The sequence below is a fragment of the Coregonus lavaretus genome, assembly GCF_964263955.1.
Source record: "Coregonus lavaretus genome assembly, contig: HAP1_SCAFFOLD_447, whole genome shotgun sequence".
In the NCBI taxonomy this organism is placed as follows: Eukaryota; Metazoa; Chordata; class Actinopteri; order Salmoniformes; family Salmonidae; genus Coregonus; species Coregonus lavaretus.
Window position 1 is genome coordinate 3,430 of NW_028160250.1, and position 144,179 is coordinate 147,608.

At 42.9% G+C, this 144,179-nt stretch overlaps 2 protein-coding genes across 3 annotated transcripts; one reads left to right on the forward strand and one right to left on the reverse strand.

The window, feature by feature from the left end:
* Window positions 1-33,652: 33,652 nt before the first annotated feature.
* On the reverse strand, window positions 33,653-84,803 carry LOC311121990 (platelet-activating factor receptor-like). Of its 2 annotated transcripts, XR_014612367.1 has the most exons (3): window positions 84,625-84,803; window positions 78,641-78,706; window positions 77,160-78,431 (listed from the first exon to the last, which is right to left on the reverse strand). XR_014612367.1 is itself a non-coding variant. In XM_084196417.1 (2 exons), the coding sequence occupies exon 2, from the start codon at window positions 36,260-36,262 to the stop codon at window positions 35,129-35,131; it is 1,134 nt and encodes a 377-aa protein (XP_084052543.1). In that variant the 5' UTR covers window positions 36,263-36,304; window positions 84,625-84,793; the 3' UTR covers window positions 33,653-35,128. The 2 variants fall into 2 exon arrangements, 1 of the variants encoding a protein (XP_084052543.1); XM_084196417.1 differs by lacking the exons at window positions 77,160-78,431; window positions 78,641-78,706 and adding an exon at window positions 33,653-36,304 and having other exon boundaries at window positions 84,625-84,793.
* On the forward strand, window positions 50,094-55,159 carry LOC311121986 (Fc receptor-like protein 5). The gene is made up of 5 exons (XM_084196413.1): window positions 50,094-50,357; window positions 51,338-51,634; window positions 53,402-53,545; window positions 53,830-53,857; window positions 53,969-55,159. The coding sequence occupies exons 1-5, from the start codon at window positions 50,147-50,149 to the stop codon at window positions 54,102-54,104; spliced, it is 816 nt and encodes a 271-aa protein (XP_084052539.1). The 5' UTR covers window positions 50,094-50,146; the 3' UTR covers window positions 54,105-55,159.
* Window positions 84,804-144,179: the final 59,376 nt, after the last annotated feature.

Sequence of the window (144,179 nt, forward strand, 5' to 3'; positions counted from 1 at the left end):
AACATGTTTCAAGCAGACCACCATAGTCCCCGTGCCCAAGGACACTAAGATAACCTGCCTAAATGACTACCGACCCGTAGAACTGACGTCTGTAGCCATGAAGTGCTTTGAAAGGCTGGTCATGGCTCACATCAACACCATTATCCCAGAAACCTTAGACCAACTCCCTTTCCTACCTGGACAAGAGGAACACCTATGTGAGAATGCTATTCATTGACTACAGCTCAGCGTTCAACACCATAGTGCCCTCAAAGCTCATCACTAAGCTATGGATCCTGGACTTCCTGACGGGCTGCCCCCAGGTGGTAAGGGTAGGTAACAACACATCTGCCACGCTGATCCTCAACACGGGGGCCCCTCAGGGGTGTGTGCTCAGTCCCGTCCTGTACTCCCTGTTCTCTCATGACTGCATGGCCAGGCATGACTCCAACATCATCATTAAGTTTGCAGATGACACAACTGTGGTGGGCCTGATCACCGACAACGACGAGACAGACTATAAGGAGGAGGTCAGAGACCTGGCCGTGTGGTGCGAGGAAAACAACCACTCCCTCAACGTGATCAAGACAAAGGAGATGATTGTGGACTACAGGAAAAAGAAGAGGACCGAGCACGCCCCCATTCTCATCGACAAGGCTGTGTGGAGCAGGTTGAGAGCTTCAAGTTCCTTTGTGTCCACATCACCAACAAACTAACATGGTCCAAGCACACCAAGACAGTTGTGAAGAGGGCACAACAAAACCTATTCCCCCTCAGGAGACTGAAAAGATTTGGCATGGGTCCTCAGATCCTCAAAAGGTTCTACAGCTGCACCATCAAGAGCATCCTGACTGGTTGCATCACTGCCTGGTATGGCAACTGCTCGGCCTCCGACCGCAAGGCACTACAGAAGGTAGTGCGTATGGCCCAGTACATCACTGGGGCCAAGCTTCCTGCCATCTAGGACCTCTATACCAGGCGGTGTCAGAGGAAGGCCCTAAAAATGGTCAAAGACTCCAGCCACCCTAGTCATAGACTGTTCTCTCTGCTACCGCACGGCAAGCGGTACCGGAGCGCCAAGTCTAGGTCCAAGAGGCTTCTAAACAGCTTCTACCCCCAAGCCATAAGACTCCTGAACATCTAATCAAATGGCATTGATTTGATTTGATTTTGATTTGATTTATACTCCCTCTTTGTCGGTCATTGTAAATGTTACTTGTTTTCCTGAGAGGAATCACTCCTACTATTTCCTGAGTACTTTATATTTTGCACTTTGAGCACAACAGCATTTGGGTTTCGTCCCGCTTTTATCTACGGTGCTCAAATACATTCAGTAGTTCTTAACCTGTGACTGCCTCCTGCCTACTCCTCTCTACACCAGTGACAAGGGTGATCACATTAAGATCCTACACCTCTGCACACACAGAAATGTTATACATGCACAGACACAGACAATAGGACAGACAAGGACGTGTGTGAGTGCGTGTATGGGTGCATCTGTCCGTCCGTCGGTCCATCTCCAAGCAACTGTGAATGCAAATGTGCATGCATCTGTGTGTGTATGTGTGTGGTAGTCTTAGCGGGAATCAACTGGATTCCACTCAAAGCAACACCCCAACTGGGAACCTAAAGCCTCCAAGCATTAGACTGTCTGACTAGCCAGCATTTCCAACTGGGGAGGAGAAATTAGGAAAACTGGGATTGTCTCAATCCATTCACAGCGTCCCTCGTGGCTGCATGCAGAGAGAGAGAGGGAGAAGAAGAGAGAGAGAGATAGAGGGGTTGGGGGGGTGGGGGGGGGGGTGGACAGAGAGAGATAGAAAGTACAAAACACACCTAAACGAATGTATCCACTACTTCCAAAAGGGATGGAGTTAAGAATGGCACTGGTGGGAATAGCAGCCGTTTTATGGGCTCCTGATCAATTGTGGTATTTTGTGTATTTTTTGTTGTTGATTGTAACTTTTTTTGTACATAGTGTTTAGGCCATCGTTTCCTAGACCGAAAAGAGCTTCTGGACATCAGAACAGCTACAATGCCTTCAGAAAGTATCATACCCCTTGACTTATTCCACATTTTGATGTTTTACAGCCTGAATTAAAACTTGATTCAATAGCCCCAAAATGACAAAATGAAAATATGTTTTTAGAAATGTTGGCAAATTTATTGAAAATGAAATAGAGAAATAATTAACTTACATAAGTTAAGTATACACATCGCTGAGTCAAAACATGTTAGAATCACCTTTGGCAGCGATTTAAGCTTTGAGTCTTTCTGGGTAAGTCTCTAAGAGCTTTGCACACCTAGATTGTACAATATTTGCACATTATTATTTTCAAAATTCTTCAAGCTCTGTCAAATCGGTTGTTGATCATTACTAGACAACCATTTTCAAGTCTTGCCATAGATTTTCAAGGAGATTTAAGTCAAAACTGTAACTCGGCCACTCAGGAACATTCAATATCTTCTTGGTAAAGCAACTCCAGTGCAGAATTTGCCTTGTGTTTTAGGTTATTGTCTTGCTGAAAGGTGAATTCATCTCACAGTGTCTGGTGTAAAGCAGACTGAACCAGGTTTTACTCTAGAATTTTGCCTGTGCTTAGCTTCATTCCGTTTATATTTTATCCTGAAAAACTTCAGAGTCCTTATTGATTACAAGCATACCAATAACATGATGCAGCCACCACTATGCTTAGTAATGTGTTGTATTGGATTTGCCCAAAACATAACACTTTGTATTCAGGACAAAAAGTAAATTTCTTACCACATGTTTTGCAGTATTACTTTAGTGCCTTGTTGCAAACAGGATGCATGTTTTGGAATATTGTTATTCTGTACAGGCTTCCTTCTTTTCACTCTGTCATTTAGGTTAGTATTGTGGAGTAACTACAATGTTGTTGTTCCATCCTCAGTTTTCTCTTATCACAGCCATTAAACTCTGTAACTGTGTTAAAGTCACCATGGGCCTCATGGTGAAATCCCTGAGTGGTTTCCTTCCTCTCCGGCAACTGAGTTAGGAAGGACTCCGTATCTTTGTAGTGACTGGGTGTATTGATACACCATCCAAAGTGTAAGTAATAACTTCACCATGCTCAAAAGGATATTCAATGTCTGCCTTTTTGTTTTTTTACCCATCTACTAATAGGTGACCTTCTTTGCGAGGCATTGGAAAACCTCCCTGGTCTGTGTGGTTAAATTTGCGTTTGGAATTCACTGCTCAGCCTTACAGATAATTGTATGTGTGGGGTACAGAGATGAGCTAGTCATTCAAAAATCATGTTAAACACTATTATTGCACACAGAGTGAGTCAATGCAACTTATGTAACATGTTAAGCACATTTTTACTCCTGAACTTATTTAGGCTGGCCATAACAAAGGGGTTCAATATTTGTTGACACAAGACATTTCAGCTTTTAATGAATTTGTAAACATTTCTAAAAACATAATTTCACTTTCAGTTTGCTTCCGTTTAAGACACATTTTTCAACAGAATCGTCGGAATGAATACACCCCTGATCACCCGCACACACAGTTCACTTTCATAGCAGCCACATACAAAGAGCATCATCACTTTACTCATTGTAATATTCCTTCTCGCATCTACACGCTCTCCTCCTCTCACCTTTTCCCCTTCACTTGCAGAACTCAGTGCACAAAACAACAGCTGTCTGTGACCAGGCGAAAAAACATTTACAAGCCAAACCTTCATACCATAACCATTAACCGCTACACACAGCCTACATCGTTGTCAATGTCACCATATTAGCTAATGTCATAGTCAGCATAGTTACTAGAACTAACGTGTTAGCAAACCCGCTACAGTCACGCAGTACAATGTACAGTAAGCAGTTTAGCAGTTACACCGGCAGGCCCCAGTGGGAATACATTTATAAAACCGAAAGCTTACCTTGACTTGGACGAGTTCCAGTGTTGGATAGCTTTAGCCAGCTAGCTAACATAAATAGCATTCCTCTCTGTTTGAGCTGGGTGTCTGAGTAGGCTAGCTAAGTAAGTGAAAGTGAAAGTGAACAAAATACAACGAAATATAGCTATCTCTCTCTCTCTCTCTGCTGCTTCTCCTTAATTTTGAATTCATTAATTTGTTCAAAACTGTTCAACAATTGACTTTCTCTCTCATTGAGTCATCTACTCACCACATGTTATGCACTGCAGTGCTAGCTAGCTGTAGCTTATGCTTTCAGTACTAGATTAATTATCTGATCCTTTGATTAGGTGGACAACATGTCAGTTAATTCTGCAAGAGCTCTGATAGGTTGGAGGATGTCCTCCAGAAGTCGTTAAAATTACTGTGTAAGTCGATGGGAGGGGGTGAGAACCAAGAGCCTCCTAGGTTTTGCATTGAAGTCAATGTACCCAAAGGAGTGGGTAGAAGGGGGGGTAGAAGGATTACTTCATCCTATCCCAGGTATTCCTTAAATACCGGAAGGTGCTGAGTGACTCCGCTGTCCTGGCGTCGTGAGGGAGCTTGTTCCACCATTGGGGTGCCAGAGCAGCGAACAGTTTTGACTGGGCTGAGCAGGAACTGTGCTTAGTGAAATAACTATTAAACCCGTGGGTGTAATGTTCGTAACTTTGAAAAGTTTTGGACGCGCTGCACACAAAAAGTTCATTAGAGTTACCAGCCTCAGAAATTGCAGCCCAAATAAGTGCATCTCAGAGTTTAAGTAACAGACACATCTCAACATCAGCTGTTCAGAGGAGACTGCGTGAATCAGGACTTCGAGGTCGAATTGCTGCAAAGAAACCACTACTAAAGGACACCAAATAATATGAAGAGACTTGCTTGGGCCAAGAAACACAAGCAATTGACATTAGACCGGTGGAAATCTGTCTTTTGGTCTGGAGTCCAAATTGGAGATTTTTGGTTCCAAGAGTTGAGTCGTTGTGAGACGTAGTGTAGATGAACCAATGATCTTCGCATGTGTAGTTCCCACAGTGCAGCATGGAGGAGGAGGTGTGATGGTGTGGGGGTGCTTTGCTAGTGACACTGTCTATGATTTATTTAGAATTCAAGGCACACTTAACCAGCATGGCTACCAGAGCATTCTGCAGCGATGTGCCGTCACCTCTGATTTGGACTTAGAGCGACAATAATTTGTTTTTCAAAAGGACAATGACCCAACACACCTCCAGGCTGTGTACCAGAGATACACAATACAACACCAGAGATACACAATACGACTCCAGAGATACACAATACGACACCAGAGATACACAATACGACACCAGAGATACACAATATGACACCAGAGATACACAATACGACACCAGAGATACCCAATGCGACACCAGAGATAGACAATACGACACCAGAGATACACAATAGGACACCAGAGATACACAATACGACACCAGAGATACACAATACGACACCAGAGGTACACAATACGACACCAGAGATACACATTACGACACCAGAGATACACAATACGACACCAGAGATACACAATACGACACCAGAGATAGCCAATACGACACCAGAGATACACAATACGACACCAGAGATTCACAATACGGTACCAGAGATAAACAATATGACACCAGAGTTACACAATACGACACCAGAGATACACAATACGACACCAGAGTTACACAATACGACACCAGAGATACACAATACGACACCAGAGGTAAACAATACGACCCCAAAGATACACAATACGACACAAGAGATACACAATACGACACCAGAGATACACAATACGACACCAGAGATACACAATACGACACCAGAGATTCACAATACGGCACCAGAGATAAACAATATGACACCAGAGATACACAATACGACACCAGAGTTACACAATACGACACCAGACATACACAATACGACATCAGAGGTAAACAATACGACACCAAAGATACACAATTCGACACCAGAGATACACAATACGACACCAGAGTTACACAATACGACACCAGACATACACAATACGGCACCAGAGGTAAACAATACGACACCAAAGATACACAATACGACACAAGAGATACACAATACGACACCAAAGATACACAATACGACACAAGAGATACACAATACGACACCAGAGATACACAATACGATACCAGAGATACACAATACGACACCAGAGATACCCAATACGACACCAGAGATACATAATACGACACAAGAGATACACAATACGACACCAGAGATACACAATAAGACACAAGATATACAAAATACGACACCAGAGATACACATTACGACACCAGAGATACACAATACGACACCATAGATACACAATACGACACCAGAGATACCCAATACGACATCAGAGATACACAACACGACACCAGAGATACACAATACGACACCAGAGATTCACAATATGGCACCAGAGATAAACAATATGACACCAGAGATACACAATACGACACCAGAGTTACACAATACGACACCAGACATACACAATACGACACCAGAGGTAAACAATACGACACCAAATATACACAATACGACACAAGAGATACACAATATGACACCAGAGATACAAAATATGACACCAGATATACACAATACGACACCAGAGATACCCAATACGACACCAGAGATACACAATACGACACAAGAGATACACAATACGACACCAGAGATACACAATACGACACAAAAGATACAAAATACAACACCAGAGATACACATTACGACACCAGAGATACACAATACGACACCAGAGATACACAATACGACACCAGAGATACCCAATACGACACCAGAGATACACAACACGACACCAGAGATACACAATACGACACAAGAGATTCACAATACGGCACCAGAGATTAACAATATGACACGAGAGATACACAATACGACACCACAGTTACACAATACGACACCAGACATACACAATACGACACCAGAGGTAAACAATACGACACCAAAGATACACTATACGACACAAGAGATACACAATACGACACCAGAGATACAAAATATGACACCAGATATAAACAATATGACACCAGAGATACCCAACACGACACCAGAGATACTCAATATTACACCAGAGATACACAATACGACACCAGAGATACCCAATACGGTACCAGAGATACACAATACGACTCCAGAGATACACAATACGACTCCAGAGATACACAATACGACACAAGAGATACACAATACGACAGAAGAGATACACAATACGACACCAGAGACAACACAATTCGACACCAGAGATACACAATACGACACAAGAGATACACAATACGACACCAGAGATACACAATTCGACACCAGAGATACACAATACCACACCAGAGATACACAATACGGTACCAGAGATACACAATACGACTCCAGAGATACACAATACGACACAAGAGATACACAATACGACACAAGAGATACACAATACAACATTAGAAATACACAATACGACACCAGAGATACACAAGAGATACACAATACGACACCAGAGATACACAATACAACACCATGGATACACAATACTTCACAAGAGATACACAAAACGACACCAGAGATACACAATAAGACACCAGATATACACAATATGACACCAGAGATACACAATAAGACACCAGAGATACACAATACGGTACCAGAGATATACAATACGACACCAGAGATACACAATACGACACCAGAGATACACAATACGACACCAGAGATACACAATACGACACCAGAGATACACAATACGACACCAGAGATACACAATACGACAAAAGAGATACACAATACGACACCAGATATACACAATACGGTACCAGAGATACACAACAAGACACCAGAGATACACAATACGACACCAGAGATTCACAATACGGCACCAGAGATAAACAATATGACACCAGAGATACACAATACGACACCAGAGTTACACAATACGACACCAGACATACACAATACGACACCAGAGGTAAACAATACGACACCAAATATACACAATACGACACAAGAGATACACAATACGACAACAGAGATACAAAATATGACACCAGATATACACAATACGACACCAGAGATACCCAATACGACACCAGAGATACACAATACGACACCAGAGATACACAATACGACACCAGAGATACACAATACGACACAAGAGATACAAAATACAACACCAGAGATACACATTACGACACCAGAGATACACAATACGACACCAGAGATACACAATACGACACCAGAGATATCCAATACAACACCAGAGATACACAACACGACACCAGAGATACACAATACGACACCAGAGATACCCAATACGACACCAGAGATACACAATACGACACCAGAGATACACAATACGACACCAGAGATACACAATACGACACAAGAGATACAAAATACAACACCAGAGATACACATTACGACACCAGAGATACACAATACGACACCAGAGATACACAATACGACACCAGAGATACCCAATACGACACCAGAGATACACAACACGACACCAGAAATACACAATACGACACCAGAGATTCACAATACGGCACCAGAGATTAACAATATGACACCAGAGATACACAATACGACACCAGAGTTACACAATACGACACCAGACATACACAATACGACACCAGAGGTAAACAATACGACACCAAAGATACACAATACGACACAAGAGATACACAATACGACACCAGAGATACAAAATATGACACCAGATATACACAATATGACACCAGAAATACCCAAAACGACACCAGAGATACTCAATATTACACCAGAGATACACAATACGACACCAGAGATACACATTACGACACAAGAGATACAAAATACGACACCAGAGATACACAATTCGACACCAGAAATACACAATACGACACCAGAGATACACAATATGGTACCAGAGATACACAATACGACACCAGAGATACCCAATACGACACCAGAGATACACAATACGACACAAGAGATACACAATACGACACCAGAGATACACAATACGACACAAAAGATACAAAATACAACACCAGAGATACACATTACGACACCAGAGATACACAATACGACACCAGAGATACACAATACGACACCAGAGATACCCAATACGACACCAGAGATACACAACACGACACCAGAGATACACAATACGACACCAGAGATTCACAATACGGCACCAGAGATTAACAATATGACACGAGAGATACACAATACGACACCACAGTTACACAATACGACACCAGACATACACAATACGACACCAGAGGTAAACAATACGACACCAAAGATACACAATACGACACAAGATATACACAATACGACACCAGAGATACAAAATATGACACCAGATATACACAATACGACACCAGAGATACCCAATACGACACCAGAGATACACAATACGACACAAGAGATACACAATACGACACCAGAGATACACAATACGACACAAAAGATACAAAATACAACACCAGAGATACACATTACAACACCAGAGATACACAATACGACACCAGAGATACACAATACGACACCAGAGATACCCAATACGACACCAGAGATACACAACACGACACCAGAGATACACAATACGACACAAGAGATTCACAATACGGCACCAGAGATTAACATATGACACGAGAGATACACAATACGACACCACAGTTACACAATACGACACCAGACATACACAATACGACACCAGAGGTAAACAATACGACACCAAAGATACACTATACGACACAAGAGATACACAATACGACACCAGAGATACAAAATATGACACCAGATATAAACAATATGACACCAGAGATACCCAACACGACACCAGAGATACTCAATATTACACCAGAGATACACAATACGACACCAGAGATACACATTACGACACAAGAGATACAAAATATGACACCAGAGATACACAATTCGACACCAGAGATACACAATACGACACCAGAGATACACAATACGGTACCAGAGATACACAATACGACTCCAGAGATACACAATACGACACAAGAGATACACAATACGACAGAAGAGATACACAATACGACACCAGAGACAACACAATTCGACACCAGAGATACACAATACGACACAAGAGATACACAATACGACACCAGAGATACACAATTCGACACCAGAGATACACAATACCACACCAGAGATACACAATACAGTACCAGAGATACACAATACGACTCCAGAGATACACAATACGACACAAGAGATACACAATACGACACAAGAGATACACAATACAACATTAGAAATACACAATACGACACCAGAGATACACAAGAGATACACAATACGACACCAGAGATACACAATACAACACCATGGATACACAATACTTCACAAGAGATACACAACACGACACCAGAGATACACAATAAGACACCAGATATACACAATATGACACCAGAGATACACAATAAGACACCAGAGATACACAATACGGTACCAGAGATACACAATACGACACCAGAGATACACAATACGACACCAGAGATACACAATACGACACCAGAGATACACAATACGACACCAGAGATACACAATACGACACCAGAGATACACAATACGACAAAAGAGATACACAATACGACACCAGATATACACAATACGGTACCAGAGATACACAACAAGACACCAGAGATACACAATACGACACCAGAGATTCACAATACGGCACCAGAGATAAACAATATGACACCAGAGATACACAATACGACACCAGAGTTACACAATACGACACCAGACATACACAATACGACACCAGAGGTAAACAATACGACACCAAATATACACAATACGACACAAGAGATACACAATACGACAACAGAGATACAAAATATGACACCAGATATACACAATACGACACCAGAGATACCCAATACGACACCAGAGATACACAATACGACACCAGAGATACACAATACGACACCAGAGATACACAATACGACACAAGAGATACAAAATACAACCCCAGAGATACACATTACGACACCAGAGATACACAATACGACACCAGAGATACACAATACGACACCAGAGATATCCAATACAACACCAGAGATACACAACACGACACCAGAGATACACAATACGACACCAGAGATACCCAATACGACACCAGAGATACACAATACGACACCAGAGATACACAATACGACACCAGAGTTACACAATACGACACCAGACATACACAATACGACACCAGAGGTAAACAATACGACACCAAAGATACACAATAGGACACAAGAGATACACAATACGACACCAGAGATACAAAATATGACACCAGATATACACAATATGACACCAGAAATACCCAAAACGACACCAGAGATACTCAATATTACACCAGAGATACACAATACGACACCAGAGATACACATTACGACACAAGAGATACAAAATACGACACCAGAGATACACAATTCGACACCAGAAATACACAATACGACACCAGAGATACACAATATGGTACCAGAGATACACAATACGACACCAGAGATACCCAATACGACACCAGAGATACACAATACGACACAAGAGATACACAATACGACACCAGAGATACACAATACGACACAAAAGATACAAAATACAACACCAGAGATACACATTACGACACCAGAGATACACAATACGACCCCAGAGATACACAATACGACACCAGAGATACCCAATACGACACCAGAGATACACAACACGACACCAGAGATACACAATACGACACCAGAGATTCACAATACGACACAAGAGATACACAATACGACAGAAGAGATACACAATACGACACCAGAGATACACAATTCGACACCAGAGATATACAATACGACACAAGAGATACACAATACGACACCAGAGATACACAATTCGACACCAGAGATACACAATACGACACCAGAGATACACAATACGGTACCAGAGATACACAATACGACTCCAGAGATACACAATACGACACAAGAGATACACAATACGACACAAGAGATACACAATACAACATTAGAAATACACAATACGACACCAGAGATACACAATACGACACCAGAGATACACAATACGACACAAGAGATACAAAATACAACACCAGAGATACACATTACGACACCAGAGATACACAATACGACACCAGAGATACACAATACGACACCAGAGATACCCAATATGACACCAGAGATACACAACACGACACCAGAAATACACAATACGACACCAGAGATTCACAATACGGCACCAGAGATTAACAATATGACACCAGAGATACACAATACGACACCAGAGTTACACAATACGACACCAGACATACACAATACGACACCAGAGGTAAACAATACGACACCAAAGATACACAATACGACACAAGAGATACACAATACGACACCAGAGATACAAAATATGACACCAGATATACACAATATGACACCAGAGATACCCAAAACGACACCAGAGATACTCAATATTACACCAGAGATACACAATACGACACCAGAGATACACATTACGACACAAGAGATACAAAATACGACACCAGAGATACACAATTCGACACCAGAAATACACAATACGACACCAGAGATACACAATACGGTACCAGAGATACACAATACGACTCCAGAGATACACAATACGACACAAGAGATACACAATACGACACAAGAGATACACAATTCGACACCAGAGATACACAATACGACACCAGAGATACACAATATGGTACCAGAGATACACAATACGACTCCAGAGATACACAATACGACACAAGAGATACACAATACGACACAAGAGATACACAATACAACATTAGAAATACACAATACGACACCAGAGATACACAAGAGATACACCAACACCAGAGATACACAATACAACACCATGGATACACAATACTTCACAAGAGATACACAACACGACACCAGAGATACACAATAAGACACCAGATATACACAATATGACACCAGAGATACACAATAAGACACCAGAGATACACAATACGGTACCAGAGATACACAATACGACACCAGAGATACACAATACGACACCAGAGATACACAATACGACACCAGAGATACACAATACGACACCAGAGATACACAATACGACACCAGAGATACACAATACGACACAAGAGATACACAATACGACACCAGAGATACACAATACGGTACCAGAGATACAAAATATGACACCAGAGATACACAATACGGTACCAGAGATACACAAGACAACACCAGAGATACACAATACGACACCAGAATACACAACTTGACACCAGAGATACACAATACGACACCAGAGATACACAATACGGTACCAGAGATACACAATACGACACCAGAGATTCACAATACGGCACCAGAGATTAACAATATGACACGAGAGATACACAATACGACACCACAGTTACACAATACGACACCAATCATACACAATAAGACACCAGAGGTAAACAATACGACACCAAAGATACACAATACGACACAAGAGATACACAATACGACACCAGAGATACAAAATATGACACCAGATATAAACAATATGACACCAGAGATACCCAAAACGACACCAGAGATACTCAATAGTACACCAGAGATACACAATACGACACCAGAGATACACATTACGACACAAGAGATACAAAATACGACACCAGAGATACACAATTCGACACCAGAGATACACAATACGACACCAGAGATACACAATACGGTACCAGAGATACACAATATGACTCCAGAGATACACAATACGACACAAGAGATACACAATACGACAGAAGAGATACACAATACGACACCAGAGATACACAATTCGACACCAGAGATATACAATACAACACAAGAGATACACAATACGACACCAGAGATACACAATTCGACACCAGAGATACACAATACGACACCAGAGATACACAATACGGTACCAGAGATACACAATACGACTCCAGAGATATACAATACGACACAAGAGATACACAATACGACACAAGAGATACACAATACAACATTAGAAATACACAATACGACACCAGAGATACACAATACGACACCAGAGATACACAATACGACACAAGAGATACAAAATACAACACCAGAGATATACATTACGACACCAGAGATACACAATACGACACCAGAGATACACAATACGACACCAGAGATACCCAATATGACACCAGAGATACACAACACGACACCAGAAATACACAATACGACACCAGAGATTCACAATACGGCACCAGAGATTAACAATATGACACCAGAGATACACAATACGACACCAGAGTTACACAATACGACACCAGACATACACAATACGACACCAGAGGTAAACAATACGACACCAAAGATACACAATACGACACAAGAGATACACAATACGACACCAGAGATACAAAATATGACACCAGATATACACAATATGACACCGAGATACCCAAAACGACACCAGAGATACTCAATATTACACCAGAGATACACAATACGACACCAGAGATACACATTACGACACAAGAGATACAAAATACGACACCAGAGATACACAATTCGACACCAGAAATACACAATACAACACCAGAGATACACAATACGGTACAAGAGATACACAATACGACACAAGAGATACACAATACGACACCAGAAATACACAATTCGACACCAGAGATACACAATACGACACAAGAGATACACAATACGACACCAGAGATACACAATTCGACACCAGAGATACACAATACGACACCAGAGATACACAATATGGTACCAGAGATACACAATACGACTCCAGAGATACACAATACGACACAAGAGATACACAATACGACACAAGAGATACACAATACAACATTAGAAATACACAATACGACACCAGAGATACACAAGAGATACACAATACAACACCAGAGATACACAATACAACACCATGGATACACAATACTTCACAAGAGATACACAACACGACACCAGAGATACACAATAAGACACCAGATATACACAATATGACACCAGAGATACACAATAAGACACCAGAGATACACAATACGGTACCAGAGATACACAATACGACACCAGAGATACACAATACGACACCAGAGATACACAATACGACACCAGAGATACACAATACGACACCAGAGATACACAATACGACACCAGAGATACACAATACGACACAAGAGATACACAATACGACACCAGAGATACACAATACGGTACCAGAGATACAAAATATGACACCAGAGATACACAATACGGTACCAGAGATACACAAGACAACACCAGTGATACACAATACGACACCAGAATACACAACTTGACACCAGAGATACACAATACGACACCAGAGATACACAATACGGTACCAGAAATACACAATACTACTCCAGAGATACACAATACGACACAAGAGATACACAGTACGACACAAGAGATACACAATACGACACCAGAGATACACAATACGACACCAGAGATACACAATACGACACCAGAGATACACAATACGGCACCAGAGATACACAATACGACACCAGAGATACACAATACGACACCAGAGATACACAATACGGTACCAGAGATATACAATATGACACCAGAGATACACAATACGGTACCAGAGATACACAAGACGACACCAGAGATACACAATACGACAACAGAGATACATCATACGACACCAGAGATACACAATACGGTACCAGAGATACACATTGCAACTCAAGAGGTACACAATACGACACAATAGATAAACAATACGACACCAGAGATACACAATACGACTCCAGAGATACACAATACTACACCAGAGATACACAATACGACACCAGAGATACACAATACGACACCAGAGATACACATTATGACACAAGAGATACACTATATGACACAAGAGATACACAATACGACACCAGAGATACACAATACGACACCAGAGATACACAATACGACACCAGAGATACACAATACGATACGAGAGATACACAATACGACACCAGAGATACACAATACGACACCAGAGATACACAATACGACACCAGAGATACACAATACGACACCAGAGATACACTATATGGTACCAGATATACACAATACGTTACGAGAGATACACAATACGACACCAGAGAGACACAATACGACACCAGAGATACAAAAGACAACACCAGAGATACACAATACGACACAAGAGATACACAGTACGACACAAGAGATACACAATACGACACCAGAGATACACAATACGACACCAGAGATACACAATACGACACCAGAGATACACAATACGGCACCAGAGATACACAATACGACACCAGAGATACACAATACGACACCAGAGATACACAATACGGTACCAGAGACATACAATATGACACCAGAGATACACAATACGGTACCAGAGATACACAAGACGACACCAGAGATACACAATACGACAACAGAGATACACCATACGACACCAGAGATACACAATACGGTACCAGAGATACACATTGCAACTCAAGAGGTACACAATACGACACAATAGATAAACAATACGACACCAGAGATACACAATACGACTCCAGAGATACACAATACTACACCAGAGATACACAATACGACACCAGAGATACACAATACGACACCAGAGATACACATTATGACACAAGAGATACACTATATGACACAAGAGATACACAATACGACACCAGAGATACACAATACGACACCAGAGATACACAATACGATACGAGAGATACACAATACGACACCAGAGATACACAATACGACACCAGAGATACACAATACGACACCAGAGATACACAATACGACACCAGAGATACACTATATGGTACCAGATATACACAATACGGTACGAGAGATACACAATACGACACCAGAGAGACACAATACGACACCAGAGATACAAAAGACAACACCAGAGATACACAATACGGTACCAGAGGTACACAATACGACTCCAGAGATACACAATACGACACCAGAGATACACAATACGACACCAGAGATACACTATATGGTACCAGATATACACAATACGGTACGAGAGATACACAATACGACACCAGAGAGACACAATACGACACCAGAGATACACAAGACAACACCAGAGATACACAATACGGTACCAGAGATACACAATACGACTCCAGAGATACACAATACTACACCAGAGATACACAATACGACACCAGAGATACACAATACAACACCATGGATACACAATACTTCACAAGAGATACACAACACGACACCAGAGATACACAATAAGACACCAGATATACACAAGACAACACCAGAGATACACAATACGACACCAGAATACACAACTTGACACCAGAGATACACAATACGACACCAGAGATACACAATACGGTACCAGAGATACACAATACGACTCCAGAGATACACAATACGACACAAGAGATACACAGTACGACACAAGAGATACACAATACGACACCAGAGATACACAATACGACACAAGAGATACACAATACGACACCAGAGATACACAATACGGCACCAGAGATACACAATACGACACCAGAGATACACAATACGACACCAGAGATACACAATACGGTACCAGAGACATACAATATGACACCAGAGATACACAATACGGTACCAGAGATACACAAGACGACACCAGAGATACACAATACGACAACAGAGATACACAATACGACACCAGAGATACACAATACGGTACCAGAGATACACATTGCAACTCAAGAGGTACACAATACGACACAATAGATAAACAATACGACACCAGACATACACAATACGACTCCAGAGATACACAATACTACACCAGAGATACACAATACGACACCAGATATACACAATACGACAGCAGAGATACACATTATGACACAAGAGATACACTATATGACACAAGAGATACACAATACGACACCAGAGATACACAATACGACACCAGAGATACACAATACGACACCAGAGATACACAATACGGTACGAGAGATACACAATACGACACCAGAGATACACAATACGACACCAGAGATACACAATACGACACCAGAGATACACAATACGACACCAGAGATACACAATACGACACCAGAGATACACAATACGGTACCAGAGATACACAAGACGACACCAGAGATACACAATACGGTACCAGAGATACACAATACGACACCAGAGATACAAAATATGACACCAGAGATACACAATACGGTACCAGAGATACACAAGACAACACCAGAGATACACAATACGACACCAGAATACACAACTTGACACCAGAGATACACAATACGACACCAGAGATACACAATACGGTACCAGAGATACACAATACGACTCCAGAGATACACAATACGACACAAGAGATACACAGTACGACACAAGAGATACACAATACGACACCAGAGATACACAATACGACACCAGAGATACACAATACGACACCAGAGATACACAATACGGCACCAGAGATACACAATACGACACCAGAGATACACAATACGACACCAGAGATACACAATACGGTACCAGAGACATACAATATGACACCAGAGATACACAATACGGTACCAGAGATACACAAGACGACACCAGAGATACACAATACGGTACCAGAGATACACATTGCAACTCAAGAGGTACACAATACGACACAAGAGATACACAGTACGACACAAGAGATACACAATACGACACCAGAGATACACAATACGACACCAGAGATACACAATACGACACCAGAGATACACAATACGGCACCAGAGATACACAATACGACACCAGAGATACACAATACGACACCAGAGATACACAATACGGTACCAGAGACATACAATATGACACCAGAGATACACAATACGGTACCAGAGATACACAATACGACACCAGAGATACACAATACGACAGCAGAGATACACATTATGACACAAGAGATACACTATATGACACAAGAGATACACAATACGACACCAGAGATACACAATACGACACCAGAGATACACAATACGACACCAGAGATACACAATACGGTACGAGAGATACACAATACGACACCAGAGATACACAATACGACACCAGAGATACACAATACGACACCAGAGATACACAATACGACACCAGAGATACACTATATGGTACCAGATATACACAATACGGTACGAGAGATACACAATACGACACCAGAGAGACACAATACGACACCAGAGATACACAAGACAACACCAGAGATACACAATACGGTACCAGAGATACACAATACGACTCCAGCGATACACAATACTACACCAGAGATACACAATACGACACCAGAGATACACAATACGACACCAGAGATACACAATACGGTACCAGAGATACACTATATGGTCCCAGATATACACAATACGACACCAGAGAGACACATAACAGACTGAGCCTTTGTTAACCTTTGCAGTCTTTCCCTGGTGAACGTGATAAACTCAGAAGCCCATTCAGTATCCATATTTGACCGTTAGGATTCTCAGCCTATAGGAGATGTGTGTGCTCCTTCTCCCACCACTGATATCTGATAGGGAAACTGTCTAAATGCATGAGGATAGGCCGCCACCCAGTGGCCAAATCCATATAAATCCATACCTTGTGGGGAAAAATCGAAAGTTAGAGTGTGCAAATGTGTTGTCTTAAATTGTCCTTTGTATAACACATCACTATGGAGACATAGACATGGCTCTCTCAGAATGACTTGGTGAGCTTGGAAAGACCTGACAGTCATTGGTTTATATCAATATTTATCAAACATATTTCTAAATTGTCTAGACATGTCAAGAGGTTCCACTGAATGATGTGATCTGACCTACTGATGTCATGGGAAGGGACAGAGCTAGTGGAAACACGCAGAACACATCACATTTCCATTTGCACAGCTCACACAGTGGATGCATTTCCATGTAAGTTGTTTATATATTCTGAGCTGCAGTATTAACAGCAGTGGCACTTAGGCCTATTTCTAATGAGCTAGTTGAGTTTCCATACGTTTATGAGAACCTATTCATTTTCACTGTTCCATGCTGCAATAGGAACTACATATTAACAGGGAACCATCCCCATGACATCAGAACTAGTTACAGCCGGCCACTGGGACCATGTCAGAGACCTCTGGGTGAAATGTGGTGGTGGCTGACAGTGTGGTCCCCATAGCGACAGCCAGGATTGTGGTATCTGGATGGTAGGTAGGAGGCAGGCAGCGTAACTACAGTGGCACAGACAAAACAATTAAAGTCTTGGAGGGAAGACAGTCTCACACACACACACCCACACACATTCACACACACGCACACATTCACACACACGCACACACACGCACACACACACACAAAGACACACATTTATAAGTAATATTCTTAAAGAATATTTAAAAGTAATATTCTTAAAGAATCAATGGCTATAAATAATTAATTTAAGTCAAAATATTGATGTACCAATTCCGGATTGCCCATTTAACAGGAAGTGTGACAATGCAGGAACAGGGGGGGTGAGAATTACCATCTCTCAACTCTCTCACAGTGAAAACATCTGCTTTGGCTTTCATAGAATCTGCACGGAGACAAGATAGCTTAGCATGAAGGCTCTTCTCAGCAGGTTGAGACTCGAGGCCTGAAAGTAGTCCAGCAGGAGTCCTGTGTGTGTGATAACAAACCTTGCTTATAACTTTTCTTAACGTTAATATACCTCACCATGAAACATTATGGCTAAATGTGTCATTGTCACAGAGTGCTTGAAACGGACTTGTGGTGCAGGTGGTGCAGTTGTTTCAGAAGTAGCTACTGATGTAACAAACAGCCAGAAGTCGTCTAAAGGGGAAAAAACAGCAAGGCCAACCAGTAAGGAATTACAATGTCAGGGAAGTGTCATCACCCTTTAGAAGACTGCAGACACTTTCAAAAGAATCATATAACACAAGAGACATGTCCTAGGTTGTCTGTGATTTAATAAAACCATGACAAAGGCCAATCTCATTGGCTCCCACAAATAGAGGCAACCTTCTAGTATGCGTCCCAAATGGTACCAATATTCTCTACATAGTGCACTAGTTTTGACCAGAGCCCAGGACCCTGGTCAAAAGGAGTGCACTGTATAGGGAACAAGGTGCCATGTGGGACACATCCTACAGAGGACAGCCTGCTCTCATACTGTGAAGTTTACCAGAAAGATGAAATAAACTTTTCCTTATAACACAATGTCAGGAACTCTCTAAAGCCAAGACCAAACCAGAAAATAAAACAAGTTATTTTCCATATGTCACAATTCCTGCAGAGTATTGACAGTGAATCCAACGTCAAGGGAGAGAAGATGTGTCAAACATCCCCCAGAGCCCCGGTCACCTGTCATAGCCTTGGTCTGTGTTCCAAATGGCACCCTTTCCCCTATGAAGTGCATGACTTTTAACCAGATTCCTATGGGCCGTGAAAATATTCACCCCCTTGGCTTTTTCCACATTTTGTTGTGTTAAAGCCTGATTTTAAAATGGATTAAATTGATTTTTTTGTTACTGGCCTACAAACAATACCCCATAATGTCAAAGTGGAATTATTTTTTAAAAACATTCTTCACAAATTAATAAAAAATGAAAAACTGAAATGTCTTGAGTCAATAAGTATTCAATCCCTTTGTTATGGCAAGCATTAATAAGTTCAGGAGTAGACATTTGCTAAACAAGTCCCCTAAGTAGTGTTTAACATGATTTTTCAATGACTACCTCATCTCTGTACCCCACACACACAATTATCTGCAAAGTCCCTCAGTCAAGCAGCGAATTTCAAACACTGATTCAACCATGTGGTTGAGGTTAAGGTTACGGGGTCATTTTGATTCAAATAAGTGGGTGCTATCTAGAACCTTAAAGGGTTCTTTGGCTGTCCCCATATAATAACCCTTTGAAGAACACTTTATGGGTCCAGGTAGAACCCATTTGGTTCCAGGAATAACTTTTTGGGGTTCCATGTAGAACCTTTTAAACAGAGGGTTCTACATGGAACCCAAAAGGGTTCTATCAGGAAACAAAATGCGTTATCCTATGGGGACAGCCAAATAACCCTCTTGGAACCCTTTTTCTAAGAGTTAAGTCTGGAGCCCCATCAGCATCAAGGTGACCTGGTGGGCGTCGTTAAGCCACTGCCTGGTCCGCTGGTCCCAGTCCATGCTGCCCCAGCCCTCCTTGATCTCCAGTACAGCCAGAGTCCAGGGACCCTGGACCACGTGGTGGGGGAGGAAGCACACCACAAACACCCCCCCACCACGGCACACAGCATCTGCAGGGCCTGGCCCTTCACCCCCCGGGGCATGTATGAACTAGAGCCCCGAGTCTGGATAGGGGACTGGGCGAGCAGGGCCCGGGAGATGAGCAGGTTACAGACTACTACTACGAAGAAGACCAAGACGAAGCACCCCACGATGATGAGGTGGGTGGCGGCCACCGTCCGCCACTACAATCTACAACCCCGCCCCCCTTTTTGGCTTTGACAAATTATTTGATGAGTGTGTTGATGGGTATGGTTTGGATACACAAAGACAGTGTGTTCATGGTGTGTCACGTGTAGTGCAGTCAGGTTAGAGGTGAATGGGTAATGTAGTTGAGGCTAAGTTTATGGGGTCAAACTATGGTTCATGGGGTCAAACCTTTCCACAGAGGGTTCTACGTGGAACCCAAAAGGGGTCCTCTCAGCTCAAGATGGAAAACAGCTCAGTTTGAGGAAATGATGAACGATAATGAGATTTGTTCCATTAGTAGAGAATTGCAGCTGATGAGGAAGATGTGTGGTAATGGTGGTGTGAGAGTGACAATGTACCAAAATAAAAGATAATGTACTGGGATGGTGCCTCTCACATTATCATGTCATTTTTCTGGCTTTATAACATTGGATTGCATTTATCAATAGTTGTATGTTGCCGAATGTATCAATATTTGATGCACAGAAGTACTTTATAGCATAGGTTTGTAAAGTATTTTATTTTAGTGTAAGCCTGTGGCACATCAATGTCAATACAGTTCAATTGAGTGTTCTTCTTCTTCCCTTAGGCAGTGTGTATGCAGGAGTGACAGGGTTGGTATTGGTTCTCCTTGCCGGGGTCTTACTGCTCTTGGTGCTGCTGTGGTTCTGGAGGTAGCGGGCCAAAGAGAGGGCCGGTCAAGAGACCCTGGCCACCAAAGGTGAGTGACACTGTCAAGTGTACTGCACTGTATCAACAGTTCTGCCAAGTCTTGAGCTATAATGGTAATATGTAGGCTACTGTAGTTACAGGAAGTAATGTGTTGTTATTTAGCCAATTCAAGTATGCCATTTCATTTAGCAGACGCTTTTATCCAAAGCGACTTACAGTCATGTGCGCATACATTTTTACGTATGGGTGGTCCCGGGGATCGAACCCACTACCCTGGCGAGAGAGGGTGATGGGACTTACCCAAGGACAGGAACAACATATGCACATGTGACATGAATGTAACGCTACAATAACCTGCTTGATAAACCACATGCTGTAGATAACAGAAGAGATACAGTGGGGAAGAAAGGTATTTAGTCAGCCACCAATTGTGCAAGTTCTCCCACTTAAAAAGATGAGAGAGGCCTGTAATTTTCATCATAGGTACACGTCAGCTATGACAGACAAAATGAGAAAAAAAAATCCAGAAAATCACATTGAAGGATTTTTAATGAATTTATTTGCAAATTATGGTGGAAAATAAGTATTTGGTCAATAACAAAAGTTTCTCAATACTTTGTTATATACCCTTTGTTGGCAATGACACAGGTCAAACGTTTTCTGTAAGTCTTCACAAGGTTTTCACACACTGTTGCTGGTATTTTGGCCCATTCCTCCATGCAGATCTCCTCTAGAGCAGTGATGTTTTGGGGCTGTCGCTGGGCAACACAGACTTTCAACTCCCTCCAAAGATTTTCTATGGGGTTGAGATCTGGAGACTGGCTAGGCCACTCCAGGACCTTGAAATGCTTCTTACGAAGCCACTCCTTCGTTGCCCGGGCGGTGTGTTTGGGATCATTGTCATGCTGAAAGACCCAGCCACGTTTCATCTTCAATGCCCTTGCTGATGGAAGGAGGGTTTCACTCAAAATCTCACGATACATGGCCCCATTCATTCTTTCCTTTACACGGATCAGTCGTCCTGGTCCCTTTGCAGAAAAACAGCCCCAAAGCATGATGTTTCCAACCCTATGCTTCACAGTAGGTATGGTGTTATTTGGATGCAACTCAGCATTCTTTGTCCTCCAAACATGACGAGTTGAGTTTTTACCAAAAAGTTATATTTTGGTTTCATCTGACCATATGACATTCTCCCAATCCTCTTCTGGATCATCCAAATGCACTTCAGACGGGCCTGGACATGTACTGGCTTAAGCAGGGGGACACGTCTCGCACTGCAGGATTTGAGTCCCTGGCGGCGTAGTGTGTTACTGATGGTTGGCTTTGTTACTTTGGTCCCAGCTCTCTGCAGGTCATTCACTAGGTCCCCCCGTGTGGTTCTGGGATTTTTGCTCACCGTTCTTGTGATCATTTTGACCCCACGGGGTGAGATCTTGCGTGGAGCCCCAGATCGAGGGAGATTATCAGTGGTCTTGTATGTCTTCCATTTCCTAATAATTGCTCCCACAATTGATTTCTTCAAACCAAGCTGCTTACCTATTGCAGATTCAGTCTTCCCAGCCTGGTGCAGGTCTACAATTTTGTTTTTGGTGTCCTTTGACAGCTCTTTGGTCTTGGCCATTGTGAAGTTTGGAGTGTGACTGTTTGAGGTTGTGGACAGGTGTCTTTTATACTGATAACAAGTTCAAACAGGTGCCATTAATACAGGTAACGAGTGGAGGACAGAGGAGCCTCTTAAAGAAGAAGTTACAGGTCTGTGAGAGCCAGAAATCTTGCTTGTTTGTAGGTGACCAAATACTTATTTTCCACCATAATTTGCAAATAAATTCATTAAAAACCCTACAATGGGATTTTCTGGATTTTTTTTTCTCAATTTGTCTGTCATAGTTGACGTTTACCTATGATGAAAATTACAGGCCTCTCTCATCTTTTTAAGTGGGAGAACTTGCACAATTGGTGGCTGACTAAATACTTTTTTTCCCCACTGTACATCCTCCTTTGCTCTCTCTAAAACACTGTGGGGCAGTTTCCCAGACACAGATTAAACCTAGTCCTGGACTTAAAAACTATTTCAAGAGATACGCCATTGACCATGCTTTTTCGTCCAGGACTATGTTAAATTGGTGTCAGAGAAACTGGCCTTAAGAGAGTTCGAGTTTGTTTAATATTTGAAGAGAATCTAGATTTGACTTGTAAAAAAGTAAAGAGGTTTGAAAAGTGTTATTTTTCTTGTTTGTCTTCACTCATTTGCAAGATGCTGATAGTGATCTTTCTCAGAATCTTTTAACGGAAGCCTTGAATAAAACAATTATTGTGAAACAGAAAAACAGGTATTTCAATAACAATATATCTGTTAGATCATATTTACATTTGAGAATGCAGTACAGCGTGCTACACAACACATTTTAATTGCATCACAAACATAGAGTTACAGTTACTGCAACATTTATACCAGAGGTCCATTAACTTTATAACCCACTCATCTCTGTTAATACTTCAGTAGCTGGCAGTTGAGAAGTCATCAAGTTCATCACATGGTTACCAGCCTTGTAAAAGGACTGTGAAGCTTGTTATTCCCTCATTCTTTACAATAACTAGCTTTAACAATAATTGCAATGCATCACATATTTTTTAAAGTCTGGTAACACTTTATTTGGATAGTCTGTAAACCATCTACAGATGGACTCTCTACAGACTATCACTAACATTTCAACTATCTTCTAACCCCTAACCCTTATCCCAACCCTAACCTTAACCCAACCCTTATTCTAACCCTAACCCTAACCTTAGCAAGCAGTTGCTTGTCAACAAATAGTGTGTTGATAGTATGACCTCTCTGTAGAGCATCTACAAATGGACTATCTGGACTATCCAAATAAAGTGTGACCGAAAGTACTTCTGGGCTCCCAGTATTTATTTTGCAATCCTACAAATTTGCATTAACAAATACAATTTCACAACGCACCACACGTGAGAGTAGGCTAAAAGACTCTGTCCTCTAAAATCATAGTAATTCTACATAGCTTGTTTGGCAATTACAATTTCAGTTCATTACAAAGATTTGCTTATCTCAACATGCATGAACTTTATAGACAGCCAACATCCTGAAAAGCTCATTGTTATTAATATGTGTCCATATTAGACGATCAAGACAGAGGAAATTGTAATTCCTTGCTCATGACTAGCCGTTGTTCAGCACAGAATTTAGAAGGCTCCAACAGTGATAGGACTATCCGAGTAAATGCACCATATCCTCTGTAGCTCAGCTGGTAGAGCACGGCGCTTGTAACGCCAAGGTAGTTGGTTCGATCCCCGGGACCACCCATTCACAAATAAATGTATGCACGCATGACTGTAAGTCGCTTTGGATAAAAGTGTCTGCTAAATGGCATATTATTATATCTATTTTATCTAACGATCTAGTCTAGTGGCTTGGGACTGAGTTCATAGAGCTATTGTGCTATCATTTATAGAAGCTCCAGTTCCCTATGAAACTTCAGATTTTCTCCTCTGATTACACTAGAAGAACAGGAAGAAACAGAGGTGATGAAATTGAAGTCGCAAGTCTGTCACAAGAACAAAGTGTAAGATACGTTGTGAGATCCAATGTACAGTACAACTGAAAAGTGAAAACAAAGAATCAAATGGTCCAAAGACTCCTGAAAGCATATACAGTGGGGGAAAAAAGTATTTAGTCAGCCACCAATTGTGCAAGTTCTCCCACTTAAAAAGATGAGAGAGGCCTGTAATTTTCATCATAGGTACACATCAACTATAACAGACAAATAGAGGAAAAAAAATCCAGAAAATCACATTGTATGATTTTTAATGAATTTATTTGCAAAGTATTACAACCTCAAGCAGTCACACTCCAAACTCCACTATGGGCAAGACCAAAGAGCTGTCAAAGGACACCAGAAACAAAATTGTAGACCTGTACCAGGCTGGGAAGACTGAATCTGCAATAGGTAAGCAGCTTGGTTTGAAGAAATCAACTGTGGGAGCAATTATTAGGAAATGGAAGACATACAAGACCACTGATAATCTCCCTCGATCTGGGGCTCCACGCAAGATCTCACCACGTGGGGTAAAAATGATCACAAGAACGGTGAGCAAAAATCCCAGAACCACACGGGGGGACCTAGTGAATGACCTGCAGAGAGCTGGGACCAAAGTAACAAAGCCTACCATCAGTAACACACTACGCCGCCAGGTTACTCAAATCCTGCAGTGCCAGACGTGTCCCCCTGCTTAAGCCAGTACATGGCCAGGCCCGTCTGAAGTTTGCTAGAGTGCATTTGGATGACCCAGAAGAGGATTGGGAGAATGTCATATGGTCAGATGAAACCAAAATATAACTTTTTGATAAAAACTCAACTCGTTGTGTTTGGAGGACAAAGAATGCTGAGTTGCATCCAAAGAACACCATACCTACTGTGAAGCATGGGGGTGGAAACATCATGCTTTCTGCAAAGGGACCAGGACGACTGATCCTTGTAGAGGAAAGAATGAATGGGGCCATGTATCGTGAGATTTTGAGTGAAAACCTCCTTCCATCAGCAAGGGCATTGAAGATGAAACGTGGCTGGGTCTTTCAGCATGACAATGATCCCAAACACACCGCCCGGGCAACGAAGGAGTGGCTTCTTAAGAAGCATTTCAAGGTCCTGGTGTGGCCTAGCCAGTCTCCAGATCTCAACGCCATAGAAAATCTTTGGAGGGAGTTGAAAGTCCGTGTTGCCCAGCGACAGCCCCAAAACATCACTGCTCTAGAGGAGATCTGCATGGAGCAATGGGCCAAAATACCAGCAACAGTGTGTGAAAACCTTGTGAAGACTTACAGAAAACGTTTGACCTGTGTCATTGCCAACAAAGGGTATATAACAAAGTATTGAGAAACTTTTGTTATTGACCAAATACTTATTTTCCACCATAATTTGCAAAAAAATTCATAAAAAATTCTACAATGTGATTTTCTGGATTTTTTTTCTCAATTTGTCTGTCATAGTTGACGTGTACCTATGATGAAAATAACAGGCCTCTCTCATCTTTTTAAGTGGGAGAACTTGCAAAATTGGTGGCAGACTAAATACTTTTTTCCCCCACTGTATTATAGCTGGCACAGTGGCCAGGAAAAAATCCCTACAGGGTAGAAATCTAGAGAGGAACCATACTCTGGGTGGGGCTGTGTGGTGTTACATCTGTTCATGTGAATGTGTCTGTATGAACATGAGGCAACGTGACAGAGTGCATGTTCTGCACTATGTGTTTATTGTTAGATGTGGGTGTGATGAGATGAAGCATCCTGAGGATGTGGTCACTATCAACAGTCAGCATTAGCATTAGCCACAATATGTACAATACAATGTTAGCTAGAGATTTAAATCTCAAGCTGCTGCTGCTCGCTATGGAGCCGCTGGCTCACATTTACATTTACATTTTCGTCATTTAGCAGACGCTCTTATCCAGAGCGACTTACAAATTGGTGCATTCACCTTATGATAGCCAGTGGGACAACCACTTTACAATATATCCCAAAAAAAATTGGGGGGGTAGGGGGAGGGTAGAAGGATTACTTTTATCCTATCCCAGGTATTCCTTAAAGAGGTGGGGTTTCAAGAGTCTCCGGAAGGTGGTGAGTGACTCCGCTGTCCTGGCGTCGTGAGGGAGCTTGTTCCACCATTGGGGTGCCAGAGCAGCAAACAGTTTTGACTGGGCTGAGCGGGAACTGTGCTTCCGCAGAGGTAGGGGGGCCAGCAGGCCAGAGGTGGATGAACGCAATGCCCTCGTTTGGGTGTAGGGACTGATCAGAGCCTGAAGGTACGGAGGTGCCGTTCCCCTCACAGCTCCGTAGGCAAGCACCATGGTCTTGTAGCAGATGCGGGCTTCAACTGGAAGCCAGTGGAGTGTGCGGAGGAGCGGGGTGACGTGAGAGAACTTGGGAAGGTTGAACACCAGACGGGCTGCAGCGTTCTGGATGAGTTGTAGGGGTTTAATGGCACAGGCAGGGAGCCCAGCCAACAGCGAGTTGCAGTAATCCAGACAGGAGATGACAAGCAAGTGCCTGGATTAGGACCTGTGCCGCTTCCTGTGTAAGGTAGGGTCGTACTCTGTGAATGTTGTAGAGCATGAACCTACAGGATCGGGTCACCGCTTTGATGTTAGCGGAGAACGACAGGGTGTTGTCCAGGGTCATGCCAAGGTTCTTTGCACTCTGGGAGGAGGACACAACAGAGTTGTCAACAATGATGGCGAGATCATGGAGCGGGCAGTCCTTCCCCGGGAGGAAAAGCAGCTCCGTCTTGCCAAGGTTCAGCTTGAGGTGGTGATCCGTCATCCACACTGATATGTCTGCCAGACATGCAGAGATGTGATTCGCCACCTGGTTATCAGAAGGGGGAAAGGAGAAGATTAATTGTGTGTCGTCTGCGTAGCAATGATAGGAGAGACCATGTGAGGATATGACAGAGCCAAGTGACTTGGTGTATAGAGAGAATAGGAGAGGGACTAGAACTGAGCCCTGGGGGACACCAGTGGTGAGAGCACGTGGTGCGGAGACAGATTCGCGCCATGCCACCTGGTAGGAGCAACCTGTAAGGTAGGACGCAATCCAAGAGTGAGCCACGCCGGAGATGCCCAACTCGGAGAGGGTGGAGAGGAGGATCTGATGGTTCACAGTATCAAAGGCAGCAGATAGGTCTAGAAGGATGAGAGCAGAGGAGAGAGAGTTAGCTTTAGAAGTGCGGAGAGCCTCCGTGACACAGAGAAGAGCAGTCTCAGTTGAATGACCAGTCTTGAAACCTGACTGGTTTGGATCAAGAAGGTCATTCTGAGAGAGATAACAAGAGAGTTGGCTAAAGACGGCACGCTCAAGAGTTTTGGAGAGAAAAGAAAGAAGGGATACTGGTCTGTAGTTGTTGACATCGGAGGGATCGAGTGTAGGTTTTTGAGAAGGTGTGCAACTCTCGCTCTCTTGAAGACGGAAGGGACATAGCCAGTGGTCAAGGATGAGTTGATGAGCGAGGTGAGGTAAGGGAGAAGGTCTCCGGAAATGGTCTGGAGAAGAGAGGAGGGGATAGGGTCAAGCGGGCAGGTTGTCGCAAGATTTCATCTGGAGAGAGGGGAGAAAGAAGTCAAAGCACATAGGGTAGGGCAGTGTGAGCAGGACCAGCGGTGTCATTTGACTTAATAAATGAGGATTGGATGTCATCAACCTTCTTTACCAAAATGGTTGACGAAGTAATCCAAAAAGAGGGAGGAGGGAGGGGGAGGAGGAGGAGGATTCAGCAGGGAGGAGAAGGTGGCAAAGAGCTTCCTAGGGTTAGAGGCAGAGGCTTGAAATTTAGAGTGGTAGAAAGTGGCTTTAGCAGCAGAAACAGAGGAAGAAAATGTAGAGAGGAGGGAGTGAAAAGATGACAGGTCGGCAGGGAGTCTAGTTTTCCTCCATTTCCGCTCGGCTGCCCGGAGCCCTGTTCTGTGAGCTCGCAATGAGTCGTCAAGCCATGGAGCAGGAGTGGAGGACCGAGCCGGCCGGGAGGATAGGGGACATAGAGAGTCAAAATATGCAGAAAGGGAGGAGAGGAGGATTGAGGAGGCAGAATCAGGAGATTGGAGGGAGAAGGATTGAGCAGAGGGAAGAGATGATAGGATGGAAGAGGAGAGAGTAGCGGGAGAGAGAGAGCAAAGGTCGCGACGGCGCATTACCATCTGAGTAGGGGCAGAGTGAGTAGTGTTGGAGGAGAGCGAGAGAGAAAAGGATACAAAGTAGTGGTCGGAGACTTGGAGGGGAGTTGCAGTGAGATTAGTAGAAGAACAGCATCTAGAAAAGATGAGGTCATGCGTATTGCATGCCTTGTGAGTAGGGGGAGACGGTGAGAGGGTGAGGTCAAAAGAGGAGAGGAGTGGAAAGAAGGAGGCAGAGAGAAATGAGTCAAAGGTAGACGTAGGGAGGTTAAAGTCACCCAGAACTGTGAGGGGTGAGCCATCCTCAGGAAAGGAACTTATCAAGGCGTCAAGCTCATTGATGAACTCTGCAAGGGAACCTGGAGGGCGATAATTGATAAGGATGTTAAGCTTGAATGGGCTAGTGACTGTGACAGCATGGAATTCAAATGAGGAGATAGACAGATGGGTCAGGGGAAAAAGAGAGAATGTCCACTTGGGAGAGATGAGGATTCCTGTGCCACCACCCCGCTGACCAGATGCTCTCGGGGTATGCGAGAACACATGGTCAGACGAGGAGAGAGCAGTAGGAGTAGCAGTGTTTTCTGTGGTAATCCATGTTTCCATCAGCGACAAGATGTCGAGGGACTGGAGGGTAGCATAGGCTGAGATGAACTCTGCCTTGTTGGCCGCAGAACGGCAGTTCCAGAGGCTGCCAGAGACCTGGAACTCCACGTGGGTCGTGCGTGCAGGGACCACCAGGTTAGAGAGGCAGCAGCCATGCGGTGTGAGGCGTTTGTATGGCCTGTGCAGAGATGAGAGAACAGGGATAGACAGACAAATAGTTGACAGGCTACAGAAAAGGCTACACTAATGCAAAGGAGATCGGAATGAAATTAACTAAACATCTGGGGAAATGAGGCCTCCCTCACTAACCTTTCACTGAAACACACATTATTGCACTCCACCATAGAAATTTGTGTGATGGTTGTTTCCGGTCATCCTTTGCCCCTCCCCAACTTTTTCAGATGGTCCTTGATGTACAGGAAGAACTTCCTGGTGGCGAAGCAGTAGACCACAGGGTCCAGGAGGCAGTTGAGCCCCATCAGCATCAAGGTGACCTGGTGGGCGTCGTTAAGCCACTTTCTGGTCCGCTGGTCCCAGTCCATACTGCCCCAGCCCTCCTTGATCTCCAGTACAGCCAGAGTCCAGGGGCCCTGCACCACGTGGTGGGGGAGGAAGCACACCACAAACACCCCCACCACGGCACACAGCATCTGCAGGGCCTGGCCCTTCACCCCCCGGGGCATGTATGAACTAGAGCCCCGAGTCTGGATAGGGGACTGGGCGAGCAGGGCCCGGGAGATGAGCAGGTTACAGACTACTACTACGAAGAAGACCAATACGAAGCACACCACGATGATGAGGTGGGTGGCGGCCACCGCCGCCACTACAATCTACAACCTTGCCCCCCTTCTTGGCTTGACAAATTATTTGATGAGTGTGTTGATGGGTATGGTTTGGATACACAAAGACAGTGTGTTCATGGTGTGTCACATGTAGTGCAGTCAGGTTAGAGCAGGGTTCTTCAATTCCGGTCCTGGAGGGCCGAAACACCTCTGTTTTTCATCCTCTCCTTCTAATCAGGGGCTAATTCAGACCTGGGACACCAGGTGAGTGCAATTAACTACCAGGTAGAAATAAAAAACAGAAGTGTTTCGGCCCTCCAGGACCGGAATTGAAGAACCCTGGGTTAGAGGTTTATGGGGTCAAACCTTTCAACAGAGGGTTCTACGTGGAACCCAAAAGGGTTCTACCAGGAACCAAAAAGGGTTGTCCTATTTGAACCCTTTTCTAAGAGTTAAGTCTGGATCTGTAATCTGTGTGTATTTCAGTACCACAAAGTAGTTCTCCATGTCCCCTCCTATCTCCCTAGAGAGACTCTCCAATGTGAGGGTGTGGTCCACACCCAAGGACCTGGTAACCAGGGAGGGGCAGAGTGTCACCCTGTACTGTCAAGCCACCTACCACCCTCCCTCTGTCGTCTTTGTAAATAATCAAAATATAGGACTATAGTAGGTTTCTGAAAAGCCTACAATGTTCATTCAGGCAATGTGAGTGTTGGTTGAATTTACTGTGATGTATTTTCCATGTACTTCCAGGATTTACTGGACCTGAAAAACCACCAAAGTAAGAGTATGATGAAGAATCATATCTGTGTGTTTTACTCGTGTCTTCCTGTGTATGCGATTATAATTAGCTGATCACTATGTTGATCATGTGTCTGTTGTCATCCACTAGGGGGAGGAGTCAGCCCCAGGCCCAGGCTGGGTATAAGGGAGAAGTCTACATGAACTGTGATGAAACCAACCAAGCCTACACCGACCTGTATCCCGCCTAAACAAAAGGGGATGATACCTACGCCACCTTGGGATGATACCTACCCCACCTTGGGATGATACCTACACCACCTTGGGATGATACCTACACCTTGGAATGAGAGAGGGTGATGGGACTTACCCAATGACAGGAACAACATATGCATATGTGACATGAATGTAACACTAAAATAGCCTGCTTGATAAACCACATACTGTAGATAACAGAAGAGATACATCCTCCTTTGCTCACTCTAAAACACTGTGGGGCAGTTTCCCAGACACAGATTAAACCTAGTCCTGGATTTAAAAACTATTTCAAGAGATACTCCATTGACCATGCTTTTTCGTCCAGGACTATGTTAAATTGGTGTCAGAGAAACTGGCCTTAAGAGAGTTAGAGTTTGTTTAATATTTGAAGGGAATCTAGATTTGACTTGTAAAAAAGTAAAGAGGTTTGAAAAGTGTTATTTTTCTTGTTTGTCTTCACTCATTTGCAAGATGCTGATAGTGATCTTTCTCAGAATCTTTTAACGGAAGCCTTGAATAAAACATTTATTGTGAAACAAAAAACAGGTATTTCAATAACAATATATCTGTTATATCAGATTTACATTTGAGAATGCAGTACAGCGTGCTACACAACACATTTTAATTGCATCCCAAACATAGAGTTACAGTTACTGCAACATTTATACCAGAGGTCCATTAACTTTATAACACACTCATCTCTGTTAATACTTCAGTAGCTGGCAGTTGAGAAGTCATCAAGTTCATCACATGGTTACCAGCCTTGTAAAAGGACTGTGAAGCTTGTTATTCCCTCATTCTTTACAATAACTAGCTTTAACAATAATTGCAATGCATCACATATTTTTTAAAGTCTGGTAACACTTTATTTGGATAGTCTGTAAACCATCTACAGATGGACTCTCTACAGACTATCACTAACATTTCAACTATCTACTAACCCCTAACCCTAATCTTAACCCTAACCCTTATCCCAACCCTAACCTTAACCCAACCCTTATTCTAACCCTAACCCTAACCTTAGCAAGCAGTTACTTGTCAACAAATAGTGTGTTGATAGTATGACCTCTCTGTAGAGCATCTACAAATGGACTATCTGGACTATCCAAATAAAGTGTGACCGAAAGTACTTCTGGGCTCCCAGTATTTCTTTTGCAATCCTCCAAAATTGCAAAACAAATACAATTTCACATTGTACCACAGGTGAGAGTATGCTAAAATACTCTGTAGGCTAAAATCCATGCAATTCTACATAGCTCGTTTGGCAATTACAATTTCAGTTCATTACAAAGATTTGCTTATCTCAACATGCATGAACTTAAATATGTGTCCATGTTAGGTGCTCAAGACCGAGGAATTTTCAATTCCTTGCTCATGACTAGCTGTTGTTCAGCACCGAATTTAGAAGGCTCCAACAGTGATAGGACTATCCGAGTAAATGCACCATCTATTTTATCTAACGATCTAGTCTAGTGGCTTGGGACTGCGTTTATAGAGCTATTGTGCTATCATTTATAGAAGCTCCAGTTCCCTATGAAACTTCAGATTTTCTCCTCTGATTACAGTAGAAGAACAGGAAGAAACAGAGGTGATGAAATTGAAGTCGCAAGTCTGTCACAAGAACAAAGTGTAAGATACGTTGTGAGATCCAATGTACAGTACAACTGAAAAGTGAAAACAAAGAATCAATGGTCCAAAGACTCCTGAAAGCACTGATTATAGCTGGCACAGTGGCCAGGAAAAAATCCCTACAGGGAAGAAATCTACAGAGGAACCATACTCTGGGTGGGGCTGTGTGGTGTTGCATCTGTTCATGTGAATGTGTCTGAATGAACATGAGGCTACGTAACAGAGTGCACGTTCTGCACTATGTGTGCATTGTTAGATGTGGGTGTGATGGAATGAAGCATCCTGAGGATGTGGTCACTATCAACAGTCAGCATAAGCATTAGCCACAATGTTTACAATACAATGTTAGCTAGAGATTTAAAATCTGGAGCTGCTGCTGCTCGTTATGGAGCCGCTGGCTCATAATCTTGCACTCCACCATAGAAATCTGTGTGATGGCTGTTTCCGAGCATCCTTTGCCCCTCTCCAACTTTTTCAGATGGTCCTTGATGTACAGGCGGAACTTCTTGGTGGCGAAGCAGTAGACCACAGGGTCCAGGAGGCAGTTGAGCCCCATCAGCATTAAGGTGACCTGGTGGGCGTTGTTAAGCCACTGCCTGGTCCGCTGGTCCCAGTCCATGCTGCCCCAGCCCTCCTTGATCTCCAGTACAGCCAGAGTCCAGGGGCCCTGCACCACGTGGTGGGGGAGGAAGCACACCACAAACACCCCCACCACGGCACACAGCATCTGCAGGGCCTGGCCCTTCACCCCCCGGGGCATGTATGAACTAGAGCCCCGAGTCTGGATAGGGGACTGGGCGAGCAGGGCCCGGGATATGAGCAGGTTACAGACTACTACTACGAAGAAGACCAAGACGAAGCACCCCACGATGATGAGGTGGATGGTGGCCACTGTACGCTTTTCGTCGTCAGTGTTGTGGTGGAAGCCCTCGAAGCAGCGCGACACGTTGCGCTCATCCACCTGGATGCCCGTCTTCAAGAGGTGCGGCACGGACATGGACAGAGTGAGCGTCCAGATAACCATGGTGACAGCCACTCCGCGGCGCCAACGGTCGGACGAGGCGGCATCAAGCGGGCGCGTGATGGCCCAGTAACGGTTGACGCTGATGGCGGCGAGGAAGAGGATGGAGCAGTAGGTGTTGATGAAGAAGAACACGCCGGTGACACGGCACAGGAAGTCGCCGTAGCGCCAGTCGCCGCTGCAGTGGTAGTAGCCAATCCAGAAGGGGAGGGCGCACACGAAGAGGAGGTCGGCCACAGTCAGGTTGGCCATGTAGATGCGGATCTCGTTCATGGCCTTGGCATTGCGCATGCGCCGCAGCACGAACAGCACGTAACTGTTGGCTATCAGCCCAAGGACAAACACAACACCGTAGAACACTGGGAAGAGTGTGTAGCGGAACTCCGAGTCCAGAAAGGTTGTTTTACCGACTGTCGTTAAGTTCACTTTCCTGGACACTGCTAAGTCCTCTGGCATCCCCATGGTGGCCTCCACTGTTGGTTATGCTAAAGAAAGCAACTCCCTCTGTGAGAAAAAGACTTCATATTAGACTCATATTTCAAGAATCACTCTTTAATGTTCACTTTAGTACTACTCTTACTGTAGTCAGTAGGAGAACGTTGGACATGTCTAGTGTCTCTCTCAGGTGAAATGAATAGCTATAGGCCTATCCAGTCTGAGCAGTTGTTGATTCACTGAATCAACTCCTGACAAACACACAAAGTGTGTCACACACCACCATATTTGAGAGTTTCTCAACTTACTGTAAATGTAAATCAAATGCAGTTGTATCTATAGAAACCAAAAAACACACCTATCATAACAGTCAGCTATGACACATACAGGAATTGTCTTACAACACTTGTGTCACCAGCCTTTTCTGGTCTGCTTTCAAGAAGCAACACTTGCCGCGTTCACATGCTAGTCAGAAGTAGGAAACTCTGAAATGTCCAACTTGCTGATTCGTTGAACGTGGCACATGTAAAACTAGAACTGGAAATGTCAGAGTTTCCTAGTTCCGACTAGCACGTGAACATCAAATCAAATTGTATTTGCCACATGCGCCGAATAGAACAGGTGTAAACCTTAAAGTGAAATGCTTACAGTGAGGGAACAGCCCCGGTACCACTTGCCGCACTGTAGCCAAGAGAACAGTCTATGACTAGGGTGGCTGAAGACGTTGACCATTTTTAGGGCCTTCCTCTGACACCGCCTGGTATACATTCACATTTTTTAAATGTTTAGTCATTTAGCAGACGCTTTTACCCAGAGCGACTTACAGTTAGTGAGTGCATACATTTTCATACTGGCCCCCCGTGGGAATCGAACCCACAACCCTGGCGTTGCAAGCGCCATGCTCTACCAACTGAGCTACACGGGGGGCTATAGAGGTCCTGGATGGCAGGAAGCTTGGCCCCAGTGATGTACTGGGCCTTACGCACTACCCTCTGTAGTGCCATGCGGTCGGAGGCCGAGCAGTTGCCATAACAGGCAGTGATGCAACCAGTCAGGATGCTCTCGATGGTGCAGCTGTATAACTTTTTGAGGATCTTTTCAGTCTCCTGGCGGGGAATAGGCTTTGTCGTGCCCTCTTCACGACTGTCTTGGTGTGTTTGGACCATGATAGTTTGTTGATGATGTGGACACCAAGGAACTTGAAGTTCTCAACCTGTTCCACTACAGCCCCATTGATGAGATCCTACCATCGTTAAAGCTGGAATCCTTAATTGGTTTAAACTGCCACATCAATTTGGGGTATTACAACAACAAATAACTTACTGCAAATAACGAACAGTTTTTCCCCTCAAACATCATTGCCCATGTAATAGGACAGCAGAATATGCACTGCAATGTTTTTTTTTTTACCATGATGCCGAATGCTCTTCTCCTCTGTTTCCTCTGCCTGCCCTCCAGGACACACCCGATGTCACAGGAAAGCCAAAAAGATAATCAAGGACCAATAACATTTGACTTGATTTGATTTAGAGACAGACCAAAGCGTGGCGGATGCTGTGGTGGCCGTTGCTGTGGTGAGAGAGAGATGCGCGCCTGAATCTCTCACCATTACTAGAGCGAAATTCACTAAAATGAAATAATTCAGAATACAACACCAGGAGTAGGCCTATAATTTAGCCACAGAGGATCAATAGCTTTAAAAAAATATGTATAGCCTAGCTGTGATTTGTATGTAGGCTAGACCAATCACAAGACATACCCTACAGTAGGGAACAGCATGCAGCTCAGGGTCTACCTCCTTGCCCGTCCAAATACAATATTGAAATAATAATAATTGATTTCCCAGTGTGGAGCGCCGACAGAAAGACGCATCAATCTCAGTTAAAGCATCCGAGCGAGCAAAACAGCGCCCCTCAATCTCAGTATGTGTAGAGTGCAGACCATGTATCTGATGCTGTCTGGACCAAAATTCGTACCATATCATACTTTTTGCAAATTCGTAGCATATTGTACGTTTTCTGCAAATTTGTAACATATAAAATGAATTCCAATTCGTAACATATCATATGAAATGGGTGATGGTCATACATAAATGAATACATATGATACGAAATGCAACATATCACACTAAATTATTGTAGTGGATTCGCACAAGAGCAGATGACTGCTGTTTTACAGGCTCCTAACCAATTGTGTGTTTTTTCGCGTTATTTGTAACATATTTTGTACATAATGTTTCTGCCACTCTCTCTTATGACCAAAAATAACTTCTGGATATCAGAACAGCAATTACTCACCTCGTACAGGACGAAGATTTTTTTTTTAACGAGTCGGACGCGAAGGATTTACTTCAGACACAGGACAAGACCCAAATCCCCATCATTCGCATGAAGAAGCGATGTAGATATAGGGGACCTAGCACGGGGTACCTTGTAAGAATCCGACGGTGAGTGGGTAACCCACCTCTACCTTCCGTACGATTAGCCAACATGCAATCATTGGATAATAAACTGGATGAGCTCCAATCAAGACTATCCTACAGACGGGAAATTAAAAACTGTAATATCTTATGATTCACCGAGTCGTGGCTGAACGACAACATGGATAACAGACAGCTGGCTGGGTTTTCCGTGCATCAGAAAGATAGAACAGCTGCCTCTGGAAAGACAAGGGTGGCGATCTGTGTCCATTTGTCAATAACAGCTGGTGCACGAAATCTAATAATAAGGAAGTCTCAAGGTTTTGCTTGCCTGAGGTAGAGTATCTCATGATAAGCTGTAGACCACTCTATTTACCAAGAGAGTTTTCATCTATATTTTTTGTAGCCATCTATTTACGACCACAAACCGATGCTGGCACTAAGACCGCACTCAACGAGCTGTATAAGGCCATAAGCAAACAAGAAAATGCTCATCCAGAGGCGGCGCTCCTAGTGGTCGGGGATTTTAATGCAGGGAAACTTAATTCCGTTTTACCTAATTTCTACCAGCATGTTACATGTGCAACCAGAGGAAAAAAAACTCGAGACCACCTTTACTCCACACACAGAGACACGTACAAAGCTCTCCCTCGCCCTCCATTTGGCAAATCTGACTATAACTCTATCCTCTTGATTCCTGCTTACAAGCAAAAACTAAAGCAGGAAGTACCAGTGACTCGCTCAATATGGAAGTGGTCAGTTGACGCAGATGCTAAACTACAGGACTGTTTTGCTAGCACAGAGTGGAATATGTTCCGGGATTCTTCCGATAGCATTGAGGAGTACACCACACCATTCACTGGCTTCATCAATAAGTGCATCGATGACGTCGTACCCACAGTGACCATACGTCCATACCCCAACCAGAAGCCATGGATTACAGGCAACATCCTCACTGAGCTGAAGGGTAGAGCTGCTGCTTTCATGGAGCGGGACTCTAACCCAGATGCTTATAAGAAATCCTGTAATGCCCTCCGACAAACCATCAAACAGGCAAATTCGTCAATACAGGACTGAGATTTCATCCTACTACACCGACTCAGATGCTCGTCGGATGTGGCAGGGCTTGCAAAGTATTGCAGACTACAAAGGGAAGCACAGCCACAAGCTGCCCAGTGACACGAGCCTAACAGACTAGCTAAATGAATTATATACGCACTTCGAGGCAAGCAACACTGAAGCATGCATGAGAGCACCAGCTTTTCCGGACGACTGTGTGATCACGCTCTCCATAGCCGATGTGAGTAAGACCTTTAAACAGGTCAACATTCAAAAGGCTGCAGGGCCAGACGGATTACCAGGACATGTACTCATAGCATGCGCTGACCAACTGGCCAACATTTTCCACCACTCCCTGACCGAGCCTGTAATACCAACATGTTTCAAGCATACCACCATAGTCCATGTGCCCAATAACACTAAGGTAACCTGCCTACATGACTACCGACCCGTAGCACTCACGTCTGTAACCATGAAGTGCTTTGAAAGGCTGGTCATGGCGCACATCAACACCATTATCCCAGAAACCCTAGACCCACTCCAATTTGCATACCGCCCCAACAGATCCACAGATGATGCCATCTCTATTGCACTCCACACTTCCCTTTCCCACATGGACAAGAGGAACACCTACGTGAGAATGCTACAGTGAGGGAAAATTATTTGATCCCCTGCTGATTTTGTACGTTTGCCCACTGACAAAGACATGGTCAGTCTATAATTTTAATGGTAGGTTTATTTGAACAGTGATAGACAGTATAACAACAACAAAATCCAGAAAAACGCATGTCAAAAATGTTATAAATTGATTTGCATTTTAATTAGGGAAATAAGGCTTCTCAACAGCTTCTACCCCCAAGCCATAAGACTCCTGAACAGCTAATCACGGCTACTCGGACTACTTGCACTGCCCCCCCACCCCCACCCCATCTTTTAACGCTGCTGCTACTCTGTTAATTATTTATGCATAGTCACTTTAACTCTACCCACATGTACATATTACCTCAACTACCTCAACTAGCCGGTGCCCCCACACATTGACTCTGCACCCGTACCCCCCTGTATATAGCCTCCCTACTGTTATTTTATTTTACTTCTGCTCTTTTTTTCTCAACACTTTTTTGTTGTTGTTGTTTTATTTAACTTTTTTATTAAAAAATAAATGCATTGTTGGTTAAGGGCTGTAAGTAAGCATTTCACGGTAATGTCTACACCTGTTGTATTCGGCACATGTGGCAAATAACATTTGATTTGATTTGATTTTTTGATCTTGCCAACCCCCATTGTCACACCTCTGAGAAGCAGAGGTTCTGTTGTGATTAGATCATGTAGATCTGATATCTGATTGGAGATTAACTTTACAGTAATACTATTGTTCAACAACTCAGATGCTTATAAAAGGGTCTTAGATTCACTGATCTTTCTTCTTTGTTCCTGACCTGCGCTGTGAGACACCTACATTCTTCTTTCTCTTCTTCTCCCAATGAGGCACAAGCCATGGTTCTTTATGGAGTCAGATAAACATTTTAATAGGCTACTTCCTTAGTCTTATTATGAGTCACGTGATGTATATACAGTCTAATATATACTACTACACTACGTGTGTGTAATGGTAGTGATAGCTGAGTGCATTCATCAGCCAGTAGTCCTCTCCTTCCCTCCCATCTCTTTATCTCCCCTCATCCCTCGCTGCCTACTACTTTCTCCCTCCCCTTACTCTCCCTCCTTCCTTCATTTCTCTCTATCTCCTGTTTGTATGTGTGTGTATGTGTGTGTATGTGAGAGAGAGAGAGAGAGAGAGAGAGAGAGAGAGAGAGAGAGAGAGAGAGAGAGAGAGTGTGTGTGTGTAAGGGGAGGTAACACCTCCAATCAGATATAGCTACCTAGCCAGCAGACCTGCTAAAACAGCTTGTCACTTATGTGGTCTAAAATAAAAAATAAAAAATCTTGTTACTAAGAACCTGAGGTTCTGTAAACTAACGTTAGCTAGCTGAACAGCTTGGTAACCACCTACTCGAGGTAAATCTAAGATCACTTCAACAATTCAGCATGAAATCTTGATAGCAGCATAGCAAAATGTTCCCAAGAACCTTATCTTTGAAGTGATTTTTTTGTGTGCGTTTCGTCAAAAATATATGGTCATACAGTGTAGATGAAAGCTTGCTTACCTTCTCACTCCACAAAACTCCTTCCAGACTTCAATCAACTTAAGTTGTATACATCGAGTTGATACTGAAATCGTTTATGATTGGACTAGAAAACACCTCCCGAAATGGACAAATGTGAAAGCAGTATTTTCAGAAGAGCGCAAAAAGTGCATGTCAGAAGCGTCAAACCGCTCTGGCCCAACTGATTCAGGAAGCTCCACCGATATCAGAGAGACATGCTCACGAACGGTTAATCAGACAACACTGACATTTACACACATTCACAACATATTAATTCACAGTTTATCAAAATATTATGATTTATAAAGTGAGCACCAGCGTCAAACAGTAGAATTCTCGCTCAGCGTCCAGATTTTAACACCCTACCAGAGGACATTTTTGTTCTTTGCGATCAGAGGTAAGTTGCATTTTAATTACCTGCTACCTTTGTAATATTATATATATTTCTGGAGTAAGATAAATATTTCTAAGATATAATTCAGCTGTTGAAATTGTGTTTTGATGGCGAGTGCAAACCAAATTGCAAATCAAATGGCGAGTGCAAATCAAATTGTAAGAACGGCCCATGTTCTGAATTCTGTCGCTGTACATTTCAAAAGTGCTGAACAAATAGCTCGCTCATTAATTACATTTTTACATTTTAGTCATTTAGCACAGTTAGTGATGTTAATGTCTTAATCGAAATCACGGATTGCCTCTTATCAACTTGTCATCCCCGTATGCAATAGTTTGTCATCTCAATTGTCAGTAGAAACCAATTTGTTTAAGCAAGTCAGGCATATCTACCAAACCCGGACGACGCTGGGCCAATTGTGCGCAACCCTATAGGACTCCCGATCATGGCCGGTTGTGATACAGCCTGGAATCGAACCAGGGGTCTGTAGTGACGCCTCAAGCACTGAGATGCAGTGCCTTAGACCACTGCGCCACTCTTAGTCAGATATCTGTATATAATGATGAGATGCTCATGTCTAACAATGGGAGTCATCCCAAAGGCAGGCAACAAGCTTATGTCTGCACATTAAGCCCATAGAAACGCATTGGGCTTATTCTGGATTTATTTTGGCGAGAGTGAGCCCTCTCGCTTCGCCTCTTCCTCTCTGCCTAACTCCTGCTTGCCAGCAAAATCTTTCAAGATATGTTCGCCCTCAGATTGGTATTATCATCGGAACAACATAGTCGTTTTTGAACAGACTAAGGACGATTTATCTATCTGACACGCATTCTGTACAATTGAAATAAAGTATTTCCTAGTTTACCATGGCAGATCTACTGTGGCAATTTACCCGACACTGTATGAATGGAAACTAATGTTGGTGTAGCCTACCCTACTGAAGTATTATTTCATTTGTTTACTATTTATGTTATCCAAAAGTGTCTGGTATGGTCATATCTCATCAAGATCGAAGGTAAAATAATCCTGGACTGTCCATATTTGAAATGTGTAACTACATCATGCCAATCGGGGTATTGAGTTATTCGTGCCAGAAGGGCGTGGGTCGGAATCGAAGCAAGTGCGCGCTGAAGGCAGCGGCCTTAACCGCTAGACCACCCCTGGCCATGATTGAACAGAATTTTGATAGTTCATTCATAACCTTAGGATACAATAGACAATTGTATGCCGTAGACAAATATCTATCTTGTGTTATTAAGCTACATACAACTAGTTGTTGATGAGCATGGCTGCATTTCAGATACTTTTTTGGACATTTGAATGTTGAAGTATATATATATATATATATATATATATATATATATATAGTACTAGTCAAAAGTTTGGACACACCTACTCATTCCAGGGTTGTTCTATATTTTTACTATTTTCTACATTGTAGAATAATAGCGAAGACATCAAAACTATGAAATAACACATATGGAGTCATGTAGTAACCAAAAAAGTGTTAAACAAATCAAAATATATTTTATATTAGAGGCTCTTCAAATAGCCACCCTTTGCCTTGATGACAGCTTTGCACACTCTTGGCATTCTCTCAACCAGCTTCATGAGGTAGTCACCTGGAATGCATTTCAATTAACAGGTGTGCCTTCTTAAAAGTTAATTTGTGGAATTTCTTTCCTTCTTAATGCATTTGAGCCAATCAGTTGTGTTGTGATAAGGTAGGGGGGGGGTATAAGGAAGATAGCCCTATTTGGTAAAAGATCAAGTCCATATTATGGCAAGAACAGCTCAAATAAGCAAAGAGAAACGACAGCCCATCATTACTTTCAGACATGAAGGTCAGTCAATACGTACATTTTCAAGAACTTTGAATGTTTCTTCAAGTGCAGTTGCAAAAACCATCAAGCGCTATGATGAAACTGGCTCTCATGAGGACCGCCACAGGAAAGGAAGACCCAGAGTTACCTCTGCTGCAGAGGATACGTTCATTAGAGTTACCAGCCTCAGAAATTGCAGCCCAAAGCTTCACAGAGTTCAAGAAACAGACACATCTAAAAAATAAACTGTTCAGCGGGGACTGTGTGAATCAGGCATTCATGGTCGAATTGCTGCAAAGAAACCACTACTAAAGACACCAATAATAAGAAGAGACCTGCGGGAACTCCTTCAAGACTGTTGGAAAAGCATTCCAGGTGAAGCTGGTTGAGAGAATGCCAAGAGTGTGTAAAGCTGTCATCAAGGCAAAGGGTGGCAAAAAAAAAAACCTGGAATGAGTAGGTGTGTCCAAACTTTTGACTGTTATTATACACACACACACACACACACACAAACACACAAACACACACACACACACACACACACACACACACACACACACACATATATTATACATACACACACACACACACACATTGATGGAATCTACAATCTATCTGCAATATTAAAGCTGATCTACCCCCTAAAAATAAAATACAATATATACATTATTTTCGGTGTTTATCGAAAAACCCTACAGAAACTCCATTAATTTTTCCATAGGCTTTGTCCAACAAACAATGGCGGAGTTAGTGCCTGCAAAAAGACACCATTACTATTGCTTTCTATTGGACCGGTAGGAATCTCAGCCTATAGGAGATGTGTGTGCTCCTTCTCCCACCACTGATATCTGATAGGGAAACTGTCTAAATGCATGAGGATAGGGCGCCACCCAGTGGCCAAATCCATACATTGTGGGGAAGAATCTAGAGGAGGGTTCCCCAACTGTCGGCCCGCAAGCCAAATTTTTGTTTGGCCCCCCCAAGTTTGCTGAGCAAAAAATCATTTCTAAGTTATTTTAATTTGTGAAATCTGTTCCCAAGTATTTCCACTCATAATAGAGAGACACGTGATCATATACAAATGTAAGCAAGGTTTGAAATTATGTTTTAGTAAAATATTATATCTGTTTGGGCTTCTTGCGGTCAATTTGCAGTCTCCAAATTATTTGTAATTATGTTCAGGCCCCCCGACCATCGGCTCATGAAAAAATTGGCCCGCGGCTGAATCTAGTTGATGATCCTTGATCTAGAGTAAGGGTGGGCAACTGTGTTGTCTTAAGTAGAACACATCACTATGGAGACATAGACATGGCTCTCTCAGAATGACTTGGTGAGCTTGGAAAGACCGTCATTGGTGTAACTGAAAGGACATTCAAAAAAAATATTGGCTAGTAAGAAATCTAAAACAGAAGCAGAAAGATGAAGCCATTGAGAAGTTATCATTGCATGCAAGTCTTCTACTTTTAGTTAAATTTAGTAAGTAAACCTTGTCTGAGCCAGAATGGTCCATAGGGCAAGAGCATATTTCCTGTTTCTGTAGCATGAGGCAGCTTGATGTACACGCCCTGAAAAGGACGCTAGTCTATCACAGGGCCTTAGGCCCAATCCATCCCCAATCCAGTACCAAGCAGAGAGGTATGATGACTGGTAGTTGGACCACCATCTTTCCAAACGCTGGGCAGTCACGCTCACCACAAGGCCACTGATTTGGTTTCTTATTTTAGTTCCTACCCCTAAAGAGACCCACAGACTTATTTTGATGCATTCTTTCATAAATATTTATTCTTGAACACATTACTATGTTGACTAGACAGGTCAAGAGGTTCCACTGAATGATGTGATCTGACCTACTCATGTCATGGGAGGGGACAGAGCTAGTGGAGACACGCAGAACACATCACGTTTCCATTTGCACAGCTCACACAGTGGATGCATTTCCATGTACAGATGAAGTCAGAAGTTTACATACAACTTAGCTAAATACATTTAAACTCAGTTTTTCATAATTACTGATATTTAATCCTAGTAAAAATTCCCTGTCTTAGGTCAGTTAGGATCACCACTTTATTTTCAGAATGTGAAATGTCAGAATAATAGTAGAGAGAATGATTTATTGCAGCTTGTATTTCTTTCATCACATTCCCAGTGGGTCAGAAGTTTACATACACTCAATTAGTATTCGGTAGCATTGCCTTTAAATTGTTTAACTTGGGTCAAACGTTTCGGGTAGCTTCCACAAGCTGCCCACAATAAGTTGTGTGAATTTGGCCCATTCCTCCTGACAGAGCTGGTATAACTGAGTGAGGTTTGTAGGCCTCCTTGCTCGCACACGCTTTTTCAGTTCTGCCCACACATTTTCTATAGGATTGAGGTCAGGGCTTTGTGATGGCCACTCCAATACCTTGACTTTGTTGTCCTTAAGCCATTTTGCCACAACTTTGGAAGTATGCTTGGGGTCATTGTCCAAGCTTTAACTTCCTGACTGATGTCTTGAGATGTTGCTTCAATATATCCACATAATTTTCCTTCCTCATGATGCCATCTATTTTGTGAAGTGCACCAGTCCTTCCTGCAGCAAAGCATCCCCACAGCATGATGCTGCCACCCCCGTGCTTCACAGTTGGGATGGTGTTCTTCGGCTTGCAAGCATTCTCCTTTTTCCTCCAAACATAACGATGGTCATTATGGCCAAACAGTTCTATTTTTGTTTCATCAGACCAGAGGACAATTCTCCAAAAAGTCAGATCTTTGTCCTCATGTGCAGTTGCAAACCGTAGTCTGGCTTTTTTATGGTGGTTTTGGAGCAGTGGCTTCTTCCTTGCTGAGCGGCCTTTCAGGTTATGTCGATATAGGACTTGTTTTACTGTGGATATAGATACTTTTGTACCTGTTTCCTCCAGCATCTTCACAATGTCCTTTGCTGTTGTTCTGAGATTGATTTGCACTTTTCGCACCAAAGTACGTTCATCTCTAGGAGACAGAACACATCTCCTTCCTGAGCGGTATGACGGCTGCGTGGTCCCATGGTGTTTATACTTGCGTACTATTGTTTGTATAGATGAACTTGGTACCTTCAGGCGTTTGGAAATTGCTCCCAAGGATGAACCAGACTTGTGGAGGTCTACAATTTCTTTTCTGAGGTCTTGGCTGATTTCTTTTGGTTTTCCCATGATGTCAAATGAAGAGGTACTGAGTTTGAAGGTAGGCCTTGAAATACACAGCTCAAAAAAATAAAGGGAACACTTAAACAACACAATGTAACTCCAAGTCAATCACGCTTCTGTGAAATCAAACTGTCCACTTAGGAAGCAACACTGATTGACAATACATTTCACATGCTGTTGTGCAAATGGAATAGACAACAGGTGGAAATTATAGGCAATTAGCAAGACACCCCCAATAAAGGACTGATTTTGCAAGTGGTGACCACAGACCACTTCTCAGTTCCTATGCTTCCTGGCTGATGTTTTGGTCACTTTTGAGTGCTGGCGGTGCTTTCACTCTAGTGGTAGCATGAGACGGAGTCTACAACCCACACAAGTGGCTCAGGTAGTGCAGCTCATCCAGGATGGCACATCAATGCGAGCTGTGGCAAGAAGGTTTGCTGTGTCTGTCAGCGTAGTGTCCAGAGCATGGAGGCGCTACCAGAAGACAGGCCAGTACATCAGGAGACGTGGAGGAGGCCGTAGGAGGGCAACAAGGAGCAGGAGGAGCACTGCCAGAGCCCTTCAAAATGACCTCCAGCAGGCCACAAATGTGCATGTGTCTGCTCAAACGGTCAGAAACAGACTCCATGAGGGTGGTATGAGGGCCCGACGTCCACAGGTGGGGGTTGTGCTTACAGCCCAACACCGTGCAGGACGTTTGGCATTTGTCAGAGCACACCAAGATTGGCAAATTCGCCACTGGCGCCCTGTGCTCTTCACAGATGAAAGCAGGTTCACACTGAGCACGTGACAGACGTGACAGAGTCTGGAGACGCCGTGGAGAACGTTCTGCTGCCTGCAACATCTTCCAGCATGACCGGTTTGGCGGTGGGTCAGTCATGGTGTGGGGTGGCATTTCTTTGGGGGGCGGCACAGCCCTCCATGTGCTCGCCAGAGGTAGCCTGACTGCCATTAGGTACCGAGATGAGATCCTCAGACCCCTTGTGAGACCATATGCTGGTGCGGTTGGCCCTGGGTTCCTCCTAATGCAACACAATGCTAGACCTCATGTGGCTGGAGTGTGTCAGCAGTTCCTGCAAGAGGAAGGCATTGATGCTATGGACTGGCCCACGCATTCCCCAGACCGGAATCCAATTGAGCACATCTGGGACATCATGTCTCGCTCCATCCACCAACGCCACGTTGCACCACAGACTGTCCAAGAGTTGGCAGATGCTTTAGTCCAGGTCTAGGAGGAGATCCCTCAGGAGACCACCCGCCACCTCATCAGGAGCATGCCCAGTCGTTGTAGGGAGGTCATACAGGCACGTGGAGGCCACACACACTACTGAGCCTCATTTTGACTTGTTTTAAGGACATTACATCAAAGTTGGATCAGCCTGTAGTGTGGTTTCCACTTTAATTTTGAGGGTGACTCCAAATCCAGACCTCCATGGGTTGATACATTTGATTTCCATTGATAATTTTTGTGTGATTTTGTAGTCAGCACATTCAACTATGTAAAGAAAAAAGTATTTAATAAGATTATTTCATTCATTCAGATCTAGGATGTGTTATTTTAGTGTTCCCTTTATTTTTTTGAGCAGTGTACATCCAGAGGTACACCTCCAATTGACTCAAATTATGTCAATTAGCCTATCAGAAGCTTCTAAAGCCATGACATCATTTTCTGGAATTTTCCAAGCTGTTTAAAGGCACAGTCAACTTTGTGTATGTAAACTTCTGACCCACTGGAATTGTGATACAGTGAATTATAAGTGAAATAATCTGTCTGTAAACAATTGTTGGAGAAATTACTTGTGTCATGCACAAAGTAGATCTCCTAACCGACTTGCCAAAACTATAGTTCGTTAACAAGACATTTGTGGAGTGGTTGAAAAACAAGTTTTAATGGCTCCAACCTAAGTGTATGTAAACTTCCGACTTCAACTGTAGGTAGTAGAGATGGGGAGAAACAATGATGATTGGACAGATATAAACAGGAAGTTTATCTAAAGCATAGACATGCAATAATCGTGTTCTAATTCAACCCCAGGGTGAAAATCTGTGGACAGATTAACAGTCAGGGGGAAGCTTGAAGTTCCTGTCCCTTTTGTTTCACATTTTAAACTTCCCCCATCAGGACTTTTAGACAGAGTAAAGAACAACTCCTTTAACATACCGGTCCAGAGTGCCATCATATCAGGTGGCAACGTATATCAGGTATAGCGAAAAACAACAGCTACTAAACATGCAACTTGTGTTTCTTCTGGTCTGTTTGTTTGTTAAACCAGGTAAGACCTCTCATATGTTCTACTGTATATTGGTTAATATTAAGTATGTATTGTATTAGGGCAGAATCCTAACTGGAGATCTGCACCGTAACTAAATGTTTTTTGCATGTATCCCTATTTACATAATTTACGCAAAAGTTGAAGTTAAGTGCATGGGATCTCAAATTAGGATTTGGGCCTTTTAATGATTACAGTCATCACAACAAATGTATTTGCTGTGTCACAGCAAAGAGAAAGACAACATTTACATTTACATTTTAGTCATTTAGCAGACGCTCTTATCCAGAGCGACTTACAGGAGCAATTAGGGTTAAGTGCCTTGCTCAAGGGCACATCAACAGATTTTTCACCTAGTCGGCTCGGGGATTAGAACCAGCGACCTTTCGGTTACTGGCACAACGCTCTTAACCACTAAGCTACCCATTAAAATATAAGTTGTGACACCAGTTGGTGAGTACAGTGTAGTTAAGGCTAAAAGAGTCAATTTCGTACAGTAAGTGTTCCATTTACAATCGCCCACTCTAACCATTGTCTCATTGTCTCTTTTAGCAGCTTTTCTTCAGTCGAAGCGAAGGGTCGAATTGAACTTCCTGATTGGAGCTCCAGTCATGCTTGTTGGTCAGAAAGTCCAAATGCATTGTATGGGATCATTGGATGAGAAGAAATACAGCTGGTACCATCTGAACCAAACCACATCTATGAACATTGACAGTAACCTGACTCTACTTGTCACCACTAAGGACTCTGGAGAATACAAGTGTTCAGGTTATTACAATGGAACAGTGTACTACAGTAATGCTGTACACCTGACAGTAGTAGGTACATGACTGGAAGTTATTCTAAATCATAAAAGTCCCATTAACTTCATAGTTATCAAGAAACAAATAGTTAATTTTCATGGGATGTTTGTGGATGCTAGAATATGGGATTGTGTTTATCAACCTTTTCCACCCACTAATTATTTTCCCGTCCCAGCGGAACATACACAGCCAACACCAAGGCAACCCCAAATAGCTTCCCTGACTTTTGAGAGAAAACCCTACTTATTTAGAGACACAAAGGGATGGCAGGGACTGCAGTTAAAGCCACATCTCCTGTTGGAAAACCACTAAGACGAGAGAAGCATAGCAGGCAGGGAGTGAGTTGAACAGTTCAGCCAGGCTTCATTCTTTTGACTGGTTTTCACCGGAGCAGAACATAGCACAGTTATGTGAGTGTTTATAGTAACAGCCCCGTCCCCTGGCTAGGATAATGACCAAGCACTTCCACCCTTCTGCACCCCCCCCCCCCCCCCCCCTCTATTCTTCTACAATTTTCATATCCCCCTCTCCCTCTCCCACCCCCTCTATCCATCTACAATATACACCCCCCCCCCCAAACCACAGTGTGTTCATGGTGTGTCACATGTAGTGCAGTCAGGCTAGAGGGGTATGGATAATGTGGTTGAGGCTAAGTTTATGGGGTCAAACTATGGTTACGTTAATTTTGATTCAAATAAGTGGGTGCTATCTGGAACCTTAATGGGTTCTTCGGCTGTCCCCATAGAATAACCCTTTTTGGTTTCAGGTACAACCCGTTTGGTTCCAGGAATAAGTTTTTTGTGTTCCATGTAGAACTCTTTCCAAAGAGGGTTCTACCTGGAACCCACAAGGGTTCTACCTGGAACCAAAATGGGTTCTCCTATAGGGACAGCCAAAGAACCCTTTGGAACCCTTTTCTAAGAGTTTAGTCTGGATCTGTAATCTGTGTGTATTTCAGTACCACAAAGTAGTTATCCATGTCCCTTCCTATCTCCCTAGAGAGACTCTCCAATGTGTCTGTGTCATCCACACCCAAGGACCTGGTAACCATGGAGGGGCAGAGTGTCACCCTGTACTGTCAAGCCACCTCCCACCCTCCCTCTGTCGTCTGGAGCTGGAGCAGGTTGGATGAGCAGGGTGGGTGGCAGGAAGTGGGCATCGGGCGAGAGCTGACCCTGAGACTGGCAAGGGAGAGTGGGCAGTACTTTTGCCAGGCTCACAGCAAGATCTTGGTCCTGACGCAGCAGCAACAAAGCCCCTTCCACACAGTCTGTATCCTCTACTTCCCCATGACTGGTAATCTACTCATCCATCATAACATCCACCTTGTTTCTCATATGTTTCCAATACATTTAGCTTCCTCTCAGCTCAAGATGGAAAACAGCTCAGTTTGAGGAAATGATGAACGATAATGAGATTTGTTCCATTAGTAGAGAATTGCAGCTGATGAGGAAGATGTGTGGTAATGGTGGTGTGAGAGTGACAATGTACCAAAATAAAATATAATGTACTGGGATGGTGCCTCTCACATTATCATGTCATTATTCTGGCTTTATAACATTGGATTGCATTTATCAATAGTTGTATGTTGTCGAACCCTACTATTCAATGTACACTACCAGTGGACACACCTACATTGTATGAAGACATCAAAACTATGAAATAACACAATTTGGAATCATGTAGTAACCAAAAAAGTGTTGAACAAATCAAAATATATTTTATATTTGAGATTCTTCTAAATAGCCACCCTTTGCCTTGATGACAGCTTTGCACACTTGACATTCTCTCAACCAGCTTCATGAGGTACTCACCTGGAATGCATTTCAATTAACAGGTGTGCCTTCTTAAAAGTTAATTTGTGGAATTTCTTTCCTTCTTAATGCGTTTGAGCCAATCAGTTGTGTAAGTGACAAGGAAGATGGACCTATTTGGTAAAATACCAAGTGCATATTATGGCAAGAACAGCTCAAATAAGCAAAGAGAAAAGACAGTCCATCATTACTTCAAGACATGAAGGTCAGTCAATACGGAACATTTCAAGAAGCAAATAAATGTTTCACAGAGTTCAAGTAACAGACATATCAGAACATCAACTGTTCAGAGGAGACCGTGTGAATCAGGCCTTCCTGGTCGAATTGCTGCAAATAAACCACTACTAAAGGACACCAATAAGAAGAAGAGACTTGCTTGGGCCAAGAAACACGAGCAATGGACATTAGACCGGTGGAAATGTGTCCTTTGGTCTGGAGTCCAAATTTGAGATTTTCGGTTCCAACCGCCCTGTCTTTGTGAGACGCGGTGTGGGTGAACGGATGATCTCCGCATGTGTATTTCCTACCGTAAAGCATGGAGGAGGAGGCATTATGGTGTGGGGGTGCTTTGCTGGTGACACTGTCTGTGATTTATTTAGAATTCAAGGCACACTTAACCAGCATGGCTACCACAGCATTCTGCATCAATACACCGTCAAATCTGGTTTGGGCTTAGTGGGACTATCATTGGTTTCTCAACAGGACAATGACCCAACACACCTCCAAGCTGTGTAAGGGCTATTTTACCAAGAAGGAGAGTGATGGAGTGCTGCATCAGATGACCTGGCCTCCACAAGATGGTATGGGATGAGTCGGACCGCAGAGTGAAGGAAAAGCAGCCAACAAGTGCTCAGCATATGTGGGAACTTCAAGACTGTTTGAAAAGCATTCCAGGTGAAGCTGGTTGAAAGAATGCCAAGAGTGTGCAAAGCTGTCATCAAGGCAGTATCAAGGATACTAAAATATATTTTGATTGGTTTAACACTTTTTTGGTTACTACATGATTCCAAATGTGTTATTTCATCGTTTTGATGTCTTCACTATTATTCAACAATGTAGAAAATAGTAAAAATAAAGAAAAACCCTGGAATGAGTAGGTGTCCAAACTTTTGACTGGTACTGTATGTATCAATTTTTGATGCACAGTAGTACTTTATAGCATAGGTTTGTAACGTTTTTGATGTTAGTGTAAGCCTGTGGCACATCAATGTCAATACAATTCAATTGAGTGCTCCTCTTCTTCCCTTAGGCAGTGTGTATGCAGGAGTGGCAGGGTTGGTACTGGTTCTCCTTGCCTGGGTCTTACTGCTCTTGGTGCTGCTGTGGTTCTGGAGGCAGGCCAAAGAGAGGGCCGGTCAAGAGACCCTGGCCATCAATAGTGCACCGGCCAAAGGTGAGTGACACTGTCAAGTATACTGCACCATATCAACAGTTCTGCCAAGTCTTCAGCTATACTACAGAATTATAATTGTAATATGAAGGCTACTGTAGTTACAGGAAGTAATGGGTTGTTATTTAGCCAACCCAAGTAGAGGCACCTGTGATTCAATCTATGATTCAATTTGTAAATGACCAAAATATAGGACTATAGTAGGTTTCTGAAAAGCCTACAATGTTCATTCGTGCATTGTGAGTGTTGGTTTAACATACTGTGATGTATTTTCCATGTACTTCCAGGATTTACTGGACCTGCAAAACCACCAAAGTAAGAGTATGATGAAGAATCATATCTGTGTGTTTTACATGTGTCTTCCTGTGTATGAGATTATAATTAGCTGATCACTATGTTGATCATGTGTCTGCTGTCATCCACTAGGGGGAGGAGTCAGCCCCAGGCCCAGGCTGGGGATGAGGGAGAAATCTACATGAACTGTGGTGAAACCAACCAAGCCTACAGCGACCTGTGCCCCGCCTACATGACAGGGGATGATACCTACGCTACCTTGGGCTGATACCTACACCACCTTGGGATGATATCTACACCACCTTGGGATGATACCTACACCACCTTGGGATGATACCTACACCACCTTGGGATGATACCCACACCTTGTCGTGAGAGAGGGTGATGGGACTTACCCAAGGACAGGAACAACATATGCATATCTGACATGAATGTAACACTAAAATAGCCTGCTTGATAAACCACATACTGTAGATAACAGAAGAGATACATCCTCCTTTGCTCACTCTAAAACAATGTGGGGCAGTTTCCCAGACACAGATTAAACCTAGTCCTGGACTTAAGAGAGTTCGAGTTTGTTTAATATTTGAAGAGAATCTAGATTTGACTTGTAAAAAAGTAAAGAGGTTTGAAAAGTGTTATTTTTCTTGTTTGTCTTCACTCATTTGCAAGACGCTGATAGTGATCTTTCTCAGAATCGTTTAACGGAAGCCTTGAATAAAACATTTATTGTGAAACAAAAAACAGGTATTTCAATAACAATGTATCTGTTATATCAGATTTACATTTGAGAATGCAGTACAGCGTGCTACACAACACATTTTAATTGCATCACAAACATAGAGTTACAGTTACTGCAACATTTATACCAGAGGTCCATTAACTTTATAACCCACTCATCTCTGTTAATACTTCAGTAGCTGGCAGTTGAGAAGTCATCATGTTCATCACATGGTTACCAGCCTTGTAAAAGGACTGTGAAGCTTGTTATTCCCTCATTCTTTACAATCACTAGCTTTAACAATAATTGCAATGCATCACATATTTTTTAAAGTCTGGTAACACTTTATTTGGATAGTCTGTAAACCATCTACAGATGGACTCTCTACAGACTATCACTAACATTTCAACTATCTACTAACCCCTAACCCTAATCTTAACCCTAATCCTTATCCCAACCCTAACCTTAACCCAACCCTTATTCTAACCCTAACCCTAACCTTAGCAAGCAGTTGCTTGTCAACAAATAGTGTGTTGATAGTATGACCTCTCTGTAGAGCATCTACAAATGGACTATCTGGACTATCCAAATAAAGTGTGACCAAAAGTACTTCTGGGCTCCCAGTATTTATTTTGCAATCTTACAAATTTGCATTAACAAATACAATTTCACAACGCACCACACGTGAGAGTAGGCTAAAAGACTCTGTAGGCTAAAATCATAGTAATTCTACATAGCTTGTTTGGCAATTACAGTTTCAGTTCATTACAAAGATTTGCTTATCTCAACATTCATGAACTTTACGGACAGCCAACATCCTGAAAAGCTCATTGTTATTAATATGTGTCCATATTAGACGATCAAGACAGAGGAAATTGTCATTCCTTGCTCATGACTAGCTGTTGTTCAGCACCGAATTTCGAAGGCTCCAACAGCGATAGGACTATCCGAGTAAATGCACCATATCTATTTTATCTAAAGATCTAGTCTAGTGGCTTGGGACTGAGTTTATAGAACTATTGTGCTATCATTTATAGAAGCTCCAGTTCCCTATAAAACTTCGGATTTTCTCCTCTGATTACACTAGAAGAACAGGAAGAAACAGAGGTGATGAAATTGAAGTCGCAAGTCTGTAACAAGAACAAAGTGTAAGATACGTTGTGAGATCCAATGTACAGTACAACTGAAAAATGAAAACAAAGAATCAATTGTCCAAAGATTCTTTAAAACACTGATTATGCCGACACAGTGGCCAGGAAAAACATTCCTACAGGGAAGAAATCTAGAGAGGAACCATACTCTGGGTGGGGCTGTGTGGTGTTGCATCTGTTCATGTGAATGTGTCTGAATGAACATGAGGCTACATAACAGAGTGCATGTTCTGCACTATGTGTGCATTGCTATGTGTGGGTGTGATGAGATGAAGCATCCTGAGGATGTGGTCACTATCAATAGTCAGCATTAGCTGCTGATTTTGTACGTTTGCCCACTAACAAAGACATGATCAGTCTATATTTTTAATGGTAGGTTTATTTGAACAGTGAGACAGAATAACAGCAAAAAAATCCAGAAAAACACGTCAAAAATATTATAAATTGATTTGCATTTTAAATTAGGGAAATAAGTATTTGACCCCTCTGCAAAACATGATTTAGTACTTGGTGGCAAAACCCTTGTTGGCAATCACAGAGGTCAGACGTTTCTTGTAGTTGGCCACCAGGTTTGCACACATCTCAGGAGGGATTTTGTTCCACTCCTCTTTGCAGATCTTCTCCAAGTCATTAAGGTTTCGAGGCTGACGTTTGGCAACTCGAACCTTCAGCTCCCTCCACAGATTTTCTATGGGATTAAGGTCTGGAGACTGGCTAGGCCACTCCAGGACCCTAATGTGCTTCTTCTTGAGCCACTTCTTTGTTGCCTTGGCCGTGTGTTTTGGGTCATTGTCATGCTGGAATACCCACCCACGACCCATTTTCAATGCCCTGGCTGAAGGAAGGAGGTTCTCATCCAAGATTTGACGGTACATGGCGCCGTCCATCGTCCCTTTGATGCGGTGAAGTTGTCCTGTCCCCTTAGCAGAAAAACACCCCCAAAGCATAATGTTTCCACCTCCATGTTTGACGGTGGGGATGGTGTTCTTGGGGTCATAGGCAGCATTCCTCCTCCTCCAAACACGGCGAGTTGAGTTGATGCCAAAGAGGTCGATTTTGGTCTCATCTGACCACAACACTTTCACCCAGTTCTCCTCTGAATCATTCAGATGTTCATTGGCAAACTTCAGACAGCCCTGTATATGTGCTTTCTTGAGCAGGGGGACCTCGCGGGCGCTGCAGGATTCCAGTCCTTCACGTCATAGAGTGTTACCAATTGTTTTCTTGGTGACTATGGTCCCAGCTGCCTTGTGATCATTGACAAGATCCTCCCATGTAGTTCTGGGCTGATTCCTCACCGTTCTCATGATCATTGCAACTCCACGAGGTGAGATCTTGCATGGAGCCCCAGGCCGAGGGAGATTGACAGTTATTTTGTGTTTCTTCCATTTGCTATTTAATCGCACCAACTGTTGTCACCTTCTCACCAAGCTGCTTGGCGATGGTCTTGTAGCCCATTCCAGCCTTATGTAGGTCTACAATCTTGTCCCTGATATCCTTGGAGAGCTCTTTGGTCTTAGCCATAGTGGAGAGTTTGTAATCTGATTGATTGATTGCTTCTGTGGACAGGTGTCTTTTATACAGGTAACAAGCTGAGATTAGGAGCACTCCCTTTAAAAATGTGCTCCTAATATCAGCTCGTTACCTGTATAAAAGACACCTGGAAGCCAGAAATCTTTCTGATTGAGAGGGGGTAAAATACTTACAGTGGGGGAAAAAGTATTTAGTCAGCCACCAATTGTGCAAGTTCTCCCAATTAAAAAGATGAGAGAGGCCTGTAATTTTCATCATAGGTACACGTCAACTATGACAGACAAAATGAGAAAGAAATATCCAGAAAATCACATTGTAGGATTTTTAATGAATTTATTTGCAAATGATGGTGGAAATTAAGTATTTGGTCACCTACAAACAAGCAAGATTTCTGGCTCTCACAGACCTGTAACTTCTTCTTTAAGAGGCTCCTCTGTCCTCCACTCGTTACCTGTATTAATGGCACCTGTTTGAACTTGTTATCAGTATAAAAGACACCTGTCCACAACCTCAAACAGTCACACTCCAAACTCCACTATGGCCAAGACCATAGAAATCAACTGTGGGAGCAATTATTAGGAAATGGAAGACATACAAGACCACTGATAATCTCCCTCGATCTGGGGCTCCACGCAAGTTCTCACCACGTTGGGTCAAAATGATCACAAGAATGGTGAGCAAAAATCCCAGAACCACACGGGGGGACCTAGTGAATGACCTGCAGAGAGCTGGGACCAAAGTAACAAAGCCCATCATCAGTAACACACTACGCCGCCAGGGACTCAAATCCTGCAGTGCCAGACGTGTCCCCCTGCTTAAGCCAGTACATGTCCAGGCCCATCTGAAGTTTGCTAGAGTGCATTTGGATGATCCAGAAGAGGATTGGGAGAATGTCATATGGTCAGATGAAACCAAAATAGAACCTTTTGGTAAAAACTCAACTCGTCGTGTTTGGAGGACAAAGAATGCTGTGTTGCATCCAAAGAACACCATACCTACTGTGAAGCATGGGGGTGGAAACATCATGCTTTGGGGCTGTTTTTCTGCAAAGGGACCAGGACGACTGATCCGTGTAAAGGAAAGAATGAATGGGGCCATGTATCGTGAGATTGAGTGAAAACCTCCTTCCATCAGCAAGGGCATTGAAGATGAAACGTGGCTGGGTCTTTCAGCATGACAATGATCCCAAACACACCCGGGCAACGAAGGAGTGGCTTCGTAAGAAGCATTTCAAGGTCCTGGAGTGGCCTAGCCAGTCTCCAGATCTCAACCCCATAGAAAATCTTTGGAGGGAGTTGAAAGTCCGTGTTGCCCAGCGACAGCCCCAAAACATCACTGCTCTAGAGGAGATCTGCATGGAGGAATGGGCCAAAATACCAGTAACAGTGTGTGAAAACCTTGTGAAGACTTACAGAAAACGTTTGACCTGTGTCATTGCCAACAAAGGGTATATAACAAAGTATTGAGAAACTTTTGTTATTGACCAAATACTTATTTTCCACCATAATTTGCAAATAAATTCATAAAAAATCCTCCAATGTGATTTTCTGGATTTTTTTTCTCATTTTGTCTGTCATAGTTGACGTGTACCTATGATGAAAATTACAGGCCTCTCTCATCTTTTTAAGTGGGAGAACTTGCACAATTGGTGGCTGACTAAATACTTTTTTCCCCCACTGTATTTCCCTCATTAAAATGCAAATCAATTGATAACATTTTTTACATTTTTTTGTTGTTATTCAGTCTCTCACTGTTCAAATAAACCTACCATTAAAATTATAGACTGATCATTTATTTGTCAGTGGGCAAACGTACAAAATCAGCAGGGGATCAAATACTTTTTTCCCTCACTGTAGACTCAAAGGCTTAGACTCACACAATGTTTTCTAATACTATATAAAAATACTCATATTTCAAGACTCACTAATATTCACTTTAGTACTTATCTTAATGTAGTCAGGAGGACTTTGGACATGTCTAGTGTCACTCAGGTTCAATATTAAGATTAAATAAAAATTTAGAAGAAAAAATTAAAATTGCTGATGCTCAAGATACTCAATTAGTCTCAAGAAGTCCAGTTTTATTGCTTCTTTGAATTAGCACAACATTATTCAGCTGTGCTAACATAATTGCAAAAGGGTTTTCTAATGATCAATTAGCCTTTTAAAATGATAAACTTGGATTAGCAAACACAACGTGCCATTGGAACACAGGACTGATGGTTGCTGATAATGGGCCTCTGTACGCCTATGTAGATATTCCATAAAAAAAATCAGCAGTTTCCAGCTACAATAGCCATTTACAACATTAACAATGTCTACACTTTATTTCTGATTAATTTGATGTTATTTTAATGGACAAAAAAATTGCTTTTCTTTCGAAAACAAGGACATTTCTAAGTGACCCCAAACTTTTGAACGGTAGTGTACATATACAGGTTTTAGGAGAGGTGCCACACTGGGCACCCGGGGAGCTGTTGATGTGGGGTGTTAAGTGCCTTGCTCAAGGGCACAATGGCAGGCAATGGCATGTAGGATTTGATACCAGCAACCCTGTAGTTGTCAGCTCACTTCCCGTCGCCTCGCTAACTGCTTGTAAGGTTCTGTATTTATTTTCTTAGTCAACCTTGTGTTCTTGAACGTAGCCCTGTTTCTTTGTGTTCTTGAACGTAGCCCTGTCTTTCATTTTTGTTCATTGATTTCACCTGTGTTTGTTACTCACCTGGGCCCGTATCTCTAAAGAATTTTTGTGCAAAAAGTGGCTCCTAGCGGCCAAATTCTAAGAAAATTCTCAGAGGCATGACGTTTTCTTAGAATTTCCCCTAAAAGTGACACGAAAATCCCAGTTAATATAAAAGCTATTCCTCAAGAGTCCTAGCGCTTAAAAGGGCTCCTAAGGCGAGATCTGCTAAGAGCAGGGAAGAGGACTTTTAGTGGCTTAGGAGTTACCCTAAGCAGCTGCACAAAATGGCCAACAGAGGAGGCAGGAGAGATGTCCTGCAAACACTGGATGACAGGGAATTATTGAGACGCTACAGATTGGATCGTGCAGGAATCATGTTTGTGGTGGATCTCCTTAGAGATGCAATTACTTCACCAACTGGGCCAGCAACAAACCTTGCTCCTCAGTCCAGTTCGGCTTGCGATTCCTTTTTTTCTCAATTTTCTGTGTTTGTAGGATATTTGTTAACAAGCCTTCATAAATAGACCAGCCAGCAATCACAGACATTGTTAAAAGCTGAGCTGTGTTACCCTCGTTAAGTTCACACTGAGTTGTAACGTTGCAATTTCTACTTCATTAAGGACAGCCCCTTGAGATAGGCCATCTTGTTTTCAATGGGGTCCATATGGAAGTGAAAGTACAAAATATGCCAGCTAGGATATTAATATGAGCAAATGAGACACAAATCATTATTTGAACAGGGTGTAATGAGCTTAAGTTTTCACATATTTTAGATTCTAATGTTAGGCTATAACCCCTACAGCTTACTATTCATTTTCCAGATATTTTCTTGAATGTGAAATATTATTTACAATTATAGTCTGCATAAGATTAGAGTGTATAATTATGTTTATTGATTTGAGGGTACATCCTTTGCTCATTATCACCAAAAGTTCATTTTCATCAAACTTGTAGGATCAACCAATCACGGCTTTTGAAATGATGACTCATACCTAGCAACGGGGTCAACCACACCTCCTCACTAAGATAGGATTTTTCATCCATTCCTGGCTCAGAGTTCACTGAAAATGTTCTGGAATCACTTCTAAGCTAAAACTCCTGGCAAGGAATTTTTAGGTTAAGTTAGGAGCTCTCTGAGAGGATTCTCAGAATCTTTAAGGATACGGGCCCTGGTCTCATCAGCTCCTTATTTAGTTCAGTTCATTCTGTTTGTGCCTTGTGAGGTATTGTTCGTTTTGACTCTACTAAGCCTTTTCCTAGCTCGTTTGTGAGAACCAGTTATAGCCTTCAGTGCTAGTTTTTGATTCTCCTGCCTGTTTGCCTACCTGTGTATGACCATTGCCTGCCTGTGACCACAATTCCTGCCTTTTGCGAAGGCGAAATAAACACCTGCCACGCTCTGTGTGTGAATCTACACCCTTTTCTCCCTGAGTATTCATTACACCGCTAGGCTACTTGCCGCCCAGAATAGCTATAGGCCTATCCAGTCTGTGCAGTTGTTGATTCACTTAATCACTTCCTGATAAACACAGGAAGTGCGTCCGACACCATCATATTTGAGAGTTTCACAACTTGCTGTAAATGTAAATCAAATATATAAACCATAAAACACACCTATCGTAACAGTCAGCTATGACACATACAGGAAGTGTCTTACAACACTTGTGTCACCAGCCTTTTCTGGTCTGCTATTAAACAGCAATACTGCTCTCTGTTTTCAAACAGGTAAATTATTTTTTAAGCACCAACTGTATTTTGGAAAGTTTCCAATCTGGTTTTCATCCCCACCACAGGACAGACAGCCTTAGTTAAAGTGGTAAATGATCTTAGAGCCAACACAGATGCCAACCAGCTCTCTGTCCTTGTACTCTTGGATTTAAGTGCTGCATTCGACACTGTTGACCATGATGTCCTTCTGGACAGACTGGAGAGGTGGGTTGGCCTCTCTGAACCAGTTCTACATTGGTTTAGGACCTATTTAACCGGTCGATAGTTTGTTGTCACCCTTGTTGAACATAACTCAGAGAAAATACATATCACGTTGTGTTCCACAAGGTTAGATTTTGGGTCCGGTACTGTTCCGTTTATATATGTTAACCCTTGGCAGCGTTATCAGAAAGCACAGTATTGATTTTCACTGCTATGCAGACGATACACAACTTAACACATCTGTGTCACCAGAGGATTTTAGCTCCACGGATAAATTATTAGACTGTATTAGTGATTTAAATACTTGGATGGCTCACAACTTCCTCCAGCTTAATCAAGACAAGACCGAAGTACTTATTGTTGTGTTAGGGTTAATCACAGATTAGGAATGTGACCAAAACAGCTTTTTACCACCTGAGGAACATTGCCAAGGTGCGTCCGTTTCTCTCTCAGGCTGATACAGAGTGACTCATCCATGCTTTTATTACAAGCAGGCTTGACTACTGTAATGCTCTCCTGTCTGGTCTACCCAAGAAAGCCATTGATCAACTGCAAAACATACAGAATGCTGCAGCACAGGCACAGAGCAAGACCAGACGGAGAGCACACATTACGCCGGTTTTAAGGTTTCTGCACTGGCTGCCTGTGAGTTTTAGAATTCATTTTAAGATTATTCTATTGGTTTTTAAATCAATCCACGATTGTGCACCCCAATACATGTCAGTGGTATGTCAGTGGTCCTCTGTAGCTCAATTGGTAGAGCATGGCACTTGTAACGCCAGGGTAGTGGGTTCGATCCCCGGGACCACCCATACGTAAAAATGTATGCACACATGACTGTAAGTCGCTTTGGATAAAAGCGTCTGCTAAATGGCATATTATTATTATTATTATTATTATTATTATTATTATTATGTCAGTCATTAAGTTATGTTACCCAGTAGGTCCCTCAGGTCCTCTGGCACTGGCCTTTTAATTATCCCAAAGCCTAGGACCAAGCGGTATGGAGAGGCAGCCTTTAGTTATTATGCCCCCAGCCTCTGGAATAGCCTGCCAGATAGCCTGCCAGGGGACCGAAACTGTGGACATATTTAAAAGAGATCTTAAAACACACCTTTTTAGCTTTGCTTTTCCTTCAGGGTGCTTTATAGTCGTTCAGTTTTTATTGTCATTCTTTTTTTTTTTTATCCTCTTATGTTTGTTGTGTAATAAATATTTCAGTTTTTATTTGCACTGTTTTATATTCTTTTTTTCCTGTGAAGTACATTTCATTGCATTCCATGTCTGAAATGTTCTGCATAAATAAAGCTTGATTTGATTTGATTTGATGATTGCTGGTTGACAATTGCTGGTCACAGCTAGACGAATGTCTTCCTGCTCTGTCAGCAGTATAGCAGACAATAACAAAAGGAGTGCCACTTTATTTGAACAACAAATTAGGCTAGAAAGGCTTTATAGAGAATTCATGAGGTCTTCATAAACTCTACTTAGTGGCTTTACATGGCATTTATTAGCAAAGTCATATAAATGCTACATAAAAGGTGATATGATATGACATTCCCAGGGCCACCAATACAGCAAATGTATGGACACATGACTGTAAGTTGCTTTGGATAGAAATGTCTGCTAAATGGTATATATTATATTATATGACATTATATGATATCTGGACTGGTGCTTTGCCAAATGTGGTATAACTATATTGTAGGGGTGTAACGATCCATCTACTACATCGATGTATCGATTTATATTCATATGATCCAACTACATCGATCTGTGCTCGGCGAGTTGGCCTTTTGGACAACATATATCGATCTAACATCGTTTTAAAATGTAATAAATTGATTGTATCGATACTAGGAAATAACCCATTGGATTTAAGCACGTCAGACTTTATATGCAGGGGTGCACATAACTGGTACGCAGATACGCAAGCGCGACAAAAATCAGGAATGCGTAATGCCACTTGTGTTACTACGCGCCTTTGCGTACTTGACCGATCTTCTCATCTAACCTTACACATGACATGTTGCTTGTCAACTACTGTCAGGGATGTCCAAAAAGCAACAGACATTAAGCAGCTTCTTTGGCGTTTCGCCACCTACAAAGAAACGCCAACTGGAGCCAGAGCCGAAGAAAATACTTTTTTCGGAAAAGTGGCTTGAAGCTAACGATGAGCGCACTGAAATGTGGTGCAAGATTTGCCGCTCAAATCCACATCTAGCAGACAAAACAGGTGCATTTTATAAAGGCTCAAAGAATTTCAACCATCCTTTATTTGACAAACATGAAAAGAGCAAGGAGCACACGAATGTGGCGCAAGCCATTGCTAAAAGCTAGCCGAGAATAAATGTCCAGTCGCCCACTTGCCAGATGGCGAGACAAGCTGAATGAAGAACAGCGGCAAGCTCTGTTTAATATTTTTCTCTTTCCATAAAGCTAAACACGCACGTCCCATGTCTTCCTATTCTGAGGATGTTCCTTTACTGAATGCTTTTTGATGGATCTGAGGACATCACAAAAACTGAGCAGGAAATAGTTGACATTGTGTCTGTGTCCAGCAACGGAGAGTTTACTTCGGACTTTATTGGACTGATTGAATTGGGTGCTGACCGAACCGCACAGGCCATAACAGACGGACTTGTGAGACTTTTGGTAAGTTTCATAATACCAGATGGTCTGCATGGAGTCATGAAACACTGTTAAAAATATCAAGACTATTGCCAGCCATTAAAATGCAACTGGTTACCAGGTATTTATTTCAGTCACACTGGTTGAATTTTTGGCTAAAAGGTTACTGAATCGATTTCAAGTCACTGAATCGTTTCGGATCGTATCGTTCTAAATGAACCAATATCGTCCTTGAATCGTATCGACAACCACGAATCGTGATACAAATCGAATCGTTGTTAAAACGAATCGTTACACCCCTACTATATTGTCACCCTAGTGACATTCACTTAGGAATGGGAAGTGAGACCAAGAGGAAAGGGAGGTTGAACTGGAGGTTCAACTGAACTTACCCTGGCCAGTGCCTTTTTTAATATATTTTTTAAATATAACATTTTATTGTATTTTTTATTGTATTTTTTTCCCCCGCACCAAATACAAACATGAACAACAACTTCCATACGCACACAAATAACGACTACATTTGATCTGCCCAGACCTGCATGTTCACACCCCCATAACTACTGTCTGCATTATTGTTTGCCACTTGGCCTTACATAATCCCAATTAGTTTTTCTAGGTCGCCCATGCTATTTCAATTTTTTAATAATAAATCATTTGTTTTCTTCATTGTGTTAATGATGGAGGATTGATTGATTTCCAAGTTTTTAGTATATGTTTTTTCAAGACGAGAAGAGAATAGCCCATTGGGTATCTCACTACACCCCCATACAGTATGCCATGTCTTGAAATATGCAGACAGACGGATTAAAAGGTACGTTTACATTGTAATACTTTTGATAGCCAACTTTCTAGTTCCACCCAAGCTGCTTGGCGATGGTCTTGTAGCCCATTCCAGCCTTGTGTAGGTCTACAATCTTGTCCCTGACATCCTTGGAGAGCTCTTTGGTCTTGGTCATGGTGGAGAGTTTGGAATCTGATTGATTGATTGCTTCTGTGGACAGGGGTCTTTTATACAGGTAACAAACTGAGATTAGGAGTACTCCCTTTAAGAGTGTGTTCCTAATCTCAGCTCGTTACCTGTATAAAAGACACCTGGGAGCCAGACATCTTTCTGATTGAGATGGGGTCAAATACTTATTTCCCTCATTAAAATGCAAATCAATTTATAACATTTGTTATATGCATTTTTCTGGATTTTTGTTGTTGTTATTCTGTCTCTCACTGTTCAAATAAACCTACCATTAAAATTATAGACTGATCATGTCTTTGTCAGTGGGCAAACGTACAAAATCAGCAGGGGATCAAATACTTTTTTCCCTCACTGTACTGTACTGACATTGGAAGGTGAGAAGACAGGGAGGCTGATTTTTTATTATCTACAGAAGAATGGATTCACTTTTTCAATGCTAGTTAAGGATATCATAGGTCTAGTTATCAAGTTTCATTATGGATTTATTAACTACTAAAAGGTAAGATGTGTTTTTAATTCTGGTGCCGCTCTGCACACACAAGCTTGTTTAGCTTGCTAGCTCAAGCTTGTTAGCTAGTTAGCTCAATCTTGTTAGCTAGCTAGCTCAGAGGACATTAAAAGTTATTTCATAGAAGCTGCTCCTCCTAGGTATAATTCTGTGGACCTAATTCAGATAATGCATGTTATAATAAGAGGCCTAGCGCTTCAAGTCTGCTCCTCAACCCTCTCGCTCTCTCCACACCCCTAACATTTCTGTCAAATCTTGCGCATAGGCTACACTTGTCTGTCCATCTTGCATGTAAACAACTAGTTTGCCTGCTCTATCCGCACTGATTGGTGATTGGGTGATCTCTGTTTTTAGCGATTCTTTTTTGTCTGCTAATAATTGCTTCAGGGTTGATGAGTCTAAGAAGGCTATAGGATCCATCCAACTGTTGTTTCATTCTTTATATACATTTTCATAGAAGTGTTTAAAATTGTCATTAATCGTGTTGTTGTTTCTAATTACCGCATTTGTATCTTTATCTTTTAAAATTATAACTGGTTTAGCGAGTATTCATTTTGTGGGAGCAACAAGATATTTACCAGATTTATTTGACATTAAGTAGTATGCCTTCTTTGAGTTTAACCTGTGGTTGTTGGCTCTCTTCAAAAGTAAAAGATCATATTACTGTTTAAGGTCATCTTTTTTATTAATTTTTATTTTAGATTTTTTATGGGCTTTTTCTTTAATTAAATTTTTTAAATCAGATTTAACATTTGCTGAGTATGAGATTATCATTCCCCTAATGTACGCCTAAAGGCATCCCAAATTATATAGTTGGCCGGCTTTTCCCTGTCCTCTATGTCTACATTTGTAATGTTAAAGGTTTAAATTTTTTCGTTTACATATGTAATACTTTTGGATGTTCATTCTCCAAATTCTGTTGCTAAGTGTATTTTCTATTGGTGTAATTAAGCATGATACTCAAGAATAATCCAATATCACTATATCATGAATTTTTTTATCCAGTAAATTGTTGAGTGCATTTTTGGAAATAAAAATATAGTACATTCTTGAATAGCTTTTCTTACTTTTAGAAAAAAAGGAATAGTCTTTTGAAGTTTGAAATAGTAATGTCCAGGTGTCCTGTAAATTATTTGTAGAGATTATATTTTTCAGCCTCTTCGGAGGCTCCCTAAATTTGCCTTTTTTATTACTACATCTGTCAATCTTATCGAATGTATGATTTAGGTCACCTGCTAAAATAATAGTTCCTATCTGGATTTGATCTAATATAGCTTGAATTCTTTCTAAAAACACCAGATTCCCTGGTGGGATATACAATGAAATCAATGTGTATTTTTCACCATGTAAGGTACAACTCAACATTTGAAAACAGCCTTCCATGTGTTGGGATATAAGGGAAAAGGGTGTATTCTTCTTTATCAGGATACCTACACCTCTGCTGTTATTACAGTAGGTGGCAGCATAGGCCTCTCCAAGCTCCTCTTTAAATACAAAATGTCTCCTTTTTAAAATGTAACTCTTGCAAGAAAACCACATCTGCTGACAATTTCTTTAAGTGTTTGAAGAACCAAATACATTTTTTTAGCAGACACGACATATGAGGGTGGTGGGCATTCCATAGAATGGAAAGTTCATAGTATGAATACATAGTTATTGTTTACATTACATACAGTATATAGAGCATGTGGGCATGTGGGCTGAGCAGACATTTAACACAAAGCAAAGTACGTCTTTGTACTTGAGGCACTATGTCTTTTAAAGCTCCAACTCCTCTCCTGATGTACACTACATAACCAAAAGGTATGTGGTTGAATATCTCATTCCAAAATCATGGGCATTAATATGGATTTGGTCCCACCTTTGCTGCTATAACAGCCTCCACTCTTCTGGGAAGGCTTTCCACTAGATATTGGAACATTGCTGCGGGGAATTGCTTCCATTCAGCCACAAGAGCATTACTGAGGTCGGGCACTGATGCTGGGCGATTAGGCCTGGCTCACAGTCGGCGTTCCAATTCATCCCAAAGGTGTTCGATGGGGTTGAGGTCAGGGCTCTGTGCAGGCCAGTCAAGTTCTTCCACACTGATCTCGACAAACCAATTCTGTATGGACCTCGCTTTGTGCACAGGGGCATTGACATGCTGATATAGGAAAGGGCCTTCCCAAACTTTTGCACAAAGTTGGAAGCACAGAATCTTCTAGAATGTCATGTATCCTTAGCGCTAAGATTTCCCTTCACTGGAACTAAGGGGCCTAGCCCAAACCATGAAAAACAGCCCCAGACCATTAGTCCTCCTCCACCAAACTTTACAGTTAGCACTATGCATTCGGGCAGGTAGCGTTCTCCTGGCATCCGCCAAACACAGATTCGTCCGTCGGACTGCCAGATGGTGAAGCATGATTCATGACTCCAGAGAACGTGTTTCCACTGCTCCAGGTGATCTTAGGCTTGTGTGCGGCTGATCGGCCAAGGAAACCCATTTCATGAAGCTCCCGACGAACAGTTCTTGTGCTGACGTTGCTTCCAGATGCAGTTTGGAACTCGGTAGTGAGAGTTGCAACCGAGGACAGATGCTTTTTACGCGCTACGCACTTCAGCACTCCGTGGTCCCATTCTGTGAGCTTGTGTGGCCTACCACTTCGCAGCTGAGCCTTTGTTGCTCCTAGACGTTTCCACTTCACAATAACAGCACTTACAGTTGACCGGGGCAGCTCTAGCAGGGCAGAAATTTGATGAACTGACTTGTTGGAAAGGTGGCATCCTATGACGGTGCCGCGTTGAATGTCACTGAGCTCTTCAGTAAGGCCATTCTACTGCCAATGTTTGTCTATGGAGATTGCATGGTTGTGTGCTCGATGAAATACACCTGTCAGCCTGAAGGGGTGTCCACATACTTTTGTAAATATAGTGTATATAGTAAACTTACAACAGCAACATTAACACATGACAGATACAAATGCTATACAAGATAGAAGATAAGCATAGTATGAGATTCCGGTTTTACTTAGTTTTGTCATTTTCCTTTTTCAGAGCGGGGTTACAGGTACAACAACAATCAAATAAAGGCATATAAAGATACCCCGACCCCTTCCCCCCTCAGTCCCAATCCAACCGCCTGCATCCTCCACCCCCACCCGGAAACCATGTATATTTAAATTCATAAGTTCGAAATGAATTTTGTAACTTTGCCCCAGAAGCATTTAACTGCAGAGCACTCCCACATCATATGAAGGAATGTGCCTACCAGATTTAGGGTACACAGTGAACAGTTAGGAGTTGGGGCCAATTTAATCGTAAAATGTTTCTTTGGTGTTAAATACACTCTGTGAACAAACTTAAAATGTATAAATGTATGGTTCAGGTTACAGGAGGCCAAGGTCATATTTTTCCATATTCTGTTCCAGTTAAAGCGTGGTTCAGATTCAATTAGATCTGTGGACCATACTCTTTTAATGGCTAGCTCAGAATATGAGCTTTCCAAAAGTTGTTTATATATAATAGACATCAGTCCTTTCGGGAGCCCAGATAATTTATTTATAAATCCCATCATTGGCTGTTTCAGTAGTTGGGTTTCCCAAGGGACTCCATAGGCCAGTATAGCTGACCTAAGTTGTACATATAGAAAAAAGGAGTGGCCTGGTAATGTGCATGTATCTTTCAAATGTTGGAATGTTCTCAAACCATTACTGTCCATGATATCGGTAAGGGTATGGATTCCACATTTGGATCATTGGAGGGATGCAAAAGGACGCCATCCAGATCGCAAGGCATTATTGTGAAATATTGACGTATGGGCATGCCATTTTGATTCCCAGCTACATTGTTTTATTAATTTTGCACCAAATATAAATTGTGTGAGCAATAATAGGACCAAAGCGTAATTTACATTGTTTAAGGGATATATAAATGAACACCACCTCTTCCAGGGCAATAGGGGACACCATATTTCTCTCTATACTCAGCCAGGCGGTAATATAATCACATCTAAACTAATATAGGATGGGGCGAAATGCTAGAGCGTGGATATTTAAAGTCCTATGTCATTCCCTTTGTACATTCATTAAAATCGATTACCTTGCCATATACATTTTGAAACCGCACATTTTGAAACCGCACATGAATTGTATCCCAATAGCCAGAAGGGGGAGCCATGGGAAGCATTGAACTACAGAAAGTCAGCCATGGCAACATATTTATTTTGACAATAGATATTCTGCCGGTTAAAGCAACTGGGATATTATTCCATCTACTGGGGTCGGATTGAATTGATTTGAGCGTTCTGTTAAAGTTTTTGCCGATGTTTTTATCTAAAGAAGGAAATATATCTATTCCATAAGTAGCGATAGAGTCCTCCATCGGGGTCTTGAGAGGCAGTAGGGGTGATTTGGTTAGATTAATTTTATAACCTGAGATGAAGCTGAATTTATCTATGATTTTTGAGATACATTGTCTAGATATAGTAAAATATAATCTGCATATAATGAGTGTTATTTCCTTCAATTGACAAATTGCCTGGGCCAGAGGTTCCATGGATAATAAGAATAGCAGAGGCGAAGTTGGTCCCCTTGTCTGATGCTTCTAGTGAATCTGAACGGAGCAGAGCAGATATTGCCTGTTATAACTATGGCTGAGGGATTGGCATATGGTATTTTAATCATATTAATGAAATTGGAGCCAATTCCCATATGTTCCAAGACAGACAAGAGACATGACCATTCTAGTCTATCAAAAGCTTTTTCTGCATTGAGTGATAATACAGCCCAAGGAGATGTTGTTTTTGATTAAGCCTCTAAGATACAGTGCTGTGAAAATGTATTTGCCCCCTTTCTGATTTTCTCTATTTTGGCATACTTTTGATACTGAATGTTATCAGATCTTCAAGCAAACCTAATATTAGATGAAGGAAACCTGAGTTTACAAATAAAATTAATAAATTATATTTATTTAATCAACAAAGTTATGCAACACCCAATTCCCCTGTGTGAAAAAGTAATTGCCCCCTTACACTCAATAACTGGTTGTGCCACCTTTAGCTGCAATGAGAACTTGTTCTCAACTGGCTTACCTGGTTAAATAAAGGTGAAAAAAAAAAAAATGACTGCAACCAAATGCTTCCTGTAGTTTTGGCCCACTATTGCATGCAGAACTGTTTTAACTCAGCAACATTTTTGGGTTTTCAAGCATGAACTGCTCGTTTCAAGTCCTGCCACAACATCTCAATTGGGATTAGGTCTGGACTTTGACTAGGCCATTCCAAAACTTCAAATGTGTTACTTTTTAACCATTTACATATAGACTTGATTGAGTGTTTTGGATCATTATCTTGCTGCATGACCCAGCTGCGCTTCAGCTTCAGCTCACAGACGGATGGCCTGACATTCACCTGTAGAATTCTCTGATACAGAGCCCAGGACCTGAGGCAGCAAAGCATCCCCAAAACATCACACTACCACCACCATGCTTGGTTCTTACTGTGGAATGCACTGTTTGGTTTTCGCCAGGCATAAATGGCACCCATGTTGTACAAAAAGTTATACTTTTGACTCATCTGTCCATTGAACATTCTTCCAAGAGTCTTGATGATTATCCAGGTGCTTTTTGGCAAACTTGAGTCAACTTTTTGGACGAGTATCTTAAATTATTGAAGAAGAAGAAGTCTTGAGCCTCCTTGGCAGTGGAAAACGTGTGTTGTATTCTGGAAGGTCAAGATTAGTTTTGCCAGGTGGATAGCTTGCGTAGCTGGGATCTCACCTCATTGTAGGTCGCCCTCTGTTTCAGCAGTTCGGCACTCAGATCTGGGTAGATACTGATCCTCTTCTCCGCATAGGTCAGAGCCCCCGATTCAGCTGTAAGGCGAACAATTTGCCGTTTGACTTCAAAACTGTGGAGTCATCTAATCATACACTGAGATCCGTTCTGGAGTGGACCCGCACAGTGTTCAGTTTATCAGCAGCATGGGACCCAGCTTCTCCCGACCTGTCACGATCGTCGGATATAGAGGACCAAGGCGCAGCGTGGAAGGTGAACATACTTATTTATTAAATGATACACGAACAAAACAACAAATCGATACATGACGTCCACAGGTGCAAAACACAAACCAACACGGAACAAGATCCCACAAACACTGTGGGAAAACCACCTGACTAAATATGGTTCCCAATCAGAGACAACCAGCAACAGCTGATACTCGTTGCCTCTGATTGAGAACCACTCTGGCCAACATAGATATACAAAACTAGACTAGACACAACGAGCACAAAACATAAACTCTACACACCCTGGCTCAACTTAAAAGAGTCCCTAGAGCCAGGGCGTGACACGACCAAACATTTCATAGAAAAGATTGCTCATGAAGGAAGTTGGGTTGCCCGCACAAGTCCTGACTGTCCTGTGACTCGCACATAGAATTTACAGGAATGATTTGAGTGATTCTGTTTTCTTTTTTAGGAAATTGATTTCCCCTTCTAGCTTAGTTTGCGCTGTTTCCAGGTCATGGAGTCACCCCTCTGTCACACTGACCACTGTCTACAAACTTTCCACTTTAGTTGAATAGGTTAGAAATGAGCAGGGCAAGAGATTAATTTATCGGTTTTAATTGCAAGTCGAGGGCAGACGTAATTTCCTCACGAACAATCTCTCGGATAGTAGTGGCCAACTCTTTCTGTTCTCGGGTGTTGAGAGCCACAACGTTCCCACGGGTGAATTGTTCCTTGTAATACAGTGAAAGTCCCACTCCTTAATGTGATGTTATATGTTGACAATTATTTGAAAATAAGTCTGTTAATTCATAGTTATTTTCAGGGACGCAACTTTGGTTTTAGAAGTGGGGGGGGGGGGACATAATTTAAAAAAAGCTTAAATATTGCAGATAGATTGTGGCTTCCATCAATTTAATTGTCTGCATCATTTCCAATCCCCATATATTTTGTTGTAAATATAGATACAGTGCTATGAAAAAGTATTTGCCCCCTTTCTAATTTTCTCTACCTTTGCATATTTGTGATACTGAATGTTATCAGATCTTCAACCAAAACCTAATATTAGATAAAGGGAACATAAGTGAACAAATAACACAACAATTACATAATTATTTCATTTATTTCATAAACAAAGTTATGTAACACCCAATTCCCCTGTGTGAAAAAGTAATTGCCCCCTTACACTCAATAACTGGTTGTGCCACCTTTAGCTGCAATGACTCCAACCAACTGCTTCTTGTAGTTGTTGATCAGTCTCTCACGTCGCTGTGGAGGAATTTTGGCCCACTCTTCCATGCAGAACTGCTTTAACTCAGTGACGTGTGGGTTTTCAAGCATGAACTGCTCGTTTCAAGTCCTGCCATAGCATCTCAATTGGGATTAGGTCTGGACTTTGACTAGGCCATTCCAAAACTTCCAATTTGTTGCTTTTTAGCAATTTTCATGTAGACTTGGTTGTGTGTTTTGGATCATTGTCTTGCTGCATGACCCAGCTGCGCTTCAGCTTCAGCTCACAGACGGATGGTCTGACATTCTCCTGTAGAATTCTCTGATACAGAGCAGAATTCATGGTTCCTTCTATTAAGGCATGTCGTCCAGGTCCTGAGGCTGCAAAGCGTCCCCAAACCATCACACCACCACCACCACGCTTGACCTTTGGTATGATGTTCTTACTGTGGAATGCAGTGTTTGGTTTTCGCCAGGCATTACTGGAACCATGTCGTCCAAGAAGTTATACTTTTGAATCATCTGTCCATAGAACATTCTTCCAAGAGTCTTGATGATCATCCAGGTGCTTTTTGGCAAACTTGAGTCAACTTTTTGGACAAGATGGGTCCCATTATGCCTGGTGAAAACCAAACACTGCATTCCACAGTAAGAACATCATACCAATGGTCAAGCATGGTGGTGGTGGTGTGATGGTTTGGGGATGCTTTGCTGCCTCAGGACCTGGACGACTTGCCTTAATAGAAGGAACCATGAATTCTGCTCTGTATCAGAGAATTCTACAGGAGAATGTCAGACCATCCGTCTGTGAGCTGAAGCTGAAGCGCAGCTGGGTCATGCAGCAAGACAATGATCCAAAACACACAACCAAGTCTACATGAAAATTGCTAAAAAGCAACAAATTGGAAGTTTTGGAATGGCCTAGTCAAAGTCCAGACCTAATCCCAATTGAGATGTTGTGGCAGGACTTGAAACGAGCAGTTCATGCTTGAAAACCCACACGTCACTGAGTTAAAGCAGTTCTGCATGGAAGAGTGGGCCAAAAGTCCTCCACAGCAACGTGAGAGACTGATCAACAACTACAGGAAGCAGTTGTTTGGAGTCATTGCAGCTAAAGGTGGCACAACCAGTTATTGAGTGTAAGGGGGCAATTACTTTTTCACACAGGGGAATTGGGTGTTGCATAACTTTGTTTATGAAATAAATGACATAAATATGTAATTGTTGTATTATTTGTTCACTTATGTTCCCTTTATCTAATATTAGGTTTTGGTTGAAGATCTGATAACATTCAGTATCACAAATATGCAAAAGTAGAGAAAATTAGAAAAGGGGCTGTCACGCCCTGACGCAGGGGACTCTTATATGTTGAGTCAGGGTGTGAATATTCGATGCTGTGTATATCTATGTGAATGATCTAGTATGTGTAGATCTATGTTGGCCGGTGTGGTTCCCAATCAGAGGCAGCTGTCGCTCGTTGTCTCTGATTGGGGATCATACTTAGGCAGCCTATTTGCACTCGTTAGTTGTGGGATCTTGTTCCGTGTTTAGGCTAGTTTTGTGTTCAGCCTTAGGACTTCACGTTTTGTTTGTTTTGTCGTGTGTTTATCGGTAAATAAACATGTACGCATTTCACGCTGCGCCTTAGTCTGACCCGTCCTTAAACGTCCGTGACAGGGGCAAATACTTTTTCATAGCACTGTATTTTAAAATATATTTTCCTTTATTATTTTCCCCTAAACCTACCATCCCTCCCCTAATTGGAGTAAACTAATGTACAACAACACTTAGGCTTCTACTTCCAGCTTATACATACTACAGTGGGGAAAAAAATTATTTAGTCAGCCACCAATTGTGCAAGTTCTCCCACTTAAAAAGATGAGAGAGGCCTGTAATTTTCATCATAGGTACACGTCAACTATGACAGACAAAATGAGGAAAACAAATCCAGAAAATCACATTGTAGGATTTTTAATGAATTTATTTGCAAATTATGGTGGAAAATAAGTATTTGGTCAATAACAAAAGTTTCTCAATACTTTGTTATATACCCTTTGTTGGCAATGACACAGGTCAAACGTTTTCTGTAAGTCTTCACAAGGTTTTCACACACTGTTGCTGGTATTTTGGCCCATTCCTCCATGCAGATCTCCTCTAGAGCAGTGATGTTTTGGGTCTGTCGCTGGGCAACACGGACTTTCAACTCCCTCCAAAGATTTTCTATGGGGTTGAGATCTGGAGACTGGCTAGGCCACTCCAGGACCTTGAAATGCTTCTTACGAAGCCACTCCTTCGTTGCCCGAGAGGTGTGTTTGGGATCATTGTCATGCTGAAAGACCCAGCCACGTTTCATCTTCAATGCCCTTGCTGATGGAAGGAGGTTTTCACTCAAAATCTCACGATACATGGCCCCATTCATTCTTTCCTTTACACGGATCAGTCGTCCTGGTCCCTTTGCAGAAAAACAGCCCCAAAGCATGCTGTTTCCACCCCCATGCTTAACAGTAGGTATGGTGTTCTTTGGATGCAACTCAGCATTCTTTGTCCTCCAAACACGACGAGTTGAGTTTTTACCAAAAAGTTCTATTTTGGTTTCATCTGACCATATGACATTCTCCCAATCCTCTTCTAGATCATCCAAATGCACTCTAGCAAACTTCAGACGGGCCTGGACATGTACTGGCTTAAGCAGGGGGACACGTCTGGCAATGCAGGATTTGAGTCCCTGGCGGCGTAGTGTGTTACTGATGGTAGGCTTTGTTACTTTGGTCCCAGCTCTCTGCAGGTCATTCACTAGGTCCCCCCGTGTGGTTCTGGGATTTTTGCTCACCGTTCTTGTGATCATTTTGACCCCACGGGGTGAGATCTTGCGTGGAGCCCCAGATCGAGGGAGATTATCAGTGGTCTTGTATGTCTTCCATTTCCTAATAATTGCTCCCACAGTTGATTTCTTCAAACCAAGCTGCTTACCTATTGCAGATTCAGTCTGCCAAGCCTGTTGCAGGTCTACAATTTTGTTTCTGGTGTCCTTTGACAGCTCTTTGGTCTTGGCCATAGTGGAGTTTGGAGTGTGACTGTTTGAGGTTGTGGACAGGTGTCTTTTATACTGATAACAAGTTCAAACAGGTGCCATTAATACAGGTAATGAGTGGAGGACAGAGGAGCCTCTTAAATAAGAAGTTACAGGTCTGTGAGAGCCAGAAACCTTGCTTGTTTGTAGGTGACCAAATACTTATTTTCCACCATAATTTGCAAATAAATTCATTAAAAATCCTACAATGTGATTTTCTGGATTTCTTTTTCTCAATTTGTCCGTCATAGTTGACGTGTACCTATGATGAAAATTACAGGCCTCTCTCATCTTTTTAAGTGGGAGAACTTGCACAATTGGTGGCTGACTAACTACTTTTTTTCCCCACTTTATGTACATTTTACGGACACAGCATATTTGACAATAGTTATCTTTTGTTTGTTTTTAGTCCCAACCTTCAGCTCCATTCAACCCCTCCCATCTATCTCTGAACACCATCCAGTTCTGATTTATATTTGCTATACATTTTTTCAACTGTGCTGTGATGTTTAACAAAAGTTCTGAACCTTTCTATTCTCAATGATTCTACTTATTGTAAATTAAAAATAAACATTTTATTATTATATTATTGATAGATTTACTATTATTTTTTAAATCACCCAGCAGCGCTATTTGCAGATGGGGACATACATTGGCAGGGGGTCCGGGGGTCCTCCCATTTTTTGGGGCATCTAAAGCACATTTCCTGCATTTCTACACAATCTAATATGACCCATGACCCTTCTAGCCATCTCTATTTAGAACAACATAAAGTATGCAAGAATGCCCACAGTCATCAAGATGGGTAAGAGATTAGTAAATATGTTTAAGTGATTGATAAGACTAAACTAGATCCATGATAATTCAATAATCAATTTTGTGTTGCACCTTTAACCAATAGCCTAACAAATGAACAAAGTACAAGGACAACTTTTAATTGTCTTTAAAGACATCCTCTATATTACATTTCAGCCAGACCAACCAGCCAACCCGAGCCGTCTACACGCCCGACCCAGTCTAGTCAATAACTCAACTCTCCCCAACACAATTTCCTTCCCATAAATTTTTTTTGTTTCAAGAAAAAGGTTTGGAAAACTAAAGTTTAATGAAAACACACCTACACATTAACACACAGAAACAGTACACCCTCCATATCATTAATATCATAGGCCTAATAGTACTGTAGAGCTCTTTTTACTTGCACACAATATAGCTGGGTCACCCCGTCCTGCCTCTAGGGATCCACGGCCCTGTAGCGCCCCAACCCAAAACACCCCACTCAGCTTTAGGATCTTTCAGGTGTGTTAGGCCAAGGCCAGAGTGACAACAGTACAGCAGACCCCCAGGGCCAGGACTGAGTAGCCCAGCAGCTAGGGATTTCCTAAATCTCCCCTGACGTGGGCATGTTTTCAATACAGACTCCTTTTTTTCGTACAGTATTCCATATTAGACATTGAGACCTTATGAAAGTTGCAAAGTATACCCTTAATCTTAAAACAAATGTAGTGATACTGTACATAACTAGACATTTCTTCCATACATTGTGGGAGGATAACCAACCTTCCAATTAATGGCAATGCATTTATTAGCCACTATAAATGCTTGGTTACACAGTTTCTTTTGATAACAGTCTCCAGTATCAACATTTCCAAGCAAACAAAAACAGAGAGAAGAGAGAATCTGTAGACATGCTGAGATAAAAGAACATACTCTTTGCCAGAATTCAGCCAGCTTTCACAAGACCGCAACATTTGTAAATATGTCCCCTTTTGTGCTTTACACCTCCAGCAGAATAATACAATTTCTGAGTGCATGATATTCAGTTTCACTGGCATATAGTTCATTCTATGGATGGTCTTAAACTGAAGTAATTTATGTCTGAGATGATATCAACATTACTGAGCATTCAAACATATCTGTATCCATTCATCGTCATCAATAGCTTCTACCAGGTCTTCCTCACATTTTTGTTTTGTGTCATCGGGTAAAGCCTCTATCAACCCTTGATACAGTTTGGAAATCAACTTTGGAGGTTTGTCAGACTGCCTTAAAAGAGCATCTGACTTGTCCAGTGTTTGCTGCATAGAGAGAATGAAGTGTTGTATCTGCAAAAATTCACCTCTGTCACAGACTGGTTTTCCCTGGCTGCCTGACTCTGTGGAGACCCCTGTCACCATCTGATCATCCTAAAATGAGGCATGACAAAGAATTACCTTGGTGTACATTTATACATTATATTATTCTAGAATAGAATCGATGGTTCAATAATTGAAATGACCATTATTCCCAGATCCCAGACTGTAGCTTTAAACTGCTGTCCTGTGGCTACTGTAGGTCTACCCATCAATTGAAGATGGAACTGTTTATTATTCACTGAATATACTGCAGAATTCACCTGAGCTCCGTAGACTGGTCTTCCCTGGCTGTCTGACCCTGCTGGGACCGCTGTCACCATCTGATCCTGCTAAGACATGATGAACATAGTCACGGATTCAGCCGAGGCTGCCCCTCCTCCTTGCTCGGGCAGGCTTCGGCGTTCGTCGTCACCGGAGTACTAGCTGCTACCGATCCATGTATCGATGTTCGACTTGTTCTGTCTTTATTGGTTACACCTGTCTTCCCTATTTAACCCTCTGTCTTACACTGTTTGTTGTGTGTGTTTGTTCATGTTTCGGCTGTCGTTAGTGTGCGGGTTTGTTCCCTCCCTGTGTGGAGGTTGTTGTTCTTTATTTTACCTTCGAGTAAAGTACGTCTTCTGATCAGCTCTGTGTCCTGCGCTTGACTTCGCCTACCGCATTTCACTGACGCCCTGACAGTTGTGTATAACTGACAGCACTAGAGGGCTGCATTCCGGTGGGATGCCTGCGGGTCCCGACAGAGATCATTGTGACAGGGTCTGCTTTTTTCATGCTGCAGGCGGTCAGACAGACGACTTTGGGATGAAAATATTTTTGTTGTGCCACTGATTATTTAGAAACAGACCTCTTTCTGCTTTGTATGCGTTAGCCCTACCTGTTGTATTAAAAACAATTTTTTCACATTATTCACACACTCAGAATTCACTGCTTCAACTTCAGTAGCCTCCGTCTCCTTTCCTAGTTGGGCGTGAGAGTTCAAGTGCACCTAATATGTGTGTTCTCATTTAAATAAAATAGGCTGCCTACATTGGCGGAGAATCACGTGGCAGTTAACTTGAATATGAAATTAACTTAAATATGATTAGACTGTAGTTTCCTACAGTGTCTGTAAATAAATATTGATAATGAAAAGAAGTGGAGGGCGCTCAACCAACGTGAGTCGAAACGCAATCAAAAAACGTAATCATGATTGAAAAGGAAAAGGCACCATGCGCACATACGTTAGGCTAGTATGGTGAGCTAGCATTGGGCCTTTTCATTTTCAATAAGTATGGATTACCCATTTGTTTGTCTCTGCCTGCAAATTGTCCTCCTAAAATGTAGGCTATATCCTATAGGACTATGCAAAACGTAGCAAGTGTTGCTGTCATCATTCTTGCTGCTTCCAGTTCAGTAGCCATACCTGCGAGATCAGGTGCACGTGTGGTCTCAATTAAATAGAGTAGGCTATAGCCTAAGTATACATGGGCGGAGAAGCATGGGACAGTTCCAAGGAAATGTACATCCTAAATAGGCCTATTATGATTAGGCTATAGTTTACTACATTGCCTAGAAATAGGCCTAAATATTGATCACCCATATTTCTCAGTCTAAAAATCTTCCCACTCCTAAAAGGTAGGCTATGAAAATAGCTCAAGAGAAAGTGCAAGTCTCGCCAACTCTGCTCTCTTCAAACTACATCTAGCATATTGGCTGATATAGCCCACTAATACAATGTAAGGGCCATGTTAAAATCTGTGGTAATTTAACCTATTTCTTAAGTTATTTTTGTCCATTTGATATTTTCTATAGGGTGCAAAATTGCTGGGACCATGGCTGGCAAGTGAGCTGCGTCACATATGCCTAAAATAACATTGCGGGACTGCAGTTGGGTTTGGGACCAGTTCTTGCGGTAGCGGGTGGGAGTCAGACAGAAAGCCAGCAGGTGCAGGAGGGAGCAGGATTAGGGCTGTGGTGGTCCCAGAATTTTGTCAGCCTGTGATTGTCAAGCAAATAACTGTCGGTCTCACAGTAATTGACCGTTAATTAACAAACACATTTAGCATCTCCTGGCTTCCACACATAGCCTACAAGGCTCTAATGCAGACCTTTGGAACATCTACATTTTAAAAAGTATAACAAATCCTTGTAATATAGCCTACACCATCACAATAAATCCATTATTTATTTTAGACAGGTCTACAGAAACATGATATGAAGAAAATGTAGTCTATTTCAAAAGAACAGAGTAGCATATGAGTTGTCCTTATGTTAGGTCCTGATCTGGCTATGCCAAATGGCTGTGGGATACACTAGTTCATTTAGCAGACAAGATTTGCTTAGAATTCCGTGGCATTCTTTTATATTATAGTATGAAGAATACAATTGAACAAAGCTGAATAAAATAGAAAGGATATTTTTTCCAAACGATTTTAGGGAGTGCGCACATGCGGCTATTCTGTGTTGAGCAGTTAACAAAGAAATAGGTACTCCTATATGCTTAATTTAGAGGTATTAATGTAACTTTAGTTGTTCTAAAAACGTTGGGCTATATGTTTTTATGTTTAATACATTGTATGGCTGCATGATGCGACTCTAATGATGATTTGAAAAAAGTTGCTTGGAAGGCATGAGCTCTGCTTTGTTTTTTGCGCAGGCTGTACGCACTTCATCAGTCTCTCATTCACAATTTGACAAGCACTTGATAATTCCTCTAATTTCCCGGCAGCATCCCGTTTGTGTGGCCTTAATGCACCCTAAAAAAATCCATGCCTTTTGCGGCCAGTGGCCGTTGTGCCCTTGGCCAGGAGTGCTGCGTTGTGCTTTTCTCCCTGAGTGCTGTGCACTCCGAAGCCCCTCTCACTCACATGACTCTCCATCACGTGATCCGGTCTTTCTCAAAGGCTACAAGTGAAGACAGACACGTCGGGGACACAACGGTGCGCGTCCTTATCCAATTCCGAGGTGCATATTGAAGATATTGGAACAACTGTCCACATTTACTTTTCGTCAGCCAACAAGATGAGTCGGCCTAACGAACAGCAAAAGCGCTAGCCTATGTCAATCTACTATCCCCCATAGTACAAAGTTGACCTATTCTATTCTGTGCGAGAAATAAATATTCCAAACATAGTCTGGGACAGTTGTGGGATGCGATAGATCTTAAATTAATACAACCACTAACAACAACAAAAACGTTTTTATGCAATGTGGCTGACGCAACAGATCAGAACGTTTAGCTTAAAATGTTGATAAACTATTAGGCTATTTATTCACATTATAAGCGCAGCAATGCTCACATGGCAGTAGGCTATAAGCGCAAATGTTCCATTAGCGGGAAAATACCATTATCAAAAGTGACCGCAAATATGATTATGCATGTAATGCTTTTATTATAAAGGTGCATTTTATGGTGAAAATGTACTTCCCCAAACTTGAAACTCACGCGCTGCTTATGTATGCCAGTTAGGCTCTACACCCCTTGTAAAGCGGATTCATGTGCTGAATTTTAAGAGGTTATTTGGCCACTTTAGTTGTGATACAAACCTTTTCAAAACATATAGGCCTATGGGCTAGGCTACATGAGGTGTGTGACTATGATTCGAAAAAGTCGCAACGAAAAAGGCTTTGTTTCTTATGCTGGGCATCATTCACAAGTGAAAATATATAATTCACAAGTGATAGGCTAATATTGTCACCCATCAGACTATTCTCGATTTAATCTTTACATATACTAAATAATATGTGTGACATTTGTTTTGATTTAGAAAGGTACATGATAATGGTCCAATCTCGAAACAGGGGCAGCGGGAAAAAAGACATGTAATCTATACACTTAAATTGCGAATGGAGGACGCTTTTCCCGTGGTTCATTTTCATGCCAGCCAGGTAGGCTATACTCCTGTTGTAAAGATAAGTAAGGTGCTTAATATTAGGAAAGTTGAGAAATAAATATAGTAGGCTTAGCCTATAGAAAGCTGATGGGATCCTCCTCTTTTTAGTAGAGGCCATCACTCTGTTTTCTTGCGCAATTGCATAGCCTATGTAGTCCCGTGTAGCTCAGTTGGTAGAGCATGGCGCTTGCAACGCCAGGGTTGTGGGTTCGATTCCCACAGGGGACCAGAATGATTTATTTTGGTCCTCTGTAGCTCAGCTGGTAGAGCACGGCGCTTGTAACGCCAAGGTAGTGGGTTCGATCCCCGGGACCACCCATACACAAAAAAATAAATAAAAAATGTCGTGTCTGAGTACCAGGCAGTTAGCAAGTTTGGTAGGCTACTAATGACCATCTGTCACAACTCCCTCCGAAGCTGCCACCTCTCCTTGTTCGGGCAGGCTTTGGCGTTCAACGTCACCGGCGTTCTAGCCACTGCCGCTCCTCATTTCATCATTCCATTGGTTTTGTCTTGTTCATTACACACACCTGGTTCAATTCCCCTCATCAGTACCTGTATAAGTGTTCCCTCTGCCCCCTTGTCTTTGTGTGTGATTGTTTATTGTGAGGACAGTGAGGCTCGGTGGAGCTCCTTGTATTTTGTATCACCAGGTTATTTACCCTGTGTGCCTTGTTGGTTCCAGTGCGCCTGTTTTGTGCACTGGACTGTTTTGACGCATTACTGCATAACTCTGTTTTCCGGAATAAATCCTGTTATTCAGTGATTTACCCTCCTGCGCCCGACTCCTTTAAATCACCCATCACACCATCAGCTGCATCTGAGCTTGGAGAAGCCTAATTACCGGGACTAAACGGTCACGTGGAATTTGAATGCCTTCATGACTTGTTACCGACGGTGTGGGGTAATACGTTCACTGCAAGAGCCCTAAGCGGGATGAAGAAGTCGTCCCCCGCAGGCTTCTACTGTGCACCATGACAGTGAAGCCTGTAACGTTAGAGCTGTTTATTACTGTGTCAGTGTGAAAAGTAGGGAATTAGTTCTGTGGTACCTTCTCACTAGCGTAGCTTATTCATTCACCTCAGTCGAGAGGGGATGAAACATTAGCTAACGTTACATGTCAGTTACAATACTAGCTCAGCACTGCGAATAAACACTAGTTAAGTTGAACAGCAGTTACCTTGCCAGCTACATCAGTCAACTAAAGAGTAGCCCGTTTCTGTTCCTTTTACAACTTGGTGAAAGAGTGCAACGCGTAATCACTGAACTATGCTCAACTCTCCTGTGCTGGTCCAGCCAGCCTTCCAGAAGCTTTGCCTTCACACAGCCTGTCAGCCCACTTTGTAGTGTCCGCGTGATCCTAAATTCAGTTGGATAAACACTCCAAACACTCCTTTCTGCTTTTGTCCTAAATTGCTCCTCTATTGTTCCCGCAAGGAAGGCGGGATTTCAATTACATCAGAGTGCACCATAAGACCAACTCCTTGAATTGACAAACCCTTGCATTTCACAATTGTGTCTAAAATACACAATTTTGCTCAAAACGTATTTGTTTACCCTTCAGTGTGTGTACTTTCCTGTATTTTTTAATTGGACTGACGTTTTTCAATAGGAAAAGTAAAACTATAGTGTTTCCTGTTTTTCCAGTTTAGCATTTTGCATGATCCAGCACAGTTTTTGGGTGTGCAGAAGATTCTGCCTATTAAGAGCAACAAAGCAGTTCCCCCACCACTTTTTTGTTAAACAGCTGAGGGATGTTGCTGAAAATGTTTTACCACTCAAATTCATAGACAGAGCTATGGATGGAAGGACTGACCATCCATGAGATCAAAATTATATTTTAACCATTTGTATATGTTAGCTATACACTAGTGTTTGTTATTCCATTGTATACAAACAATGGAATAAAACAAGCTTAGGCGATATTTTGGGTTCTGATGGGGTACGAAAGTTGAACTAAGCTGAAGAATGAATGGCTATATGTAGTTAACTTAAAAGTCCATAAATGGATGTACCAATCCCAGATTTCCCTTTTAAGAATGGCTTGTTCAATGTTTTCTAATACTGTATGATATAATTTAGGTTTCTAGGAGTCACCTCTGGCTCTAGTAGAGACTCATTATTAATGCAATGAAAGATGTTAGACGTCTACATTTGTTAAAACTTTTAAACACTAAATAATTGTAAATTAACGAACATTTTCACAGGTAGGCTAATAATGAAAAGCAAAATGTATTTGAAATCTCAATCAGAATCTTAACGCGGATCCTAGTCTGTGTATAGCATTTACTCTACTTGTCTACTTTTTCTGTAAAAAAAACAACAAATACATACATTTTCTAAGAAAATAGTAAGAAATGTGCGCTTACCCTAGCACGTGGCTCCTTCCTCGTTGCGTTCTGTATTTCCAAGCGTGTGTGTTGTAGATAAACCAGGGTATTTTAGACTACATCGTAAACATTTGCGCGAATGTACATACTACAATAACGTAATCCACCATGAAGCACGGAGGCGTACTAGACTGGCTCAATGAGCTACACTCCGGGATAATCTGCCCTACCTATATAAAGAGGTGTGAACATGCGTTAACTTAATGGGAAAACCCGAAGTATTGGTCGTTGCAGTATGTGCACCCCTTGTGGTACTTGGGAAGCTCATGGGCATATACCTACTGTCAGTGATGTAAAGTAACTAAGTAAAAATACTTTGAAGTACTACTTAAATCGTTTTTTGGGGTATCTGTACTTTACTATTTATATTTTTGACTACTTTTACTTTTACTTCAATACATTCCTAAAGAAAATACTGAATGCACTTTTTACTCCAATACATTTTCGCTGACACCCAAAAGTACTCCTTACAATTTAAATGCTCAGATAGGCAAGACATGGTCCAATTTACGCACCTATCAATAAAACGTGTTTCATCCCTACTGCCTCTGATCTGGTGGATTTAGTATGACTGGGTCAACTCAACATGACAATCGACAGCTGCACCATCCACTCCAACTCCACAGTCAGGAACCTTACATTTGACCCCACTATGTCATTTGAACCCCACATCCTGAACATCAACAAGTCAACCTTCTTCCACCTCAAAAACATCTCACGACTCACATCCTCTCACTGACCTCACTACTGAAACCCTCATTCATGCCTTTGTTTTATCAGGCCTGGACTACTTCAATGCCATTCTCTACAGACTCCCTGCCAAAACACTGGACAGACTTCAACATATTCAAAATTCAGCTGCATGAGTCCTCACACACATCAGACCTTGGGACCACATACTCCCCACCCTCATCAAACTCCACTGTCTCCCAGAATTCGGAAAGTATTCAGACCCCTTGACTTTTATCACATTTTGTTACGTTACAGTCTTATTCAAAAATGTATTAAATTGTTTTTTTCCCTCATCTATCTACACACATTCCCCCATAATGACAAAGCAAAAACTGGTTTTTATAAATTTTTGCAAAAAAAAAATACAAAATGGAAATATTACATTTACATAAGTATTCAGACCCTTTCCTAAATACTTTGTTGAAGAACATTTGGCAGAGATTACAGCCTTGAGTCTTCTTGGGTATGACGCTACAAGCTTGGCACACCTGTATTTGGGGAGTTTCGCTCATTCTTCTCTGCAGATCCTCTCAAGCACAGCTATTTTCAGGTCTCTCCAGAGATGTTCAATCGGGTTCAAGTCTGGGCTCTGGCTGAGCAACTCAAGGACATTCAGAGACTTGTCCCGAAGCCACTCCTGCGTTGTCGTGGCTGTGTGCTTAGGGTCGCTATCCTGTTGGAAGGTGATCCTTTGCCCCAGTCTGAGGTCCTGCGCGCTCTGGAGCAGGTTTTCATAAAGGATCTCTCTGTACTTTGCTCCGTTCATCTTTCCCTCGATCCTGACTAGTCTCCTAGTCCCTGCCGCTGAAAAACATCCACACAGCATGATGCTGCCACCACCATGCTTCACCGTAGGGATGGTGCCAGGTTTCCTCCAGACGTGACACTTGGCATTTAGGCCAAATAATTCAATCTTGGTTTCATCAGACCAGAGAATCTTGTTTCTCATGGTCAGAGAGTCTTTAGGTGCCTTTTGGCAAACTCCAAGCAGGCTGTCATGTGCCTTTTACTGAACAGTGGCTTCCATCTGGCCATAAAGGCCTGAATGGTGGAGTGCTGCAGAGATGGTTGTCCTTCTGGAAGGTTCTCCCATCGCCACAGAGGAACTCTGGAGCTCTGTCAGAGTGACCATCGGGTTCTTGGTCACCTCCCTGACCAAGGCCCTTCTACCACGATTGCTCAGTTTGGCCGGGCATGGCCTGCGTCTCAATCCACCACATCCGCCTGTGTCGGCCTTCCGCGTCTGCTGTGGAAGGTGGCCGAGCTACAGCTGTGTTTGTCAGACCATGAAACATCCCGAAAATTGGTCTTCTCCACTCTATGGAAAGGGGAGACTCTCACGAACACAATGATGTTCTTCATTTTGCTCTATGACCCCCCACAACTGTCACGGGACTCGTTTGAAGTCGGTAACGCTGATGTAGCATCCAAACCGTTTGGGCTACACACTAATATGACCCCACTATGGAAAGGGGAGACTCTCACGAACAAGATCCGTTTTGCTCTATGACCTCATCATGAACTCATCTGAAGGTAAACCATACAAATGAATGGAAGTATGGAGGTAGTTTTGTCCCAACAAAAATAAGGGGTTTTAAATATTTGTCCAAAAAAACTAAAATATTTCCTTAACCTTCTTATATCTCCTAGATATAGGACAGACACTTCAAAGCCTTATTCCTTATGATTTATTTTTTGAATATTTTTTGCCATTTATGAATGTGTTATTCAATGCATTTCTATGGCCTATAGTAGTAAAGGCCAAATGCAATATTTTATCAAATAACTTTACATATTTTTTTATATACCTAAAGGGGTCCCTGATCATCCCTCCATCATTATTTAAAAAAAAAAAAATATATATATATATTTTTTTAGTCATTTAGCAGACGCTCTTATCCAGAGCGACTTACAGGAGCATTTAGGGTTAAGTGCCTTGCTTAAGGGCACATCGACAGATTTTTCACCTAGTCGGCCCGGGGATTAGAACCAGCGACCTTTCGGTTACTGGCACAACGCTCTTACCCACTAAGCTACCTGCCACCCTGTCATCTTTGTTTCGCCACACCACTCGGGGACCTGTGGTGCCACCTCTGGGACCTGTGGTGCCACTGCTGCCTCTCACACTTACTGTTGTGTAGTCCTATCCCTAAACCAAATTTCAGAACAAATAGCTTTCTTGTTCCATTGGTCATTAATGGCTATTATTCTTCTGCTTCTCTGGGGAATAATTAAGTCAAATATCAATGGCTTAAAGCTGCAGTCTGTGATTCGATAAACAACAAACCGGACGCCCCCTCTACTTCTTTTGGTAAACAGCTGAACTGAATAATGGGACTAGGTAAAAGTAAACCCTCTCAAATTCATATACAGAGCTCTAGACTCAAGGACTGACAGTCCATGACATATACAAAACAAGTGTGTATTTTGGGTTCTGATGGGATAAGACCCTTGTGTCATCTTTTGTGAACAGTAGCTGTGGATGACTGCATAGCCGTGGGAAGTAGGGGTGCTGAGGGTGCTGCAGCATCCCCTGAAAAATCACAATGTAAAGAAACAAAAAAATGATCACTGAAAGTAGTGCACTGGGCCTTTACTAATCCTGATATAGCCATATATAGCGTGGGCAAAACATTTTACTCAGCAGTTAAATGCAACAACAAAACATTTCTAAAAACAAATCTATTCATATATTTTTTGAACACTATAATTTGTTTACAAGCATGATGACTGTACTTTTAGATTAGTATTTACGACTTCACAACTTGTCATTACCACTTGGTTATGAATGCAGCATCAAGTACATTAAAGGGGCAATCCAGGATTGGTACATCCATTTTTGGAATTTTTAATTAATGATAAATAGCCATTGATTCTTAGGGAATATCAAATCAAATCAAATCAAATCTTATTGGCCACATGCGCCGAATACAACAGGTGTAGACATTACAGTGAAATGCTTACTTACAGCCCTTAACCAACAATGCATTAATTTTTTTATAAAAAAGTAAAATAAAACAACAACAAAAAAGTGTTGAGAAAAAAAGAGCAGAAGTAAAATAAAATAACAGTAGGGAGGCTATATACAGTGGGGAGAACAAGTATTTGATACACTGTCGATTTTGCAGGTTTTCCTACTTACAAAGCATGTAGAGGTCTGTAATTTTTATCATAGGTACACCTAAACTGTGAGAGACGGAATCTAAAACAAAAATCCAGAAAATCACATTGTATGATTTTTAAGAAATTAATTTGCATTTTATTGCATGACATAAGTATTTGATCACCTACCAACCAGTAAGAATTCCGGCTCTCACAGACCTGTTAGTTTTTCTTTTAAGAAGCCCTCCTGTTCTCCACTCATTACCTGTATTAACTGCACCTGTTTGAACTCGTTACCTGTATAAAAGACACCTGTCTACACACTCAATCAAACAGACTCCAACCTCTCCACAATGGCCAAGACCAGAGAGCTGTGTAAGGGCATCAGGGATAAAATTATAGACCTGCACAAGGCTGGGATGGGCTACAGGACAATAGGCAAGAAGCTTGGTGAGAAGGCAACAACTGTTGGCGCAATTATTAGAAAATGGAAGAAGTTCAAGATGACGGTCAATCACCCTCGGTCTGGGGCTCCATGCAAGATCTCACCTCGTGGGGCATCAATGATCATGAGGAAGGTGAGGGATCAGCCCAGAACTACACGGCAGGACCTGGTCAATTACCTGAAGAGAGCTGGGACCACAGTCTCAAAGAAACCCATTAGTAACACACTACGCCGTCATGGATTAAAATCCTGCAGCGCACGCAAGGTCCCCCTGCTCAAGCCAGCGCATGTCCAGCCCCGTCTGAAGTTTGCCAATGACCATCTGGATGATCCAGAGGAGGAATGGGAGAAGGTCATGTGGTCTGATGAGACAAAAATAGAGCTTTTTGTTCTAAACTCCACTCGCCGTGTTTGGAGGAAGAAGAAGGATGAGTACAACCCCAAGAACACCATCCCAACCGTGAAGCATGGAGGTGGAAACATCATTCTTTGGGGATGCTTTTCTGCAAAGGGGACAGGACGACTGCACCGTATTGAGGGGAGGATGGATGGGGCCATGTATCGCGAGATCTTGGCCAACAACCTCCTTCCCTCAGTAAGAGCATTGAAGATGGATCGTGGCTGGGTCTTCCAGCATGACAACGACCCGAAACACAAAGCCAGGGCAACTAAGGAGTGGCTCCGTAAGAAGCATCTCAAGGTCCTGGAGTGGCCTAGCCAGTCTCCAGACCTGAACCCAATAGAAAATCTTTGGAGGGAGCTGAAAGTCCGTATTGCCCAGCGACAGCCCCGAAACCTGAAGGATCTGGAGAAGGTCTGTATGGAGGAGTGTGCCAAAATCCCTGCTGCAGTGTGTGCAAACCTGGTCAAGACCTACAGGAAACGTATGATCTCTGTAATTGCAAACAAAGGTTTCTGTACCAAATATTAAGTTCTGCTTTTCTGATGTATCAAATACTTATGTCATGCAATAAAATGCAAATTAATTACTTAAAAATCATACAATGTGATTTTCTGGATTTTTATTGTAGATTCCGTCTCTCACAGTTGAAGTGTACCTATGATAAAAAATTACAGACCTCTACATGCTTTGTAAGTAGGAAAACCTGCAAAATCGGCAGTGCATCAAATACTTGTTCTCCCCACTGTATACAGGGGGGTACCGGTGCAGAGTCAATGTGCGGGGGCACCGGCTAGTTGAGGAAGTTTAGATAATATGTACATGTGGGTAGAGTTAAAGTGACTATGCATAAATAATTAACAGAGTAGCAGCAGCGTAAAAATATGGGGTGGGGGTGGTGGTGGAGGGGAAGTGCAAATAGTCAGGGTAGCCATGATTAGCTGTTCAGGAGTCTTATGGCTTGGGGGTAGAAGCTGTTGAGAAGTATTTTGGACCTAGACTTGGCACTCCGGTACCCCTTGCCGTGCGGTAGCAGAGAGAACAGTCTATGACTAGGGTGGCTGGAGTCTTTTACAATTTTGAGGGCCTTCCTCTGACACCGCCTGGTATAGAGGTCCTGGATGGCAGGAAGCTTGGCCCCAGTGATGTACTGGGCCGTACGCACTACCCTCTGTAGTGTCTTGCGGTCGGAGGCCAAGCAATTCCCATACCAGGCGGTGATGCAACCAGTCAGGATGCACTCGATGGTGCAGCTGTATAATTTTTTGAGGATCTGAGGACCCATGCCAAATCTTTTCAGTCTCCTGAGGGGGAATAGGCTTTGTTGTGCCCTCTTCGCGACTGTCTTGGTGTGTTTGGACCATGATAGTTTGTTGGTGATGTGGACACCAAGGAACTTGGAATTCTCAACCTGTTCCACTACAGCCCCGTCGATGAGAATGGGGGCGTGCTCAGTCCTCTTTTTTTTCCTGTAGTCCACAATCATCTCCTTTGTCTTGGTCACGTTGAGGGAGAGGTTGTTATCCTGGCACCACACGGCCAGGTCTCTGACCTCCTCCCTATACGCTGTCTCATCGTTGTCGGTGATCAGGCCTACCACTGTTGTGTCGTCGGCAAACTTAATGATGGTGTTGGAGTCGTGCCTGGCCATGCAGTCATGGGTGAACAGGGAGTACAGGAGGGGACTGAGCACGCACCCCTGAGGGCCCCCCATGTTGAGGATCAGTGTGGCAGATGTGCTGTTACCTACCCTTACCACCTGGGAGCGGCCCATCAGGAAGTCCAGGATCCAGTTGCAGAGGGAGGTGTTTAGTCCCAGGATCCTTAGCTTAGTGATGAGCTTTGAGGGCACTATGGTGTTGAATGCTGAGCTGTAGTCAATGAATAGCATTCTCACGTAGGTGTTCCTCTTGTCCAGGTGGGAAAGGGCAGTGTGGAGTGCAATAGCGATTGCATCATTTGTGGATCTGTTGGGGCGGTATGCAAATTGGAGTGGGTCTAGGGTTTCTGGGATAATGGTGTTGATGTGAGCCATGACCAGCCTTTCAAAGCACTTCATGGCTACAGACGTCAGTGCTACGGGTCGGTAGTCATTTAGGTAGGTTATCTTAGTGTCCTTGGGCACGGGGACTATGGTGGTCTGCTTGAAACATGTTGGTAGTACAGACTCAGTCAGGGACATGTTGAAAATATCAATGAAGACACTTGCCAGTTGGTCAGCACATGCTCGGAGTACACGTCCTGGTAATCTGTCTGGCCCTGCGGCCTTGTGAATGTTGACCTGCTTAAAAGTCTTACTCACATTGGCTACGGAGAGCGTGATCACATAGTCATCCGGAACAGCTGGTGCTCTCATGCAGGCTTCAGTGTTGCTTGCCTCGAAGCGAGCATAGAAGTGGTTTAGCTCGTCTGGAAGTCTTGTGTCACTGGGCAGCTCGCGGCTGTGCTTCCCTTTGTAGTCTGTAATAGTTTTCAAGCCCTGCCACATCCGACGAGCGTCATAGCCGGTGTAGTACGATTCAATCTTAGTCCTGTATTGACTCTTTGCCTGTTTGATGGTTCGTCGGAGGGCATAGCGGGATTTCTTATAAGCGTCCGGGTTAGAGTCCCGCTCCTTGAAAACGGCAGCTCTACCCTTTAGCTCAGTGAGGATGTTGCCTGTAATCCATGGCTTCTGGTTGGGTATGTACGTACGGTAACTGTGGGGACGACGTCATCGATGCACTTATTGATGAAGCCAGTGACTGATGTGGTGTACTCCTCAATAGAATTTATAAATGCATAATGAGCTTAGTCTTCTCAGCAGATTGCCCTTTTAATATTAGTTTTATGACCTTAGTAATATTTCTAACGTTCCAAGACTCCCTCAGGACTCCACAGATGCACTTTGCAGCTGCCTTTCTCTGAACAAACGTTATAATTCATTAGTCCATTGTTGGAACGACTGCCATCCCACATTATAACCACAGGGTGGCGCAAGAGATTGAGAAACAAACTGTGACTTCATCTATTTTATATAATAATAATAATAATATGCCATTTAGCAGACGCTTTTATCCAAAGCGACTTACAGTCATGCGTGCATACATTTTTGTGTATGGGTGGTCCCGGGGATCGAACCCACTACCTTGGCGTTACAAGCGCCGTGCTCTACCAGCTGAGCTACAGAGGATTATTTTAAACTTTCTCTTTTCAAATAAGTGAGTGTATGGTAGAGTGAGTTTGTGAGTAGTAATGAAACCAGTGTATGTGAGCGTTATACTCCTTCTACCCAGAGGCTTGGGCATTTGTGGTATAAGTCCATATGGTGCTTGTCTCTGCATTATAGGAGTTAAAGTTCGAGTCCCTGTTACAGCTAGCACTTTGTCCTGCTACACTATTGCCTGATTCACACTGTAGGACCAACCTGAACTATACTGTGCTGGCTCAGATACTGTCTTTTCACCTTGTCCTCTTTTAGCATGGTTCCAGCAACTGTGATGGATGCTTAACCAGGCCAGCCCCAGTACAGCTCGGCTTGGAATGGCTTGGTTTGGCCCTAAAGTGTGAATCAGGCTTGTGACTGGGGTATTGTTTCCCTATCCAGATCACAATAAAAGCAGGCCAGATACCCTAAGACTAAGTGATAGCCATTTAGGATCACTGCCTGCCCTGGTGCCTGCTGCTGCTTACAATGTAATGCAGAGTCACAACAGAAATGATGACGTGCTGTGTGAAGTCCTGTTTTATGACCCTGAAAGCTGCCTGGATTTCTCTCTGTGGTTAATGTCAGTCTCTTTGCACTGCTTTCCCCTGGTTTAATTTCGAAGTCTATGTTAAACTACATGGGCCCACACAGGCACCATATGTACCAATATACCCACCATCGTGGTGCCACACTGCCAACAACCTAATTCCTGGATTAAGGTTAAAGGTGCAATGCAGCCGTTTTTATCGCAATATAATTTATGGGTAACAATTAAGAACCTTACTGTGATAGTTTTTAATTAAAATGGTCAGAAAGAAACAAAAATAGCTTCTTAGCAAAGAGCAATTTCTCAAGCAAGAATTTAGGTAGGACTGTCTGGGAGTGGTCTGAATGAGGGGCCTAGTTGGAAAAGCCTAATGGGAGGGATATGTAACCAGACAATTATCTGTTTTTGGCAGAGATATTTGAAACTCTCTTTGTTATTGGTCTATTAACTTATACTATCTGGTGATGTTGCCAGGCAGGCCTAAACTCCATCCCACCTAAACAGGCAGATATTTCAGGTGGTCTTTTCAAACAGCTCTTACACTAAAAGGGCATATCATCATTTTCACTATTTTACAGTATTATTCCAACCTCATAGTGTGGAAATATATTTAAAACACAGCAAAATAACGTTTTTACTGCACTGGGCCTTTAATGATTGGCTCTAACCATATTGCTGTTATTAAGGTTGGCAGAGAACACGATAAAGAGACTTTGTAGTTATCCAGGCAGACATACTCAGAAACTACAGTGTATACAAGTGAAAGAGCAGTTTTTCTACGTCTTGAGCATGAATATTGGGTGTGGAGCGACATTTTTGAAGGGAGTTAAGATGGAATCTGGAGGGGTTAATGTTTTTGGTGGTTAGGTGGGCATAGAATTATCTATCAACACAAATGCTCTGTCTGATGATGGTATGCGTTGTTGCATAGGTCAACCTATGGAATTCACCATCATCTCCCAACCTCCCAAATCCTTTGGACGAGTCGAGGGCGCCCTGACTGGACCCAGGTGTGCAGCGCACCGGGAGAATGTTGGCAGGAGCCCAGAGGTTATATGGGCTAGCGTGGAGACGGTCGGGAGACGTTTGGGGTTGCATTCCAGAGGGAGGCTATTGGAGGCTCCTGGTGAACACCTTTTACGGTCGCTGCCGTTTCATCCCCAGCCTCTCCCTTCTGAAAGACATGAATGTCTAGCAATATATTTTATCTCCACGGCCCTCAACATAATCACAGGCACACTTTAAACGAAGGAAGAAAAAAAAAGATAAATGGGTAGTACTTTGCTCTGTCTGGCAGTAGGACTGCTGGGCCTGGGATGAAACGTTTTTGGCAGGCTATATGCTGTAGTTGCCAAGACAGAGTTACCACATTGGAATGTGTTCCTATAGTGATGGGGCATGCGAGGGCGAACTGTTAAAGACTGATGTGCCTTCATCTCCAGATAGGAGCTGACACTGAGGTTTACTGTACATACCTCAAGAGTAGCCAGGCTACATACCTACATATGTACAACCCCGGAGTCAGAGTTCGATCCCCGCCTCCAACCTTCCCACTGTTTCTCCCGCAGAAATAGAATGAAAAGAACGGGCGACCCCATTCAAGTCAATGATGGCATAATGGGTGGACTGGCAGCCATTGCGAGTGAACCCATAGAGCAAAGCAATAATTGTGTACCCATCCATATGTGCTGTGATTTCTTGATTCAACTCAACTGACATGACAAACAATACATTCCATTGCATGAGCCACATCAGTTAACATAATTTGAATGAACATTCTACATTACCATGGAAATTATTGCATCACAATACCACAGTGTACCCATGAGTTTATCAGTCAAATTGCCAAGGTTAGAGGTTCCAAACCCATTCTATTAATTCAATTTCTATGGTTTCTCCCACTTGCTTATCTCTACCTTTGAGTTCATAAAGCATCCAAATATGAGAAGGAGAGCAGAATTCCAATCTCCTTTAAACTAAATAAGATAAATCAACGTGCCTTCAACATTCAATTCAACTCATGGCCTATGTGAAATGGTCAAAGCTTTGAAGTAAGGATATGATTTGACTCCATTGCTGTATTACAGTGCCTGTTAGAAATATGTTGACATTTCATAACACAAATGCATGTCAAATCAAATCAAATCAAATGTTATTTGCCACATGCGCCGAATATAACAGGTGTAGACCTTACAGTGAAATGCTTCCTTACAAGCCCTTAACCAACAATGCAGTTTTAAGAATTTTTTAAATAAAATTTAAATTAAAGAGCAGCAGTAAAATAAAATAACAGTAGGGAGGCTATATACAGGGGGGTACCGGTACAGAGTCAATGTGCGGGGGCACCGGTTAGTCGAGGTAATTGAGGTAATATGTACATGTGGGTAGAGTTAAAGTGACTATGCATAGATAGGGGGTGGGTTGGGGGGCGATGCAAATAGTCTGGATAGCCATGATTAACTGTTCAGGAGTCTTATGGCTTGGGGGTAGAAGCTGTTCAGAAGCCTCTTGGACCTAGACTTGGCGCTCCGGTACTGCTTGCCGTGCGGTAGCAGAGAGAACAGTCTATGACTAGGGTGGCTGGAGTCTTTGACAATTTTTAGGGCCTTCCTCTGACACCGCCTGGTATAGAGGTCCTGTATGGCAGGAAGTTTGGCCCCAGTGATGTACTGGGCCGTACGCACTACCCTCTGTAGTGCCTTGCGGTCGGAGGTCGAGCAGTTGCCATACCAGGCGGTGATGCAACCAGTCAGGATGCTCTCGATGGTGTTTTGCCATATGTACAGTGAGGGAAAAAAGTATTTGATCCCCTGCTGATTTTGTACGTTTGCCCACTGACAAATAAATGATCAGTCTATAATTTTAATGGTAGGTTTATTTGAACAGTGAGAGACATCAAAACATAACAACAAAACATTTCAGAAAAACGCATGTCAAAAATGTTATAAATTGATTTGCATTTTAATGAGGGAAATAAGTATTTGACCCCCTCTCAATCAGAAAGATTTCTGGCTCCCAGGTGTCTTTTATACAGGTAACGAGCTGAGATTAGGAGCACACTCTTAAAGGGAGTGATCCTAATCTCAGTTTGTTACCTGTATAAAAGACACCTGTTCACAGAAGCAATCAATCAATCAGATTCCAAACTCTCCACCATGGCCAAGACCAAAGTGCTCTCCAAGGATGTCAGGGACAAGATTGTAGACCTACACAAGGCTGGAATGGGCTACAAGACCATCGCCAAGCAGCTTGGTGAGAAGGTGACAACAGTTGGTGCGATTATTCGCAAATGGAAGAAACACAAAATAACTGTCAATCTCCCTCGGCCTGGGGCTCCATGCAAGTTCTCACCTCGTGGAGTTGCAATGATCATGAGAACGGTGAGGAATCAGCCCAGAACTACACAGGAGGATCTTGTCAATGATCTCAAGGCAGCTGGGACCATAGTCACTAAGAAAACAATTGGTAACACACTACGCCGTGAAGGACTGAAATCCTGCAGCGCCCGCAAGGTCCCCCTGCTCAAGAAAGCACATATACAGGCCCGTCTGAAGTTTGCCAATGAACATCTGAATGATTCAGAGGAGAACTGGGTGAAAGTGTTGTGGTCAGATGAGACCAAAATCGAGCTCTTTGGCATCAACTCAACTCGCCGTGTTTGGAGGAGGAGGAATGCTGCCTATGACACCATCCCCACCGTCAAACATGGAGGTGGAAACATTATTCTTTGGGGGTGTTTTTCTGATAAGGGGACAGGACAACTTCACCGCATCAAAGGGACGATGGACGGGGCCATGTACCGTCAAATCTTGGGTGAGAACCTCCTTCCCTCAGCCAGGGCATTGAAAATGGGTCGTGGATGGGTATTCCAGCATGACAATGACCCAAAACACATGGCCAAGGCAACAAAGAAGTGGCTCAAGAAGAAGCACATTAAGGTCCTGGAGTGATCTAGCCAGTCTCCAGACCTTAATCCCATAGAAAATCTGTGGAGGGAGCTTAAGGTTCGAGTTGCCAAACGTCAGCCTCGAAACCTTAATGACTTGGAGAAGATCTGCAAAGACGAGAGATGTGTGCAAACCTGGTGGCCAACTACAAGAAATGTCTGACCTCTGTGATTGCCAACAAGGGTTTTGCCACCAAGTACTAAGTAATGTTTTGCAGAGGGGTCAAATACTTATTTCCCTCATTAAAATGCAAATCAATTTATAACATTTTTGACATGCGTTTTTCTGGATTTTTTTGTTGTTATTCTGTCTCTCACTGTTCAAATAAACCTACCATTAAAATTAGACTGATCATTTCTTTGTCAGTGGGCAAACGTACAAAATCAGCAGGGGATCAAATACTTTTTTTCCCTCACTGTAATTTAAATACATGAGCGCATTTAAATCCTGAATATTAAACTGTGTTTGAGTGCAAAGTACTTTTAATCCTTTTAATCCTCTATGATGACAGGCATACAGAGAGCAGAGTAACAGAATCATGTCCTCTTTCTACGATATCACTTAACCTAGCCTGCAGGTATAATGCATCATAATGCAGTTACAGTATATTGCATGGTAAGACTTGTGCGACCCACGTATATTTAACTTGTCATCAGCATGTATGAGTAATTTTTAATCAGTTGACATTTTGATACATAGAGATATATCACATCTTACAGCCTAATTATAAGACATTATAAAGGCTAATTCAGGCTTATAACAAGTTATAAAGTATTACACCTGCAGACTTTCAGTATTGTTACCAATGGTTGTTTGTGATGAAGACGGATATTTACACTGCTCTTCCAATACCTTTCTTGTGTCTTCTACCTCTCTCCAGTTTTACTTTCACTCACCCTCTGTCTCCCTTTCTCTCTCTTTTCTCTCAGTAATTTTATTTCTCTCCATCTCTTCCCTCGTTTCTACTGGGCTGTCGTCCTCCTTCCCTTTGCCTCTCCTTCAAGGGTATACCAGGATATGTATAGCCCTCTTTTTTTGTTCTCTTCTATTTGTTTTTGTATTTTACCCCCTTTTTCTCCACAATTTCGTGATATCCAATTGCGATCTTGTCTCATCGCTACAACTCCCCAACGGGGCTCAGGGGAGGCGAAGGTCTAGTCATGCGTCCTCCGAAACATGACCTGCCAAACCGTGCTCTTTAACACCTGCCAGCTTAACCCAGAAGCCAGCCGCACCAATGTGTCGGAGGAAACAACGTTCAACTGACAACCAAAGTCAGCCTGCAGGTGCCCGGCCCGCCACAAGGAGTCGCTAGAGCGCGATGAACCAAGTGCAGCCCCCCCGGCCAAAACCTCCCCTAACCCGGACGACGCTGGACCAATTGTGCGCTGCCCTATGGGATTCCCGGGAACGAACCCAGGTCTGTAGTGACGCCTCTTGCACTGCGATGCAGTGCCTTAGACAGCTGCGCCACTCGGGAGGCCCTGTATAGCCCTCTCTGACTACAGAGGACACCTGTCCCTACGGATTTTGATGGATATGCCCTATCTGATGATTTTCTAAGGGCATCCTCTCTTTCCCTCTCTATCTTACACTCACATGCACATAAACACACATATGCATACACACAGACTCATACTCATAATCCCATGCACACACTCATGCGCGAGCATACACACACATACACACACACACATGTATGAGGATTATTTCCTGCAATAGGTGTCTGGGTATGCCTGGTGTTTCTCATCCAACAGCTTCTAAGACTTACGATGGGATTTAATTTCTCTTTGATAATTTTTCATTCAAGTCCTTTTTACCTATTTGGTGTCTTCAGCATACACAGCTCAGCTACAGTATGAATGTTGCATTCACCTCCCCTTGTGTAAAACAATATGATCACTCGCAGCAATTTATACAATCATTTAATTTATACGAGGTTGAATGCAGCTTGGATACACAATGGATTCTCTGTGAGATTCCATCAAGATGTGTTACTATTACACAACGGTATGGTCACCGCAGCCTCATACAAGGTCATGGATACGTGGGGACTTTGGATATGAAATATTTCCAGCCCACTCTGTTTCACAGATCATAATGATGCTCAACCACTGATTTTTAATTACACTAGAATTAGAATGAAGGACTTAGTTTTTTTTTCCTGTTCAGGTCTTCCTTACTTTGCTTCTAACCTCTGTTTGAAGCCCTGTTTGAAACCCATGTTTGAAGCCCTTACATGAAAATGACTCAAGAAATAAAAACTCCTGATACACCATTTTTTTTATATACATCATGTCTAGTCTACATATCCAAGTGATAATTCCTGTTGGCTGAAAAGTAGGATGTACTGCTGAAATAAGTCAATATTAAATGCAGACTGAAGATGAGACATTTTCCACAAATAAAATACTATTTCCTGGTTAAGTTACAGTCACAACAACTGGACCTTAATAAGAACAAGGTGTAGCCTATGGCAATGGAGGAATAATCTCCCCTAACATCTGGTACTTTTGATTAATAAATAGCCAGTCAAATGCTTGTGGTGGTCAATACTTGAGCCAAGATTATGTGCAGTGGGAGGAGTCAAATAACACTTTCTGGTCAGGTACATTGTGATTGGCCCCTATTGTCACATTACAGTGAGACACAGATGTACTTTGGCCTCTGCTGTGTGATGACAGTTGATTATATACGTCTAATGGAGATGACAGTGTTGGGGAAGCTACTCTGAAAATATAGTTCACCAAGCTACCAACTACTTCACACTGGGAGAAGTTAAGCTACACAAATCAAATCAAATGAAATCAAGCTTTATTTATACATCACATTTCAGACATGGAATGCAACGCAATTTGCTTTACAGAAAAAAAAGGAATAAAAAACAACAAATATAAGATACAAAACAAAAGAATGACACTAAAGCTACCATTAAGAAGCATAAAGTTTACTTAACTAAAGTTACTTTGAAAAAGTAGTTCACTACATCCAAACTACTGTGTGATATCTAAATCCAAAATATCATAGACTACAAATTGCAAGAATAGATCCCTCTAGTGTCAGATGTTAACAGAATGTGTAATTTAGCCTTTTAAAACCCCCTAGAGTTTATTGATGCACCTAAGTAACATCAGTCTAAGTAACATCGTTTTTAAAATCCCCATCAAAATCTGCCAGTTTAAGCTAAAGATATCCGTTTTTTTGCATGGGCTGTGTCTCAATCCACTGCATCCGCCAATGGCGGCCTTCCGCATCTGTGGTGGAAGGTGGCCGAGCTACAGCGGTGTTTGTCAGAGCATGAGACATCCCGAAAATCGGTCTTCTCATGAAAACGTCTATGTCGTCCATGAACACTATGTTGTTCTCCGTTTTGCTCTACGACCCCCACAAGTGTCACAGGACTCGTCTGAAGGTAAAAGATTTTGGTTTAAAAAATATAATGAAAGTATGGAGGTAGTTTTGTGCCTACCCAAAAAAGAAGTAAAATATGTGTAAAATAAATAAATAAAGATATATTTCTTGAGCTTTCTTATCTCTCCTAGATATAGGACAGACACTTCAAAACCTTATTCCTTATGATTAATTTTTTGACTGTCTTTTTTGCCATTTATGAATGTGTTAATCAATGCGTTTCTATGGGCTATAGTAGTAAAGGCCAAATTCAATATTTTATCTAATATCTTTGTAAAATATTTTTTTATGATACCTAAAAGGGTCCTAAAATTCTAAATAAAATAGCTAAATGATCCATAGTATGACCATCTTAAAACAATTCCATATGTGGGCTTCGAACAAGAAGCAACTATGACAATATTGATCCTTATATTTAAAAAAATGACTTTCATATTGAGCAAAATCCACAATCCACCCCTCCAAAGAAAGCATGGCTCTGGGGCTTCTCCGAAATGCCACCAGACCCCCAATCAGATCCATGGCCGAAGCGTCGCATTTCAGTTTAGTTGCTCTATACATTTACATTTTTACATTTTAGTCATTTAGCAGACGCTCTTATCCAGAGCGACTTACAGTTAGTGAATGCATACATGTTTTTATTTTATTATTATTTTTATTTTTTTCATACTGGCCCCCCGTGGGAAACAAACCCACATCCCTGCCGGCCAAACCCTTCCCTACCTTGGACGACGCTGGACCAATTGTGCGCCACCAATTGGTCTCCCGGTCAAGGCTGGCTGCGACAGAGCCTGGACACGAACCAGGATCTCTAGTGGCACAGCTAGCACTGCACAGTTCAGTTGCTCTATACAGTAACAGTGACCTCCGTCTTGATCAAAACTCCTCCTATCTTTCCCATAGGCTTATACTATCTATAGTATGACAGCATCCATTTTGAGAAGCAACTTCTTGCTGAAGCCCTCCATCCATTGTTGATGGCTGTGGAAGTTCTCATGCATGAAATGTGCCCTGCAGATTGACGAGTAGATGCCCGCCTCATTCTCACAAATGTATCCCACTTATTTTTTTTACAACAATTTAAATTGTATTGTGTGACGCTAACTGAGGGGCATTGTGTTATTGTTTCTGAAGTTAGAGCTGATTTGGAGAACCCAACTTTTACAACAACATCATAATGTTATAACAATTAATTGAAGAGTATTTGGGAATGTTTTCTTGGGGTGCTCTAAGTTACTAGTATACAGTGGGGGAAAAAAGTATTTAGTCAGCCACCAATTGTGCAAGTTCTCCCACTTAAAAAGATGAGAGAGGCCTGTAATTTTCATCATAGGTACACGTCAACTATGACAGACAAATTGAGAGAAAATAATCCAGAAAATTACATTGTAGGATTTTTAATGAATTTATTTGCAAATTATGGTGGAAAATAAGTATTTGGTCACCTACAAACAAGCAAGATTTCTGGCTCTCACAGACCTGTAACTTCTTCTTTAAGAGGCTCCTCTGTCCTCCACTCGTTACCTGTATTAATGGCACCTGTTTGAACTTGTTATCAGTATAAAAGACACCTGTCCACAACCTCAAACAGTCACACTCCAAACTCCACTATGGCCAAGACCAAAGAGCTGTCAAAGGACACCAGAAACAAAATTGTAGACCTGCACCAGGCTGGGAAGACTGAATCTGCAAAAGGTAAGCAGCTTGGTTTGAAGAAATCAACTGTGGGAGCAATTATTAGGAAATGGAAGACATACAAGACCACTGATAATCTCCCTCGATCTGGGGCTCCATGCAAAATCTCACCCCGTGGGGTCAAAATTATGACAAGAACGGTGAGCAAAAATCCCAGAACCACACGGGGGGACCTAATGAATGACCTGCAGAGAGCTGGGACCAAAGTAATAAAGCCTACCATCAGTAACACACTACGCCGCCAGGGACTCAAATCCTGCAGTGCAAGACGTGTCCCCCTGCTTAAGCCAGTACATGTCCAGGCCCGTCTGAAGTTTGCTAGAGTGCATTTGGATGATCCAGAAGAGGATTGGGAGAATGTCATATGGTCAGATGAAACCAAAATATAACTTTTTGGTAAAAACTCAACTCGTCGTGTTTGGAGGACAAAGAATGCTGAGTTGCATCCAAAGAACACCATTCCTACTGTGAAGCATGGGGGTGGAAACATCATGCTTTGGGGCTGTTTTTCTGCAAAGGGACCAGGACGACTGATCCGTGTAAAGGAAAGAATGAATGGGGCCATGTTTCGTGAGATTTTGAGTGAACACCTCCTTCCATCAGCAAGGGCATTGAAGATGAAACGTGGCTGGGTCTTTCAGCATGACAATGATCCCAAACACACCGCCCGGGCAACGAAGGAGTGGCTTCATAAGAAGCATTTCAAGGTCCTGGAGTGGCCTAGGCAGTCTCCAGATCTCAACCCCATAGAAAATCTTTGGAGGGAGTTGAAGGTCTGTGTTGCCCAGCGACAGCCCCAAAACATCACTACTCTAGAGGAGATCTGCATGGAGGAATGGGCCAAAATACCAGCAACAGTGTGTGAAAACCTTGTGAAGAGTTACAGAAAACGTTTGACCTGTGTCATTGCCAACAAAGGGTATATAACAAAGTATTGAGAAACTTTTGTTATTGACCAAATACTTATTTTCCACCATAATTTGCAAATAAATTCATTAAAAATCCTACAATGTGATTTTCTGGATTTCTTTTGCTCATTTTGTCTGTCATAGTTGACGTGTACCTATGATGAAAATTACAGGCCTCTCGCATCTTTTTAAGTGGGAGAACTTGCACAATTGGTGGCTGACTAAATACTTTTTCCCCCCACTGTATGTGTTTCTGGCATTGAGAAATGGTGCTACACTCCTTTTAAAAATCTTCTTCTCATGGACTAAAAGTCAGATTCCCTCCAAATTTGGTCTTTGGACTCATCAAAATAGTCCCTAAAGAGTTTTTAAAAATAATGTTGATGCATTCAAAGATGGCCACACTATACCAGTAGATGGTATACGCTAATATGCTCAAATATGCTCAAAATACATGAAAAATCTTCTTATCATGAACCATAGGTGCAAATGACACCAACTTTGGAATGTAGGACCATGGTACATGTCTTAACTTAGTTTGGGATTGGTCAAAAGATGGCAGAGTTATTAACAAATCAAAAAATCTTTAATTTAAACCTCTGTCAATCCACTCCACAGTGGCCTATAAACTTGAAACTTGTCATCGCTATCATGGACGTCCCTAAGATGAACCACACTGAATTTGGTATTGCCATCTCAAAAAACAAGGAAACTATACGCATTCTTTGCATTTGTAACGCTAATGCTGAAAATCATCTTCTCCTCATGAACCATACGTCAGATTCACTCCAGATTTTGATTGCACATAAAGGAACAGAGTGCTTTGTTATCCAACTCATCTCTCATCCTGGGAACCCAGTTCCTTTCTTTTTGCTAGTTCCAGTAGTTAGCTACACCGCTACATGGCAAAAAAAAAAAAAAAACTACTGAAAACACTACCAAGAAAATGTTTTGTTCAGCTACAACCAAGCTACTGGAAAATGTAGTTAAATTACTAGTTGAACTACATGTAGGTCACTACTCCCCATGGTTCTCTTTGGGGTCCACATTGCTTAGCACTGTAATATATATATATATATATATATATATATATATACAGTGAGGGAAAAAAGTATTTGATCCCCTGCTGATTTTATACGTTTGCCCACTGACAATGAAATGATCAGTCTATAATTTTAATGGTAGGTTTATTTGAACAGTGAGAGACAGAATAACAACAACAAAATCCAGGAAAACAAATGTAAAAAATGATATAAATTGATTTGCATTTTAATGAGGGAAATAAGTATTTGACCCCCTCTCAATCAGAAAGATTTCTGGCTCCCAGGTTTCTTTTATACAGGTAACAAGCTGAGATTAGGAGCACACTCTTAAAGGGAGTGCTCCTAATCTCAGCTTGTTACCTGTATAAAAGACACCTGTCCACAGAAGCAATCAATCAATCAGATTCCAAACTCTCCACCATGGCCAAGACCAAAGAGCTCTCCAAGGATGTCAGGGACAAGATTGTACACCTACACAAGGCTGGAATGGGCTACAAGACCATGGCCAAGCAGCTTGGTGAGAAGGTGACAACAGTTGGTGCGGTTATTCGCAAATGGAAGAAACACAAAATAACTGTCAATCTCCCTCAGCCTGGGGCTCCATGCAAGATCTCACCTCGTGGAGTTGCAATGATCATGAGAACGGTGAGGAATCAGCCCAGAACTACACGGAAGGATCTTGTCAATGATCTCAAGGCAGCTGGGACCAAAGGCACCAAGAAAACAATTGGTAACACACTACGCCGTAAAGGACTGACATCCTGCACCGCCCGCAAGGTCCCCCTGCTCAAGAAAGCACATATACAGGGCCGTCTGAAGTTTGCCAATGAACATCTGAATGATTCAGAGGAGAACTGGGTGAAAGTGTTGTGGTCAGATGAGACCAAAATCGAGCTCTTTGGCATCAACTCAACTCGCTGGGTTTGGAGGAGGAGGAATGCTGCCTATGACCCTGAGAACACCATCCCCACCGTCAAACATGGAGGTGGAAACATTATGCTTTTGGGGTGTTTTTCTGCTAAGGGGACAGGACAACTTTACCGCATCAAAGGGACGATGGACGGGGCCATGTACCATCAAATCTTGGGTGAGAACCTCCTTCCCTCAGCCAGGGCATTGAAAATGGGTCGTGGATGGGTATTCCAGCATGACAATGACCCAAAACACACGGCCAAGGCAACAAAGGAGTGGCTCAAGAAGAAGCACATTAAGGTCCTGGAGTGGCCTAGCCAGTCTCCAGACCTTAATCCCATAGAAAATCTGTGGAGGGAGCTGAAGGTTCGAGTTGCCAAACGTCAGCCTCGAAACCTTAATGACTTATAACATTTCTGACATGCGTTTTTCTGGATTTTTGTTGTTGTCATCACTGTTCAAATAAACCTACCATTAAAATGATAGACTGATGATGTCTTTGTCAGTGGGCAAACGTAGGGGATCAAATACTTTTTTCCCTCCCTGTATATATATACACTACCAGTCAAAAGTTTTAGAACACCTACTCATTCAAGGGTTTTTCTACAATTTTTTACTATTTTCTACATTATAGAATAATAGTGAAGACATCAAAACTATGAAATAACACATATGGAATCATGTAGTAACCAAAAAAGTGTTCACCTGGAATGCTTTTCCAACAGTCTTGAAGGAGTTCCCACATATGCTGAGCACTTGTTGGCTGCTTTTCCTTCACTCTGCGGTCCGACTCATCCCAAACCATCTCAGTTGGGTTGAGGTCGGGGGATTGTGGAGGCCAGGTCATCTGATGCAGAACTCCATCACTATCCTTCTTGGTCAAGCCCTTACACAGCCTGGAGGTGTGTTGGGTCATTGTCCTGTTGAAAAACAAATGATAGTCCCACTAAGCCCAAACCAGATGGGATGGCGTATCGCTGCAGAATGCTGTGGTAGCCATGCTGGTTAAGTGTGCCTTGAATTCTAAATAAATCACAGACAGCATCACCAGCAAAGCACCCCCACACCATAACACCTCCTCCTCCATGCTTTACAACGGTAGCAACGGTAGCAACTAAATACAATATCCTTTTAGCCAGCTACATTCGTTCGCAGCGACGCCGTTTTTCAAACAAAGTCAACACAGCAGCCATTGCTAGCTAGCCAACACTACCAGCTAGCTGTACTGTAGTAGCTAAATACAATATCTTTGTGCTAGCTAGCCAACGTTTAATCATTGCTGCGTTATGAAAGAACTAGACACGGACACAAATTATCTGTTTAGTGTGTTAAAACACTATTGGTAGTTTGTTGTAACCAAGTATTGGTGCTAAACTGTGTGTTATTGGATGCTAGCATGCTAGTTAGCTATGGCGTTATAGTTAGCTAGCTGAATAAAGTAAGTTGAGTCTAGTCCTTGAAACATTGAACCGCTGTAGTTTACAACAATTCTAATTTCTAAAGTGGAAGTTGGGAGAGTTTTATTCGGGTGGTTCAGTGAAACAATTATAGTTTCTGAGGTGGAAGTTGGGAGAGTTATATTTTTTTGGTGAGGGAGGCCTTGCTCTCTCCTTTCCCAGATGTTTAGTTCATTTCATTCCGATCTCCTCTGCATTATTGTAGCCATCTGCTACAGCCTGTCAACTATGCCTCTGCCTATCCCTGTTCTCTCCTCTCCGCACAGGCTACACAAACGCCTCACACCGCGTGGCTGCTGCCTCTCTAACCTGGTGGTCCCTGCACGCACCACACACCTGGAGTTCCAGGTCTCAGGCAGCCTCTGGAACTGCCGTTCTGCTGCCAACAAGGCTGACTTCATCCCAGCCTATGCTACCCTCCAGTCCCTCGACTTCCTGGCGCTGACGGAAACATGGATTACCACTGAAAACACTGCTACTCCTACTGCTCTCTCCTCGTCTGACCATGTGTTCTCGCATACCCCGAGAGCATCTGGTCAGAGGGGTGGTGGCACAGGAATCCTCATCTCTCCCAAGTGGTCATTCTCAATTTTTCCCCTAACCCATCTGTCTATCTCCTCATTTGAATTCCACGCTGTCACAGTCACTAGCCCATTTAAGCTTAATATCCTTGTTATCTATCGCCCTCCAGGTTCCCTTGGAGAGTTCATCAATGAGCTTGACGCCTTGATAAGTTCCTTTCCTGAGGATGGCTCACCCTTCACAGTTTTGGGGGATTTCAACCTCCCTACGTCTACATTTGACTCATTTCTCTCTGCCTCCTTCTTTCCACTCCTCTCCTCTTTTGACCTCACCCTCTCACCGTCCCCCCCTACTCACAAGGCAGGCAATACGCTTGACTTCATCTTTACTAGATGTTGCTCTTCTACTAATCTCACTGCAACTCCCCTCCATGTCTCCGACCACTACTTTGTATCCTTTTCTCTCTCGCTCTCCTCCAACACTACTCACTCTGCCCCTACACAGATGGTAACGCGCCGCCGCAACCTTCGCTCTCTCTCTCCCACTACTCTCTCCTCTTCCATCCTATCATCTCTTCCCTCTGCTCAATCCTTCTCCCTCCAATCTCCTGATTCTGCCTCCTCAACCCTCCTCTCCTCTCGGTCCTCCACTCCAGCTCCGTGGCTTGATGACTCATTGCGAGCTCACAGAACAGAGCTCCGGGCAGCTGAGCGGAAATGGAAGAAAACTAAACTCCCTGCCGACCTGGCATCTTTTCACTCCCTCCTCTCTACATTTTCTTCATCTGTTTCTGCTGCTAAGGTCACTTTCTACCACTCTAAATTCCAAGCATCTGCCTCTAACCCTAGGAAGCTCTTTGCCACATTCTCCTCACTGCTGAATCCTCCCCCCCACCCCCCCCCTCCCTCTCTGTGGATGACTTCGTCAACCACTTTGAAAAGAAGGTTGACGACATCCGATCCTCGTTTGTTAAGTCTAATGACACTGCTGGTCCTGCTCACACTGCCCTACCCTATGCTTTGACTTCTTTCTCCCCTCTCTCTCCAGATAAAATCTTGCGACTAGTGACTGCAGGCCGCCCAACAACCTGCCCGCTTGACCCCATCCCCTCCTCTCTTCTCCAGACCATCTCCGGTGACCTTCTCCCCTACCTCACCTCGCTGATCAACTCATCCTTGACCGCTGGCTATGTCCCTTCCGTCTTCAAGAGAGCGAGAGTTGCACCCCTTCTCAAAAAACCAACACTCGATCCCACTGATGTCAACAACTACAGACCAGTATCCCTTCTTTCTTTTCTTTCATACATATCAGTATGGATGACGGATCACCACCTCAAGCTGAACCCTGGCAAGACGGAGCTGCTCTTCCTCCCGGGGAAGGACTGCCCGTTCCATGATCTCGCCATCACGGTTGACAACTCTGTTGTGTCCTCCTCCCAGAGTGCGAAGAGCCTTGGCGTGACCCTGGACAACACCCTGTCGTTCTCCGCTAACATCAAGGCGGTGACCCGATCCTGCAGGTTCATGCTCTACAACATTCGGAGAGTACGACCCTGCCTTACACAGGAAGCGGCACAGGTCCTAATCCAGGCACTTGTCATCTCCCGTCTGGATTACTGCAACTCGCTGTTGGCTGGGCTCCCTGCCTGTGCCATTAAACCCCTACAACTCATCCAGAATGCCGCAGCCCGTCTGGTGTTCAACCTTCCCAAGTTCTCTCACGTCACCCCCCTCCTCCGCACACTCCACTGGCTTCCAGTTGAAGCTCGCATCCGTTACAAGACCATGGTGCTTGCCTATGGAGCAGTGAGGGGAACGGCACCTCCGTACCTTCAGGCTCTGATCAGTCCCTACACCCAAACGAGGGCATTGCGTTCATCCACCTCTGGCCTGCTGGCTCCCCTTCCTCTGCGGAAGCATAGTTCCCGCTCAGCCCAGTCAAAACTGTTCGCTGCTCTGGCACCCCAATGGTGGAACAAGCTCCCTCATGACGCCAGGACAGCGGAGTCACTCACCACCTTCCGGAGACATTTGAAACCCCACCTCTTTAAGGAATACCTGGGATAGGATAAAGTAATCCTTCTACCCCCCCCCCCCCCCCCAAAAATAAATAAAAATAAAAATAAAATAAAATAATGTAAAGTGGTTATCCCACTGGCTATAGGGTGAATGCACCAATTTGTAAGTCGCTCTGGATAAGAGCGTCTGCTAAATGACGTACACGTTACAGTGGGAAATACACATGGGGAGATCATCCGTTCACCCACACCGCGTCTCATAATGACACGGCGGTTGGAACCAAAAATCTCCAATTTGGACTCCAGACCCAAGGACAAATGTCCACTGGTCTAATGTCCATTGCTCGTGTTTCTTGGCCCAAGGAAGTCTCTTCTCCTTATTGGTGTCCTTTAGTAGTGGTTTCTTTGCAGCAATTCCACCATGAAGGCCTGATTCACACAGTCTCCTCTGAACAGATGATGTTGAGATGTGTCTGTTACTTGAACTCTGTGAAGCATTTATTTGGGCTGCAATTTCTGAGGCTGGTAAGTCTAATGAACTTATCCTCTGCAGCAGAGGTAACTCTGGTTCTTCCATTCCTGTGGCGGTCCTCATGAGAGCCAGTTCCATCATAGCGCTTGATGGTTTTTGCGACTGCACTTGAAGAAACTTTCAAAGTTCTTGAAATGTTCCGTATTGACTGACCTTCATGTCTTAAAGTAATGATGGACTGTCGTTTCTCTTTGCTTATTTGAGCTGTTCTTGCCATAATATGGACTTGTTTTTTTTTTACCAAATAGGGCTATCTTCTGTATACCACCCCTACCTTGTCACAACACATCTGATTGGCTAAAACGCATTGAGAAGGAAAGAAATTCCACAAATTAACTTTTAAGAAAGCGTACATGTTAATTGAAATGTATTCTAGGTGACCACCTCATAAAGCTGGTTGAGAGAATGCCAAGAGTGTGCAAAGCTGTCATCAAGGCAAAGGGTGGCTATTTGAAGAATCTCAAATATAAAATATATTTTGATTTGTTTAACACTTTCTTGGTTGCTACATGATTCCATATGTCTTATTTCATAGTTTTGTTGTCCTCACTATTATTCTAGAATGTAGAAAATAGTAAAAAATAAATAAAAACCCTTGAATGAGTAGGTGTTCTAAAACTTTTGACCGGTAGTGTATATATATATATATATGTTATATTGTCACATACACCAAATAGGTGCAGTGAAATGTGTTGTTTTACAGGGTCAGCCATAGTAGTATGGTGCCCCTGGAGCAAATTAGGGTTAAGTGCCTTGCTCAAGGGCACATTGACAGGTATTCAAACCAGTGACCTTTCGGTTACAGGCCTAACAGACTTACCGCTAGGCTACCTGCTGCCCTGTACTGCAACAACTTGCTGTGAGATATGAGCCAGTACAGGGCCTGCCTCTGTTTTTGCAATGTGGTTGCCACGCTGGGCAACCAGGTATCCGATTTTGGTTGCCCAAACTGACAAGATGGTTGCCAAAAAAGGTTGCATGGCATGGGGCAATATGGGACTATACATAGGGACCCAATGGAACTTTTTATGGAAACAGCCTATTCCTCTTCCAAAAGCCTGATACAAATATGTGTATTCTTTCATAAAAGACTACATTTTAAAAATGGTATACCATATTGTCCATTGACAGGCCAAATTCAGTCAAGTTTTTTCTCCAAAGTTTTCTGAAATGGCTGCCTTCCTTAGGCTACATTCCCTTTACTGCTCTGCCATCCTTTTTAGGTCATTGCAATGTGCGGAAACCTACGCTCTAATATTTAGAGGCTCATGTCTCATGTTCTTTTCCCTCTGAATTCGGCATGTTTCGTTCTTTATTCATGGACTAGTCTTGAGTGCGTTCATGCTACGGTCAGACCCAGCCTCGTCACACAAGGGGTGGGTCCTCCGGCGCAAAGGAAAACCCACCTTTTTCATTGTCAGGGACAACGTGGAATGTGATGGTTTGATCCTACAGCGCAGGCGGGGAATAGAGGGAAGAAACAACGAAGGCAGTTAAGGAGGAAAAAAGCCCTCTCCCGCTGGTGTACCAGAAATCTGTGAAATAACTTGTGTTCAGTCTTTGGTTCAAACCTAAAGTCATCTTATCGGCACTAACCGAATGAATTTGGGGACTATCGCTGATTTTTTTCATGGCAAGGTAGGTGAACTAGCTATTGTTTTGATAAATGGAAAACTGCATATATTACTAAATGGAAACATTTAACTGTGCTAGGCTGCTATAACTTCCTGAGTTCGACACGGGCAGACTCCAAACTGCGGCAAGTTTCGCTCCCTCCTCTGCTGTTCTGCTGGCGCAGCCAAAAGGAAGCCTCCACGAAACACCAGACTGCGGCTAAAAACCTGGGCCACGTTCAGTAGGAAAACGAAGTGGAATGTTGCAGAAATAAATGTAACGACGAATAGAACTGACGTGATTCCATATTCATCAAGTCAGACAACATGTTTGTCCAGTGGTACATATTTCCAGAGCCAGCATTTGCATATTACTATCTGAACTTTCTACAACGTTGTGTCCTCCTGAGCGGCCAGGTGGTTAAATTGTGTAACAGTTTGAAGTTTTCCTCGTTCGTAGCTAGTTAGTTGACCGTATCAAAAGATTACGAGTGGCTAGGCTACTTTAGCGTTCAGTGGCGACGTACCGCTATCTGGATGGAATGTTGGTGTTTCTGAACAGGACATTTTTATGTTTACCTCGAGAACAATGTATCATCCGGTTCGAGCGATTTCTTTAAATGAATTCGCAACACTAGTAACCACCTACCTTGACATAATTCGAAAAAGTCCACTGTCCACTTTTTCTTAGTCAGCTTTAAAGATTTAGTACCCAGCGTAGTCTAAAGTAGGCAGCTTTTTTTTTACAGGTCAACTGTCAAGGTAAATAAATATTACAATGGTCTGAGCAAGATGGCAGTAAAAACCCTTTCTATATTGATACTTGACAGATAATATTTTAGCTGGCTCCCAAGTAGACTATGTTGACACAGCCACGAGTAATGTTCTTCAACTTGATCTCTATGGATAAATCATCAAATGCGTGTAGGTCAATGCTGAAATTGTGAATACAGCAGGGAACGATCAACCTGATACAATTTGAAATTGCCTTGATCGTTGGCAGGCGTCGTCCATTATTATTTGCATAGATCCACTTCACATGGGAAGGGAGTTTTACAAAGATAGCTAGTTTTAATTTCACTGCACCAATATGGGAATTGGGCAGTGCTACAGGAATCTGCAGGTCTCAAAGTGTACACCTAATGGCTGAGATCCTTTTAACACATACATTTGGATAGTCAAGCTTGCTTTGCCCTCATGTTGGCGCTAGGTATCAATAGCCAATCCAGTAGGGGCTGGAGACTACGTGAGCTTCGTTTGGTCAATAGCAATGTGATGTTGCAGAGTATTTGCATAAAGTTCACCATTCCCAATTTTGGTCCCGCCCTGTCCACGCTCCCTCACCCATCTTCGCGTCGCCCGATGGTCACCTGCCCACTGCTTCAGTTGTTGGCGCTGTTGTTTCATTGCCCCTATGTGCTAGGTGGATTTCCAGTGGAACAGCTGAGATCCACAAAGCAAGTTGGTGGCGACGAAACAACCTTTGGGCGTGAGCATGGGAGAGAGATAAGTGAACAGGGTGACACCAAAATTGGGGAAAGCTGAACTTTATGCAAATACTGTGACATTGCATTGCTATTGACCAATCGAAGCTCACTATGGTTTCCAGCCCCTACTGGATTGCTGTTGATACCTAGCACTAGCTAGCCTGTTTGCTAGCACAAACATGAGGGCGATGCGAGCGTGGCTATCCAAATTCAGGCATTAAAAGGATCTCGGCCATAAGAGCTGTGTGCACGTGCGCATGGCGTGCATGTGTGTGTCTAATGGCAGGTGTGTGTGACTCCGTTACCTGTGAAAGTTTGTTGCTGTATGTGTACATAGGCCACATACGTATAACGAGTGTCAAAGGGATGAGATGCAACACTGAGTCTGAACATCAAATAAAAATGTATTGGTCACATGCTTCGTAAACAACAGGTGTAGACTAACAGTGAAATGCTTACTTACGGGCCCTTCCCAACAATGCAGAGAGAGGAATAGAAAGATGATGGAAAGATAATAACCGGCAGGTATAGAGGTCCTGGATGGCAGGTAGCTCGTCCCCAGTGACGTACTGGGCCATTCGCTACTACCCTCTGTAGCGCCTTGCTGTCGGATGCCAAGCAGTTGCCGTACCAAGCGGTGATCCAGCCAGTCAAGATGCTCTCAATGGTGCAGCTGTAGAACTTTTGGAGGGTCTGAGGGCCCATGCCAAATCTTTTCAGCCTCCTGAGGGGGAAGAGGCATTGTCGTGCCTTCTTCACGACTGTGTTGGTTGGTGTGTGGGTGAACTGGAGCAATCCTCCTCCAGCTGCAGTACTAGTAGCAGTAGTGTGGAATAGTAATCTGGCAGGTGGGGCCCGTGGGAGAAAAATGGAGCTAGGGAGAAAAATAGAGGGGACCTGCCTTGACCTGTTTCAGACATGAAGGCAAATCACTGCTGACTTTCTAGTAAGTCCCAGAGCCAGCTACTAACTCTGCTACTTCTTCCACCCCTTCTGATGGTGGAAACACAAGTACAAGCTAGTCCTACTGGGAGATGGGCACAGCTGCATGCATTGGAGATTCACTGTTTGTGCATACAGGGGAATTACCTACCCATTTCTGCCTTAGGAGGATTCAGAAGTACATGGGCATTAATGTTGTCGATACAAGCTGCTTCCTACCTGGTAGACCATCCAGCCAAGGAAAATGCAATTTTACACCTTTGTGCCAAACCATTGAGAGGTTACAATGCCAAACAAAGCACGCTCCACACTTGAATTGCAATCCCTTCATATCCTGTCTGTGCGAACATTGGCCAAGTGGACGTGTTGGCTCAGTGGAGAGTACAAAAACGTTTTTCCTCTGGGGTTATGTCACTCTTTCACTTTACTGCTTGTTAGTGTACATTACGTTGTCTAAAAACGATTTGCAGAGGATTGGAATTGGAAGCCTTCAGGGGTGCAAAAAGTTGGACCCGTTACGAAATGGACCTGGGGCTTTCCCATCCGGAACCGATATGCATAAAAAATAAGTTATATAGAGACCCGTTCCGAACGGACCTGAGGACAACTAGACCCGTTCTTTATAGACCTGGTCAGATCCAGACCCGGTTCGATCCGAGTGAGGGAAACGGCAGAAACGTCAATTTTAAAGATATTTATTACCCGGAGCTGATAAAGCGCGAGGTAGAGAAAGGTGACGCTCTAGCAGGGGCCGTGCTGTGTGTGTAGGCTACTGTGAGTGTGAGCGAGTGACACGGGAACAGGGAGGAGGGAGGGAGAAACCGCAACCAAACATAGCTGCCATAGCTAGGTTATTTATCATCCAATATGATTACTAGTACCTGTCTTGACTGCATCAAACCGGGAGAAGCTAGCTAGCTAGGCTAATGAGGCTACATGCGCTTTCTCGTCCTACACAGTTACAAAGAACAACTCCATTCAGAAAATAATGTAGCAGCCTACTTTTTGGCTCTTGGTCGTTGTAGACTATCATTCTCGTTTAACTTTTTATTCCATTTTAATTCCATCTTCCGTTTGATTAGATACCTCTTAACTTTTGCCCCACACTGAGGCTGATTGACTGTAGCCTATTGTCGCTTTGATGACTTATGATTGGCCAACAACAAGCTACATTTGCCCCTCTCGTGAAAAGCAAAGAGCAGCAGAATAAATGATACCATTTCTCTCTCTATGGCAGCAGTCGCGTTGGGATCTACAGTATATAGATCCTTCCAGACAAGCCAGTTAACATTACACATACCCGTGACAATCAGATCCGACCCCTGACCTGCTCGGGTCCCGGATCGGATCTTGGGTATCCGGCTACAGGTGGATCCGTGAAGACCTCAAATTGGATTCCTGTAGACAATGTAGGAGTGCCTGTGAACTTTGTCATTCCAAATTGACTTTTTATGATCAAGAGTGAACGCAAGCAAAGCGGCAGAGTTTGTTCAGTGGGCAAAGTAATAATTTCCACTCTTCTCTCTTTTTACTACCTGGGCTTACACATGATTACATTTCCACAAGAAAGAAGCATGCAATGAAATGGCATCTGCTGCCTTTGGCTGAAACCAAAGCCTAATCATTATGGGTGTCCAATAAGAGTACAAATCAGAGTTACTAGGTGGACCTGAGGATTACTGAGTGGCTAAATGACTAGTCTGGAGATTAAATGGAAAATGTTGGTTTTCAAACTACCAGGCACGTCAAGTGCTCCGGTGTTGGTGTATTTCATAGAACTGTAATGGCCTATAGCCCTAGATCGTATATGTCTAAAAATGTTATTTTAGTGAAAATACTTTCACTCTTCGACTGCTATGCCACCCGGGGATAGCAAAGTCAACGATACAGAGAATGATGTTCCAGGTTTCTTTAAAAAGGACCTCCCTGAAATAGCACAGATGAGTCATGTTGCGTTTAGTGAAGCACACAGCCCACATTTATTGTGAGAATTAAATAATGCCCTGAATATCCGGGACAGGGGCTCGTGTTGATGCTACGCAGACCAGCTGGACACTGCTGCCTGAGCGCCGGCAAAGGGTATGGATTTATGCTATAGACATTCCTTTGGGTGGGTGGGTGTGTGTGTGTGTGAGGAGGGTTATAAATTCCTCTATGGAGTCTGCTAACACTAGCTTTGCCTTTTGGGTGTGTTTTATTGGTGTTTTCCCCCAATGCTGCCTTTATGTTGAAGACCAAAGTGTTAGTGGTCCTCAACCCTTTTTCTCCAGCCGCGCTTTTATCAGTGGTGGGTGAGTGACGGGTCTTGTCTCTGTGATTTCAGCTGGAGTTCAAACCAATTGTGCGCTGTCTGTACTTTCTTGCAGCACCACTGATCTGTTATCAGTAAAGCGTTCCCAGTTCACACCGCTGTTCACTCACTCATTAAAGAACGGCCTTTGACCTACTGGGGAAGATCTGTTGTCACTCCAAAGATGTCAGCCCGGGCAAAACCAGGCTATATTTACCCTGTACAGAGCTACAGTATATTCCTGTGTAGGCCAGGGTGACTTCGGCAATGGCAAGACTTATTTAGAATCAATATTTTTTGGTTACTATGTGTCCCTGTTACCAAACAAACCAGGTTTCATGTTATTTTTATGTTACATTCCATTTCCACTACAACACAATTAACTAGCCTTTGGGCACTGAAACCCAAGCCCACATCCGCAAAGTCTTGAGCGTCCATAGAGTCTTTGCAAAAGACTCATCAAGGAATTTGTTCCCTTTCTCCAGGTGCGTAGAGGGAGTGGATAAAAAAGTAGCGTATCCGCCCAGACCCCTTTATTCACTGTAATTTGAGGGACACACAATAGATTGCCCCTCGTGGTGTAGCTTAGCGCTATGGCTTAATATAGCTCTCCTGTCACTGTTGCCGTGGTGTAAGCATGGGTGGGCGTCTCAAGTAGAGCAGGGCACTGTATGGTAAAGCCTGGGGGTGACTTAAGTTCCACTTGGTGTGTGTCTGTGCATGTTCAATTTGCCTGAAATGAAAGGTACAGGCTAAGTGTCCAACATGATTGGGTCTTGAGTGGCTTCACGTTGGTCCTTTTAGCAGACTCCTTTTGGCCTCGTTAGTGTCAAAGCGTGCAAAATGGGCAGCTCATTATTGGACGCTCCGATTGGATCTGGCAAACCCCTCTTTCAACCCGCTGATGGGTGATTGATGCAATAGAGGGAAAGGACACTGAAGCGACAAGAGTGCCGTTTCGTTGGTGGTCTGCTTTGTTGGAGCACATGGCTTTGTGATGGTAGCCTTCGTGTTATCAATGGGATGTGCCTCAGATCTTCCCTTAGGATACTGTCAGTATAGTCAGCTCTCTGGGATCACAAGGATCATGATGATCTGACAAGTTGATCAATGAACCCGTTTCTCAATGTATAGTCCCTGTTCCTGGAATTCTACTGGATGAGAACTACTACATGTCAAATTCCTTGTATACGGTTATTTCTTACAGTTGTGACAGGTAAGCAACCCAGTATGTTACCAAGCTTTGGCGGACAACTGTTGTCCTTCCTTATAATTATGAGAAACCTCATGTCTCAAAGGCTATATTTTAGTGTACCCAATTGTAATTAGCAAATATTTTCTTGTCCTTGTAGATGACAAGCAGTTGGCTGGCTGGATCAGCTGACTAAACTGTTAGCATTAGCTGGCTGTTGATACATTTACCTAAACCTACCTCTTTCCGAGGGGAAGGTAGAAAACCACTTGAGATAAAATTCCTGAGCCATGAAATACTTCATTTGTGTGAACTCTGTAGACTTTGTTTCCAGACCCCAAAACAGTGCACTTGGGAAAATCTCTCCATGGCTGCCAAGTTTGTATTGTGAATTGATATGAGCTTGGAAGTTTTGACAGACCCTTTAAAAAGAGTGCTGGAGGCTAGTATAGCAGGTGTGCTGGTGAAGGGATGTGTTGGAATATGAGGAATTGGTCAGAACAGAGAATGTAAAAAATACTGTTCTGGATGATTTACCCATATGGTCCACTATCTCTAAATCTATTTTTGCTTGCCCTTTCTTGTCTCTACCTCACTTGTCTCGTACTGCATTTTTAAAATATAAATTTATAGAACGTTCAGTAATGCAAGCTTTATTAAGTCCTCCATTTTGGGCAGCACAAGTAGGCTACAGAGGTGATTAAAACATATTGCTTCAGATTTTTTACTGCCGTTTCTCACAAAATATCAACCATATTTTTTGGCAACTATATCTGAAATCGTTAGGGATTATCCTATGGTTTTGAGGCTCACGCATCAGACTTAGAAAACGCCTCGTTGCCCCAGGAATTCATATTTATGTACCTCCAAATCTTGCTATCCTCCATCATAGCCGACCTCTAAACCATGTGAAGGTAAAGAATGTTTAGAGGGGGGGGGGGGAACTTTCAGCATCTGGTCTTCATTTGGCGTACTTAGTAGGGATGTAACGATTCACCGATACGCATCGGTACCCAGTTAAAATTATAAGATATGAGTGCATTGGTCCGCGGGACCCCAACCCGAGCCAAATGTAGCATGCATCGGTAATTGTCAGTTCACTAAAATGTTTTTCTCATTATTTTCTTTCTACCTACTCTTTTGTGACAACTGTCCTCTTCTTCAGCGTCAAACTAAGCATGTAACTGCATTGACAGTCATTGATCTACAAGTCATTTTGCATGCCGAACAACCCCTAGTCAAACAGCGCACTGTGTGACCAACGAGAGGTACTCAGCCTATTCCTGATCTTGCACATCTGCGCTGCACCTTCTGCATTCAAATGGTTGTGAAATGGCTTGTGCAATATAAGGCTTTTTTAGTTGAGTGATAACCAATATAATTTGATAGGTTATTGTTATCAAATGTGCTGTTGAAAATGTTGTTTTACCGGAATAAAAGTAGCTTAAGGGAGACATAACTCTCATCTGGCTATAGCCTACCTGCTGATTGGGGCTTACATTAGATTTTATTTTGATTGTTCAGGTTCACCATCAGCAATAGTTTGGGTAGTTTTGCTTTAAATGATTGGTCTATATGGGATTTTTTATATTTTTTATATACAGGGTAAAATGTATAATTTCATAACAAGGACAGCAATCACTTTTGCAAGAGGCACGGCATTGTCAAAGCGGGAGGAGAAGCAGTCTGTAAACTTCCAAAAGGTCAAAATCATTTGATTTTGAGACTCGGGTGAAATCCGAAGTTGTGCTAAATATGTCATAGCACATTTTGTAAAGATAAATATTGATATGTTACTAGCTCAAACCTCTGGAAAAACTGGGTGATGGTGATTTCAGCTCAAAAGTTTTAGGGAGAAAAAAGCAGGCTACTATTTGCCCCTGCTAATCTGATAGTGGGGTGGTAGATGCCCACCGGCACTAGTCTCCCTTATGGCTCCGCTCAGGTGAATACATACACCATTGACCAGGGATGGGGGCCACAAAAAGTCTGAACTCATCATGAGGGGCCACAGTGGCTCTTGGGTCTATGTACCCCCCATCCATACCCACACATGCAGTCAGAGCCGGCCCTAGCCTTTTGGGGCCCTAAGCGACATTTTGTTGGGAGGCTCCACTTCTTGACAGCAAACATTTTAGCGGCCCCCCTCTACGCCATCGGGCGAAGAGCAAATGTTGCAGTTTTAAAGCAAGTTTGCTGCAATTCTACACATTTTGCCATAGGGTGGAGAGAAACGTTTGCAGTTTTGAATATGATATCTGAGTTAGTGACTAACAAAATAAATGGGGTTTAGATAGCTGGCCGCCAGTTGCCCGTCCCTGACATATACATATTTTACACACACAGAGAGAGAAGTCAGCTCAGAGAGGCCCAGCTCTTCAGCTCCATCAGCAGCAGATTTGAATTTAGAATGGAAAATGAATGTGTTTATGTAACAACTGTTAGTGACTCAAATCTAACCAAATTGCATCGTATTGTTTCAAACCATGTATCGGCGATGCGTGTCGAATCGTCCCTAATGCTTAGCCTCCTCCATTTCCTTATCACTGAAACAGAGACTGATTTTGTCAATGTTGTTGCTGCAACACCAGAACATAAACATTTCCTGCTTCGTTGCATGATGACCCACATTAGTTTAATGTAAATGTAAATTAGTTTGATATTTTTCTGTTTTTGTACAGAGTTTAGTGCAGAGCCCTCATAACATCCTGGTACGCATGATTCTTTGGACCGTGATTGGACCACTGAAAAATGATTTAGTTAACTTCTCTTTCTCTCTTTGTCACCCACTAGAGAAAGCCAACATAATCATTGTTGTACTCACGCCAAGAATTATGTTGGTGGCTGTTAGATTAATTTGGATTTTAAGAATAATGACTAAAGGATTTTACCCCAAATACAGTATAAATGTTAGAATTATCATGTAGTGTCAACCCACTAACAGAGGGGGCGGTACAAAGGTGGGAGGAGTCAAGTCCAGGAGGTATAAAATCGTATGTTTGGGTCTTTGGCCCCAGAGCTCTCTCCATGAATAAAAATACAGATAAGACTTGTGGGTTGTGGACCTTGAATCATTGATGATTAAAACCAGAGCCTTACAACCTCTGGTAATGATTCAAGCTTAGGTTGAATTAGAGATAGAAATTCACATGACAGTGGCAAAGTGTTGTAGGCAATAAGTTCTCTCATGTTTAATCAGTAGCCCCTCCACTTTGGATCAACATTTGGTTTTGTACCACTTGGCACAAAGAAGGATCCACTCCATGTTTTGAGTACTTTCTCCCACGGTAATGGACTGACCTGGATGGTTATCATGCAGGTCCTGTACAGATACAGTAGGCTACACTGCCTGTTTGTGACACCTACGCCTATACAAAAGTATCCTCAAGAATGGCCCACGACATGCAATCCTTTCAATAAAAGAAAAGGAGGCAAGTGCTCAGAAAGCATGTAGAGCTCTGAGTCACAGCGATTGAACTTGGAGAGAAGTTAACGGGGAGAGAAGTTAAAAGATATATGTCTCGTTAATTCCTCGGCCACAGTTCTTTTATGTGTTCCTTGAATCTTCTGGACAGGCCAATATTTCTCAGCGTGGGCTCCCACCGATTCTTATCTACGGCTCCTCGACGAGTCCCTCTCGGCTGTTCTCACACGAGGAGTCTCCCTCCTCTGCAGCCCGCTGTTCTTACACGAGGAGTCTCCCTCCTCTGCAGCCCGCTGTTCTTACACGAGGAGTCTCCCTCCTCTGCAGCCCGCTGTTCTTACACGAGGAGTCTCCCTCCTCTGCAGCCCGCTGTTCTTACACGAGGAGTCTCCCTCCTCTGCAGCCCGCTGTTCTTACACGAGGAGTCTCCCTCCTCTGCAGCCCGCTGTTCTTACACGAGGAGTCTCCCTCCTCTGCAGCCCGCTCTTCTTACACGAGGAGTCCTCCCTCCTCTGCAGCCCATTCCAGGGGTTCATAGGGTATTTTTGGAAGTTAATGAAAAGAGAAATCTGAAGCGCTTACCCTTAAAAGGGATGTCTGGGTCAGGGTGGAAACTTGTGTTGTGTTTAACGTGTGTGTGTGTGGTACCAGTGTTGAGAACACTGGAATGTCGTGGGTTAGTGGGCTGGAAAGAGGGTGTGTGGTGGTGGTGGGGGGGGGCACTATCTTAGAGTTGAAAAGGGGGAATATTTGGCATTTTTCAGAAGCCATTCCAGTCTGGTTCAAGGTGCATTCTTCATGTGGGAAAATGACTAGTGAGGAAGATGAACATCAGACTCTAATTCCCAGGATATCTAATCTATCCACAGCAAAGTCTTGTTACAGGACTGTACCAGTCTACAGTACATAACCTGTTTTTGAATGATCGTCTCAGATGAATTCATGTAACACACTCATTGGTACTTTGCACAGTAGACCTATCTCTGAAGTCAAAAGTATCTCAAAATCTTTTAACTTTTACCCCTGAGCATTGTATTCCATTTAAATTCCAGTCAATTCAAAAAGTAAACCAAATTCCAATTCCACATTTTCCTCATTGAAAAGCGTTGGAATTTCATTGTACTTCCTGAATTGAAATGGAGTTGTCCCCAACCCAGCTGTTCATTTTACAGTTGTTTATACTCTGACCATAGTACTACATTGAAATTTGTCTTTCAACTCCTGTACCATGGTATTTGAGCTAGACAAATGTTCCCAAGCATCTCTTTTTCGACACTCGCATGATTTAAGATGGGTCTCTTATTTTCTGTTGCTTTTTCGGTCGAGCCGGTCCTCTGTTTTTAGTTCTCTAGGCCTGTGGTTGGCAGATGGCCGGTCGGTCCAGCCTCGCCTTGCCAGCACCCCGCGAGCGACAGGAGTTCATCCCAAGGGCTCTTGTTGGTGTTTGGTCTCCGACAGCGCTAGCTTGCTGCTGCTCTGCTGTTCTAGGAACTCTGAGAAGACATTGACAGCGAATGTGTGGTTGACGGACTTTGCCATAGGTGTCTCTCATACTCACACTTCAAAGTGTGTGAGGGGAGGATGGATGGTGATGGATAGGGAGAGACGTGGGTAAAATGTGTACTTTTCTATTCTTGGCAGTTCCATCTTAACTCGTTCAAGGCCTTGCTGCTATTTTTGTGTGTTTTACTTCTCAGGCAGCGGGATTCTAGTCTTAACCAGAGAGAAAGAGGGAGGGTTGGAGAGAGAAAGAGAGTGTGGGGGAGGAACCGCAGGCTGCTTGTTAAACATGACCTCTAGAAGGATCGGGAGCTGTGATTAGCGTATGTGCTGTCAGAGTGAGAGGACATCTAGGCAACAACCTGGAGCACCTAGCAACCAAACCCACCTCATTTGTCCACAGAGAGACACAGCCCTGCCTGCTGTAGCCAATTATGCTAATAGAAATATAATCTAGTCATTTTATTTCTGAGGTAAGCCAACATAAGCACCAGGCATAAGTCTATTGTAAACTCACTGTCCTGGGCCAGTATCCATAAAGCATCTCAGTAGGAGTGCTTATCTAGGATCTGTCCATATAATGTTATTCATTATGATCTAAAAGGTAAACCTGATCCTAGTTCAGCACTCCTACTCTGAGACTCTTTGTGAATAAAGGCCCTGATCTTACACTAGGGGTGTGAACATTTAAACGAAATTGTGACGTTAACGTTAAGAAAAACTCCCTGACCGAAAAAAAAAACGACTTTCTTTTCCTTTTCTTACACAACATTTTTAATCACAATACTACCACTAACAGGTCCTGATCATCATAAAGGGAAACAATTCAATTCAACAAATACCTAACGCAACAATGCTGTAACATTAGTAGGAGAGATGCATCTTTCAAATGATTTGCCACGGATGTAAAGTGCTCCGCATGTCATCGTAGTTAAGTTGGAAAGATTGCAGAGAAAGACAAGCGACCGCATATACGTCTCATTATTAATATATTTTTTTATAATAAAATCTTTGAGAACTAACAATCACCAAAATAAATGCTAGACAGTCAGGGAGAATTGAAAATTCCAAAAACAATTTAGCAATAAACACTGCTCAAAAAACTAAAGGGAACACTAAAATAACACATCCTAGATCTGAATGAATGAACTAATCTTATTAAATCCTTTTTTCTTTACATAGTTGAATGTGCTGACAACAAAATCACACAAACATTATCAATAGAAATCAAATTTATCAACCCATGGAGGTCTGGATTTGGAGTCACCCTCAAAATTAAAGTGGAAAACCACACTACAGGCTGATCCAACTTTGATGTAATGTCCTTAAAACAAGTCAAAATGAGGCTCAGTAGTGTGTGTGGCCTCCACGTGCCTGTATGACCTCCCTACAACGCCTGGGCATGCTCCTGATGAGGTGGCGGATGGTCTCCTGAGGGATCTCCTCCCAGACCTGGACTAAAGCATCCGCCAACTCCTGGACAGTCTGTGGTGCAACGTGGCGTTGGTGGATGGAGCGAGACATGATGTCCCAGATGTGCTCAATTGGATTCAGGTCTGGGGAACGGGCGGGCCAGTCCATAGCATCAATGCCTTCCTCTTGCAGGAACTGTTGACACACTTCAGCCACATGAGGTCTAGCATTGTCTTGCATTAGGAGGAACCCAGGGCCAACCGCACCAGCATATGGTCTCACAAGGGGTCTGAGGAGCTCATCTCGGTACCTAATGGCAGTCAGGCTACCTCTGGCGAGCACATGGAGGGCTGTGCGGCCCCCCAAAGAAATGCCACCCCACACCATGACTGACCCACCGCCAAACCGGTCATGCTGGAGGATGTTGCAGGCAGCAGAACGTTCTCCACGGCGTCTCCAGACTCTGTCACGTCTGTCACGTGCTCAGTGTGAACCTGCTTTCATCTGTGAAGAGCACAGGGCGACCGTGGCGAATTTGCCAATCTTGGTGTTCTCTGGCAAATGCCAAACGTCCTGCACAGTGTTGGGCTGTAAGCACAACCCCCACCTGTGGATGTTGGGCCCTCATACCACCCTCATGGAGTCTGTTTCTGACCGTTTGAGCAGACACATGCACATTTGTGGCCTGTTGGAGGTCATTTGGCGGGGCTCTGGCAGAGGAGGTAGCAGTCCTGCTGCTGGGTTGTTGCCCTCCTTCACGTCTCCTGATGTACTGGCCTGTCTCCTGGTAGCGCCTCCATGCTCTGGACACTACGCTGACAGACACAGCAAACCTTCTTGCCACAGCTCGCATTGATGTGCCATCCTGGATGAGTTGCACTACCTGAGCCACTTGTGTGGGTTGTAGACTCCGTCTCATGCTACCACTAGAGTGAAAGCACCGCCAGCATTCAAAAGTGACCAAAACATCAGCCAGGAAGCATAGGAACTGAGAAGTGGTCTGTGGTCACCACCTGCAAAACCAGTCCTTTATTGGGGGTGTCTTGCTAATTGCCTATAATTTCCACCTGTTGTCTATTCCATTTGCACAACAGCATGTGACATTTATTGTCAATCAGTGTTGCTTCCTAAGTGGACAGTTTGATTTCACAGAAGTGTGATTGACTTGGAGTTACATTGTGTTGAATAAGTGTTCCCTTTATTTTTTTGAGCAGTGTAGTTTTTTTGTTATTAGGTTAGAGCTAAAGACCAAAGCAATAGCCATGGCAAAATGCATAGAATTGCAGGAAATTAAGTTTAAGACTGCAAAATGAATCTCAGCTCCATGGAAAACCACCTAAGCCAGAAAAAACACTGCAGGTATTTAGTCTTCTACTGCGCCATTAACTGACCCAACGTTACAACGCAGCGATTGGTGCTTTAGAAACATGCTGAAGAATGGACTGACTGCTGGGAACATGTCTAGAACTTCATCAGCAAGCTGTTAAACTACCGTAAACAAGTGACAAGATACACGGTTTCAGTGCAGTGCCCAACGTCCCTGTGTTTGTCAGTGAAGCTAGCTAGTAGCAGGCAGGCTACAACAAGCTAAATCAGCTGATTTTAAATGACTAGCGACCAATATACTTGCACATAATTTGTGCCGGAATCAGGCCTGGAATTTTGTGATGTTAGGGGCAAGGCCATTTGGTCTTCAAGAGGTGCCCAATCTGCCAGGGCACCAAGGCCATCTACTAGATCACCAAGGCCATTAACCAATACAGCCAATTGAAAATAAACACTAGCTATTCTGTTAAGAAAAACTAGTTTATGTAAATATCCATAAAGAATCATTTGTTTGTTGTGTTAGTAAATATTTGTTTTTATTTTCATCGTTTTCTATTAGTTCTTCCTGTGAAGCACATTGCGTTGCATTCCATGTCAGAAATGTGCTGTATAAATGAAGCTTGATTTGATGTCAGTGTAGGTGATAGCGTATGTGTATTGACTACAGTCAGTCATGTTCAGACAGATGCTGACAGGAGGGAGGTGCCAGAATATGTAGCCAAACTGTTATGAGACTTTTAATTATTTATATATATATATATATTAGTACACGCCAGTCATGTTTGATCAATATAACGTAGAATAATTCATATTAACGTCTAAATGCTTGATTTTGTCATACTCGCGGCACTGTTCATTCAGATAGGAGAGAAAGTCCAGTGCCTGTTCCGCACCACATCACCACCCACCTTGCAATCTGAGCAGAGGCAGTCAATATTCTCAAACTATTTAACCATCAACGCAATTGTTTAAAATCTGGACGTTCTTTATTTTATGAGGCATGTCTTACCGTGTTCTGACCATAGGAATGTTAAGGGGATATGCCATTGAAACCACTGTTCATGTTCTTAACTTTATTTCGTTTTCCAGCAGCCAAAGAGACAATCCTAGTCATATTAACAACCCATGTGGTGTGCTTTGATGAACGATGTTTTCCCACTAATTGCATTTTGGAACGTTCGTGCTTATAGCCTTACTGCCGTGTGCACGTTGCCGTGCTTATAATGTGAAGACATAGCCTAATAGTTTATCAACATTTTAAGATAAACTTTCTGATCTGTTGCATCAGCCTCATTACTTCTTGGCTGACAAAGTAAATGTGGACAGTTCTTCTAACATCTTCAATATGCACCTCGGAATTCAACGGTCACCGTTGCATCCCCGATGTCAGTCTTCACTAGTTGCCTACTTCGAAGTTGCGATGCCTGTGAAAAGGGCCCGATCACGTGACGGGCATTGGCTAATAAGAATTGAGAAATCTGAGAGAGCCATGTGAGTGAGAGGTGCTTCGGAGCAGGGCGATTGGCAGCCGGAAGAAGGGAATTATAATTATTGTATTCAGCCCAAGGGCATAACGGCCACTTTGGCCCCAAGGCATGGATTTCTTTAGGGGGCAATACGGCCACACATGGGGTCATCGATGGACATGGCAATTCGAGGCTTGACAGAAGTAGAGATGTCTTTTACTTTCTCACTGTCTATCAGTGTCTATTTCTACCCCTGTGCCTGTGTTTCATAGAGTAATGTACAAGAGTAATGTGCTTGCGAATAATTTTGGAATATTGATAAACAGCAGTTGGGATGTCAAGTGCGCATCGTCTCAATGCTCATTTTGGCCTAAACACTTGCAGACTAGCGTGATCACTATCGAACGCAACAGCAAATGGCCACTCGATAAATTGCTTAGGGGTCAAGTGTTCAGTAATGAGATTCAGCTAATGACTGCGGTAGATAGAACTTCATTGCCCCCTAGTGGTCATATGCAATAGGACCATATTCTGCATTGTGAATTCACGTGGAATTTTATGGTTTTTAACGGAAAAAATATTTTTTTTTATTGCTGTTTTAAACGGCAAGAAAATGTTTCACTTTTTCACATCCCTATCTTACAGCCACTCTCCTTCTGGCCCTCTCTCTGTTATCAGCCCGAAAGAGAGAGAGAGCTGCTGGACTCTTATCAGCCTGAAATGAGGGAGAGCGGGAGGGAGGGGGAGAGAGCTGCTGGACTCTGTTATCAGCCCGAAAGGAGAGGGGGAGGGAGAGGGAGGGAGCTGCTGGTCTGCATGTGAATGAGTCCTCACTGAGTGATGTCACTCGGCCCCTGAGATAACAGACGTGAGGGGGGAGGTTTATGACCCGTTGGCTCACATTGCCGTGGCAACCACCCTGCATGTTTTACACATCCCGCTCAGGCCCTCTCTCTGTCGGTGTGTATCGGTCCACTGTAACACATGCGTGTGAAAGAGAGCTAGTGCTCCTGGATGGCTGCTTAGCCTTTCTGAATGACAGACAGCCCGCCTCCGCAGATAGAGGGAGAGAACGAGAGGAAAGGAAATTAAAGGGAGGGAACGAGGAGGAGGGTGAGAATGAGGTAAAGGTATGACAGACACCTGTATCAACACCCCCCGTAACTGGCTTTCATAAATCTACTTCCTTGGTCGGTTCTCAGGCAGGCAGGGCTGTAACCAGGGTCTGAGTTTTAGTGAGGTCAGGACAGAGAAAGTTGAAGCTCATTTACTGCAATTCTATACAATTTAAAAACTCTAAAATGCTATTTGGAGAAGAGCAAAAAGAAAAAATGGCCCCAGACAATATCACATTGGTTGCTGTAGCTTCATTCACCTCAGTCGATCTACAAACACATAGGCTATTAGCTATACAATTAACCGCTACACATGAAGTAACATTAACTCAGCACCGAGACTACAAACTATAATTTAATACATACAGAGGAATCTGTTTTATTAACAAAAAGTAACAACCTTTCTTCAGTTTTAAAGCTAATTTGGTGCATTTCTACACATTTAGTGATGACTTATGCCATGTTAATATGACATCTGAGTGAGACTGACTAACAACATCAAAGGGGTCCCCTGGAGGTCAGGGCACCTGGGCACGTTCCCTGCGTGTCTGGTCGGTAATTCGGCCATGATTACTACACTCTTAGAAAAAAGGTGCTATCTAGAACCAAAAAGGGTTCACAGGAGAAGCCTTTGAAGAACCCTTTTTGGTTCCAGGTAGAACCCTTTACACAGAGGGTTCTACATGGAACCAAAAGGTGTTCTATGGGGACAGCCGAAGAACCCTTTTGGAAGAAAATAAATGATAGGAGTGTACAAGTTTAGATAGATGGCTAGATTTAACTGACATGGGCGAATTGAGTGACTGTCAGGGACATATAACAAGAGGAAAACTGCTGATGCACAACAGTTTCGAAATTGCACCTTGTGTATTCTGCTATTCTAATGCTCAACAGTCCCCGGCTGAGTTCCTAAAAAGACATTCAAATTTGAAAAAAATTACCAAGGTCCGGTCCTCAGTGTCCTCATATGTAGTTATGGCCCTGCAGGCAGGTATTGTGGTCTGTGTACTGGTTGCCTGGAAGTGAGTGTGGGGAAGTAAGTAACAGAACAGGGGCAATTCCATGTTAACAGAGTGATGCTGAGACAAAAACCAATGATTGCAAAGTTAAAGAAACCATACAACTTCATCCACAAGGACTACTTTTAACAATTTCCATAGAATATTTTACAGAAACACATTTACTTGAACAGTGCATATGCAATGTTTGGTAACAGAATGACGGCACCAACAGCACCAAACTTTGCATCTGCACTGTTCTTCAAGTAAATGTGTTACAAGTATTTATTTGCAATCATCGGTTTTTGTTTGACACATATATACATTTTTTAAAGTGAAAAATCTGAGTCTCAGCATCACTCCGTTACCATGGAAATGCCCACAGCCCCTTCAAAGAAAAAAATTGGTCTTTCTCCTCTTTCTCCCCTGTCATTTGTAATTCTCCCACTCCAAACCACACATTTTTCTTATAGTCTGGATGTGAATGGTCTAAAACTAGCTTTTATGAGTGATTGTGTCAATTATGTTTACTGTTGACTCTGGCCGTGCCACTGTAATCCTATGTGGATAATGGCTATGGGTTTGTATTTCTGTCGATCTCCCTTCAGCACTGTACTGTAGAGCCTACATGTGGAATCACTGCCCACCTGCCACCTCTCCCTCTCCTCTCCTGTGTCCTAAGCCTAGGATCTAACAGGCGGCTTTCAATATATACAATTCATTTTCCGGATGATTTTTCTTGTGATCAGAAAATATACATGTTCTCAGGGGGACGAATGTTTAGACGCTAGGCTCCCCCCCGACCCCCAACTGTACTCTATTTTCTTAAAAGAAATGACTTCTTTCCCATTTTGCATTCCATAAGCATACGTGCTAACACGTCTGGATGGAAGGTTTCGTCAATGGCGTGCCGATGTGGCCATTTGACAGCCAAACAATTGTTATTATTTAAAAAAATTCAAGTGTTAATTCTCCATCAGTGCTTTGAAAAGGGCCAGCGTGTAACGGGTGGGTAGGGTCTCAATCCCCCCCCCCCCCCCCCCCAGCCAGCCCGTTGCTTTTGGAACTCTTCATGCGAGCAGTCTCGCGTCGCAAGCAAAAAAGCTGTAAAAATAGAAATGTTTGAACCACACTTTTTCGCTCTATTTTAATGAAGAATTTCGAAGCCTCTGGCTCGTTTCAAGTCGCTGGGTCCTGTCTGACTGCTGTATCCAGGCGTTAGGGGGACAGAAATAGGGCCTTCATCACTGTTTAATCCGTTCTGTCTAAACTCTCTGGTTGGAGTGCCGTGTTGTCTTTGGCCTGGTGTAGCGAAGTCTGTCTGCTGATGCGGCACATGCACACACGGCCCATGTGCGAGTCATCACCGTCCCGCCATCTGGAGGGCCCTCATGCAGCCTCATTTATACCAGTTGTTCATTCCCTTATTTTCCCATGCCCATTGGTAGCTCACTCACCTCACGGCACATATGCTCTTTTGGTTCCATATTAAGCTTCAAATATCCTACTTAAACCAGAGTTAAGTGTGAAATCTCTGTTAGAGGGCTGGTTGCCCGGATACAGACTAAGCATTATCCTGGACTAAAAAGGACATTAACTGGAGAATCCCTTCGAGTTGCGAGAGCGTTTGTGTGTTTTCTTCAGTCCTCTTGCTAGTAGGTTTGAAATGCTCACCAATCACCATTTTCCCTGTACAGTAGGCAACTTTCAACCTGTCACAAGGTGATTGACTCTGTCGTTATGTAAGCATTTCGTTAGATGTATACCATGCATATCACTTACGACTAATAAAACTTGAAACTCTTATTGGACCTGCATACAGCCATAATAGGATAAGTAATGCACTTCCTTGTCTGGCATTCCTGCCTCTCCCTCCCTGCCTGCCTCGGTGACATGGGCCTTCCTTTGTCCTCAGTAATAAGGTTACAGGAAGGCCTGGCTACCGCGGTAGCTCGCTCCAGCCCCACAGGAATCCTTAACACTCCTAGACCTGACTAGCTCATTTGTGTTCTGGAATACTCTGCATTTTTTTCAAGGATCCAACATTCTGGCCTTTTTTCATTGTTTTTCTTTTTTTTTTTTTTTATCTTCTCGTGTGTCTGGATTTATTTGTCGAGCTGGCCCTAATCCCCTTCGCTGTGAGCTGAACTGTCATGGTTCTACACGTTGGGTTCAGTTACTTGTTTGAGACACAGTTTGCTCTTTCTCATTTTCTGACTGGCTTAACTCAGCGTCCTCGGTCCTTCCCTCCCAACTGACAGACGTCAGCCATTTTACTGTGTTGGTGCTCTTGATGACTTTGATAAACATGCCTCTGAGTGCCAGATGTGAGTTTTCCCCTCCCTGGTCAAACAAGGGCACAACAGTGACTGTGGTGGTGCAAAGGTCCAAGAAAATCCTTCGCCCACCCACTTGGACCGACCAACTTATTGTAATTCTCCCTTTTTCACAACCTCCCTTTTTCTTGATTCTTCACTCTCTCCCCCTCTCTCTCTCCCCCTCCCCCCCCCCCTCTATTCTCCCTTCATTTCCCTCTCTCCTTCTCCCTCTCCTTCCCTCATGCTGGTCTGAGGATGGGGGTGGATAGGTGGGCCCCAGCGTCGGCCATGAAAGAATGCAGTTAAAGTCCTGTTTTATCTGCTCTCCCTCCGAGCTGGAGGTCTAAGAAGCATCTGGTCCCTCCGACATGCCAAACACAAAAGCCCTGAATGGGCAGCAGAACTTATAAGGAAGCAATACGAATCAATTCTGCGTTGTTGGTCAAGTCCAAGAAATACCTTTTTACCCAAGTGCGTCACCTTATTGAGTGGGTTGGCCTGGGGAATGTTCTGGAAGTATTTTGAAATGAAGAGGAGCAGCAGTATTACTGCTGTTTGTGATAACGATGACAATTGTCAAGTACTGTACATCGGTTTGTTGCGTTTTGCTCTCTTCCTTCCATTCTTTGGTGTTCAGTGCGGAACAAAAGCCTAGCTGTTTGAAAAAGAAAACAAATACTTAAAGGGATACTTTGGGATTTTGGCAATGAGGTCCATACTGGACATTAACATAAAAATGGTATCCACAAGTTCATCTGACTCTGGGGAAGTAGATATAATCCTGAAGTATCCCTTTTAAAGACATCCTCCTGTGATTTTTGAACTTTTACTGTTGAAAAGGGATATCCCAAGTATAAATACAGTTTAAAAAATGTACACACACTAAAGGGTAGAAAACATTTGTTTTGAGGAACTGCAAACTTCAAGGAGTTGGTCTGATGGGAATCCGTGATGTCATCGGCCTCCCCTCTTGCTTCAGGAACAATAGAGAACAAAAGAGTAAAGCCGCCCCCCCACCCCACCCCCCCACCCCACTTGTGCTTTGTCATGACTTACTTTTGTTAAGTAAATCGGGTGTTAGAGGTGAGAAGGAGACTGGAGTGCCACTTTAAGGTTGCTTTTCATCTTGGGATAAATCATTATAATAACACATCAAATCAGTTTATTTGTCGCGTACACAGATTTGCAGGTGTTATCGCGGGTGCAGCAAAATGCTTGTTTTTCTAGCTATAGCAGTGCAGTAATACCTAGCAATACAAAACAACTCACACAAACTCCAAAAAGTAAAAATAAAGAAGTTAAGAAATGTCGCAACGAATCCAATTAACAACCCACTGTAACAGTCATCCAAATGTAATCTATACGTATCTAACCGGATTAATTTACACAAGATATACTTGGAATGATATGTACAGCAGTAGATATATCTTTTGGACCTAGACTTGGCACTCCGGTACCGCTTGCCGTGCGGTAGCAGGGAGAACAGTCTATGACAATTTTGAGGGCCTTCCTCTGACACCGCCTGGTATAGAGGTCCTGGATGGCAGGAAGCTTGGCCCCAGTGATGTACTGGGCCGTACGTACTACCCTCTGTAGTGCCTTGCGGTCGGAGGCCAAGCAGTTGCCATACCAGGCGGTGATGCAACCAGTCAGGATGCTCTCGATGGTGCAGCTGTAGAATTTTTTGAGGATCTGAGGACCGATGCCAAATCTTTTCAGTCTCCTGAGGGGGAATAGGCTTTGTCGTGCCCTCTTCGGAAAGTATTCAGACCCCTTGACTTTTTCACATTTTGTTACGTTACAGCCTTATTTTGAAATGGATTAAATAGTTTTTTCCCCCCTCATCAATCTACACACAATACCCCAAAATGACCAAGCAAAAACAGTTTTTTTTTTAGAAATGTTTGCAAAACAATACGGAAATATCACATTTACATAAGTATTCTGACCCTTTACTCAGTACTTTGTTGACGCACCTTTGGCAGCGATTACAGCCTCAAGTCTTTTTGGGTATGACGCTACAAGCTTGGCATACCTGTATTTGGGGAGTTTCTCCCATTCTTCTCTGCAGATCCTCTCAAGCTCTGCCAAAGAGTTCAATCTTGTTTTCATGAGACCAGAGACTCTTGTTTCTCATGGTCTGAGAGTCCTTTAGGTGCCTTTTGGCAAACGCCAAGCAGGCTGTCATGTACCTTTTACTGAGGTGACGTCCGTCTGGCCACTCTACCATAAAGGCCTGATTGGTGGTGCTGCAGAGATGGTTGTCCTTCGGGAAGGTTCTACCATCACCACAGAGAAACTCTGGCGCTCTGTTAGAGTGCCCATCGGGTTCTTGGTCACCTCCCTGACCAAGGCCCTTTCCCCCCGATTGCTCAGTTTGGCCGTGCGGCCAGCTCTAGGAAGAGTCCTGGTGGTTCCAAACTTCTTCCATTTTTAAGAATGATGGAGGCCACCGTGTTCTTGGACATTCAATATTGAATAAAACATGTTTGTACCCTTCCCCAGATCTGTGCCTGAACATAATCCTGTCTCGGAGCTCTACGGACAATTCGTTCGACCTCATGTCTTGGTATTTGCTCTGACATAATAATAATAATAATAATAATAATAATAATAATTGGTCATTTAGCAGACGCTCTTATCCAGAGCGACTTACATGCACTTTCAACTGTGGGACCATTATATAGACCGGTGTGTGCCTTTCCAAATCATGACCAATCAGTTGAATTTACCACAGGTGGACTCCAATCAAGTTGTAGAAACATCTCAAAGATGATCAATGGATCCAGGATGCACCTGAGCTCAATGTCGAGTCTCATATCAAAGGTCTGAATACTTATGTAAATAAGGTATTTCTGTGTTCTATTTTTAATACATTTGCTAACATTTCTAAAACCCTGTTTTCGCTTCGTCATTATGGGGTATTGTGTGTAGATTGAGGGAAAAAACATATTTCATTCATTTTAGAATAAGGCTGTAACGTAACAAAATGTGGAAAAAGGGAAGGGGTTTGAATACTTTCCGAATGCATTGTAGATGGTAGCGGGGTGAATAGGCAGAGGTTTGGGTGGCTGTTGTCGTCAGCAAACTTGATGATTAAGTTGGAGACGTGCATGACACCGCAGTCATGGGTGAACAGGGAGTATAGGAGGGGACTGAGCCTGCACCCCTATGACCCCGTGTTGAGGATCAGCGTTGCGGAGGTGTTGTTGCCTACCTTCACCTCTTGGGGTCGTCCCATCAGGAAGTCCAGGTCTGATAGATTAATTTGAATTTTAAGAATAATGACTAAAGGATTTCACCCCAAATACAGTATAAATGTGTAAACGGTGTTAGAATTATAATGTAGTGTCAACCCACTAACAGAGGGGGGCGGGACTAAACATTCCAGGGTGAAGGAGAAGGCGGAAACTGTTTAAGAAAGCCTCCTAAAGGTGGGCGGAGCAAAGTGCCTTTGTGTCAAGGGGTATAAAACAGTATGTATGGGTTTTGGGCGCCAGAGCTCTCCATGAATAAAAATACAGATCATTCTTGCTGGTTGTGGACCTTGAATCATTTATGATTAAAACCAGGGCCTTACAACCCCTGGTAATGATTCAAGCTTAGGTTGAATTAGAGAGAAATTCTCGTGACAAGGACCCAGTTGCACAGAGAGAGGTTCAGACCCAGGGTCCTGAGCTTGGAGGGCACTATGGTGTTGAAGGCTGAGCTGTAGTCGATGAACAGCATTCTTACATAGGTATTCCTCTTGTCCAGGTTGGATAGGGCAGTGCAATGGCGATTGCGACGTCCGTGGATCTGTTGGGGCTGTATGCAAAGTATGCAAATTGTAGTGGGTCTAGGGTATCAGGTAAGATGGTGATATGGTCCTTCACTAGCCTCTCAAAGCACTTCATGATTACAGAAGTGAGTGCTACGGGGTGAAAGTCATTTAGTTCAGTTAACTTCGCTTTCTTGGGTACAGGACAAATGGTAGACACCTTGAAGCAAGTGGGGATAACCTACTGGGATAGTGAGAGATTTAATACAGTGGGGGAAAAAAGTATTTAGTCAGCCACCAATTGTGCAAGTTCTCCCACTTAAAAAGTTGAGAGAGGCCTGTACATAGGTACACGTCTACTATGACAGACAAAAAGAGATTTTTTTTCTCCAGAAAATCACATTGTAGGACTTTTAATGAATTTATTTGCAAATTGTGGTGGAAAATAAGTATTTGGTCAATAACAAAAGTTTCTCAATACTTTTTTATATACCCTTTGTTGGCAATGACACAGGTCAAACGTTTTCTGTAAGTCTTCAGAAGGTTTTCACACACTGTTGCTGGTATTTTGGCCCATTCCTCCATGCAGATCTCCTCTAGAGCAGTGATGTTTTGGGTCTGTCGCTGGGCAACACAGACTTTCAACTCCCTCCAAAGATTTTCTATGGGGTTGAGATCTGGAGACTGGCTAGGCCACTCCAGGACCTTGAAATGCTTCTTACGAAGCCACTCCTTTGTTGCCCGGGCGGTGTGTTTGGGATCATTGTCATGCTGAAAGACCCAGCCACGTTTCATCTCCAATGCCCTTGCTGATGGAAGGAGGTTTTCACTCAAAATCTCACGATACATGGCCCCATTCATTCTTTCCTTTACACGGATCAGTCGTCCTGGTCCCTTTGCAGAAAAACAGCCCCAAAGCATGATGTTTCCACCCCCATGCTTCACAGTAGGTATGGTGTTCTTTGGATGCAACACAGCATTCTTTGTCCTCCAAACATGACGAGTTGAGTTTTTAGCAAAAAGTTATATTTTGGTTTCATCTGACCATATGACATTCTCCCAATCCTCTTCTGGATCATCCAAATGCACTCTAGCAAACTTCAGACGGGCCTGGACATGTACTAGCTTAAGCAGGGGGACACGCAGGGGCGGTGTGTTCATTAGGGCGATATGGGCGACGCACTGCCAAACGGGAAAAGGAAGGGATTTTTTTTCTAATCAATTATATCACGGCAACGGTAGTTATCAGTGTTCTAATCTAGACGTCTGATCTGCCACTAAATGTCCAATCAGGCTAAAGTCGTGCTTCAAATGTCCCCGCCCGTTTTGGGGCGATTTCAGTCAGGTTGAAAATCGCCCAGAAGTCTCTCATTGACTCTCATGTAAAATCTATTTTTTTCAAATATCAGAGCTTTCAATACAATCTCTATGGGTTTCTGAGGGCTTGCACTTACGCGCTTTCGTCATACGTAACATAACCATGAACGTAACTAAGAAAAGAGCGGGTAGCCTCATCAATCAATTCACTACTACTGTCAAAATGGCTAGCCTTCAGTGCAACTCGATTGTCTCTTTGAAAGAAGTTCCTTTTTGTCGGCGAACAAATCAAGATAAATTGGCAACGAAACAATTAGGACCTCCCAGACCAAATTTAATAATTCAACAGGTTTCTACTAAAGGGGGAAAGTCCTACACCCGAGGATTTTCCAAAAATTGGTATGAACGAAAAATCTGGCTAGCAGGCTGCGATGTAGCTAATGCAGTTTTCTGCTACCCCTGCTTACTCTTTCACCCTGAAGGCGGCACGGCAGACAGCACCGCTTGGACAGCGACTGGTGTAACCGACATGCACCATCTTTCAGAAAAGATTAAGAAACATGAGCTGTCAAAGACCCACATGGATAGCTGTTTGAGATTGTCTGCTTTGGGGAGAGTGAATATTGCCACTCAACTGGATGAGGGATACAGGCTAGCTGTCCGCCGCCACAACGATGAGGTTAGCAAGAAAACAAGTTTAAAAAAAAAAAATCTGTTCATGTTCATTTTTACAAATCTATACAATTGGCCAGAATATGGTTGTTCATATTTACAAATCTATACAATTGGCCAGAATATGGTTGTTCATTTTTACAAAGCCATACAGATAGCTGTGTTTACCTTTTCTAGAAATTACTTTCAAATTCTGTTTTCAGGCAAAATGTCTATCACTGTTCATTTTCACAAATCTATACAAGAGGGCAGAATATGGAAGTCTATAAAAATGTCTTATTACCAATAACTTGCATCAATGTTTTCAGTAGCCTCTATCAAAAGCTCCTGCTTGCTTGTTGTGAATTATGCTCAGGTGCACATATTTCCAATTCAACCATGAGGCAAAAAATGTGGTAAAAGCTCTTGTTGATCCTGCAATCTGAACAAATACCAAGATGCTGTATTTTCAGCTGATATTTCATTTGTTTATTCGAATGCATATTGTTTATGCAGTGTTGAGGAATGTGAAAGAACACCCTTGATTATTTTTACTGTGATAACTTATTTTGATTTTGTAAGCCAACACTTTTGAGATCAATCAATAAATGCTTCTGGTATTGACTTATATGCTGCCCCTGTCTTCATGTTGTTGCTGGACATATCTTTTAAAAAATGTGTGTAGGTCACCTAAATCATCAGAAAAATTGCCCCCCCTGAGAATTTTTTCAGGAGCCGCCACTGGGGACACGTCTGGCACTGCAGGATTTGAGTCCCTGGCGGCGTAGTGTGTTACTGATGGTAGGCTTTGTTACTTTGGTCCCAGCTCTCTGCAGGTCATTCACTAGGTCCCCCCGTGTGGTTCTGGGATTTTTGCTCACCATTCTTGTGATCATTTTGACCCCACGGGGTGAGATCTTGCGTGGAGCCCCAGAGCGAGGGAGATTATCAGTGGTCTTGTATGTCTTCCATTTCCTAATAATTGCTCCCACAGTTGATTTCTTCAAACCAAGCTGCTTACCTATTGCAGATTCAGTCTTCCCAGCCTGGTGCAGGTCTACAATTTTGTTTCTGGTGTCCTTTGACAGCTCTTTGGTCTTGGCCATAGTGGAGTTTGGAGTGTGACTGTTTGAGGTTGTGGACAGGTGTCTTTTATACTGATAACAAGTTCAAACAGGTGCCATTAATACAGGTAACGAGTGGAGGACAGAGGAGCCTCTTAAAGAAGAAGTTACAGGTCTGTGAGAGCCAGAAATCTTGCTTGTTTGTAGGTGACCAAATACTTATTTTCCACCATAATTTGCAAATAAATTCATTAAAAATCCTACAATGTGATTTTCTGGATATTTTTTTCTCATTTTGTCTGTCATAGTTGACGTGTACCTATGATGAAAATTACAGGCCTCTCTCATCTTTTTAAGTGGGAGAACTTGCACAATTGGTGGCTGACTAAATACTTATTTTCCCCACTGTATGTCTGTAAACACTCCAGCCAGCTGGTCTGCACATGCTCTGAAAACGCAGCTAGGGATGCCATCTGGGCCAGCAGCCTTGCGAGGGTTAACACGCTTAAATGTCTTACTCACGTTGGCCACGGAGATTGAGAGCACATAGTCTTCATGAGCAGTGTGGGGGCCCACGTCGGCGGCTTTGTATTTTGTTTTTAGCGGTCGAGGTGTGTTTAGCTTGTCCGGAAGTGAGGCGTCGGTTTCCACGATGTGGGTGGCTTTCCCTTTATAATGCGTGATTATCTGGAGTCCCAACAAGTTGTTCAGGTTTTGAGTGAAATAAAGGATCTTTCCGGCGTGGCATATGACCGCTCTATCAAAATTGATTCAACATTCCTGTGCTTATCTGATGGAATGTGAATATGTGCTGGTGGCATGCACTTGCGGTTTGTTAGTCGCCTGAAATTGAAAAATCAATTTGGTGTCTATTCTTTTCTGTCTTGTTTTCCTCTTCCCTTCCTTCACCCCTCCCCACCCCACCCTTCTCGGTTTCGTACCTCTCTGGGCATCCTGTTCAGCATGTTTAATTTGGGCATTCCTTTACTCGCAGACAAAACAATCCAAGAACTCTCAGAGCGAGCCACAGCCCCCTCCTATCCCCCCCCCCCCCCCCCCGCTAATCACTCACAGGAAATGGGCTCCCATGCAAACTAGCCCCAGCGCAAAATAACCCTGTGTGTGCATTTTAATGTCCTGAAATGTTAAGTTAAGGAAATTGAACATGATCTCTCCCCCCGCTCACTTTCTTTCTCCCTTGCTCTCTCCCTTGCTTTCTGTCTCGTTACATAGCGGTCTGGCTTGCAATCCTTTTTCTTTATATACATTTTTTTCCCCCTGTTGTTTTGAACTGATCTAGCCCTTTTCTCTCCATTTATTTATTGTCTCTAAATGAAATTGAGTGCTTCGGTACTTAGTCGTATCAGTAATTTGGGCAACCTGAAAGGATATTTTGCATACTCAGTGACGCAATTACGGATCAAGTGCCCACGTCAAGTGTACATAATTGTAGCTCAAACCTCACAGGGTCAATCCTCTGCCTTTCTGATATCCTGTATAGCAGGGCTGCCCAACCCTCTTCCTGGAGATCTACTGTCCTGTAGGTTTTCAGTCCAACCCTAATTTGGCATATCTGATTTAGCTAGTTAAGGTCTTGTTGAGCAGCTAATAAGTAGAATCCGGTGTGTTGAATTAGGGTTGGACTGAAAACCCACAGGATGGTAGATCTCCAGGAAGAGGGTTGGGCAGCCCTGGTGTAAACCATAGAGGAGCTTGGATACCACCTGGTGTATAGCCTGTTTACTATCACTGTTACCATCACTTCATGCTGGAGGCCTTACATAACATACCCCGACTGGCATGTAGAACGCAACTTCATTCTGTTACATCTGTGATGGGCCGATTTACTTTGGATTTCAGAGATCTGCCAGTAAGAAAAAGAGGGTACTGATCCAGAAAGATTTGATCCTGTGGTATCAACAAATATGTCACCTGGTTTGAGCTAAAACTGTACAGTGTCAGAAGGCTGATGAACTAGGAGAGGTCATTGTATAATGGCCACCCACAAACTACCTGAGAAGATGTACTCGTTGTTAAGTGTAAATTCTTCGATATGTGATTTGCTGCTCTGTACTCGGAACAGAGTACGACGAGATTAGAAACCAGCTCGCTCTGAGGGAGGTAGGGGTGGCTAGGTTTGCGCGTTTGGTAGTTGGTGGTACCAGCCGTGACAATATTTGTGTCAAATCTCTCCCCTTAGGACTCACGCCAGGTGGGTCAGAGGGTCTGGCTGGTTTGATGTGCACGGGGAAAAGTGTGTGTGTGTGTGGGACAGACGAGGGGCTTAGAAATATGCACACCAGTAGAGTGCTTTATCAGCCTGGATTTGACTTGTGTGTCAGAGGCCAGATATTGATTAGTTCTTTAAGGCGGCTCAATGTTGTTTTAATAAAGGTCCCAAAATGTGGTGGTTCTAGCTCTGTCCTTCATGCTGTACCTTGCCCCCTGGCGTAATCATAGAAAGGGAAAATGTCTTAAGAAAACGTGGTGTACTTTCTGAAGCTGTCTTTCTGTTAGTGGTCATAGTTTAACTTGTAAACAGTGTAATAATACTGCCTATTCAGCTGACCTAGAGGGCGGATCCATGTCCACGAGAGTAAAGGATGAGGGCCGGAAAGGTAGCAATGCCTGTTGAGGCCCGCAACTTGGAGTCAACGTTGTGTGGTCATTTGTGTGTTTTCTGGGATCCTTGTGACAAAACTGACTGATGCATCACCTTAAAAGTTAAACTGCATGTCCAGTATGCGTAACATGATTCAGCAGATCTGTTTTGTTTATTCAATGACTGTACTATGTGAGAGCTCGTGAATTTACCATGAGCTGCCCAATACTAAGGGTTTATCCTTGAATTTGCAACAGCCCTGTAACGAATGCTGTGCTGGGGTAGTGCTACTGCAGGCATGGTGGTGGTCCACATTAAATAAGTCTGTGTGTATGTCTGTAGTTACCAGTGTACTGTAGGGGGGGGGGTGACCTTGAAACGGTCCTCCTGTTATTTCTGTCTTTCTTTTGTTTGTCTGTGAGAACTTGTGTTCCCTCAAATTTTCCTCTCTCCTCACTGCCATATTTCCTTTTCTCCGTCATGAGAGGGATTTTTTCAACTCCTCTTCCCCACTTGAAAATCCATACCAGACATATAGTCTTAGCAGTGGATTCTTTGTGCTTAATGAAACATGGAATGCTACTGCACAAAACTGGTTCATGTGTCAGAAATGAAAAATATCCTGATCTTCTGTGGCAATCCATGGTTGAGAGGAGAAGTAGTGCTCGATGTAGGGCCAGAATGGAATGAATGGAGCACCGTTGTGTTGGGCCAGGTCAGCCAAAAACTATTGTCTGGTCATGCATGAGGCCATTGCTGAGCAACAAAATGTGGCACATATCTGACTGACTTCTCTGTCCTCAGACCACCTCTAGCCAATGGCTGCATTTTCACAGGCAGCCCAATGCTGATCTTTTGCCCAGTTGTTGGTCTTTTGAGCAATCAGATCAAAAGGGCTACCTGTGTAAACACAGGCAAGATGCCTCCGTATGAATGGGTCATTTTACACTGATCCCATTTGTCAGTTGACTACCAAGCACAACAATGGTGAAAGGATGCTATGAATCATTACTATGGTAGAATCTGAGAAACTCATACTATCGTTTGCCCTCTGTGTGTTCTTCCTCAGGTTATAGGGCTTGTGGATGGAGCTCCATAGTGAAACCACCTGGAGACAGAGAGGCCTCATTTACCAGCTGCATAGCACCCAACAAGAGGATGTACCCATAGAAAGTAAGTTTAGTGTGTGTGTGTTTGATTGTCTGTGTCAAGACTGAGTACATTTAAGATTACAGTATCTATATCCTAGTTCCTGTATTTGTTCAGTGTGTGTGTGTTTGTCAAGACTGTGTTTCGTATCCTTACCGGATCTACATCTGTAGAGATAATATTTTTGTATGTGTGTGTGTGCTCTTGTGCCCAAATGTTTGTGTGTGTTGGCACTCCCGTGCCCATACGTGTGTGGCAAATAGTTTTTTTCGTCCAGCTGCTCAGTTGGAAGAGGAAACGCAGTGTGAATTTGGTAGGAAGGTTCCGGATTCCAAGGCCGGTCCTTACCTCTGAACCCTTTGTAAGCCTGTTTCCTGGCTGGGCAGTGTTGCACTAAAGCTGGTGCTGTGCTTCCTTCCCTATACCCTTAGGTCAGCGAGGAGTGTCACACATACACACGCAGTGCAGGGTTGCCAGGTCTAGCAAAAAACGCATAACCCAAATACCACTCAACCCGCCCACAAGGCCTGAAATCTGTTGCCACATTTATCCAACCCTTTTTCCATAACGTTATCGCGCGAATTAAGAATGAATATCGATGTAACTTGTAACGATGTAAGAAGCAAAATTTGGTTTTTCATCAAAATGCTACTTTAAAAACCGATTGTTAGGCCATTTCTGCCGCTGTTTTATGTGCCAGATGTTAAGACTACAAAGTACAAACTGTTGTAAATGGCCTATTTGCGAGATTGACTTTCAATGAGATACTACATCTGGGTTTATGATTGTAATTAAACTTTGCTTAGCTAGATGCAAGTAGCCTATTACTTTATTTGTATTTTATAATGTTTTTCTATTTTTCTATTTCAAAAACACAATTGCTAATGTTATGCCATGTCTTTTTTTTCTGAAACAGTGGCCTATATCTAATTTCAGATAGCTTACAGTAGCCTAGGCAAGATGTAGGTAAGCTGAACGATTTAGAAGCTTGCTTAGTTCAAATTGACAGACAAGCAAGGCAATATCTAGGTAAGAAGTGCTTGTTTTTCCCAATAGCCTGCTGGAACAGGCTACTGAGGATGGGGTCGTAATTTCAGTCACTGAATTAAATATTAATAATATGTGTATGAACTGAATATGCTTGTCAACAACAGCCAGTTTATTTTGTTATATATAATAATATAATCTGACTGACTGTTACGTCAATCTAATCCATTCTAACAACTGATCGGTAATTGTTATAGAGCTGTTACCATGATCACAATTGATAACTTCCAATTTAATTAACTAAACATGGCCATTAATAATTGCATAATAACACTAGTCTACAATAAACTGAAGTTATAGACTATTTATTACATCTGTTTCTGTTTGCCAGCTCCAGGTAGGCTACACAAGTGGCACAAATTGATTTGCAATGGCTCCAGTGATATCGTCATTTCTAAATATTTATTGTATTCAATGCTAGGCTACAGTAGCATACAATGGGATAGAAATGAATAGGCTACTTGATGGCCAACAGATGCAAATATATCATTTTCCACATTTAATGTCAGTTTCATTGTGGACTTTTCCTCATAGCAGAAGCACGCGAGGGCGTTCCATAACTTCCATTTCAAATTTCCATTCACGCAGCGCTCGAGACCCAATAACTGAGCATGCGTAAAAAACCCTTAGCTTGACACAGTTTTCCTTAAGCAAAGTTGACATTAGAATGCAGTTTAAACCTCCTTCGTACGAATGTATCTAATGCGCTCTAGTTTGCCCAGTCGTTTTCCAGTGCTTTGGCGCCGTTCTTTCTTGATGCGCATCAGTTTTAGCATGTTAATATGTTTAATGGAAAATGCTATCCGGGATTCTTGGGACGTCCATATCCCATTTTTAAAATTGACATTTTAAAATGGTTACGGTAATGGTTAGGGTTTAGGGTAGGGACGTCCCAAAGATCCCGGATAGCGCTGAGCGTTCGAAATGGGTGTCTCCATAATGACAATCTAAATAGCCTACTTACTGTCACCATGTGTGCTTGCTGCTCTGTCTCCTCAACTCACGTGACTCAGCTGCCTGCTGCACTGCTCTCTGAACACACACACCCTCCGGCTCTCCCCCTCCCCACCACTCACTCAGCAACAGGCTGCCTCACTGCCTGATAGTCAGCAGCAGCAGGTCACAGTGAAATATATATTATTATTTTTTAAAGAGAAATGCCATGGCTGCCGCAGTGCCAATTTAGAAGTAGCCCAAAAACCCGCAACCCGCGAGCAATAGATTTTCACAATGCGACATGGTTTTCAAAGTAGCCCAATTTGCGGGAAAACCACGGACATGGCAACCCTGGTGTAGTGACACACACACACACACACACACACAAATACAGAGCACAGCTTACACGGTGTCGAGACACACACACACACACACACACACACACACACACACACACACAGAGCGCCGGCTCACACGTTGTCGAGACACACACACACACACACAGAGCGCAGGCTCACACGGTGTCGAGACACACACAGAGCGCCGGCTCACACGGATGCCCTCAATAACACCCTCCCAGTAACGCTCTCTCTCCGTAAAACTAACTCAGCACTGGGAAAATGTGTCACTAACTGTCCAAGTCGAGTCTACTCAGGCTGCCGGCACGGTCTGCTTCAGCATGCTAGTAACTGTGGATAGTATCTATGAATACTTTATCTATGGAGAGTGGTACATTTAAGCAATTAGGCCCAAAGGGGTGTGGTATATGGCCAATATACCACGGCTAAGGGCTGTTCTTATACACCACGCAACGCGGAGTGCCTGGATACATCCCTTAGCCGTGGTATATCGGCCATATACCACAAACCCCCGAGGTGCCTTACTGCTATTATAAACTGGTTACCAACGTAATCAGAGCAGTAAAAATAAATGTTTTCTCATACCTGGGATATACGGTCTGATATACCACGGCTGTCAGCCAATCAGCATTCAGGGCTCGAACCATCCAGTTTATAAGATCAAGTATCAAAAGGAGACTGTTTAATTCCATAGAGGCTTTGATTAAT

What these genes read in the sequence shown, in the direction of transcription:
- LOC311121990 (XM_084196417.1), bottom strand. Translation starts at nt 36,262, where the DNA reads ATGGGGATGCCAGAGGACTTAGCAGTGTCCAGGAAAGTGAACTTAACG.
- LOC311121986 (XM_084196413.1), top strand. Translation starts at nt 50,147, where the DNA reads ATGCTTGTTGGTCAGAAAGTCCAAATGCATTGTATGGGATCATTGGAT. An exon ending in TGTACACCTGACAGTAGTAG is followed by an intron (nt 50,358 to 51,337) that starts GTACATGACTGG and finishes CTATCTCCCTAG; the next exon opens with AGAGACTCTCCAATGTGTCT. An exon ending in CAATAGTGCACCGGCCAAAG is followed by an intron (nt 53,546 to 53,829) that starts GTGAGTGACACT and finishes ATGTACTTCCAG; the next exon opens with GATTTACTGGACCTGCAAAA.